Source organism: Erithacus rubecula (genome assembly GCF_903797595.1).
Source record: "Erithacus rubecula genome assembly, chromosome: 12".
Lineage (NCBI taxonomy): Eukaryota > Metazoa > Chordata > Aves > Passeriformes > Muscicapidae > Erithacus > Erithacus rubecula.
In genome coordinates, this window is record NC_136664.1 from 19,002,853 (window position 1) to 19,143,635 (window position 140,783).

At 45.7% G+C, this 140,783-nt stretch overlaps 6 protein-coding genes across 14 annotated transcripts in view; 4 read left to right on the forward strand and 2 right to left on the reverse strand.

Moving 5' to 3' along the window:
• Nucleotides 1-2,091: 2,091 nt before the first annotated feature.
• On the reverse strand, nt 2,092-28,750 carry DYNC1LI2 (dynein cytoplasmic 1 light intermediate chain 2). The gene is made up of 13 exons (XM_079316118.1): nt 28,630-28,750; nt 27,941-28,014; nt 27,420-27,536; nt 21,088-21,318; nt 14,745-14,911; nt 14,324-14,417; nt 13,564-13,699; nt 13,132-13,243; nt 12,472-12,531; nt 11,747-11,788; nt 11,223-11,340; nt 10,127-10,243; nt 2,092-5,072 (listed from the first exon to the last, which is right to left on the reverse strand). Exons 1-13 carry the CDS (start codon nt 28,722-28,724, stop codon nt 4,966-4,968), a joined length of 1,470 nt encoding a protein of 489 aa, XP_079172244.1. The 5' UTR covers nt 28,725-28,750; the 3' UTR covers nt 2,092-4,965.
• A 1,636-nt stretch (nt 28,751-30,386) lies between these two features.
• Nucleotides 30,387-50,169, reverse strand: TERB1 (telomere repeat binding bouquet formation protein 1). 9 transcript variants are annotated; one of them, XM_079315914.1, is made up of 20 exons: nt 48,091-48,144; nt 47,024-47,134; nt 46,720-46,848; nt 46,140-46,271; nt 45,662-45,722; nt 45,409-45,566; nt 45,198-45,320; nt 44,576-44,728; nt 43,368-43,499; nt 41,868-41,993; nt 40,820-40,977; nt 39,737-40,086; nt 38,126-38,187; nt 37,039-37,131; nt 35,482-35,649; nt 34,908-34,988; nt 33,098-33,211; nt 32,603-32,715; nt 31,886-32,089; nt 30,387-31,342 (listed from the first exon to the last, which is right to left on the reverse strand). In XM_079315914.1, exons 1-20 carry the CDS (start codon nt 48,122-48,124, stop codon nt 31,313-31,315), a joined length of 2,532 nt encoding a protein of 843 aa, XP_079172040.1. In that variant the 5' UTR covers nt 48,125-48,144; the 3' UTR covers nt 30,387-31,312. The 9 variants fall into 9 exon arrangements, with proteins under 9 accessions (XP_079172040.1, XP_079172038.1, XP_079172037.1 ...); XM_079315912.1 differs by having other exon boundaries at nt 31,880-32,089; XM_079315911.1 differs by lacking the exon at nt 48,091-48,144 and adding an exon at nt 50,143-50,169 and having other exon boundaries at nt 30,387-32,089.
• A 15,402-nt stretch (nt 50,170-65,571) lies between these two features.
• On the forward strand, nt 65,572-109,132 carry LOC306807062 (hydrocephalus-inducing protein-like; the record flags this gene model as incomplete). Its single annotated transcript, XM_079316315.1, has 27 exons — nt 65,572-65,783; nt 67,259-67,390; nt 68,635-68,751; nt 70,745-70,864; nt 72,603-72,737; nt 74,147-74,346; nt 76,736-76,860; nt 78,144-78,348; nt 81,396-81,534; nt 82,384-82,483; nt 83,677-83,795; nt 84,960-85,183; nt 86,892-86,959; nt 89,718-89,950; nt 90,747-90,847; nt 91,843-91,978; nt 92,427-92,591; nt 94,008-94,160; nt 96,577-96,815; nt 97,941-98,061; nt 100,915-101,207; nt 103,096-103,261; nt 103,744-103,842; nt 104,528-104,737; nt 105,584-105,712; nt 108,347-108,524; nt 109,029-109,132. The coding sequence occupies exons 2-27, from the start codon at nt 67,304-67,306 to the stop codon at nt 109,130-109,132; spliced, it is 3,966 nt and encodes a 1,321-aa protein (XP_079172441.1). The 5' UTR covers nt 65,572-65,783; nt 67,259-67,303.
• A 1,811-nt stretch (nt 109,133-110,943) lies between these two features.
• On the forward strand, nt 110,944-118,399 carry LOC306807063 (hydrocephalus-inducing protein homolog; the record flags this gene model as incomplete). The annotated part of the gene is made up of 10 exons (XM_079316316.1): nt 110,944-111,058; nt 111,674-111,795; nt 111,884-112,075; nt 112,468-112,614; nt 114,150-114,351; nt 114,819-114,986; nt 116,010-116,174; nt 117,283-117,422; nt 117,828-117,954; nt 118,262-118,399. The coding sequence occupies 9 exons, from the start codon at nt 110,944-110,946 to the stop codon at nt 117,891-117,893; spliced, it is 1,317 nt and encodes a 438-aa protein (XP_079172442.1). The 3' UTR covers nt 117,894-117,954; nt 118,262-118,399.
• Nucleotides 118,400-125,368: 6,969 nt separating this feature from the next.
• LOC306806839 (hydrocephalus-inducing protein homolog) lies at nt 125,369-132,969 on the forward strand. Its single transcript, XM_079315919.1, has 12 exons — nt 125,369-125,796; nt 126,278-126,436; nt 126,867-127,054; nt 127,229-127,411; nt 127,649-127,768; nt 129,035-129,191; nt 129,297-129,469; nt 130,161-130,359; nt 131,038-131,137; nt 131,662-131,761; nt 132,248-132,416; nt 132,685-132,969. Exons 1-12 carry the CDS (start codon nt 125,434-125,436, stop codon nt 132,955-132,957), a joined length of 2,184 nt encoding a protein of 727 aa, XP_079172045.1. The 5' UTR covers nt 125,369-125,433; the 3' UTR covers nt 132,958-132,969.
• Nucleotides 132,970-133,174: 205 nt separating this feature from the next.
• The window catches only part of LOC306807064 (hydrocephalus-inducing protein-like), a gene marked incomplete at both ends in the record, with an annotated part of 7,663 nt that continues 54 nt past the window's right edge, over nt 133,175-140,783 (forward strand). Inside the window, 9 exons of the mRNA XM_079316317.1 lie at nt 133,175-133,297; nt 133,905-134,109; nt 134,480-134,712; nt 135,286-135,437; nt 136,373-136,559; nt 137,826-137,934; nt 138,509-138,763; nt 139,109-139,251; nt 139,584-139,799. Coding sequence (XP_079172443.1) covers nt 133,175-133,297; nt 133,905-134,109; nt 134,480-134,712; nt 135,286-135,437; nt 136,373-136,559; nt 137,826-137,934; nt 138,509-138,763; nt 139,109-139,251; nt 139,584-139,799 — 1,623 coding nt within the window. The remainder of the gene's footprint in view (nt 133,298-133,904; nt 134,110-134,479; nt 134,713-135,285; nt 135,438-136,372; nt 136,560-137,825; nt 137,935-138,508; nt 138,764-139,108; nt 139,252-139,583; nt 139,800-140,783) is intronic.

The window sequence follows — 140,783 nt, forward strand, 5'->3', positions numbered from 1 at the left end:
CACACCTTTCAGAGGGTGACACTGCTCCAACTGCACATGTCTATGCTGCTAATACTGCAACATCTGTGCTGCTGATCCTGCAACGTGTCTGGTGCTAAATCTGCAGTGTGGTGCAAATACTGCAACATGTCTGTGCTGCTGATACTACAAATGACACTAATACTACAACATGTCCATGGTGCAAATACTGCAACGTCTGTGGTGCTGATACTACAAGAGTTTTTAATTCTTTTAAGACAGCTGAAGCAGAATTATGTGCCTTATGCTTCAGGTTTTTGGAGACATGCATGATTTGGAAGAACTGTAACAGCATATTTATAATACCACTTGTCAAGAACTTCATTTGAGAAAATTCCTTGAGTTTTTTTTTAAACATTTGAATTTCACTGAAGGACGTGTGCAAGCAGAGATCACTTCCTTTCACTCTTTCAGGGAGCAGAAATCCCACTTGATCCCCTCCTGTGCTCATCTGCAGCCTGCAGTCCCATTCTGTGGAGAGCTGCTGATAAACCACTTAGAGGGAGTGCAGGAATCTCAGAGGAGCTGGCAGTATCCCAAAGCAGCAGCTCAGACTGTTGGCTTTTGTGATTATTTGTGCTTGTTGTCTTCTCCACACAATCTGAGTGGGTCACTGAAGGAGAAGTTCATTATTGCAAAGGCTGTAGCATGTCAGGCTGGAGTTTTTATGTTAATTCCTTGAAGCCAAACTGAATTCCAGCAAAAGAGAGTGCCTTTGGAATTAAACTGTGTCTACCTATGAATTATTTATTTTTAAATGAAAAAGACCCTATAACAGACAAGTTTGGGTTTGGTACCAAACACTCCATTCAGCTCTAAACAGACCCAGACAAGCAGAGTCTTCTTCAAGTCACTGATAACAGCCTTGTAATCCCCAGCCCCTCCTATGCAGGTATTTGAACTGCAATGACTCAGAAATTCACTGTTGTATTCAAGTAAAGGCTCTTACCTGAGCAGTTCATTCTCTAACAAAACCCAGACACCTGAAAAGCCAGAGGGGTTAATGCCACCATTTGGAACAGCACAGGCAGTGAAAGACTTCTCTTCTAAGAGCAGCCTTAGGAAAGTTTTTTCTGCACCAAAGCCTTATTATTTTAATTTTTTTTTCCTAACTTGGGGACGTTTTGCTTTGAAAAAAAAAACTACACTTGAAAAGCAGCAAAGTAAATGAGAGAGTTACAAAAAGTTCTTCCACTTCCATTTACTGTCACCATCTTTCCAAAGTCACTCTCAACTTCACCTCATCTGAAGATGAGGTCTTTACCTGGTTTTCTCCCAAACTAATACAATTCTCTTCATATACTTTAAAAGTATTTTCTAAAGCCCAACTTAAAGGGCTAAAATTCTTCACATCAATGAGCTAATGAAAACATTATGGCAATTCTAAAATGATAATTGTTTCATGGCCTCATAAGGATTCCCTTCTGGAGAAATTATACTCCAGAAAGCCAAAGCTTAGCTGATTTATATTTCAGAAGCAGGGTGATTAACAAATGTTCATATCTAGACCTTCAATCTGTGCAGGGGAACAGAGGCATCCAGTTGATATGAAAGGAAACAATGGAAACAAGCAGCAGAACCCTAATTAAATGCCCACTCCTTCTGTACCTACTGGGAAGCTCTTCTTACACCCACCCAAGGGAGAACACTTGGCTATTGGCAGAGAAGAGGAATTTTCAACACTCCAGCAATTCACTCCCTAAACTTCCCATAGCCTGGATTTGAATCCTGCTAATTCAGGACTAGTGCTGTGCTTGGGAACACATTCCACAAAATAGATCTGAAGGTGGTGAAGCACACAGCTGTCTCTCCAGCCCCATGAAATGCATTATTTTGCACCAAAGCAGTTGTGCTATGAGCTGCCACAAACACAGCTCTGCTGCACTAGCACAGGACACAGCTCCCAGCTCCAGAGAATTGGCACTGGCAGTGACTGGGCCAAGCCCCTGCCTGGAAATTGTCACTTACCCAGGGACACAAGTCACAACCTGCTCACAGAGCTCACCCACACCCTGCCCCCACACAAACAGCTCCAGGAGGACATCTCCCAGACAGAAGCACAGCAGAAAGCAGTCTGGATTCATGTTTATTGAAGCCAGTAATTAAAGACGTCCTCGTTTTGCCAGCACTAGAAAGCAAGGTTCCACATGACTGCATACTGCACCTGGTTAAAGCCATACAACTGGACTAAGGTTTGTTTCATACATTTGCAGTCCTAATTGTAAGTTGGAAGAAAAACCAATAAACTTAGTATACAGGACAGTGAACTTTCATTTACAGCATGTATATTGTTAAGTTCACGATGTACAGAGCAGTCACTTTCAACGTAGTTAAATTAAATAAAATACGAAATTCTGTTCAGTTTAAACAGGTTTTTTTAAAATGCCAATAAAAAAAGTGCAAACTTAAAATCAAGCAGCATAACCACAGCATTTTTATGGAGGGCCAATCTTTAAAGTTTTCTATTTGCTTCAAGTTGAATGCTTTCATCTTTTATTTTCTTAGTTTAAACATGAACAGTAGATGCAGTCACTATAATGCATATAAATATAGGCATATAATAGTTTAAACAGTCTACCATACAAGTGTATCTGCAAATAAAATGAAGTTTCACTTGAAAATGTAAAGGCTGTTTGCATTTGGCCTTTGGTTCCAATGCTTGAAGACACCAGAATAACAACTGTGCAGCTCACCAAAGCCAGCAGACTTTGGCACCCACAGAATGCTACATTACTTACACCTCTTCAGTAAACTAGGAGCATTCACTTGCAATTAGAAACTGGAACTCTGTCCCTGTTTTGTCTTTCTGCAAAGCTGGTAAGTTATCACACAGTAACAGTTTTTATCAATTTTAGTATACTCAACATTTTTATACATCTGGAAAATACTTCAGTTGTAAGTTTAGCCGTATTGCTAGAAAAGTGCTTATCAGGTTAGATGACAAAAAAGGCATTTTCAGACCGAGGTTTTCAAACTATGCCATTACAGTCACACACTTCAGTTTTCCTGTCTGATTTTTGATAGTTTAGTCTCCAATCTCACTTCTCAGTGTCAGAAGGACAGTGTGTAATTTCTTCTGGTGTGGTAACTTGCAACTGGCACATGTTACACCAGGAAGTACATCCACATCACCATCAGCCTGCCACAGTCTTAGTCTAACTGTTATCTAGACAACTGTATAACTTCAGGTCATACCATTTCTTAAAAAAGTAAAAAAAAAAAAAAAAAAAAAAGTAAAAAAAAAAAAAAAATAGAGTATTTTCAACAAAAAATCCTGGCACAAGTAACATACTTATGTTAATGTTTGTCAAAGAGGCAAGTAAATACTCTTAGCTTTCTAGATGTCTAGACAGGCTTGCACGAACAGCCTCTTGCTGTAACATAGGAGTTGAGGTTAACACCCAGCATTGTGTTAGTGGTCAGTCTAATTCTGTGTATTTAAGTAACAATATATATTAGGGAAGTTATATCCAGACATCAGATTTAGTACAACAAGTTCATATCAATAAAAAGTAAACTCTGTATAATTCAAATTGTGGTTTTTCCCTTCAGCATTAAGAGCACAGAATATGCTTGGTATTTTTAATTTCTGGTAGTGTGTCCATGTAAAACAAGCATACTGTGTATAAAATCAAAGTGCCATTTCAGTAACCACTGCAGTTGTGTTTGTACAGAATGAGGGTTTATGTGACCATGGACAGGGCTCCCTTAGAGCAACAGGGACAACCACAACCCATCTTTCCAAATGAAATGCTACATGAAAGAACACACAAAAAACCTTCTCCACGATGTCCGTCGTATACACATTCATACTTTTTAGGTTACTTTCAGGATTGAAGTTGGCTGCACCTGCAGCAGATGTGGTTGGAACTAGGGTCTTGAAAGCTTTTTTTTAAAACCTCCATAGGTGTAAGGCAGGAATCCATTTCAGCTTGGTAGCTAATATTTAGTTACAAAAAAAGTAAGAAAGAAAAATACTGAGTGTTCTGTAGCACATTTCATTATGGGAACATGATCCATCACCCAACATTCTTCATAGGCCAGCCTCTTGGCATAAAAAAGGCAGAAGCTATCAGAAAACAGGATTTAAAATTAAATACAAATTGCCAAACTACTGTTTTTCAAACAAAACCAAACAGTGACTGTTTGTACTACAGTGCACAATAAGTTCAAGCACCTTCTAAAGACACATCACATACTGTGCCAGGCACTTGGAGCTAAACAAGTTTAGTTTCTCCCTTTGTCAGCTACACCAGAAAGGGCATCCACACTCTTAAGACTTCTTTAAAAACTAAAACAAGATTTATAACAAGAATAAATTCCCATGGTTCTTAGTGTTTGGCCTGGAATTCTCCAATGTAAAGTAGTCTTTTAAAAACAGTGACTATTTACCCCCTGTGAAACACAGGATTTGACAACATTGCTCCTCTCCAGTCAATCCAACATTCTGGTTTCTCGCTGTCCCAAATCCGTTTCCCCTTTTAGGGTTCCATTCCCCACCTGGGCTTTCTTCCCCCAGTTAATGCTGTTCCACCACCACCACTCCAAGAATATAATGCATTGCAAACATACAAGTAGCCAATTCCAGTAACTCTGAAAGAGGTTTGAGTTCTCTTTCTTGCCTCCTGTGCAGTCAGTAGTACTTTTAAGAGAATTCTCCATTTTGCTTCTCTGTGTTCTTCACAACAGGAATGCAGCTGCACCTGCTTTACCTCCAAACAAAAAGAATTGCCCTATATAAACTCTAAATGGTTATCTTATACAGAGGGATTTTATATGCAAACTTCCTGAATGTGCACTTTTTACTGGGACAAGGCAATGATGTAGTAAGTTCATTTCCCCTGCCCCGAGAAAACTGATAGCATCTGCCATAGCAGAAAATTCCTGGTCTTATCAGATCACTATACATAGTTATTTGGTCATTTACATCTGCATTGTTCTGCCTTATCAAGCCTCGTTCTCTGTTGGAGGAGAGTTTGTTGTTACCATGGAGTCAGGCTTGCGGGTGATCCTGTCCAGCTCCTCCTGAGCGTTTGCCAAAACTGTCTTTTGTCCTGCAGAGAAAAAGAACACAAAGCAATCCAGTCTCAATGAAATGTTATAACCAAGAAGTACAAGAGTTCAATAAATCACCTTTACATGACAATATATTATTTATTTCTCATTATTTTGCCACCTTCCCAAGGCCACAGAGCTTGGCATAATGCAGGGTATTCTTTGTGTAAAACCTGATACTCAGGTTTGATTCACTTTAAAGAGATTAAATGCTCAACTACAAAGCAGCAAAAAGCACAACACCACCAGTGGTATGTTTATAGCAATTAACATTTAAAAATAACCATATTTAGAATTTTCCATAAAAATCAACCATATACAATTCTATTGTTAGCATTGATAGCAAGAACTTTATTTAAAACCAACTTTTAAGCACAAGGTATATAGGACACCTGCTAAAAAAAAAATCCCTTTTATTGGGTCACACTTGTATTCACTGCATTTGAGTATGAAACAACCAACAGGAAGAACTCTCATATATGCATCCCTTAAAAAGGGGACAGGAATTGGATATTCATGTAATATCTCCAAGCAGTCATTTCAAAGGACTTCTTCAATTGGAACCAGACACACTGAAGTATTTCATGGAAAGGCATATCTTACATTTCTATATTAGATTCAAAACTTTTTAACAATTCCATAACTGAACCATCAGCTTACTTCAGTGTTTCTGAAAATTATAAACCCACAGACAAATTCATCACCAAAATTGGAACAATATATCCTAATGCATGGAGCATACAAGCATTTAAGATTAAAAAGCTATATTTTTAGACAAAAAGTAGATTATATAACCATGTACAGCTTCCTTACATAGCCAAAGAATTTAACAAGCATCTGTTTTCCAGCTCAAATGTGTGTGAAATATTAGGTGGATTTTTTCCAGGGTACATGCTGAAAACATTAAGAAGGCAAGATCTGACTCTTAGAGATTCAAGTGTTTTTTTCCAAAGTACGAAGACATAACCAAGTTAAAAGGTTACATTTAATCACTAGGAAGATTTTAGACCTAAGCACCAGTAATAAGCCACAGCACTCTATACAGCATCTACTCAGAGCAGGAGTATTTAAGCAAAATTTAGAAATTAGTACATTAATTAATGTACTGTAATATAACTTAAAATACAAAACACTTTACATGCAGACTACTAATGGCACCTGGGAATTAAAAAAAGCCTAAACCCTAAAGCAATAAAGGACACACAAAATCCTCACTTAAACAAGAGCAGATCTAAACAAAACCTGGTTTTTATGCTGGATGAACTGGCTCCTTAGGGTTCCAAAATAACCCCAAGCAGTGTCCTACAAATACCCCATATGGACAGGAAACTCTCCCAATGCAGGGGAACACACTCCCCTTTACCACCATGGGAAACACCTTCCAAAAGAGAAGAAATACAAGGAGCTATTTTTAAGGAAATAAGTTTCCCCTCAATTATGAATGAGAGTGACACTTGCTTTCAGTTTTCCTACAAATTTGTCAAGGAGTGATAGCCTCATTCAGTGAGATGTGTTCTGGACAATTACATGCCCCCAGTTCGGTGCAATTAATTCCTCTTGCTAGATCAGGGTGAAAGCAGGGAATCTGAGTTCTTTATCCTCTAGGAATAGAGAGGGGAAGGCAGCCTTAGGATTTGCAAGAATCTTCCTGTGAATATAAATGAAATAACTGTGTGACTATAGAAGTTCAGATGTAGCAAAATAATCCATCACAGAAATAGCCAATTGAAGTTTTTTGAAATATCATGGTCTAGATATCAAAGAGAGTCCAGAAACAAAGGCAAACAAGAAGCACTGCACAGCAGGAAAAATGGACACAAAACTACCCAGAGGAGAGATTTCTCTCAGATAAGATTTACCACAGCAGAAATCAATCCATCAATAAGGCTGATTGACACCAAAAATGTCATTCTCATCCTGGGACAGAATCTCAGCATTTCAACCTCAGGTTATTCCTAGCTATGAGAGAAACAGATGGTCTCTTTAAAGCTAAATATTTTTGTCATCAATCTTCTGAAAACATTGGGCTCTTTTAACAGTTTAGACATTTAAAATGCCTACAAAGATAATTTTAGCACATTTACTCGCACAGAGGATGCTGCTGGAAATAATGCTTTATCCAAGATGTTCTGTTCAACTCTTTCACAAAGGAACACGTCATCTCTTCTGTTCTCACCAGCACCAGGTCCCTCACAAACCAAACAAGAGCTTTTCAGAGCAGCAGGAGGAGCCCTAACCTTCCCAGCACAGTTTAATCTTACACTGGTTCATGTAAGGTGTGAGCACAGCAGGTGACAAGAACAGGCACCTTCTCATGTGAGTGAAAGCCAGCTGCTCTGTTCCCAAAGTCAAGAAAGGCATGGGAGCTGCCAACCCCATGCACCCAAGAAAAGCCAACCTTGAGATCATTCAGGAGAAGCACTTTCACCCAAGAAAGAGAACTGCTGCAGCAGGCACTACAATGAGGTACATCTGCAGAGCTGAGTACAATATTCTGATCATTCATGTTCAGGACAAGAATAAGCCAATTATGGGAACTAATGAAGAAACTAGTGGGGAAAACAGAGCTCAACCTCTAGCAGGAAACTAGAAGAGAACTTGTCTAATTTAGTCTATCAAAATCAAGGAAGTTAAGGAAGGATGTATGATTGCTGTCTCTACATGTTTCAGGAGAGAAATTATCTATTCTAATTAGAAGTTTATGCTGACACAAGGAAAAAAAAAAAAAAAGCAAAGAAAGCTTGTAATCTTCGAAAAGTCCTGGAAGGGACAAAATATTCTGGAAGACTGAAAGAGGAAAGAGTACAGCCCATTACAGACTAGTTTAGCAGTTTTTCCAGAAATTGCAGTTATGTTTTAGGTGCTTAGAACAGCTGACCAGCACAACAACCAACAGGGGCTGTCGCGACAAGTTCTGACAAGCCACCCACACTTCTATGAAAGGATAACAGGTCCTGTGGAGAAGGGAGAAGTGGTGGATATCACATCTTACATCACCTTCACAAAAATCAACTTAAAAAAAAAAAAGCTTTGATATTTCAGAGAAAATCAGTGTATTTTAATTAATAAAATTATCCATTAGTTATCCACAGCACTGGTCAGTACTTTTATTCAGCAATCTACCCTGTCCAGATGTTGAAGAGAACAGATATGTAAGTAAGTGTGCCTGAAAAGCCAACAAAGAATTTGGAAAGAGAGGACTGGAGGAAAAAGTTAGTTACATCAATTACCAAAGCAATGCATGATGATAAAATGGAAAACAATGATAAAGCAAACACACAAGCTTTTGAGACAAGGAGGGAATTTGACACATACTAGAAACCCTCCTACCGGGAGGCAGAAAATGTAATAAACTGGCTGAATTGTTACAGAAAATCCTGCTCAGTGTCACACAGAAGAAAACAGCCCTGTGTGCCCCTGAGAGATGTGAACAGAACACATATGTAGCACAGATCAGTTCACCCCTTCTCAGGGCAGGCAGAGCCTTGTCTGCCACCCCCAGCTGTTCCTGAGCACAAAGCAAACAAGGTGAGCAGAGTGCCAGGGGTACAGAACTGTCACAGCCAAACAACACAGCCTGCACACAGATCTGTTCTTGCAGGCCACACATAAGTCAAAGGGGAACAGCTTTCAAACCCCAACACTGCTGCAAACACAAAGGGGCTACACTGAGCTCCACTGCCTCTCAAACAAGACCAAGAGTCCTGGGATTCAGAAACACTGGGCAAGAGAACAAAGAGAAATTAGGTACAGGAACAGGCTTCCTGGAGAGGTGACATTCCAGCTTTTATTTCTGCATTTGTTTGCTTTTTAATCACTAGCCAGGTACTCTCTGACTTTGCTTCAGATAAAATGCATGGATGAAATAACACCTAACAGTATTTCTAGTTCCATTTCTATTGAAAGTTACTTTGACCTTGTGGTGAGTAAAACATAAGGCTTCATTTGATGAAGCAGGGGACACCTTTCAGTGTTTAACTGAAGAGGGCATTCTGGATTACAAAAAATTAGTTCAGTATTATGGAAATAATTTATAATACAAATCCCTGTTGTTGTTATCTCCATAAGACATAAATTTAATAAAGAAAAATTTAAAGAATTCATCATGCTGAAATAAAACATACAAAAAACCACACCTAACTTGCTCTAAATCCAATCCTAGTAATTTTTGAGCTTTCAGAACATGAAATGTCATATATAAACCTTCCCAGTTAAAAAGAAACTAAAAATTACCCAGACTCCAACTGCCTTGGCTCTCTGACTGACAGAACCATCAGTGTGGCTGGCAGCAGATATTTCTCATTTCCAGTTCAGATTGTCTGGGCCTTACCTTCCCCTCTCAGCATGAGAAACTGTGGGTTTGGCATCACCATTAATGCCCACAACAGAAACAGTCAAAGAATCAAAGCAGTAAATTCCATCTGTCAGGTGGACAATGCATTGTGCACCACCAAGGTCTGGGTTGGTACCAACCACTGACAAGTTTCTTTCATTTTCACTGGCCTACTGCATTATTTATCAGCAAGGATCTCCCACAGTGCAGTTACAGCACTCACAGAAGGCACCCATCTGTCAGTGTTATTAGCTGTGTTGGATAGCAATAAAATACTAAATACTTAATGAGGGAACAACTTCTAGCTGTCACAAGCAGTAATTCATTTCTGCTTGAACTCTGGAGAGATTTCAATAGTTTCACTGCTAACTCCAGTCCAAACCCAGAAAACTGCATCTCCTTTGCAACAGCAAAGCATCAAGAAAAGAAAGGAAGGAATTCTGAGGGTGAAAAAGAAATCAGCACTTTCAGCACAGGATCAAGCCCCAAATGGCACTAAAATCCCAGCATGGCAACTTTACTCGAAGAATGAAGTTTTATCAGGCTTAACAGAAGCCCTAGAGTTGTGAAGTTGCAGTAACTTAGTTCTTCTTTTAGAGACTTTTTTGGTACTGTCATCTGTCGAGGTCTGTCACTTTCCTCAGCAGTGTAAGAGACATACCCATGGAGCAAGGAGCCAAATAAATTACTAAAAACAAGCTACAATAACCAGTCTAATACCTGATTTCTTGGCTGTACTTTGCACTCCTCCAGCACCAGGACTTCCAGGAGAGCCAGTCTTTTTGCTCAAGAGACTGTTAAAGAAACTAGCCAAGACACCTTCACTTGCAGCATTATCTAAAGGAAAAAAAAATACAGATCACACAGAACACTTAGAGCTGGTAAATTATAACTTGTTTTCACATGCATACAAATCTCTTGCTAATCAAGGAAATAAACCTCAGCTCTGAGAAAGTCTGTCCTTGTTCAGTTTGAATACCCCAGTCCTTTGCATACCTTGATCTAGGCAGAAATGGCTGAATGCATATTCTAATACATATATCTGCTTTTTTAGAGTGATGGGGGTGTAATGAAATTTTAATCTAAATATTTGCATGTTTTTAAGTATTAAATAAATGTAAAAGCCAAGAGCAAGATTATTAAGTACAGACATGAAATTCAAAGACTGGTAAGCCCATCAACAACCTGCACAGATGATCTAGTGCAGCCTTTCATGCCACACTGCTCTTAACAAATCAAAACTTGGCAATTCAGCAATGAGACAGCACCCAGAATGGTATTTGACCATCTGGAAGTGAGGCATGGTCCTGCAGTGCACAACAAAAAACAACACTGGCCCTGCAGACCTTCTTAATGCCCAGAGGGGGAAGAAACCCCTCAATACCACAGAGCTGCATCTCAGGCAAAGATCTCATTTCCAAGTGACTCCATCTGCTATAGCAAATGACATCCCAGAAAGGATTTAGTGGAACAAGGTTCACTGTGGATTTCATAATAAGTGATATGAAGTATAAAACTATTTGTAGTTTAGAGCAGCCTAATAATCCAACTGATGCATAATAAATGTATTGATGCAATTTAAAGAAATTAGGATGCATTTGACTTTTGTCTGACTACTTGGCAGCAACAGAACTCTATTCCAACTCATATAAATAAACAGAAAATAAAAACAATCAATCCAAAGTTACATCATAAATGCATTTCTCTTATTAAACTAACTACACCATTAGTGAATACATTGCCAAATCTTTCTACAGAAGAGGATTGACTGTAAGAGAAATAACACATGATAGAAAAGTAAAATGCTCATCCATACTTTTAATATTTGGATCTGGTTTCTTAACTGATGTGATTGGTGAGGCACTGGGGACATTGGCGGGACCAGCTCTGCCTTGAGTTCTTGGGGATCCTGCAGGGCCTCGTGCAGGAGATTCCTTAAAAAGTCCAAATCACACAAATCAGAACTACAAAGGATTAGTTACATACAGCAAGTTTAAATCACATATTTTTTCAGCCTTTCTGTTGGCACTATAGTGATGCACACTGGAGAAAGAAAACAAAGAAGCACCCAAAACATCAGTTATTATGGGGATGTGCCTCTACTACAGGAAAGGCTGAATCACTGCAGGAAATCTTCAGTTTAACAATCCAATGTATCCACAACGAATTTATAAGCAGCATTTTAAAATATTGCCTCATTATTTATTTTCTTTCTGCAGTTTGGGGAGATTATGTAGGTTACATTTAAATATAAAAAATGCACCTCTGCAGGTTAGAATCATTCCCTTTTCCCTTGAGGGAAACAAAACACCTCCTACTCTTTTCCTTGGATCTACTTACTGATGCTCTTGTAGGCGTTGCTGGCTGTTTGGCAAGGAATGACTGCAAAAACAACATATTAAGCATATTAAATATATTTCAAAGAATACAGAGGAATAAAATACAGCGAAACTGAGTAACCACACATTTATTTGATCTTTTCCTGATTAGGAAAAGGACTGACTGCAAGGAGTAAATAAGATCTGGGCCTTTGGATTGGACACAGCCAGCCCAGAACTCAAAAGCCAGAACCACACACAGCTCAGTCTGTAACCTCCAGGACATTTATAATCACCTGGATAGGGAAGTATTGTTATATTTTTTAAACTACAGAGTAATAAAGAAAATAACAAGTTACAACACAGCCAAATTTGACACACTAAAGTTTTTCAAGCCTCTGGCAGTAAGGAACTGCAATGCTCAGATGTTAAGTTTTAAAAGTATTTATACAACTGTTGTATTTCTGTGGTGAAATACAAAAGTCTTTTCTTCCTCTTCTCCTTTGACATGTAAATTCTTTCTATTCTCAGCATATCTTCCCTTCAACTTGCCAAGATAAACGACCATATTTCCTACTTGCATTTTTTAGAATAAAGTCTTACTTCACAATTACATCTGAATTTTCAAAGTGAGAAACAGCTACCTGGTGATTTAAACAAGGAATGAAAAACTAAAGGCAATAACAAGGGAGAAATTAAAGTGAAATCTTACATAGTAAGGACTTATTTTCATCCTTCCATTCTTACCTGCTGCTTCATAAGAAATACTTGCTCATCTTCTGCTGCCAGCTCTTTGTCATGGACTAACTGTTGAACAGAACATTTTGTTGTTATAACTAAAAACTGAAATTACCATAACTGGTTTTTATACTTTGGTGATCAAAAGGAAAAGAGAGGCAAGATTATTGTGCATAGGATTTTTTAACTGTTCTTTCACATTTAAAATAATAGCAACATTAAAGAAGTTACCATTAAAAAGTACTGGAAAATAAAAAACATTGGAGCATCCAGAGATGCCAGTCTGTGAGCACTGTTCTATAGATGAGCACTTGGTAAGTAGCCATATTCCTCTTTTTAAGTTTGGATATTGATCTCATAAGCATCTCTTCAAAGACTTGAGATGTCCTACAAGAGAATTTTCCATTTTCTGGGTGTGTTACTGCACCACATGCAAAAATGTTAAATGTAAAATAGCTATTCCTGGACTGCCTTTCATTCAATAAGGTGAATTTCTGGGTTTGCTTGTAGTATTTTAAATAACTAATAAATGAAAGCTTGATGTTTCACATATTTTGATTTTAAAAAAGAGTTACATTTATATTTGGAGTTCTTCAATGTTAACAGTCCCTAGCAGCCATTCAAGCAAACTCTACTTATTTGTTGGGGAAAAAAATAATCCCTTTTTACCTTTCTTACGGGAGGTTTTACAATGAAGTCCTCATATGCATCTTCTGGCTTTACCGTAGTGAAGTTTTCATGTAAAATGGCAATTTTTTTCTCATTGTCCCAACCAGCAGGTCTGTAAAAAAGAATAAAGTTTTGCCTCTTCTGCAGCTTCTACAGAGACCATTTATTTACTGCTCTCTACTTCAATAAGGCAATTTTCTTACACATCATCCCCATTTCTCAGCTAAATTGCAAGGATACAAAAACTGGAATGGTACAGTCTGAGTCGAGTAATATGCACCTAAGTTGGTGTTTAAATTTGAGATTCCACAAGACTTGCACAGTAAGCTTTTGAAGAACAAACCATTGCATTTATTTTTATATCCATGTTGCATGCAGTGCAGTGCTTAATAAAGCCCCTCTGACACTGTGCTGCTCGTCCCAGTGACTCACATAAAAACTGCATCCTTCTCTACCACTAAGGCAGGCGTGGTAAACTGGAAACCGTAGGTTTTATGTACAATGTACTTATACAACAGGTCAAGGTTCTTCTCCTCCTTAACTGATGTATAAATCAAGGCAGCCCCATCTGGGTTTCTAGTTAAGGAAAATTAGGTAAGATACAGTTTCTAAATTATAACAAGAATTTCAAAACAGAAGCTAATAGATTTATAGCTACTAGATGGAACTTTGAGCAGTAGCTCAAGGCAAAACTCGAGACATTTAATATCCAGGGGTGGATGGGGTACAGCAGGGCAAGGCTTATGGCACTTTTCTTTGACATACACAAAAGTTATCCATCCTCCCAGGCTTACATGGTAATTGTATCCTACCTCACTTGGAAAAAGTCAAAAATTTAAGACACAGATGAGATCTCAGGCTTACATGGAAATTGCAAATTCTAAGAGGAAAACCAAGAAAGAACACTTCACAAAATGTGACCAATCTTTTGTAAAGGAACAAAAGGTCCAAATCCCATGTGCAATTCAAAAACTATAAAATATTTCACACATCTGTCTATATTTCAAAAAAAGCAAATGCTACACATACCTACTTAAGGTTAGGTATGTGTAGCACATACCCTAACCAATAACTAAATACCAAGCTATCTTGCAGAGCAGTTTCTTGGATTAATGTTATGTGCAATTCAACATGAAAACCTCTCTTCTTGCTTCCAGATTAGAGGCAATCTCCTCAGCACAGAAAAGGATACACTGTAAGCAGAATCTGCGGATGTGTGACTGAATGAAGTCAAAGTGTTCTTCCCTGTAGTCGTGCTCCTTCTCCAAGACACTCACTGCATCACACTGGCAAAGGCAGGAAAAGAAACCAGAAAAACCCAGCCAATTAATCCCAGCACATCTTAAAACCTTCCTTAATCTTATACACTCCCATCACATTTAATTTGAGTCTTTGGTTCTAAAATAGCACAAATAAATGAAATGCTAAATAACTAATTGATAAAGTTATTACTATTCCATAAAAGTAAAAATTGATGTTGATGGCAGAAGCTCACTTGTAAAACAAATCCCTCCTCTGTTAATCCAGAATTCATCTTGCATGTCTGTAGAAAGCATGCCTTAAGAGAGAAGTACTGAAACCCTTGCTAGCAGCAAAGAGAAGCAGAGGCTCACTTTTGTGCACACCACGAGCACAGGAATGCCCAGGTTGTGAGTCAGCACGTTGTCTCCGAGGGGCAGGGAAACATGTTCATCCTCCTGGCCTGACGAGGGGCCTCTCCTCTGAGGTGATCCTTGGTAGCCTTCTTCAGGTTCTACATACTCCTGAAACTCCTTTATAACTATTAAAAGAGAGAGATTCTTAGGCTGCAACAAAGGAGCTAGCTCTTTTTAAACCATAATTAATCCACAACTAACTAATCTCGAGGGCTTTTTTTTCATGAGAACTCAATGCAAGCTAAGCCTTGTTGCCCTTTCCAACAGGACACTCCTCCATCAAAACTTACAGGAAGCTAAATCAAGTGGCATCTGGAGCCATTATAAATAATCACAATTCTCATAAGGGTTACAGTATGTACAAATGTGTATTCCTTAATGTTTCATTATAGGGCAGTTGAAAACAGAAAACATAAATGTGGTTTAGCAACACAGCCTATACCCTGCAATTTGTACCTATTGTGGAATAAAGCATGGTGAAAATGTAAATGTACACAGAAAACACCTACCTGAAACAGACACTTTTTCTTACAAAGTATTGCTTTTGTTCCTATTGCTTTATATTTCTTTTGCAGGCATCCAATGCTAGAAATATAAAACCTATAGAAATATAAAACCTGCATAAACACAGACTCAAGGGCATCTGCAGGCTACCTGAAGAGACTCGGTTTTATTCTGGAAAACTACAGTAGGGTCCAGGGAAAACTTGATGGCTTTTATGTTTTCAGTATTTTAATTTTATGGCAACAGTGAGTGTTCCAATAATCCTGAATACTAACAGTATTAAGGCTATTTTGGAAATGCACTGTGAGCCCACACATAATTTATCAAATCTGGGCTGCTATCTACACTTTAATGTTTTTTATTCAAGCCCAAAGCCACAGACCAGCTAAATCTGTGTCCTGGCTGTGGCTGCTCCAGGCACACACTGCCCCGAGGCACAGGGCTCTCCTACTCCTCACTCAGCCATGAGGAATCCTCATGGAAAGAGCCAAACAAACTGCATGGTCTGCTCCCACAAAGGTTCCTTTATTTTAGAAGCAGTGGGAGCAGAGTGACTGTAGGGACAGTGAGGAAAACTGGGAAAAGCCACCAGTGCCCAGCCCAGGCACACAGAGAGGCTGCTCAGAACACCCTCCGTGTGCCAGGGAAGGAGCTGCAATGTAATGCAGCCTCCTGAGCTTTAGCAAGTGGCAAAACCTCAGGGAAGTTTCCTATACAAACCTTGCAATAAGAGTTCATGGTACCTTTTCAAAACAGGAACCATTCCTGCAATGGTATGTGTGTGTGAGAGGAAGAACAAATCAGAAAACTCTTCTGTTTAAAGCTGCACAATCTATAATGTTTAGCTGACATACAAAATTGTGTGATTCTTGTGGAAGAGAGCTCCATTCCTGAGAAAATCCTAAAAACCTCAAACTTAATACAGACCATAAGATTTCCAATCACCAATTCAATATATGCCAGGGTGCAAGGAAATACAAAAAAAGGAAAATGAAATGCAGTTGCTTTTAACATGGGGAGGCAGTGCCTTCTTGTGGAGAGGACACAGCAGTGCTCCAAAGGATGCTTCCTCCAGGACTGTTTCTTAGTTAGCTACAGCAAATCAAAACTTTATCATACTTCATCCATTTGTTTATTATCTCACCAAAAACATTTAACTAGAAAAGGAGTTTTTTTAAGTACCTCTTCACTTTATTAGCTTTCCCATTACTATTTACTATTGAGGCCAAGTGTATTAGAGCAGTTTAAAGAACACCATCTGCATAACATCAGCATGCAATGGTTCAGATGAGCCTCTCTGACTTATTTGACAATAGAGCTCTCAATTTACCACAGTATTATAATCAGACAGGATTCCTTTCCTGGGCTTTGTTCATATCAAAGCAAAATAACCTTTCCTTTGCTGAGATACTTGGGAGCATAAACCCCTTCAAGTTTGAGGAAAAAAGGCCTCTTCTGAAAAGAGTAACACTCAACAACATGAGAAAACACAAGATGCTCTAAGAATTTTAGAAATGTAGATAAGAGCAAATGTGACATAGAAATTTCAGAAGTCTGATGGCTTCATCCTCATGAATTTCTGCTGAATGGGAATGAAGGGCATGATCCCAGAGAGCCACAACTCCCATCTCCACCTCTCTCCAAGAGTCAGCAGGACCCAGCACAGCACCAAAGCCACACCTCTCACACAGAGGGAGAAAACCCTTTGGTGTGAGCTGAGCTCTTGTGGATTCCCAGGGATGCACATGGCCTGGCATTGATCCCTGCCACACACAGCAATGGGACACAACACTGGGGCCAACAGAGGCAGCTCTGAACAAACAACTGCTGAGTTACAGGAGGTACAGCCAGAGAGAGAAACTCTGACCACAGCACCTGAGCACACAGACAGCACCTTAACTCAGGAACAAGTGTGAGTGGTGCCTGTCAGCAACAGGCTCTTAAACACTGCTCCAGGCTTCCACTCAACCCCCATCCCTTCAGAATTGAGTCCTGTTAAATCCAAGTGAACCTGAACTCCAGGCACTGTGAGATGTCCTGATGAACAAACTGCACTCTCACAAGGTAATAAAGCAGCTCACTGCAGTTAAAACTTTTCCTTGACATGCAGCAATTTCATACTCTTTCTTACCTCCCATAGCTATGTCTCATTTGAACTCCACTCTCAGGTTTCTAATGGATATAAAGTTGTGCACCAGCTCATAAAATCTTTTATTTTTCCTTAGTATTCCTAGATCACTAGAAACAATCTCCTCCACACAGTTCTAATTGAGGAATCATCTTCCATATAGTATGGAAAACAACTCTTATCTTTGTTAAGAAGTAGCAGAAATTACTTTGGTTTAAGGTTTTTCAACAGGAAATACCCCTAAGATGATGCACATAAAATAGGAAGCCAGGAAAACAATAGTTCCTCTGGAAATCTGTAATATTCTGCCACCCATCATTAAGGTTGAATACTCAGCATGGCCTGTTATGTTAAAAGAATTCTCACCAGGTGATGATGTGTCATTAAAATCACACCTCCACTACAGTGTGCTGATTTATCTACCAAACTTGTGGCTCTTTAGAGTTTTGCACAGAACACAGCAAATGAAAGCCAGGTTCCAGCAAACTGTTTTGTTCTTGTTGCTGTTGGTCACAGGAGGCACTGCAAGGTTAACTCCACCAAAAACTGCTGCATCACTCAGGACATGCATCGACTGCAAGCACCACTGAGACAGTAATGCACAATTATTAGGTTTGGTTGTTCCAGTAACAGTAACATGCTCAGGCTTGGAGTGCTCTTGAACTGCAATGTGGAAATGCAGGCAAATGCTACAACTTAAGGGATAAATCCCAAAGGCCCTGAACGGCAGAATGAGAAAAATGAAGAATATTTCTCTGAGACAATCATTCCATATTTATACTCTTTAAAGTTTCACAATCACTTCTAGCTTCTTTGTGCCCCATCTTTATTGATCATTAAAAATGTTATCTTGAGAAAAGAATTCCTAGACAAAAGATACCTGTATAAATTTTTTTTTCATCTTTTAACTTAAGAAATATTTCAGCTCTATGTTAGATAAAAAAAGCAAAAAGGTACACAATCTCAAATTAATTCAGCTTGAATGGAACAGTACACAATTTGCAAAAACATGTTATTGTGTTTCAATTCTTCATCTTCAAACACCCCAGAGGTCATTGGTGTAATTGCTATTTTACCAGTACACCTCTTTTCTGCAGTTCTTGATTCCTGACAGCCACCTTATCTGTTCTGCTGTTTTAAATAGGGAGGCAACATTCACGTCTTCCCTGAAATAATTATTCAAATATGTGTTATTTAAATGATTTATCTCAACTGAGCCTGAATTAAATGGGCACAGCTGACATTAGCCAAGCTCTTAGCAAAGAACCCCCAGAGCACTCAGTGATGAGACTGAGTAGAGGCAGGCAATGCTCTGGGTACATTCCCAAGAAGGCAGCCTGCTGCTTCCATGTGTGTCCTGCTGCCCGTTCTGGAAGTTCTCTAACTCCAAAGGGAAGTTTCTCACCCAGCCAGGCAAGCCAAGAGTCAGAATCTCAAGCAGCAAACACAGGAGCAAGGGCTGAGTGCAGGAAGGCCTCCCAAACCCTGCCAGCAGAAACAAGCAGTCCAAAGTCCTCCTGCACTGACAGGGGTGAGCCAACAAAGGCATCTCTGGAAACTCTTAGGACCTTAGCAATGGAGAAGGAACAACCTTGCATCACTTCCAGTGGATGCCAGTGGGGCAGGACTGGGCAGTGTTACCCCAGGGTGCTGAGTGACAGCCAGGGAAAGCACTGTGCACATTGAGCTTGGGATGGAAGAGCAGGAGTGAGGGAATACTCTGCAGGTGAAGTCAGGAAACACGTCCATCCACATGGTCTTGTGCTGCAGGGAGCTTCAGTTCAGCACACCCCTCCACTCTGCACTCCATTTCTGTGTTATAACTGCCCTCATGTGCACTTTATTACCCTGTTTTTAACTACTTGGGCTGCTGCAACCCAGTGACTTCATTTTCTAAGTGGCAGCCTACCCCAGGAGGCACAGGCAGCAGGATTTCAGTAAGGAGAGCTTTGCTGTGTAGCTTTAGGATGGGCAGCAGTCCCAAGGCAGCCACCAGGCACGGGTGCTCTACCCAGCCCAGTGCCTTACCCTGACACAGTTACAATGGGCCTTTCCTCAGCATGGACTGCTAAGAGAATTACAGGCATGGTGGCCAAAGTTCTGAGCACAGAGCTGGCCCTAGGGACAATCTGCAAGAAGCCAGAGATGTGTGCAGGTGACACAAGGGTCCTGCACAGGGCCTGAGAACAGGAGATGGAAATTTGAAGACACCAGGGCCCTGTGTGCCACAGTTGAGCCAGGGGATGGCACCAGAGCCAGGCATGGCGGAACTCAGCCACTCTCCCAGCTCCCCTTCCCTTGACTCCAGGAGAGCTCAGAACAAACCAGGAGTTTCTGTGATACTTCAATTTAGAATTCTCTAAGACATCACTATTGGAAAGCCTTGCTCCTCAGACAGGGCACTCAAGCTTTGCCACAGTTCCTTCACAGACTGCACTCTGAAGGGAAGGCAGAAAAGCTTCTATTTTCAAAAGGAAAATTTAAGTGCATAAACTCCCCCTTTATTTGGATTGCCATAACATTTGCTGAGTCTCAGAAACATGCAAATTGGGATTTTTATACTAGAACTGCCTTTCCATTTCCCATTCCCAAAAAATCTCTGACAAACATAAAACCCCCCAGCTGTTTTCCCCTAAAAACTCTCATTTTGCTTTTTGTCTAAATGTAACCTGATGATCAAACCCAGGTGGTTTCAATCATTAAGCTGAAACTCCAGCTGGTATGCTGTAGGCACAAAGCTTCTGGGAATATATTATTTAACATTCAGAAAGGATTATCAGCTACACAAATACACCTGAGTGCTCACAGGTCAAACACATCACACTGCTCCCTAAAAGGAACTCAAGAAACTACCAGATCATATTTACAAGCATTCCACACTCCAGCACAGAGATCCACCAGCCTGGAGCAAAAGCAACCACAAAGCAACCACAAAGGATCAGCCTGAATCCACTTCATCTGAAAGGACTGGAAGTTGCTAAGGTCTTTTCCACTAAGGGAATTTATTTTGGAGTAATTCAATATGAAAACAGAAAAAAAATCTCAATAAACATTCAACACTACTTTAGGAAAGCAGCTGCACGATCCAATACTGCAACAATGACTGCCTGCCAGCGCTAGATTCTTTCCTGCCATGGATATGCCAGGAAAGAAGGTTAATTTATACAACATTCCTGAAGTCACAGGGTAGGAATGGCTGTAGTGAGACACAATTAACTGCACCAGGTTCACAGCCTCAGCCACCAGAAAAACAAGGGCAGAGAGACCTTCTGTAAGACAAGAACAGTATGGGAATGCGACCTGGCTGAGATATCACGGCAGAGCACACAGCTCACTTCATCACTGAATTTTGTCACTGTCTTTTAAAAAGTGAACCTGACATTTTATTGAGGTTTTTTTTTCCCAAATTTCCCTTTTCAAAAAGCAAATTATCAAAATCTCATTATTGTCCAGGATCTAGACAGTAGTTCACCTGACGTTTTGTCAGCACAGCAAAACTGGAAGAGTTGCTTTAAAGCTTAACACAGTCCATTTGAATTAGAGTTGCAATCACAACTTAATAGTAATTCTTATGCAACCCACTCTCAAAACACTGACCCAAAGAAATCCATCAATAGTTGTGAGAGCTAATTAAAAAACCAACAGCAATGTATGGATGCAAAGACTTACATTTCTGCTCCATGTGCCTCATCTCTTCTGGAGGAATTTTCATCTTATCAATGTGTTCTTGCAAGACACTGGCCCATTTCTGTAAAGACTCCATAACAGTCCAAGGTCTAGACATATCTGCAACAAAGACCACGATGGTGTCTTGCAGGGATTCAGCAGAAACTGCAAACTTCAGCAGCCCTTTGTGATACAAGTCTCCATCCAGGATCCAGACGTTGCAGCGAGTGTGATCTGAAAGGAAAAGGCACAGTTGGAACCCAGTAGAATAAAGCAAAGTTTGTTTTGCCAGGCTGGGAGTGACCAGGGGAAAGCATCAGTGTTCAATGGAAGGAGCAGACCCAACTACCAGCACACTTTGGCAGCTTGTTCACAGGACAGGTTCCAATGTAAATACCTACATTAGTCAGAAATGCTTTCATTTCTGGGTTCAGAACATTTTTCTTTTAAAAATAATTTCTGTTCTTGAGCTTTTACTCAGGACAGCTGTCAAGACAGTTTTTAATTGCTGCATACCAGAAACATGCACAGTGAACCCAGAACACAGGGGATGTGTAAGTGCAGGCCCAAAGGGTGGCCCTGCCACAGCCCACCAGGGGATGAACGCTGCCCTTGGTGTCTCCCAGACACATAAGCTGGTTTCACACACTTGAGACACCTTCCAGCAGAAATAAGCTGCAAACAAGATACCAGCAATAAGCAGCTTAAGTTTCTAGCACAGGAGTGGGAGGAGCAAAAACAGGATGAACTTCCCACCTTCCCAACAAGGTTGTGCCACCTGCTCTTAACTCACACTGACAACAACAGCTCATTGTGCAGGCTCCTGACAAAATGAGCACTGGAGAAACAACCTGCTATGGCACCTCTTGTGTTTCCCCCACGAGTGTTTTTGATAGTAGCTGGATACTTTGTTGGAATGCAAGGCAGAGTAGAGGGGATCAGCTGGGTCAGACCACTGGCATTTTACCCCAAAACTGAACTCTTGACAAGAGTATAAGAACTGAAAAAGGAGTTTCCTCCAGAAATGATGTATCAGGTAACATGGAGAGAGAAAGACAGAAAAAAGACATGATCCTCAGAACATGCTGAAGAGGAGCAACTCCAATGTTTCTATCTTCTAGTCTTCCTAGTACCTCTCCCTAAGTATTCCCTATTTTACTACAGCTATCCAGAGGGAACAGCAAGTCTCTCTTGCACTACATACACAATATGTGACTCCTGAAACACAGATCTGCAAACCAGCCACAGCAGAACCCATATTTTCAAAGCAGCTACTGAGCTTCATAATTACCCTGCCTCACTGTACTCCTGTGTCCTGAATCTTTCAGCTTTGCAAAATAAATCCAGTTACTATGGCTATCATAACTTTATTCTAGGAAGGGATATCCACCCCTCCTGATTCCAGAAAAAGGCAAAAGCTTGGCTAAGAAATCTGGAAGAAGAAAATATGAGAGATATATACATCCTACCTGTTTAATCAGGCCTTGGACAAAATTACTGAGAGCCCGGTTTCAGACACCTCATCCAGGTGCTGTATGTAGGCAGTCTATGTTTGGTATTTTGTTATGAGCTCTCTTAGGCTGTCCTAAGACATTCCAACATCAGCCTCACACAACCAGGCCAACAGCCACACAGAACTTATAGCTCCTCTCCCTGCCAGCTGCACCCCTCAATTCACCCTCCAGTGGTCAGTGAGGGTAAGCCCTGTGGAGCTCAGAAATGCACTGTGCACACCCAGCACTGCTCCCCTCCCTCGCCCTGCTCCAGGACACCAATCACGGGCATCAAAGGACTGATGCACTGCAGGTCTGAATATAAAGGTCCCAAAGGCCTAAAAGGTCAGAGGGAAGGTCTAGGAAAAGTCTGGAAAAACAGAGAGCAAGGTAGGACCCAGTGTGAAGACTTTTACATGTTTGCTATTACACAACAGTAAATGAAACATCTGTGCAAGACTCTGCATTCTAGAAACATTCTGTGTACATGCCCTAAAGCAGCAGCCTCCCAGTAAACAGAAACCCCATGAGCTTTCTATGAGCTAAAGGTTATTAATAGACAGGGACTGTGTGTATGCACAACTGTCTCCTTGGAGCATGAATGAAGTTTTGAAAACCTAATGCAAATCTATGCATAGTTTATGCAAGTTTACAGCTCTCCTCAGCACTGATAGATTCTCCTGTAGGGAATACTCTGCAGAAAATACTTTCACACCTTGGCAAGTAACAAACATTAATAATATCCAAATTCACTGCTTCTAAGTCATGTTTTAAAGCCAATTTCTAAGGTTAAAATTGTACTCTTTGCTATGCACTTTTGGTCCCCTTAAAGATTTAAGTTTTGCTTAACATGAGGAATGCAGACTGGAAGTAGAATACAGGTGGAACTGGAATGCAGCTGGAACTACCACTCAAAATCAATCTGCTAGGAAGCCTGGAAGCACTCACATTAAAATGTACTTTAGCAAAAAAAAAAAACAAACAAAAAAAAAAAAAAAAGTAACATTGTATGAAAAGAAAAGGTTTTCCTCCTTTCTAACAAGACAGAGAAATATCTTGTGATATGCAGTTGCTAAAACATAAAACACAGTTAAAAATACAGCACTGGGTGCTCACAATTTGGCAAGGACTTGATGGTAAATTCAGCTTTGTCAGCACCACATCAAGCTCCTACTTAGTCATGAATGTTAACTGGGCCCTTCTTACTGGCCATGACACAAGATACAAAAACAGAGCAAACAATTACCAGATCCTGTTGGAAAAGCAGGGGCTACTTATTACAGGCTATTACAAAAGCTGCTAAAATTACATCTCTAAATCCTGTCAATATGCCTTTATCCCTTTAGTCCTGAAAAAGATTTTCCAGCTTTGATGAATTTTATTGCACATGGTTGATTCTGTGAACTGCAACTACATCTGCCTCTATTCAAAAGATATCACTGGCCATTAGATATCCCTTGCGCAAGTTGTGAAGAGAAGCAAAAGAGAAGAAAACTTAAAAGAGAACAACTTTAAAGATGCTAGCCAAAAAAAAAAAAAAAAAAAAAGACAATTTTCCCATTAGAAACCAGTGCAGCAGCAAGACTTGGCTTAATCTGGAACAACCAGTTCAGCTGGAATATACGTAAGATATGGCTGAGGCCAGTCCAAACCTGAGGCAAAACCCAAGACTGCTTGATTTTGTTACAAGTAAGAATGCAACTCCAGAACGGCTCTTCTTCGCTGCACACTGGGCACAGCTGAGGTGCATCTGCAGTCTGGGCAGGTCAGAAATGTCCCTGTGGTGCTTGTAGCTCCAGCTGACACACAGCTCAGAGCAGGCCATGCAGTCTGGCTCCCTGTTCTGCTCTACATCCCCGCTGTAACTCTGCCCCAGCCCTGCAAGGGCCTCTGAAAGCTACTCTGGAAACACAGATTCTTTAGGAAAATTATGCACAGCTTCTCTTCTACCTCCTATGAATTCAGATTCTCAATCCTCAAAAGCAGACTAACCAGTAGAGACAAAAAACATCTGTCCATCATAAAGACAGGCAAAAAATTGAAACTTGCCACACCCCCTGAGAAATTCCACTCATGGAGGACTCTGGGACCTGAGCTCCAGGACCAGAAAATATTTCAAGCTAAGTTTGCAGGCAGTGCTATAAATGCTCTCATCCAGATGAACATGGTATCATGTATGCAAGATCAGCCTTATGCTCCAAGGATAATGCAGCTGAGGATTTAGGAGAATCCTCTCTCTGAGGATTGCTTCTCAGTCTCTTCAAACCTCTTCTTGAGTAAATGCTTTAGCCTAGGCAGCACTTGGGATAGTGATAAAATGTATCTTTAAAATAAAAAGATAACTTTTCCCTAGGAAAGAGATTTTTCAGACAGAGATTCAGTAGCAGACTTAGATTCTAAGTGACCCAGAGTCCTGAGGACCAAAGCCCACATGCCCCACTGAACAGTGACACCTGGCACAGCTGGAGCAGCACAGTGCCCATGTGCATCCATCTACCAAGAAACCAGCAGGGGACAGGGAAAACCACACAGTCTGTGGGCACCTCTGGGAGCCACAGGGGGCCTGCAAGGCAGAGATGCTTCCTAGGCATTTGTTAATTTTCCTACAAACTGAAAACAACAATTTAATTGCTGAGCTGATCTTTAGGAGGAAAGTAACTGTAAACTAAGATTGCATCCAGCAATTCAGAAAAATTCTACTTTAGATGGAGGAGCAGCCAGGTTCAAACACCCCTTGAAGAGGAAGGGGGACAGGAGGCCACAGCATAGGAAACAGCACAGATTTTCCTTAAAGTTTCCAAGGGGAAGTGGGAAGTAGATAATGAATGACTCAGCACTATGAGGAAAATACTTCTCCTGGACAGAGTAAACTTATCTGAAGTGAAGAAGAATAAGATAAAAAGAGCAAATAAATCTTCTATCACCTGGGAAAGAAGTGAGATCATCTCACTCCAATGCAGAGTTCCAGTTACCAGTGTTGATCTGACACGTCTGGAAATCCTTGTGATCTGGTCTTGGCTAGATTGAAGTCTAATAAAAAGCAGAGACCCTAAAGTACCACTCATCTGCTCCTGAGCTCCTGAATGCCTACCCTGAGCTTCTTTATGGCTTCCAGAACTGTGGGTCAATTATAAAGGCTTTGTTTCCCAGTCTGTATATGAGCATACAGTCATCTGAAACACACAGAGAGTTTAAAAACCAAATCCAAACCTGTCCTAGAGAAGAAAGAATGTTATCTCTGCCTGCTGGGAGGTCCTGACCCACTTTGCTATTTATTTTGCTTGTGGATGACACTAATGAGACAGAAAGGAAAAAGGCACGTATTATTAGCTCCTAACACACCCATTATGGGATGCACGAAGACCTGATTTGGCCAGCTGAGCCTGTAGTCAGTCAAAAAGATCTCTTTTTTTCCTGCTAGGCTGCCTGAGTTCTTATGACAGGCCTCTCCTAATCACTTCAAATATTTATCACTTTCAGCCATTCAGGAACAGCCCCAAAATATTTCCAGTGTAGGGATATACTTGAGGTTTGATAAATAACACCAGGAAAAATAGCACAGAAAACATTCTTCTGCTTGTAATAGCATCTCCTTTGAAGCTGCAAGAGGCCTGATGACACAGGCTGTCTGAGCCTTCCTAATCACAGGGGCTTTTCCCCCCTGAAGTGTTTAGTGCAGAACTAAAGCAGATTGTGCAAAAGCACAGTGTGGAAAAGCACTTACACCCAGAACCTGAAGAAGCCAAGAATGGCTCAGCACTTACAATTACAGCCCAAAAGATTTTTAGGAACTGCAAGGAGGGTCCTGGAAGATATGGCAATGTACTCATCATTTCATTGTGCCTAACTTAGTATCCAAAGGCAGCTTCTTGCCACGTGAGTGCAGGCCCAATCTCCATAACAACCAGTCACATATGGCACTTAATCACTCCTGCAAGCCTTCAGTGCATCTTCAGTTTCAAAACACCATTATAGGATCTTCCTAGTCTGCTTGTTCGCTGGAACAGGGATGAACCAGCACCCCTGCTTCCCTCTTCTGAGCTCTGAAGAGGTCATGAACAGGAAGACTGACATTCCCCATTTTTAAAGATAAACCAACCCAAGGAGGTTGCCCAGAATTAGCTCAGCAGAGGCAGATTTAGGAGCAAAGATAACAAACTCACTCCCCATCTCTTCCTGTCCCCAACCTTCCCAAAAATATGAGTAATCTGATCATGAGGCCTGCTTTTATGGTGTCTTGACATAATCTCCCTCCATACAGTAGAGTCAAAAGATCAGCAGCAGCAACAAAAAGACAAGGGGCAAAGAGACCAGCTCCAACTTGAGAAAAGGAGACACACTAAATCTGACTAAGTTCTGCTCTTCACTCAGTCAACTAAAACAAAACATCTGTTATAGCTAACCAAAATTCCACATACAGCCCCTACAAGAAACACCAAAGACCATGCTGGAAACCCATGCTGAGCAAGAAATTGTCATGGATCTATCCCTCCCTTTCTCTAGTCACAAAGTAGCCACAGCAACGCCACTGCAGCTGCTACAAAGTCACCATCAGCAAAGGGATAGGAGGCATATCCAGGGATTTTAGTAGTGCCAGGATCTCTACTAGATGCCCAAAGCTGCCCTGCCCAGGCACAAGTCAGGCTGTCAGAAGGGCAGGAGGGAGAACAGACACTGACTGTGAAACCTGTCTCTGCACAGAAACGGACACAGCTCCAAAACTCCCAGCACCACGTTGAACCAGCTACTGGGGCGTAGCCCAGAACACATTCATCAAACCACAATTATTAGAATAGCATGGCAGCTACTTAATGAAAGAGATTGCATTTGAAACAAACTTACCATCTCTGTCTTCATCGTGAATATTCAGATACAAGTATTCCAGTCCTCTTCCTTTCTTGCCATGCTCTGCTCCCTGTATTTTAGCCATAAGTGTGGTTTTGCCTGAACCATCATCACCTGCCAGTAAGTTTGTAGAGGAAAAAAAACACACCTTCAGAATTACATTCTCCTTCATAGCAAAGATCTTCTCACAACTTGCTTAATTAATGAGAAGCATCCTTGTACACTTCTGAATCACAGTTATTTGCTGTTCTCTTTCAAGTATTTCAGCTAAATCCAATGGCTTATACCAGAACAAGGAGAATAAAGAACTATCTTATTCTCTATTATTACTTAAAATAACAGTGGAAATCAAAGGCAAAGTACATCTATAAGCACGAAAACAAGACCTCAGATCAAATTACATAACCCGATTACAACGAACCCATGTGTCAATTTGCTCCAATCGGTGTTTGAAATACACTTTGTTTCTACAATAAAAAAGCAACAAAGCAACACCTAACTGATTGCGTGTTACTTACCAAAAACGAGAATATTCTTGCCCGATGGCAATTTAGATCTGGAACGTGTGGAGACTTCGCTGAGGATGGAGGACCTGGGGAAGCAGCAGAGCGGCCGCGTTATCCCGCGGCACGGGGCTGTGACAGCACCATGAGCTCAGCACATCCGCAGCCAGAGCCCGGCACATGCGGGCTGTGCACGGGCAGGGCTCGGGCACAGCACAGGCCGGCGGCACTCGGGACCGAGCGAGCATCCCACCGTCCGAGACTGCTTTCATCATCGCAAACCACAGGCACCAACACTGAAAGTTCTCCTCCCTTGAAGAGGCCACAATACTACAGAACATTACTTTTCAACTAACTCCCATCACAATCGATTGCTGTATTCGATACACGCCTTTCTGCCACTATAGGTAATTTTTTAGAGCGTTCCTTAGAAATAAAAGCCGGAAAACTACGAGACCGCCTCTGCCGGAGCTGGCCCCTTGATGTCCCTCAGAGCTGCGGTCCCGGGCCCCGCTCCCCGGCTCTGCCTCAGTCCCGCTCTCCCGTCCCTGCACCCGCAGGGTTCCCGGCGCTGCTCCCGGCCCTGCCGCCGCCCGCGGGGCCCGAGCGCGGCCCCGACCCGGCCGAGGGCCCGCGCTGCGCTCCAGCACGGCGGAGCCCAGGCTCGCCCCGCCGTGCAGGCCCCGGGGGCCGCGGGCGCTCACCAGAGGTTCTGCCCCTCGTCCTCCTCGCCTGGCAGCTCGGCCCCGCCGGGCCCGTCCGGCCCCAGCAGCTTCTTCTCCGCCAGCACCGGCGCCATCTTGGAGCCGCCGCCACAAAGAGTGACCTCACCGGGCCGCGAGGACCCCGCCCCGCTCCGCCCCGCCCGCCCGCCCGCGCGCGCCGCCGGCCCCGCCGGCCCCTCCGCCCCGCGGCCGCCCCGCCGGCCCCACGCGCGCCGCGCCCGCCCCGCGATCAGGCGGTGCCCGGGCAGCCCCGGCCGCGGCCCGCCCTGCGCCGCCGTTCTGCGCTCGCCTGCGCCCCCTGCTGCCCGCGGGAGCGGCAGCCGCTCGGGGACCTGCTGCATCCCCTGCGAATCCGCTCGGGGACCTGCTGCATCCCCTGCGAATCCGCTCGGGGACCTGCTGCATCCCCTGCGAATCCGCTCGGGGACCTGCTGCATCCCCTGCGAATCCGCTCGGGGACCTGCTGCATCCCCTGCGAATCCGCTCGGGGACCTGCTCAGATATCTCCTGCATCACCTCCGGACCCCCTTTGGGTACCTCCTGTATCCCTGGCACCTGATCAGATACCTCCTGCATCCCCTCTGGACCCGCTCAGGTACCTCCTGTATCCCTGGCACCCCCACCCCCCCAGTACCTCTCTGCACCCCGTGGCACCTCCCCGGTACCCTCCGCAGCCCCGATCCCTGCCCCCCCAGTGCAGCCCCGGCGCTGGGCAGTGCTGGGGGCAGATCTGGATAAGCACACGCTGTAAACCATTGCTGACTGATCAAGCTGTCATTACCACCCCATCCTCACACCCCAGACATCCTCTGTTGGACCAACACTAACAACAGAACCACCAGAGCACGTCAGGGTTTTTACAGACTTTCCTGGGTAATTTGTCAGTCATTCCACCCTTTAAAAGTGTTGAAATACTGCCCTGGGTGGCCCGAGCAGCCTAAAAGTGATATCAACTATTCTCATGCAATTTTGGTTTTGTGGTTCCTGTTACATGTGGATTTCAAAGCACTTGTGCAAGAAAATAAAAGTGATCAAGGCTGTACAGTTAATCCAAAAGAGAGCAAAAGACTGACTTGCACAAAGTCACTCCTCAGGTTTCTGCCTGCTTTTGGTCCATGACTTCCCATCTGAATCCCACCAGAATGTCCCAGTGATGTGGTTCCAGCCCCTGCCCTCCCAGAGGAGGTAAAGCACCAGCATGGGCTGCCCAAAGAGGCAGCAAGAATTCCTCCCTTGAAGAGTCTCAAAACTTGACAAGGCACCAAACAACTTGCATAACTTTGACCTCAGCCCTGCTGGGAGGAGAGGACACCAAAGGCTCCACAGGGACTTTCCAACCTGAACTGTACCTAAGGTGAGGTCAATTCTCATTATTGCTACTTTCTCACCTTGTGGCAAGTAAAGATTTAGACCTTACATATTTTAGCCACTTGAGACATATTTTAGGCCTTGATAATGTGGATACTAATACACATTCAGTAAAGGATGAAGTAACAGTTTGTCTGGACTCAGCTGCAAAAATCCCTGGAAAAACACCTGGAGGGTGTAAGGGACCCCAATGTCCTCCTTGGGGACACTCCACCTTGGGAGCCCTTCTGGCTCCCACTATGCCAGTAGTTCCACTGACACTCAACCCTGCTACAGGCAACAGCTCTACTTAGAGACATCCTTTATAGATGCTTCAATACTTCAGTAATAAAACCCCACAAATTGCAACAGCTGAAAATATTGGAAGATGTATTTATTGCATCATTGGCATCATCTTTATTGCAGGTCTCTCAGGTTTTGGTTACCTTGCCTGTTTTCAAACATTTAAGCACTATTTCATAGTGAAAGCCTAGTGCTAATAGAATAACTAAACCTTTCCCATAATAAATTAACAATTGATTCATCATTCCTTTATCAGACCAAATAAAAAATACAACTGAGATACTAATGCTATCCTTGAAAAATCAAGTTATCAAGGCTTTCAGTAAAGCTTCCTATTAAAAAATTAGCAGAAATGTGTATTTAGCAGAAATGGTGGTTCTGCTCACTTGAAAAATACACCAGTAAGCTGTCCAACTATAAACAGAAGCCAAATTCTACCTGTACCTACTCAGTTCAGTAGCACAGAATTTCTGTAACAGTGAAAGATTTGCCTTCTCTATGCAGCGGTGTTTAACTACACATTGTGTTTTCAGTCACAGAGACGTTTTTCTACACATGCAACATATTCAGTGCATGACAAAATATTCCACCTGCTTTAAACGTTTCATTTATTAAGAGGAAATAGATTCAGACAGAACATTAACAGCAGTTACAGACATAAAGTACTCATTTTAGCAATATATCCTTTTCTTACAAATGATATAGAGCAAGCTACAAAAAGCCTCAAAAGTTGCATAAATCAAATGCTCAAGAAGGTTAAATTAAGTTCCAAATTAATGCAATTTTTACGGATAGAGATTTCATTGCCTATGATAGCATTACTTAAAGAAATTGTCAAGTTATGGTAAATTAAATTTACAATGCATAACAATTCTGTCAGTTGTCACTGAAAAACAGGAGTTCAAGCCAACCTAAATTCTCCAAGGACTCAAGTTGTTCTGGCAATACCTCACTGTTACAAAGGCTGTTCTTGAACATTCTGCAATGAAATCCAAAGCACCCTCAGATGATGTTATTGATGTCCTTTGTGGGCTTTTTTCATCTATAAAATGGAGATAAAAGAGAAAATATCAAGATAAATGTTGCCTCAAACCACTGCACAATTACAGAATTACAGACCAGCTTTCAGTAGACAAAGGCTTGTCACTTAATTGCTCCCACAGTCTCCAAAGCACAGGACAATGCTCCCTGTGTGAGGGATGCATGGATTAACCACTGGCAAACTGCTGCAGAGGATCTCACAGACCAGCATCACAACAGAGGCTGAGCAGAGAGGAGACCAACTCCATGATAATCACAGGGATTAATTCAGAGTCCTTAATGACACACTCATTCTCTTTGTACCCTGTCAGGTGGCAGTGGCAGGTTCCAAGATTCCATACTTTAGTTCTCCCTCCAAGCACCAGCCCTGATGGAATTACACCAGAGACCATTCTCATGGGCACTGCACTGTAACAAGGCACAATCCCATGCTGCACACTCTGAAAGCCTGTCTTTATTTCTGCAAGTCAGCTCAGGGGCTAACGATGAAATCTGGGCTCACAGATTTGCCATCAGTAGAAAATTCAGTGGTGAGTACCTGCACCTGTAACCTGTAGTACTTCTTGGAAAGATCAACGCTTGTCCGTCCTTTCTGGAAAGGGTAAGACCACAAAATCAAATTCCAGTGGTTGCCCATTTTTTGAACTCCTTTCAAAAGGCATTTGATTTCTTCAGTTGTGAAATCTTTTCGGGCTCTCCTCTTTTTCAAAGGTGTCATACTCATGGCCAGGGAACACATTTCATTGCCCTACAAATAATTATTTTGGCGTCTTTAAGAATTGTGTAAATGTACATACTATTTTGCTTGTGTAAGTAACATAATACTGTCAATTCAACATTTAATATTTGTAAAGAAATGGTCACACTGACAAGGGAACAATGCTTCTTCAAGGTTTCTTCATTGTCACCACTCACTGAAATACAGTATTTTTCTGTGATCTTCATTTCTGTTGTGCCTACATAGTTTATTATTTTAGCAAGTCTATTCCTTTAGGTTTCTGTTACTTCCATACTGTGCAAATCTTCCAGATCCATCATTCTGAAAAGATGTCAGCTGAAATATGCTAAACTCAGTTCAGGTCTAAATCAGTGTGACTGGAGTAGAATCAACACAGGAATATATTTTTAATAAGGTTCATTTTGCTACTGGCCTCCTGTTAAAAGTGACTAAAAAACAAACTACACAATTCCTTTTATTTGTGCTTTTATTTGGCCATTTATAAACATGTCAGTGCATGATTAGGCTTTGCATAACACTAACCTCATCATTGTCAAGTGAATGTGTGCAATTTTCTTTTAAGTTATGACATTTCTGGCTGCACATCTCTTTGATTCTCTGTCTCTTCAGGTTAGCATCTTGGATTTTTCGTAAAGCTACAAAATTGTGAACAAATAGGCCACTTGGTCACTTTAAACTCACTAAAATCTACTGAAAAAACTATATAAAATTGTAAAGGACCATTTATTCTAATGAATCTGAATATGTAAACATAGCTTTGTTAGTAATATCTCATTCTCCTTAGACATTTTTTTCATAATCTACATTAAGACATTAGGACTATTGATGAACTAGAAGCAAATAATAGTATTATTCATGTTCAAGTGGATTTCAAGTGACAGAAAATGTAACAGTTTGTTTAAATTCCATCTAGCTCCAATAGCAAGGGCAGGTGCTTCTCTCAATGCTCTCACCTAAATGCAAATGCTGATCTTTCAGTTGTGCATATCAGAGAATTCATTTTCTGGTAATACTCACACTTTTCATATGCAGGTGTCAAGTTATAGTTGCTAGTCCACCTAATATTTCTACTATGTTCATCTCTCTTTGAAGTCTTAGATTTGTCTTTTCTATTTGGAGTCAAAAGAATGCCTTAAAAATAAACAATTAAAACACAAACAATACAACTTTACACATCTTCCTTAGAAAAAAAAGCCCAAATCAGAAAACACAGGTTATATTTCAGGAATTAAAATTTAAGAGAGAACCATCTTTTGAGCCATACCACTAATCTGGTCTTGGAATAAAGACTGGAAAATTCAGTTTACTTCATCTTACAGGAAATGTGTACTTGATAAAAATTATATATTGCTGTAATGAGCTTTCAAGATTAAATACAGTTGCTTTGCTTTTTTTTTCATTTTAAAATACCTTTGTGGCTTTCATAAGACAAATTCATCAATTTCTGAATCTGAAGCAGAAAAATATAAACAAATTTTAAAATCAACCTACTAGATTTTACTGGGCATTAATTAAATAAAATAACTATGTAAACAAGGCTTTTGAAAATAAGAGTACTAAAAATTAATTTCTGGTGGGAATTTAAAAATTCAAATTTCAATTCTAATTTTAAAGAAAAATTAATTCTAAAGAACTCCCCTTGTAGTTGTTTATCATAAGCCAAAGCTCTCAGCAGAGCCGTCAGCAGGAACAGCAATGGGTCTAATGGAGTAACATGACTGGAGCTTCATAAGGAGTGGTGCTGCATGCAGGTTCAGGCAGCTGAGCTCTGCTCTGAGCCTGATTAAACCTCTCCATTTCAGAAAACAACACCACAAAACTGAGAAATAGCAAATGCCATGCAAGTAACCCTGACAGGATTCAAAAGAGGATCAACACAGCAAGTGCTAGATAACTTTGCAGGGAAATCATATGTATTACACAATTTTGTGATTATAGAGGATTATCTTGGGTTGCAATACAGGATGTGGCCAGAAATGTGTATTCTCTCACCATCTGTTAAAACCAGGTGTGGCAGTGATCTTTATCTTCTGGCACATATTATCTGCTAATGGGCCATGTTTAAACCAAGTGGGGCAGCCATCTTTATCTTTTCCACAACCCATCCTCCCTCCAGGAAGATATCATCTGCTAATGGGCCATTGAGTCCCAGTGCATGACTGATAAAATTACATCATCTCACTGGGAGATGCTCCAGCCAGGGGAGGAGCCAAGCCTTTCCTACCCAGATAAAATCTGTGATTTGGAACACCAAGGCAAATTTCTTTCCACTAGATTCCAGAGGAAAACTGGACCTTTCCACATCATCACTGGATCTTTGGAGGAAAACTGCACCTTCTACAGGAGCACTGCTCCAACTGAACCACATCTGCCACTGCAGGAGGATGCAGCCACCATTTAATGGGACTGCTGCCAACACCCTGACTGGCTGATGGGGTGTCATCTTGGATTCTGACTCTCTCAGGGTTTTGGGATTGTTCTTTGTAATACTGTATTTCTATTTTAATTTTCCTAGTAAAGAACTGTTATTCCTAATTCCCATATCTTTGCCTGAGAGCCTCTTAATTTCAAAGTTATAATAATTTGGAAGTAGGGGGTTTACATTCTCCATGTCAATGAGAAGCTTCTGCCTTTATTGGCAGACACCTGTCCTTCCAACTAGGACAAGGATGAATATTTTGGTCTAATAATACACAGATTATTCTCAGAATCTAGAAGGGGATAAAAAAGAAAATAATTTCCTATCCCGTCTCCCATAGTAAAGTTCTGCAGAAGAGTTAAGAGACAGTAAGGGCTTTTCACATCACTTTCCAATCCAAGCCCTTACTTTGGAAGCTATCCTTCTTGCTGCTGAAAGTTGGTATTTCTTTATGCAGCCTGTCTTTCTTCACTGGGGCCAGCAGTGTGTCTGGAAAATATAAGATGAACACTACTACAAATGCCAGTAAGCAATAACAATTTTGAATTTTTTTCAATTTTCAGAATTCCTCCTTTAAACCAGAAAAACACAGGATATGTTTCAATTTCATTCATTAAGATTTCTAAGTATCCTAGACCTGTAAGTGTGTAATATTGAATGAAATTACTTTGATGTTATGTCATATATTTACTCACACATATTTCAACTTAATACATTCCTTTCTCTTAGGATTTAACTACTGCTGGCAAATGTGAGAGTCATATCAAAGCCTATATTGAGCATCTGTCACCATGGCAAAAACCACTCAACATCCTTCAAAACAGAAGTGGCCAGTTCTGATTTCACTCAGTACAAATCATTGTACATCAAATTTCATAAGTGAGTTTAAAACAGCAAGACAATCAGAAGAATATTTAAAAAGTTCAGAATTTTAAATGCAATTTAAAGCAATGGTTCCAAGTACTGAAAATAAACTCCATACTTTGGTGAGTTGTAGATCTGCTGCTGTTACCAGCAGCCACCCTGCGGAGTTGTCCTCGGTATCTTTCTTCAGCCTCCAGGATGACTCTGTGGTGCTCACACCTGTGCAGGCAACTCTGCAACACCTCGGTGAAGGTTTTACTGTTCAAGGACAGTCCTGCTGTGCAACCTGGGAAAATAGGATATTGCAGAAATAGCAATCACAGCTTCTAAAGAAGCTACCACAAAGTTCAGTGTTTCATTTTGCACACTGGGATCAATTTGACTTCAGGTTTTCCAAATTCATGTCATTTTTATGCGCCTTCTTGAAATACTTTGTATTTGTTCTCTTAAAAAAAATTGTTTTCAACATCTTATGGGACTAAGTTATCCTGCACTTCCACTACAGAAGTACTGAGTAAGGCATGGATCCTCTACAGAACTACAAACATTGGTGGCATGGAAAGACATAGGCCTCATTTCCATTTGTAAATTTATCCAGGAGACAAAATATACATATTATGTATTATATATATCTATATTTTTTAACTTTGAGTTGTAACAGTTACCTGTATTAATCTGAATCAATGATAAGCCTAGTTTAGGCATTTATTGTCTCATAGGAAGCCTTGCTGTTAATTTTTGAGGACATTCCTAGGGTGATTTATGGTTTAGATATCCTTGGATGCTCTCATGGTTAAGTTACATCAGTTGAAGAGAACTTGTGGGAGGAGTCACAGGAAGGGCACAAGTCCATATGTGTAACATTCTACCTTAAGATAAAGCAGTCCTAAAGCTCAGCTTGAATTTAGTTTGACAACTCGATTAAAAATAATGTTCAAAGGTGGGTTATGGGCTGCTTTGGGGGTTCTTTGGTTTTCTGTGGCTCTTTGTTTTGTTGGGGGTTTTTAAATAAAGAAATGTTGGCTTGATTACAAAATCCATTCACAATCCAGAGTACCAGCAGCATTGTCATGACCTACTGATGGACCAGGCTGAGGAAGCAGAGCCTGGAGTAACCGAGGGATGTAGGTGTGGATTACCATAAACGGTCTGCCTGCACTTCACAGCAGGGAGGCAGAGAGAAGGACTGCAGAACACTGAAGAGGCTTAGCAGGAGAATAAATGAGGGAAATGAGCAGGACTACGTGTTCTTCCTCCCTCTCTGCAAGCAGAGAAAGGAGGAAAACATCTGCTCAAGTATTCTTCCAATTAGTGTCACCTTTTAAATTACTCTATGCTCTGTTTGTCAGCAAACCCACATTATTACATGGACCAAAACCACAATAGGAAAGGGGAAGGGGAAGGGGAAGGGGAAGGGGAAGGGGAAGGGGAAGGGGAAGGGGAAGGGGAAGGGGAAGGGGAAGGGGAAGGGGAAGGGGAAGGGGAAGGGGAAGGGGAAGGGGAAGGGGAAGGGGAAGGGGAAGGGGAAGGGGAAGGGGAAGGGAGCTCAGGTTTTGTTATTACATATGGTAATAGAACAGATGTTATTTCTGTCAAGTCCATCCACTTACTGCACTGCTGACTCTTTAAGGCTTCTTTATGTACTCTGGAAAGAAAGATCTAAGATAATATTTACCTAAACACCTTAAATCTGCCATTTCATGGGATGAAGATGTAACTGAAGTACTTTTGACTCTCTCAGTTTTCTCTGAGCACAATAAATGTTGATCTAAATGAAAGAGGAAAAAAGTCACTAAGAAATGCAACCTATCTTTTGCCATGGTAAACATGCATCAGCATAACCACATCCAACTGCATTTTCTATTTGTAGATTATTAAGGTTTAATTAACATAACAGCAGAAAATCCAAATTGAATTTCTCAAGTTAAATGCCTCACATTCACGTTTCTGTAATTCCAGAATAATTGCGTTCAATTCAGTGGTTTTTTTCATCAGTCTCCCAAATTATATTACTTCAACTTGAACATAGCAAATTAACTCTGCAAGCTCATATTGCTTAACAAAGCCCTGTACACTTTATTTCTGGTTGGAATCAGATGCTGACAAATGTAATGTATTGGAATAATAAATATTCTCAGTTTAAACAGATGTAACCTGGAGATTAGCTGGTCACCTCTAAAGCTCCCATTTTGGCAAATTCTAATCTAATGAGTGCTTAGCAATTTTATAAATTAACAGGAAACTAAACAATGAATAAAGATTTGATTGAACAGATCACAGTTCTGAAGTAAATGTATCCCACTAGGATTAATACAAATCTGAAAAACTTTTCTCTTAAACACATGTTCATAATGTAGGAACAGCATCAGGCAAAAGTCACTCTCACAGGCAGATTTTATCCAAGCCTTATAGGCACAGCTCAAAACCTGCATTTTCTATTAGTGGCTTTCACTGGTGAGAACAGATTAAACAATAAACTCAATCTATGATACATTCATTTGTATGGTTAAAATAAAATTTTAAAAAAAGAAAGCTAAAATTTGTATTAAAAGAAAAGTAGGATAAATGTTCTGGTAAAACTACGTACAGTGTAAAATTTCAACCCTATGCAGACCAGTTAAAGGATATTACACATAAGGTACCTCTCTCCTTTAATGATACTTAACAAGTGACAAAAAGTAGTGATTAATGTACACAAAACTAATTAAAATCTCATTAAGAACAAAATCAGCTCAGAAAGGAATATGTGTAGCTATTTGTACCTGATGTGCATGTCTGTTTCATATTTTTAACAGTCTCTGCTGCTTGTTTACATAACTGTTCACTGGGAAGATCAAAATGTGAACAAATTAAACCAAATAAAACAATAAAAACAATGTACATTTACCTGCAAATGAATACATACATTCCAAGGGCACAATAAATAAACATATTAAATATACAAAAGGGAAAACTCTAAAAAAAATATTCTAATTATCCTGAGTTACTGGACTTATGGCACCCAGCATGTGATCAATGCATGTTAGAACCTGTTTCCCAGAGATCTGTGATTGGCATTCCCTGCAGTCTGTTCAGCAGGGAACGCAGAGCTGTCACTGGTTTCCAGAATAATTTGCAATGCAGATTCACATAAAGATTACCAAATGCACACAAGGCTCTCACAAAGTCTTCAGAATACTGTAGCCTTCACTATTTGCAGCAAATGCTCTAAAAAGTAATTGGTTTTCTTCTTTCCTTACACTAATTAACTTCTATGCAACCAACACACTATGATACCCTGTTTGAGCATTTTTGTGTCCCTGACTCCCTCTGAAAGCTGCAGGAGCAAGGAGCCTGATCCATGGTTACTTACAAGTAGCTCCTGTGTTCACACAAACACACATTCAAAAAGAGAGATTTTTTAAAATTGATATTTTAACAGTTTTGTCCATCAGAGCCCAGAACAACAACTAAAGAAGCTTTGAAATTATGTTAACCAGTAGCAAAGCAAAATCTACCTGAATGTACCATGGAAAATGTCCAGGCTCTTGGTGATTTCTGTAGTAGTTGCAAAGCAACAATATAAGACCAGGAAACTGCACAGAGCAAGATGCAGCCGGATACATTAAAAAAGCACAATAAAAATGTGGAACTCAAAAAGCCTGAAACAATACATAAACCTCCCCCCAAAAAATGTAGCTTTGATCATTGACTCTCTTGAGGGATATTCCAGATACAAATTCAGGAAAATAGAATCTGTATTTATCATTGCAGTAAGCTATTAATAATTTTGGGTTTATCAATAGGAAAGACAAACACAAGCAGCAAAAGAGGAAAATTAGCATTTGTGTGAGAGCAAAGAGCAAGAGAACAGGGAATGACCAAACAGGGCTGCTCCTTTCTCTTCCCATGCAAGGCAGCACTGGAATATGAGGGGAGAAAAGCAGTGGTACAGGAACTTTATTCCCCCTACTTTGCAAACACTCCAGTTTCAGTATTTTCCCAAGCAGTTCTCTACCTATTGTTTGCCTAGTAAGTGCACATTACAGAAACCATTGTGGCTTTGTCCAAACCAATGGGTTAAATCTTGATCTGTTACATCAGTGAGAACTTTGGGGCAAAAGCCACAGATGATTTTCAGCTCTATGCTGAAGGCACTCAAACGTGCCCTGCAGGAGGTCACTGTACAACACCAGCACTCAGAGGTCAGCAGCTTTATTATTGCAATGACTGATCTTTTATCTGTGACCTCAGAAACAATCTCTGGTGGGCCACCAAAGGGTGACATCTTTCCTTTAGAAAAAAAAAATACAACAAATATTTTAAAAGCCTGTCAATTTGGAATGACTAAAGAAAAGCAAGTTAGTATTTCTGCTTATGTATAAGATTCTTACCCTGCTTGAAGACCAGACTGATTTTTTCCACAAGCAGTTTTTCCATTTATATTGAGACTTTGAGGTACACTGTCTGTTTGCAGTTCAGTGACTGAACATGGAATGTTCCTCTGCTCAGTTTGTCTGGCAGAAGCTGCATCCATAGTGTTCCCTGATTCATTTTTTTGTGGAGCAGAAGTTACAGATGGAGCAAGAACCTGACTATTCAACTTTGAGATCAACTGTGGACAATAGACATCCTTCTGTGCTCTTTCTGTGTACTTCTTTGGATCAGCAGGATTAATGTCCTGGGATTTTAATGCTTCAGAATTGGCTACTGAAGATCCAAGTTTTTCTCCTTGCACTCTTTCCTGTATTGAAAAATACTGCTTAGTGACTATATGAGCTGTATGAAAATGCTAAATAAATCCAATAACAGGATTAACTAGATAGTCTAACTCTGAGGTTTAAGCAAATTCCAGACAAGCTTCAGAAAACCCCATGACTGAGATAAGAGCCAACAGGCAGCAATGCCAGGGAGGGTATTGAGGGGTTACTTCTTAGTGCTAATTTCAGGCTGAAGCAAGGAATTGCTACTAATGCAAGGCACTGCTAGAACTTAAGAGCCATCTAAATAACTCATAAACTTGCTGCTCCAAACCCCCAGATACTCAGCAGCTTTAAAGCACAAGGAAAATATGAAACAACTTTTTCTCAGCTTATGTTCACATTCTCCTTTATGATCTATCCCACCACAGCTGTACATCTCTAAGCATTTCATAAATGCAAATATTAAAAATATAGGTTTGAATGTCCAGCAATTAAAAACAAATTCAACTTTTTTTCTATCTCATTGAAAATCTAGGTTTACAATAAACTCAAATACTTCATACAATACTCCATTGTCTCCATTCTCTGCACACCTGTAACTCAGTCTGATCTACAATAATGATAAAAATTGCAGGTTGTAGTTTCACACAAATCCAACATTATTCCTGGGTTTTATTGCTCACATTGAAATTATCTTAAGGATTTACTTTTGCTTTCTCCTTAAACTCTATAAAGATGTGATTAGTTTTATCCTATTTTAATAAATAGGCCAACCTCATCATGCTCTTTTTCAAGCAAGTTTATTCTGTGTAAAATTTCTTCTGCTTTCTTCCCGTAGTCTTGTAGACAACTTTTTCTTACTTGCATATCCAATTCTTCTGCACTGTTCACATTTAATGAGTTATCATATAATTTCAGAGACAACTGTTCAGCTTTATAAAATATAAAACATTAATATTTAATATTGTATCAATTAACATTTTTAAACGTATTTATTATATTTTAGTATGCTGAGGGAAAGCCCCAATAATTTAATGCAAAATAACAATTTTTATAAAACTTAAATTTATACATAAACATTAACACGCTTGAAATATAAGCTGCAGTTACAAGAGGTGAACCTGCAATTACAGTTATTATAAACTATTTGCACAATGATGTTGTGGGGAAAAAAAAAAAAAAAAGAAGACTTTTTCATTGACTTAACTCTGGGTTCTTTACCAGTATGAGTTTCTGCTTTTTTAAGAAACAGTTCCTTATTAATGGACACTACAAATCCCCACAAGCCCTCATCTTACACAAACCTCTCAACACAAAAATAGAAATTGCACACCCTCCAGCTATAGAGATTAGAGGACAAGGTCTCTCTCTGTTTCACAGGTGGTATTGTACAGATAATTAATAAAAAACTGAAACAGGGGACCTAAAAATACATCCTACTTCAGGAAAAAAAAAAATCATATCTCTTGGTTTATTCTCTCTGTAGTAGTACATCCCCAGGAAGAGAGTACCTACTGGGTGTTAAATGGCAACATTACTATTTTCCACAGAATTTACATATGGGAAAACTTTAAGAACTGTCCTTACATGGAGAGATCTCACAGATGAATTATTGTAACACTGTTGGAATTTTTACTTCTCTTTTTTTTCTGCCTAAGTCAGTTTTTGATGACAAATAAGCAACTTTCTGTGCAGAAAACAAACATCTATTGGAGTACATAGAATTACAAAACTGTGACAGTTAAAATCACTTGGGGAATCAGCAGAACACAAGAGATTGAAATAATCACTGTCATTTTAAAAGCAATACCAGCAAGCTTACTCATTTGTTTGCAGTTCTGCAGCACAAAAGTTGCAGCTTTGATGAGTTCCTCATCCTGAGATTCTGTCAATACTTGAATCACAAGTGGCAGACCATTGTTCTGAAGCAGCTCACACTGGTTTTCTTCTAGAAAAGACATGGTAAAGGAAAATTAGTTGGTTTCAGCCCCACACACCTTAAACTTAAAGTAATTTTAGGAGTCAACACTGGCAACTTTCTGTAAGTTTCTGTAGAAAAAGAGATTTCCCATTACAAACCCAAGCCTGCTGCAGTGACAGCAGGAGAGCTTTACATCACACAGGATGATTTGACCAGAACTCAGATTTCTGTAGAAAAACTGAAGGATGACTGACACAAATTATATGACGGAATTCTAAGCTCATTTAATTGTGGCCTAAAACATTCAAATAATGATCTTGTGTTTCTTTTCTTCCATTACCTGCTCTTGGAGTAGATATGCTACATTTCTGTGAGGTCTGAGATGCAGAAATATCAAAATCTCGAGGCTCATAATTAGCAAGATAAAATTACTAGATTAATCCTGGTCTAGCTAATCTGTTCCTCCTCATTTATTATGCAATTAGCGAAATTTTTATAGTGATCTCATTTGCATATGTAGTCATATAACTGATAACTTGCTAAAAATAGCTTTCTTGTTTCAACTTAATAAAGGAATTTAAAAAGTAAACATGTTTATTTTGACAGTGTTGACATTTTAAGAGAAACCTTTTGTCTATTCGTTTAATGATTTTTCTATTCAAAAGACATTTTCCATTACATCTTGTTTCAATAATTCTTCATGAAAAAATATCTGTTCAAATAAATTTATGACCTACTGAGCTAATTATTAAACATGTTATTGGCACTCAGAGGATGAAAACCAACCAAAATTTTTGAACATAAGCTCTTTTTCTTGTTTATCTAAACACACAAAAACAGTAGTACAAATGATCTTTCCATTTGATTGCACTACCACAAAATACCAACTGAAGTGCAGCATGTAACCAGACATGCTTGGGCAAGCACTGAGGAACATGAGAAAAACATTTCAGGGCTACCTACTGGTTATGTGTCTTGAAAACCAATGCACTTACATGGCTTCAACAAGTATTACTGGCCTTGTAAGCAGTGGACAGAAACTGTAGGTGCCAAGGACCATGAAAAGAGAGCTCAAGACAGCTCTCTCACAGATTTGCTGTGTCTAGATTGTAGTAGCTTTCAGGTCAGGATTAATTATTCCCTGGGATCCCTAAGCCCAGCTCTGAATTCTTGCATATTGGTCTACTTTTTCAAAGCCACTAAGGACACTTCCTGCTAACAAGCTTTAAAATTTAAAGATGGAACATTATAGAAAACCTTTTTTTCTGAATATTGCCATCGTATTATTTAATAGAACTCTCCCTCATATTCCAGTCTTGATGAAGTGACACCACTGGAGGAGTCAGTGTATGAGAATTTAGGCAAAGCTGACAGACAGGAAAAAGAAAAAACAAATCTTACCACAAACTTCAGTACAGTGTCCAATTGTTAGAATAATACTGATTTTTTCTCCTGTGCTCAGTGTCTCATTGGACAGCAGCTTCAGCAGCTCTGACACAGTGTGATACTTTGCCAAGACAACACCCATGGCAGCTGTTTGTTAAAATAATTGGAAGGAAAATAAACTAAATAATGAGTGTACAGCATTTTCCAAGGATTAAATTCTGGGTTTTGAGGGAAGTCTACAGACCCCTCAAAGCCTTGGGCTTGCTCAGCCCTGCCTGCCCTGCCGTGCCTTTAACTGTTCAGAGTACCCCACCCCTCCTGTGCTGCTCCCAAACCCAGCCCTGCCTGTCCTCCCAGCCTGTGCTCCATGGAGATGAGGTAGAAGATCTGAGGAACAAGGGCTTTGCACTGTGCAAGTTTTGGAGATCCCTGCTGAGTTCCTCCACATCCTTCATCAGCTCCAGCACAGAGCCAGAGAGAGCTGAATAAGCTTTGACACACAGAGTATCTGCCATAAAAAGAGCAGTGGGCAAGTCCTTCCTGGCACTGGGAACACCAGAGTCTATCCATGCTGAGGTCTAGTCCTGGCACACACCAACTGATCTGAAACTACACTCAGAACTAGTGCAGGCTTATGCTTTTAAACTTCTATGAACTTCCTTTTGAAGCTCTTATGGCAGAAGTGTGAGACTGACCAGCCATGGCCACAGCACAGGCTCATCAGGGTCACACATTTCTCCAAACCTTCTGATGGAATATACAAGACCCTTTAGGAGAACAGTACCCAGCCAGCAAACCAGAGCAGAGGTGTGCTGTGCAGAAACACCCACATTTGCTCATTTCCACCTCTGAATTACTAAGGCTTCCTAAAGCTACACAATTTATTATGCAGGCATAGGCCTAACTCCAGGATCCAAACTGGCCAAATCCAGGCCCAGAGCTCAGCTTTACTTACCCAGGACTAGTTGTAGCATCTTGTTTTTAATTTTTTCATTTTCAGGAGGGTTTAAATTTCACTGTATTTATTTTAGTAACAGTAATCCACCTCAGATGAGTTGAATCACTCCTCACTTACACCTTTGAATTTTAACACTGCAAAATCCTCTCGGAGGTATATAACTTAACTGCCTTTAAGCATCCACTTATACAACTTTTCCACCAGCATAAGACTTTAAAAATTGCCTTTTAAAGTTACCATAGATAAAAAATGTCTTTTCACTCACAGTTATTAGTAATGCAGGCATCCAGAGTCTTTGTTACTACTACTGCAAGTTTCATGCTGGAGAGACTTAAAGAAGAATCATGCATAAGCTCAAGGAGAACTTTGGCTAATGTATCCAATCCTCCAATAGAAACAAAATATTTCTGTACATATGCTTAGTGAAAAAAAGAAAAACGTGATTTAAGCAACAGAGTTTGCAAGCTATTTTAGCATTTCTCCAAGTTATTCCATCACAGTTTTTCTGTGCATGTGTAAGTAATTCCATTTCTTATACAACAGAAGCTGGATATACATTAATCTCAAGAAATGTAGTAACTGCATATAAAACAATTACAGGAAAACATGAAAAGTCAATAATTACTTTTATTTAGAAATATCTTTAATCAAAACAGCTTCCAAATAGTTTTATTAACCTTATGAACTGTAACAAGATTGTGGCTATTTGTGGACTTGAGCACAGTGTAGTGTAAGTAAAGAGGGTGGAATAGAGTTGTCAGAGTAAAGGTTGGAAGAACAGCAAACAACTTTGTAGAGATTGACAAGGAAGAAAGAGCCATTTAACCTTCCAATTAAACTTACGTTTATCAAATGCAAAACAGTGTAAACGCTGGAGCTACACTTACAGTTATTTGCAACTGTGAGACCAAGAAATGAACAAATGGGACGAACTATCCCAGGCTCTGTGCAACTCTCGAGACACTCTTTGGCATGGGGAAACACTGAACAGCAAATGTTTTGATTATCTTCTGGAAAAAATAAAAACAAATTACCCCAAATCAAAATGCAGTGAAATGAAATTTCAGCTGAACAGTAAAAATCAAACCAAAGTGTTACTAATTTGGAGAATATCTTTACACTTCTTAAAGCAACATGTACCATTCTGGGGGTTGTTGACACAGGCACAGAGAGTGCTGCACACTGAGGACCAGAGCTGATAGCAGGGATCAGTGTTTTCACCTGACAGATTCTTCTCAGAGGTCGAGAGAGTTGTTCTGTTAAGGACAATGCAAACAAGTCCCAAACAATCAAGGAAACACAGCTGCTAACCAGTCTATTATTTGTCTGTTTGAAATGCAATCCTGTTTACCTGAATAACTGCAGCAGAAGGCTGATGCAGCCTGTATCTCTGACATAGGTTTGTCCATTTTCTAAAAGAGAATACACACAAGACTCCAAAGACAAATGCAATTGCAGACAAAATCTTAACATCAAGTTTAGTTTACATACATACATTCCCTTTCCTAAGCACATAACCTCCCCAGAAGTAAATAGAAAATCACGTCAATATATTGGTATATAACATTTCTATGTCTCTCTTTTTCTATACACTCTCAGAAACTATAGATTTGCATTTGCAAACTATATTTTTAGAAGTAAACCACGTTCTGCTGATTAAGGAAATTTTAGTGAACAACTTAGACAACTCAGGTTCAGTTACATGCAAACATTCAACTTTATAAATCAACTTCACGGAAACATTACTTATTGAATCTTCCAAATTTTGTACTGCAGATTGGCAAATAGAAAAAGAGTGTTACAGTAACACTGAAAAAAACTCAACTTACTATTATTTGAAACCAGTACTAAGATGACATAAATAGCCATTCTTTTCAAGTTCACACCAGAATCCTTGTTAATTAAAAATAAAATGAGGTCTTCAAACAATGCAGAGGTACACAAAGTCTGTTGACAATACACTGGAAACAGAAAGTGAAAACCATTAGGTTCTGAAGTAAGCTACTCATAATCCTAAATTATTAAATCTCAGTTGTGGCCAGTATGTGGGAAGTGGAGTCAAGGCAGGACTATGAAGTGACTGAGGGATTTCCCTGCAGTGAGTTCTACACCAACCAGGACCCTGGCAAGCTTTGGAACAATCCAGGAGTCATTTAACACCTGCTGAAGGAGAGGTGGAGTACAGATGTCTGGTAACTTAAAGAACCCTCTATGCACAAATCAGCAAGGCACTGATCAAATGTGGGGTTGGGCAGGGCAACTGGGGCACCCTCATTGCCCCTTGCTCCAACTGAAAATCTTATAGTATCATTTTGTGAGACCGAAAGAAAATGGAGACAAAGCACAAGCACAAGTAATGACAAGGGGCCATAATGCACTCAGAAACACAAGAAATATTATTTTTATTACCATTACTCTCTATAATAATCCCCAATGTAAATAAAGCTGCTTCCTTTACGATGCAATGCACACTCGACTTGGCAAGGTCATTTATAAACATCAAACCACCAATTTCTCGAAAGTATTCGCTTGCTTCACCTACAAGAGGAAGAAAGAACAGAAACTTTTGCTTCTGTTTCTCTGCAAAATGAAAGGCTTCTAAGATTTTCCAACATCTCAAACCTTACATCCTTTAGACAACATTTTTACAGTGCTCACCTTAACATGGTGAATATAAATGACTGCATTGTTTCTAAGGGAAAACATTTCTTACTGTTTTGTTGGCAAATGGAATAGATAGTGATCAAAGCCTCCTTCTGAGACAGAGGGCAGTCCATCTGATATTTAAGGCATTCAAGCAGTAAGTTCAGATCTGTTTTCATATCTAGGAGCAAACACAAAAAACACTTCATTTAAAATGCTATATTTTCTATATATTAATCTAGTCAGGATTAGAATAAACCTGTCCAAAAGGTAGTATGTGCATGTATTTTTAAAAAGGGGGAAAAGTAAGCCAAAATGGAGCTACATCACTTCTACTCACTCACAAACAACAAACATAGAAATATTTCTGTCCATAGTTTGTTATTTGAGCATGATTTCCCTTGTAGACTAACAGCCTCCTTTTAATATTTCTGGCCCTTAATTACTAGTAACTGTTAGTAAGTGTGATGCAAACTACTAAATATTAAATTCACAATTGCAAGGTTCATTAAGTGTAAATAATACACAACCATTAAAACATTCAGAGTGTAAACACAGTAGAAAATCTATGTTGTAGTAAGGAAGAGCCAAGAGCACAAGGCTGCTCTGTGGTACTGAGTTACAGGAGACATAAATCATGCACCACAGTATCAGAGCCCTCAATCAGGAGGTAAGAGACAGCAGTAACACAAAATATTCTCTGGGCACCTACACACAACCCTAACTGGGTAAACAGACTTGGAAAATTAGTTTCTTAGTGTTTGGTGTATAACTAAAACACTTACTTGATAATTATTTTTTATTATTTTGATAATTATTTCTAACTGTGACAGAAGGTACTGTTTATTGTAAACACTTACAAAGTTTGGAGGTTCTTAAAGAAGTTAAAATACAATAAAAATGTGGGTAAATATTAGCAAATAAAAAAAAGGTGACTTCATGATGGTACGCTTTACTACATGTAGGTTTGTCATTGGATTTACCCTTTGCATATCCAGTACAGTATCCAAAATTTGGCAACAAGGAAAAGCACCTTTTCCCAACTGCTTACCATGACAACCTCACAGGCATCACAATCTGCTAGAACTTTGTAAAACTGATGTAGATTATAATGACAAATTATATTAGATATCTTACCACACTGATTTTTCTGCACCTTTTGAGTGTTCATTCTTGTTTTATCTCTGTTCTTGTTCTACAAAAGCAAGGAAAAAGTGGTTTCAGTTCTGTTCAGATGAGCAGTGTTTATAATATTTGCAGTATAAATTACATCATTTTTCTAAAATGCACTTTTCCAGTTTTCTGCTTTTACTCTGTCATCTCACACACACACACACACACTTTAATGTATTCTTGCATAGTAAAGTTTGCCTTGGGAAATACAGTATTTTATAATAACCCTGCATTTGTAACTACCAGGTTATCATCTTTTGAAAGTCGACAATCTGCAGAAGTCAAGTAATTCCATGTTACCACTGAGGGGCACTGTCAGTAAAGAATATCTCCTGCTCTGTGTCATGATCACAACAAAGCTGATCCAATTTTACTTACAAGAGTGGCCAACTTTGCCATCAGCCAACAACTGCAACTAAGACCACGTGATGTTACTTAGGGGATGAACACTAAAACATAGCCTGCTGTTGCTCAAGGAGCCACTAAGCCATCAGCATTGTTCTCGTAGTACTGATCAAACCAAAGGCAATGAGCACAGAGACATTTTCCTTACAGTAAGAATTTATTTAAATTCACCAAAAACATGGTAACATTACATGAACCATGTAACCTACAAAATCCCACAGCATTGATTCTTCACAAATCCAACAGCAGCCTCTGAGAGCAGAGCAGCAGAGTGACATTCAGGTGTGGAGGCAGAAAGATGGTCCCTCAAACATATCCCAAGTTCCAAACACAAAAGTTTGATGCAAGCATCACAGTAGCCTGTTACATTTTCTCAAAAAATTACTTAGCTCCAGGTAGAAACTTTCAGTCAGTGGCAAATCCTTAATACTTCAAGCTTAATAATGGATTAGTTTTCCTTCTCAAAGTGGAGCAAAGGCTCAAAGCAGTATCATTGTCATCTCAATGAAGACAGCCAGCCCTGTTTAGAGTTACTGATAGCCCCCATTCTTTTGCTGCTTCCATTAGAGAGGGAGAATTTGGAGAGTTCATCTCCCTTTAGCATTTCAGTAGTGATAACAGACGCGCATTCATTTTCCTGCAAATCCAGCCCTGCCACAACAGACAAAAGCTTGTGAGCCTTCCTCACCTCTTTGTCCTGCTGCTACCACCCCACCAGCCTAAGAAACAAGAAAAACCACCAAAACAAAAGGAAAGCTTTGTTTGTTATTTCGTAAAAATGACTTCACTCTGAAGCTAATTCCATTTCAGAAGAGTTTGGTTTAATACGTGTTTATACAATTGTACAATATAGGAAGTACAAGGGATTTAAAACTGTGTATATATGTAAGGATTATCTTGACCTTACCTGGATCTTTCACTTTTGCAACCTACAGAAGGTACACAAAATAGTACTTATAAGCCAGCCTACATTAATTACATGCAAATAGCTGATTTCCACCTTTTAGGCAAGGTGGAAAGACAAGCAACTAGAATTGCTTCAACAAACACCTGGCAAATGTTGCCTATAGAACATATTGGCTCTTCTCTATCAGTTATGGAAAATAACCCAGTAACATCCCTTCAAACCTCAAAAGCCACTCCCGGAGAAGTGCAGATGTGTCAGTGTGTGTGTTCAGCAGCACTAGAGCTCGTGGCTGGCACGGTCAGTAACCAGGCAGCCTCGGCGGGACTTACCCTTTGGAACGCAGGGACCAAAGCCCAGAGGGGAGAAGTGTGGATTGTTGGTATCCTGTGGAAACCAAAGGCCACAGCAGCAGCTGAGTGAGGATTTGGGGGTGTCCTGGCCTATTTCAGCTCCCCCCTCAGATGAGTCGTGTGTGATTTACAGCTCATTATCAGAGCTCCACTTTGAAGTCTTAGCGAGCACTCCAGATCAGCCCAAATATAAAAAGGAAAGAACATACCAAAATATTTAAATGAAGGGCGGGGGGGGAAGGGGGTGGGGGGGAATGGGAGGAAGGCAACAGTCTAAAGATGAAACAGTGGCTGCATTCTTCTATGGGAGGGCTGGGGAGTCCCTAGGGAGAAAATGAGGCACGGCTCAGGTACCTGTGATCCGGCGGCCAGGGGGATCCGGGCTGAGGGACGGGGATCGGTGTACTGAGAGATGGGACTGCCGGGCTGAGATCGCCGGGCTGAGGGACGGGATCGCTGGGCTGAGATCGCCGGGCTGAGGGACGGGATCGCCGGGCTGAGATCGCCGGGCTGAGGGAAGGATCGCCGGGCTGAGGGACGGGATCGCCGGGCTGAGATCGCCGGGCTGAGGGACGGGATCGCCGCGCTGAGCGGCAGCGGCGGCCCCGCCGAGCTGAGGGCAGCGCCCGGCCCGGCCCCTCAGGAGCCGCCGCAGCCCCAGCGCCGCCCGAGCGCCTCAGGGCGCGGCCGCCCTCGGACTCGGAGCCTTCCCCTCAGCCCGGAGGGAAGCGCTGGGAATGGTAGAACCGTCAGGGGTGGAAGAGATCTTTGTGACCATCCAGTTCAATCTCAGCCCAGCACTGCCACTGCAAACCCTAAACCGATAAACCGTTCCCCTGTGTCGGATCCAGAGGCCTCTTTAACATCTCCAGAGATGGCAACTCCACCACCTCCCTGGCCACCCTGTTTCTAGGCCTGAACACCTGAACAGTGACAAATAATTTTCTTCTAAAATGTAACCTGAATTTCCTCTCTCAGTGTGAGGCCAGTTCCTCTGGTGCAGGCCCAGCAGGAGAGAGTGGCCCCACCTCAGAGCACACTCCTGTCAGGGAGCTGGGAGAGCCCTGAGGCCCCTCCTGAGCCTCTGCCCCAGACTGAACAAACGCAGCTCCCTCAGCTGCTCCTCACGGGACATTCCTCAACCCTTCCTGAGCCTTGCTGCCCTTCTCTGGACACACTGCAGCCCCTCCGTGTCATTTTTCAAAGGAGGGGCCCAAAGCTGGACGCAGCACTCGAGGTGTGGCCTCAGCACTGCCCTGCTCCTGCTGCCCACACTGCTGCTGATCCAGCCCAGTGCCATCGGCCTCTTGCCCCCTGGGCACACTTTGGCTCACGCTGAGGTGGCTGCTGACCTGCAGGATGTGGCACTTGGCCCTGTGCAACCTGACGCCGCTCTCCTGGGCCCGTGGATCGAGTCTGTCCCAGTGTCACTGCAGAGCTTCCCGTCCTCCAGCAGATCCACACTCCCACCAATGGGAGTCTGAGAATTTACTGAGGCTGCTCTCAGTTCCCACATCCAGATCATCGATTAAGGTGTTAACCAGGACCAGCCCCAAAACTGAGCCCTGGGAACACATTTCAATGCAGCTCAGTTTGCAGACTCTGCAGCTGGAGGCTGCAATGCCCCCACAGCAGAAAGAGCTGCCAACCCGTGGCATTGGCCACACACATGGGTGCAGGAAAAACCCTTTTACTAGGGGAATGTGGCTGACAGAACCGAGCTTTCAGGCACACACTCCTTTTCTCTAATGACCCTGAACACAATAAATGGTATTTCACCTTCCAGCTCTTTTCAATACTGGATCCTCAGACCATCAGAGCTTCATCAGCCTCTCTCACCCTTTTGCACCTTCTCCCCACTCAAGCTGATGAGCAGCTTTTATAAGAAAAAATGAATTTCTGCTGCTAACGAGGTGAGCCAATTTGTAAATGCAACTTACGCTGCCAAAAAACAGCTACTGCCTTTTTCTTTCAGAGGTGAGTCATCAGAAGTAATGAAAATGCGTTTCATTTTAAACTGAAGAGGAGAAGAAACGAAAGCGCTCACAGAGAATTTTGCAAAGCCAATTTATGCCAATATGACTTATCTTATTGGCTGCTCAATTATTGCAGACCTTTGCTACTTTACCATTTGCCTTGTCCAGAGCTTGTGCTCAGATAATTCAGTGATGGGTACAGCAGAAATGAAATTAATCATATCTGATCACAAAATAATACAACTTAGGAAAATTTAAATGGATTGTGAAATATTGCCATCATGGTGATGACAGCTTTAACATAGAGAACAAAAGAAGCCCTGTTAACAAAGCTTCATTTATATCCTTGTTCCTCAAGCCCTACTATCCATTTGTTTGGTTGATGTAATATATGATGTAAAAATATTGTTCAATATCTTCTACTGTTTATACATTCCAACACTTCTGTTGTGTTTCTTAAAAGATGAGTATTCTTTACTTTGAAAAAAATACATACTATTTTGGTAGTAATATTGAAGTTCTGTGTTTCCTTGTGGCACTCAGCTGAAGAAATGAAGAAAAAAAAACGGTCAGAGAAAATCACAGAGGTGGATAGTAGATCATAAGGAGCAAAGTCACAGGAAATGAGTACATTGCTACCACTACTACTTAAGAGCATCTCTCACAAAAAGGAGACTGATTACACTGTCCCAAGTCCTTCATTTCAACTCTCCATGACTTGTTTCCTGCTTTGAGCCATTTTTACCTATTATGAATAACAGCGAGTAATACACACTTACAGTTCTCTTGTACTACTGCATCAGTATCAGGTTCCCTTAGAGTTTTTTAGGGTATTGCAATGCCATCCCTGAATTTAAACAGGTTCAAGATATTATTTTAGCTTATCAGTTTAGGCAATTTGTAGCAAAAGCAAAAAAGTTATTGCACATGTTGAATATCCCTTTGTAAGCAGTATGCTCAGTAACTGGACTGGGGATGCATTGGTGATTGATGTACTGCTTCATTTTGTGTGACTGCAGGCTTTGAGAAAGAGTAATCCTACATTGCATTTTGACTCAATTTGGTCTCAGTAATTATAGATCCACAGTAACCTGTTAGAGGCTTGTGAAAAAATGTCTCTGAAGTTTACAGCAGAGCTGAAGTGTACAGAAGAATGAGAACACAAGAAACACAAAGAATAAGTTTGAAAAGCTTGTCGGTTATCTTCCTGGCTATGTCCGAATGTTATCCACTGTTACAATACAGTGCACAAACAGCTTTGTTCTTTACAAAATACAAACAGGACACCAGGAAGAAGAGCTTCAGGGAGAGGACAAAGGTGAACATACCTCAGCCTTTTCACCTGGCTGTCCGGATGGAATGACCAGTGGTACTGGACAGGCAGGGGACTGCAGTTGGTCATCTCCAGAGAATGTACTGAGTTGACTCATAGTGTTACTGTATTTTGTATTAATCTGCACCCAAAACTGAGTCTTTGAGATCCTGCACTTAGGGACTTTGTGTCTGGGGGTATGATTGCAGGCATTTTCAAAAGCTGACTCGGAAGCTTCTGGATGATCCCAGCAATCTGGTAAAAATTGTCTGCCTGCTCCAGGACAGGAAACCAGGGGAGCAGGGCCTCTCCAGTTCGTAGCAGTATTGGTTGTGCCCTGGTAGCCATTTTGCAATTAGAAACTGTTTTGAAGTCAACTTTGCAAACACTGCTGGCAGCCAAAAACCAAACAAGGTCCTGGGCAGAGCAGGGCAGCAGCAGAGCCCACGAACAGCATGAGGAAGTGGCGGCAGCGGTGCTGCAGTCCCCACACAAACCAGCAAGTTCCCATCTGCTCTGGAACTGCTCCGTGGGCTCCTGCCTTCCTGCTGGGGGTTGTCACCCTCCTGTCTCTTTGCTCTTGGGGCCCCTGCTTGCCTGGGAGGCACCATTTCAGAAGGGAAGGGTGTGATGCCATCTTCCCTTGGTGCCTCAGGCACACGGAGGGAACATCTCCTCCGGACACCATTTCGGGAACCTTTTGTTCTGGGGGAGCCTGTGAGAGCTTTACTTGATCAAGTCAGGACATAAATGTATTAGAACTAAAGACAGGAAATGTGGTGAATAGTTTCAGGCAGTTAAAGAGTTAAAATTGTTAATTGCCTCATTTAAATTACGGTTCTTGCTTGTTGTCTGTCTTGTGTGGCTCTGGTTTCATCTCCGATCACTAACTAATGTATTTCCTTCCCCAGTTAAGTGTAAAATCCCTAATTTACCCTCAAACCCAGTTTATAGTGTTCCCTTATCCCAGTTACTTCCTATTTCTGCCCTTTCTCCTACCTCATTTCCGGCCCTGCTGCTGCCTGTCCATCAAAATAGCAACGCCTGGTATGTAAATTCGTCACGACTCCCAAGCACCATCTCTGCTGAAAGTTCCTGCGTGGAGCAGAACCCCCAAGAACAGTGAGCTAAAACCACAATCAAACCTCTAGACTATACTGATCAACGAGCCATGTCATCAGTCATTGCGAACCATCTCTGTCTCCACAGCCATCTATTCACAGTTACTTCAAGAGCAACCAACGATCGTAACCCCCTAAACCAACGAGCCACTCTGCGAGTTCTGGACATGCCTGTGATGTTGGAACTCCCATTCCTGCCCTCGGACAGGACTGCACAGGATCCTCCTTTCCGCGTTGCACAGACAGCAGCAGCAGGCGTTGGGTCTCCCTACAACCCCAATTAATAAAAAGAGCTGGTGTTTAATAAAGGCCTTGGTCCGCGCTTCTTCACTTCAGTTTGGGTGCTTGTCCGGGATAGGCCACGCCCAGAAGAGGACGTCGGAGGGGAAGGCGCCGCCCCGAAGAGGCCCTCTGGGTCAGCTGGCCACCCCGGACCTGGAGCAGCACGGGATTGGGACAACGCGGAAAGAGCTGGTAAGAAGACCGGCGGCGGGCACGGGAGGTGAGCGAGTGTGGTGTGAATGAGACGGGGGCTGGCAGTCCAGACCCGCGAAGCGAGTGTGGACCCCTGAGTACCGCAGTTCCGAACTCCCACGAGGGGGCTGGCCGGGAAAAGGGGGAAGTGAGTGAGGCCTACCAAGGCCTGAAGGTTGAAAGAGGCGCCTCCTGGGGCAGTAGCCCCTCCCCTAGATCCCTGGGTGCGTGGAGTGCTAGGGTTGCTAGTGCGTGAGGCACGCGGTAGTGGTTAGATTGGGGCAAGTGACGTGAACCCTGGTAGGCCTAACTTTAAGGGGGGGGTGTAGGAAGGGACAGCTGGCGCCCCGCTAGGACCGAGCCCCCAGGGACGAGGGCTTAGGAAGGGTTATCTGGGCCCCATTGGGACCTAACCCAACTCCCTCCAATAGCTGGGAAGAGTAGAGGGAGGGCGTGACCAGGGCCCCGCTAGAGACCGGCTCTGTTGCAGTTCTTGTCAGGAGTGTGGGGAGGGGTGGAGGCCAACCCCGTTAGGGACCCAACTCCTGTGTGGTTAGAGTGGGTGTGACAGTCCGACTGTTTTGAAAGGACTGGCAGCCCGACTGTTTTGAAAGGGCTGCGGAGTGAGTGTAGTGGGGAGTGACAGCCCAACTCTTTTGAAAGGGCTGCGAAGTGAGTGTAGTGGGAAGTGGCAGTCCAACTGTTTTGAAAGGGCTGTGGAGTAAGTGTGAAAATGGCAGTCCAACTGTTTTGAAAGGGCTGCGGAGTGAGTGAGGTAGCTGTCGAGTGAACCCTGTTGGAGACCGGTTCTTTCCTTTACCAGTTTTATTGCCCCTCAGTAATTTTCCTTTTGAGTAGGGGCACCTTATAACTTTCCGTAAAAAGGAATTTATATTATGATTTAGAAAGGGCCAAATTATTTTTTTGTTGTTAAAAGTTGTGTGTTGTGTTGCCTGTCATTAAATTTCTGTCTGGGTAGAGGCACCTTAGAATTTCTTTCAGGCCTAATCGGAACCACAGCCATGGGGGCTTGCATGAGCAAAGGTAGTGGTAGCGCTAAAGAAGAAAAAGAAAAGGGAAAGAACATTCCCCCTGACGTCCCCTGGCAATAATGGTAAATTGATGGGACACCCGGGAGGCCACAAAGAATCTAGATAAAATTAAAATGATCCACTATTGTATAAAAGTGTGTCCTGAGTTAAATCTACCGGGACAATGGCTTTGGTATGGAACCCAAGACCCATGGATGTGTTCCCTATTCAATCAGTATTTAAGAACTTGGGAAAGTTCTAATATTGAGCAGCTTCAGTACGCAGCCTGTTGGGAAACTAATACTGTAAACAAACAACCTGTAAGAATATGTAAAGTACAAGAGCAAAAAAGAGAAGAGCAGGAAAGGGAAAAAGTTAAAAACTGGGATCCCCTTGATAACCTACCTCCTCCCCCTCCCCCTGTTCCTCTTAATCCTCTACCAAGCTCCTTACTTCCACCGTCACCGAGCTCCTTGCCCCCGCCATTAACATTTCCCCATTCATCTTCACTTGAACTCTCAATTCCCCTTCATCCCAAATCTTCTGAGACTTGTCCTTCTCTACCACCCCCACCTAACACCCCAGTTTCGAGTCAAAACACCATCCCCACGCCTTCACCCTCGACCTTACCTTTGCCACTACCTCCTCCACCTTCCCTAACCCCTACTGGTAGTTTGGTCCTTGCACCTTCACCAATAGCAGTCCCCTCACCCCCTTCCAGTTGGGAGTTAAACCTGTCCCCAACGGATATTAATGTATCCTGCAATAGCCAAGAAAAATCTGCCCACATGCCAGGTAGCAAACTAACGGAAGGGCCCTACTGTAATACACGGTCTAAAACAAGGGCAGAAAAACTATTCCCACTTAGGGAAGTCCCAATGGGTGGGATAGCTGGTGGAGTAGGGTTCGTGAATGCCCGGTTAACGGCATCTGAATTCTGGGGGTTCAAAATGGAGATAGGAAGCTTAGTAGAGGATCCGGTGGGCATTTCAAATCAAGTGGACCATTTCCTAAGACCCAATATCTATACCTGGGAAGAAATGAACTCCATTATTAACATACTATTTAGTTCAGAGAATGCCCAAAAAGTAACCCTGAAAGGAAAAATTAAAGTGCATACCCCACATGACATTAAAACAATTCTAAACCAAGGAGCCCAGCAGTGGTTAACAGAGGCCAGAATATTAAAATACGAAATCATATTAATGACTACAGATAACTTAACTTTAGTCACCTCCCAGAGCCTAAATCCAGCCCAGTTTCTTTCTGGAGAACCTTTACAGGAACTGGAGCACAATTGTCTAGAACTTCTAAATTTCCAGACCAAAGTAAGAGAGGATCTTGAAAGTACACCACTGCCCTACAGAAAAACATTATTCATTGATGGGTCATCAAATGTAATACATGGGAAGAGAGCATCTGGGTATGCTGTAATTGAAGGAGCAAAGGGCAAAAACCTAGAGGTTTTAGAAAAAGGGAAGCTGCCCTCTAATTGGTCAGCCTAATGCTGTGAAATTTATGCCTTAAAGAGAGGATTAGACCTGCTGGAAAGGGAACAGGGAACTATCTATACAGACTCAAAATACGCGTTTGGGGTAGTCCATACCTTTGGAAAAATCTGGGAAGAGCGTGGCTATCTAAATTCAAAGGGAAAAGACCTAATACACAAAGATTTAATAAAGTTGGTATTGGAATCTTTACTTAAACCTGCAGAAATTGCAGGAGTTCATATAAGGGGCCACCAAAAAGGAGATACTTTTGAGGAAAGAGGCAATCGTTTTGCTGACCAAATAGCTAAGGAGGCCACCTTGAGTTCAGAGAGGCCTGTGAAGATCCTAAAGTTAAATGATGTACCCCAGGAACCGGAAAGAGAGGAGCCTGTTTTCAGTGAAAAGGAGTTAAAAGTAATAAAAGAACTAAAATTACACCAAGGGAACCAGGGGGAGTGGGTAATGTCAGATGGGCGCAAGTTTCTAAATAAGGCACTAGCACGGAAATTGTTGTCAGAAATACATGAACTAACCCACTGGGGTGTTCAAGGATTATGCGATCATTTTCTGAAAGAAAATTTTTGTGTCGGAATATACGACCTAGTGGAGGCAATAACAAAGGGATGTCTAATCTGTCAAAAGGTCAACCAGAAAGTAATGCGTAAGGCAGAACCTGGAGGAAGAAAATTAGCCCTAAGGCCATTTCAAAGCATTCAAATAGATTTTACTGAAATGCCCCCAGTCCAAAAGTATAGACACTTATTAGTTATGGTAGACCATCTCACCCATTGGGTAGAAGCCTTCCCCACAGTAAAGGAAACATCAGAAGTGGTCGTAAAAATAATTCTGGAACAAATGATCCCTAGGTATGGATTGGTTAACGATATTGATTCTGATAGAGGCCCACACTTTACCTCCCGAATACTACACCAAATTATCGAAGCCCTGGGGATTAAATGGAGACTGCATACTCCGTGGCACCACCAAAGCTCCGGAAGAGTGGAAAGAATGAATAAAACCCTAAAAAATGTGTTAACAAAATTAATTGAGGAAACACAAATGAATTGGCTCAAGTGTTTGCCCCTTGCCTTATTATATATTAGAACAAGGCCGCATGCTGACATAGGGGTCTCCCCCTATGAAATTATGTTTGGGCTCCCCTTCTTAATTACCCCCTTCAGTTCAGCCAACTACTTAGAGGGAGAAGCTGCAACCCGAGAGTACTTAAGAGTTATTGGAAAAACTATAGAGTCTCTTAAAAAGAGAGCCTATCTACCTCAAACCTCCCCGCTTGACGCAAATGCCCACCAAATTAGCCCAGGGGATTGGGTTCTTGTTAAATCCTGGACTCACACTCCTTTATCTCCTAGATATGAAGGCCCCTTCCAAGTCCTACTCACTACACACACTGCCGTGCGGACACAAGAAAGAGGTTGGACCCACATTTCCAGAATAAAAGGACCTGTTCCACCTCCCACTGGCGAATCAAATCCCGTGATATCTCACCCAGAAACACCTGAATGGACTGTGGCTAAGAGCCCTACGGGTCTCCGACTTGCTTTTAAAAGGAAAGCAAAAGACAGTTAAAACAGTTCAAACAGTTACTGCTGTTACTAAAAGGTTCAGAGGCAACTTTGTATAAGATTAAATCCCTGCTAGTTTAGCTACTTGTTGTTGTAATCATAAAGTTAAAAGGTAACATTGTAAAATGACAAGTTTTGTACCAGTTTAGCACAATTCATGTTGCAAGCTCATACATTCTTCTCCAAGTTTAAATAGCACCTAGTCTTCTACCACCAGATTAAACCCCCAGTTACAATATAGGGCCGGTTCTCCTGCAGAGCCTCCCCCAGAAGCCATTAATTAAATAGCCTGGGAAAGAGAAATGGAGAGACTCTGGGAAGCGGTTGCTTTACCCAAAGGAATCTCCACCCCCAGGAGGCAAGACCGGGTGAGACCCAGAGGGGTTCATACTGGACTCCTGGGAGGAATTTTGATGGCCTGGCTTGCAAGCAATCTAGCGAGGAGCGAAGAAATGCAGTGCACTAAGTGCTACCACCTACTTTATGATGGAGAAACTTTGGGGTCTCTAATCAGAGTCCATACTAACATAAATCCCAGTTGTTTTAACAACTCCCAAATAACCACCTGTTGGGAGAGTGGAAAGACTTATTGGATTGCTAAAAACACTGTGACTTATTGCCAGCGCTTACTTGGGGAGTGCCCTGCAGGAGAAGCCTGGTTTTGTTATGAACATAAAGGAAACCAAAGAGAACCAATAGATTTAATTAAGGAAAAAACAATTGGTAGTAGCTACTAAAAAAGAAAATGAATTAGAAATGTCCTTGGGAAAAAAAATTGTTCATAGATTTGGTCGAAAGAATTAGTAAAGAGCTAAATATAACGAATTGTTGGGTATGCGGAAACACACAAATGTCAGAAATTTGGCCTTGGGAAGGAATTAGCTTGAAGCCCTTAGAAATCTTAAAATGGAAACAAATGAAGCAAGCACCCCAAATTCAGGAACAAAGGCAAAAGAAGGAACAATGGAATTTAAAATATAAGATAATTGGAGAAGAATGCATAAAAAGAACAGGAAACCCATACAAAACATTTGTAGGAACCATGGCATGCAAAAGATACCTAACTACAAAAAAATTCAATCATAAGGTGGATCCCAAAAGAGCCAAACAAATATTGGTCTGTGAGCAAAAAGGAAAAAGGATGCATTTATCACAAAGAGTATAATTTGTATGAATGCGCTGAAAAGCAAATAAATCCTTTCTGGGAAATAAAAGAATTATCCAAATATTGGGAATGCCCAACAGAAACAAATGAAACATTTTGGGAAGCACCTAAACATTTATTTTGGATATGTGGAAATACTGCGTATACCAATCTTCCTGGAGATTGGTTTGGGAGCTGCACAATAGGAATCATTAAGCCAGACTTTTTCCTACTCCACAGAGACTCAGGTGCTAAATTAGGAGTTCCTTTATATGATGACTTGAAGAGAAACAACCGAGAAAAAAGAAGTGTAATTAATATAAGTGGCACCCAAAAGTGAAAAGGGGAAGTTTGGACACCTGAGCGTATTATTGAAGTTTATGGACCAGCTACCTGGGCACAGGATGGGTCCTGGGGATATCATACCCCAATTTATATGCTAAACCGAATTATACAACTCCAGGCAGTGCTAGAAGTAATATCAAATCAAACTGCCTTGGCCCTAGATTATGTCACCGACTAGCTGACCCAAACCAGAGCAGTAGTTTACCAAATCCAACTTGCAGTGGACTACCTGCTAGCGAATGAAGGTGGAATATGTGGAAAATTCAATACATTGGAGTGTTGACTGGAAATAGACGATAAAAGTGAAGTAATCAGTAACATCTCTAAAGAAATAGGTAAAGTGGCCTATGTGGGCGCTCAAAAATGGACCCCCTTGGTAAGCTCAAGCTGGTGGGATGATTTTTGGTCATTTAAGACCAAGTGATGGAAAAAGGCAGCCTTTCTGATTGTAAGTGCAGTTATAAGCTTTTTGTTTTTCCCATGTTTGTTCCCCTGTTTAATCAAAATTATAAATTCAACAATACAAGCTAGCATTTCAAAGATAGCCAATCAAACGAAAGCTAAAATTATGATAATGGAAAGCCAAGAATCAGAACATGAGTCTGCAAAACAAATTTTTGATCAATACCAAAAACTAAGGAAATTCTATTCCCAAGAAACTCAAGTTTCAAATTGATGCGGGCTAAGCCCGATCAAAAGAAAAAAGGGGGGAATTGTGAATAGTTTCGGGCAGTTAAAGAGTTAAAATTGTTAATTGCCTCATTTAAATTACGGTTCTTGCTTGTTGTCTGTCTTGTGTGGCTCTGGTTTCATCTCCGATCACTAACTAATGTATTTCCTTCCCCAGTTAAGTGTAAAATCCCTAATTTACCCTCAAACCCAGTTTATAGTGTTCCCTTATCCCAGTTACTTCCTATTTCTGCCCTTTCTCCTACCTCATTTCCGGCCCTGCTGCTGCCTGTCCATCAAAATAGCAACGCCTGGTATGTAAATTCGTCACGACTCCCAAGCACCATCTCTGCTGAAAGTTCCTGCGTGGAGCAGAACCCCCAAGAACAGTGAGCTAAAACCACAATCAAACCTCTAGACTATACTGATCAACGAGCCATGTCATCAGTCATTGCGAACCATCTCTGTCTCCACAGCCATCTATTCACAGTTACTTCAAGAGCAACCAACGATCGTAACCCCCTAAACCAACGAGCCACTCTGCGAGTTCTGGACATGCCTGTGATGTTGGAACTCCCATTCCTGCCCTCGGACAGGACTGCACAGGATCCTCCTTTCCACGTTGGACAGACAGCAGCAGCAGGCGTTGGGTCTCCCTACAACCCCAATTAATAAAAAGAGCTGGTGTTTAATAAAGGCCTTGGTCCGCGCTTATTCACTTCAGGAAATACCTCTGCAGTGTAGGAGATGGAGAGACTGTGGAATTTGATATAGTACAGGCAAAAAAGGCCCCCAAGCAGCCAATGTAACAGGACCTGGTGAAGTTCCAGTGGGAGGTAGCAAACATGCGTCAAACTGCAAGTACTATCCATGTCCTAGAGATTCCCCACAGAACTACCAAGGAGATGGAGCCCAAAGCCAACAGCCATCAAGCCTCAAGCCTCAGCGGCAGCCTAAAAGCAAGGACAGTGCAAAACCCCAACCAGCTGTGCTGCAACCAGAAGCTCCCAAATAGATAAGCCACACTCCTTTGGGTGCCCCCCCCCAATCCCTATTGCCTCCCTATCTCCCTCCCACTTTCCCCTTTTCTCATCCACTAGATAATTCAAACTCTTTTTGGGATTTTCCCGGATCCTATTACCCCTTTTTTTAGTGTTCCCCCAAATTCCTACCTCCCTTTCCCCTCCATGATCTTCCTCCCACAGCCATGTTTCTCCCTACCTTTGTAACACAGCTACCAATCCCTTTTCCCAGAGCTCCTTCTTAATACAAGAGGGGGAATTAAACGAGGGGGGAAAGAAAGTGCCCTAAAGTAACAACCTTTTACTGCAGAATTAATGATCTCTATTTGGAGTTCCAAGATCCACACTACCCACCTCTATCTTGTACAAACTCAATCACAGCTGACCCCACTGCTAACAGCCAGCAGAGTTCCAGGGCTTCCTGAGGAATCCCCTTCCTGAATCAGTTTCCTGATAAGCTATGCCAAGAAAACCTCTCCTCCCTCCTACCAGCTCTACAACGCTTCAGAAAATCTGGACACTGGGGACTCAGGGGATCCCTTGCATTTTGAAAATTGTCTTATGGGTGCTTTTGATTGTTTGTGTCATTTTGTGTTCATTCAGTTGCCTGAAACATTTAATTTTAGAATCCTTGAGAGAAGTCTTCTTAACTAATAAAGAAGGGGAGAGTTGTGGAGACCCTGAGAGGCATTCCCTTCTTATGGAGACACAAGAGGCTTCTCTAAATCCTGTTCTGTTTTGCCAATGTGCTCCTGTTTTGTTCCCTCAGTCTTTCAGTCACTCCCACCCTATTTCCCCATTGTCCCCTGATAATTGGGCTCTGATGCTCTCCCCGCTCTGACCACCCATACACTTGAACTTGGACCCTCACCAGGAGGCTTTTGCCAGGGCTTTGACCCTGGACTATCCGTGTGTGTGGCTGAAATAAACATTTGTGTGGAATCTATACAAAGGCCCTTCCTGCCTCTTTACCTTCAACCATATTAACAGCTATCCAGGCTACAACAGTAGAACAATGCTGTCCAAGTTTAGGACAAATTTGGGGACAAAGACCTCCAAAGGGCCCCCCCCCCCCCTTACAACTCCTTCCTTCACCAGGCTCGGAAAGAATTTTCTTCAGGGGAAAGTGGAATAAACTTACTTATTAACAAAAAATACAAGAGAAACACTTCCCAGCACAGACCCAGATGACAAAAAAATGTCACCGAGAGAGAGGCGAACTCAGCTGATCTTCGCTGGGAAGGGCAGCAGAGCTTCTTTGGCAGACTTCCAGAGGTGGTCTCTGAAGTTCAGATTCGTCTCCTCTGGAGCCAGAGCAAATCTTGGGGATGAGGAGAAGGGAGAGAGGGAGAGGGGCAGCTGGGAGCAAGCAAAAGCACCAGGGGCCAGCAAAAGCAGCAGGGGGCAACAGCAGCAGCAGCAGCAGCAGCAGCAGCAGCAGGGCCAGCAGAAAACACCAGCCTAGATAAAGCAGCCCAGGGGAGGCGGCCGGCAGCTCCATGGCAGGGGCTGGGAGAGGAGCTAGTCACAACATCGACCCAGAACAAATGCAAAAATTGCTTTCAAAAATAAAAAACAAGAAAACAATGATGGTAAAAGCAAGGATATAGCCACTAACTAATATACTCAAATCATCTGGATGAATAGTCAGTGTATGGTGACATACACTGACTATTCACTTGGCTTGAAGTTTGGGGGGGAGGAAGCAAATGCAGGATGTAATCCTTATCCTGCTGCTTAAAAACTAACTTTCTTAAACACTACCATCTCCACTGCTCAAATTAGTAAAAAAAGATTTTATGGCTCATGCTGTGCAGTCCATAATGCCTGATGGATTCCCTGTTTCTTACTTTATGTTTTAAGGAAATTCATCTCTTTCCACAGGTCTTCTAATGCCACCTCTGTTGCCTCAATGCTAGAATCACAACACTCAGAATATTTCTTAATATCCTCAGCCATGTAAGTTTCCAGAACCTAAGTGTCTGCCAGCACTTGGAAGATGACTTCAAGTAGCATCCTAGATCTACTGTTAGTAGATCTCTAAAAGGAAATTTTGTGGAATATCCTTGTGTCTGTCAAGTAACTGCAATGCTTTATAAAAGCAGTTGCTTTATGCACCAGTTATTCAGACAGTACTTCTAGTGACTGTCCAGGAGGTTCTAAGTTTCTTCTGAAGTGCACCGGCACTTGGACGTGCTTCCCCCTCTGTGAAGTCTTTTTACGAAGACAAACCACTTCTGCTGAAGACACAAACAATCTGTGCTATTGCTCAGCAGCATGAAGGAGTATGCAGTATTTAACAAAGAAGGTATTTAACAAACCTAAGTTCTTTAAAATATATAAATATATAAAAAGTTCTTTAAAATATATAAGCCTACACATTACAGATAAACCTGGAAAGAATATTAAAATCTCGAGTTTACTGCAAGCAGGAAACTTGCAACAATTATGGTTCTAGTGTGTTTTTATTACAATTCTGGGAATACAACTGAAAATCAATCTTGCATTTCATTCGAAGATAGAGGTTGATAAATGTTGCACTTTTTTTTTCTTTTAGCACATCTCTATTCTGAAAGAGAATTCCAAAGAGAAATACAGGAGCACTAATTCCTGCTGATTAGGTGATAAACCGTTACACCAGGAAATTACTTCTGCAACCTGTGTGTCCCTAAGAAGAACGAGAAGCTACATGTTAGTGGCCAGTGATGCCACTTGTACGCTGCGCTGAACACACGCTGCGGACACCCGGGCTTTGCCCGTTCGGCAGAGCTGCCGGAGCTGGGTGCGAGGCTCTGGCCACAGCGAGCGCTGCCGCCGGGCCCGGAGCCGATTGATCCCGCTCCGCCCGGGGATGGGGGCACCAAGGCTGGAACGGGCGGGGATGGAGCGGGGACCGAGGCGGGATCGAGGGGAGAACGACGCAGGACTGAGAGGGAACGAGGCGGGATCGAGAGAGAGGACTGAGGGGGAACGAGGCAAGAACGAAGGGGGACTGAGGCAGGACCGAACGGGGAACGACTTAGGACTGAGGGGGAACGAGGCGGGATCGAGAGAGAGGACTAAGGGGGAACGAGGCGAGAACTAAGAGCGAACGGAGCGCGGCTGAGGGGAAAGGAGGCAGGATCCTGAGGGGGGAACGAGGCGGGAACAAAAAGGGACTGAGCGGGGATCTAGACATGAACGAAGGGGGACTGAGGCGAGACTGAGGGGGGAACAAGGCAGAACCGAAGGGGGAACCGGGCGGGGCTGAGGGGAAACGAGGCAGGATCGAGAGGGGAACGAGGCGGGAACGAATGGGGGAACAAGGCAGAAACGAAGGGGAGACTGAGGCAGGATTGAGGGGGAACGAGGCAGAATCGAGGCAGAACCAAAGACGGGAACGAGGTGGAATCGGGGGGGGGGGGGGCTGAGGCGGGATCGAGAGGGGAACGAGGCAGAACCGAAGGGGAGAACAGGGCGGGATGGAGGGGAGAACGAGGCGGGACTGAGGGGAACGAGGCGACAACGATGGGGGACTGAGGCGGGAACGAAGGGGAGACTGAAACTGGACGGAGGACAGAAGGGGCAGCGAGGCGGGACCGAGAGGGGACCGAAGGGGCAGCGCGGCCCGCCCAGCTCCGCCGTCACCCGTCGGGTGCCGCGGTTGCCTGGTTACCGCAAACGCGGCCCCGCGTCGGCGGCGGCCCTGCGGCCTCAGTTCCCGCCGAACGCGCTACGGGCGCGCCGTTCGCAGTCCCAGCGTGTGCGAGCGGCTACACCGCGTCAATCGCCAGTGATTTGTTCTCAGAGCATTGGTCTCTGCGAGCGAGTCATGAATTTCATTTGAAGGTAAAGATTGAATAAAGTTGTACTTTTTGGTTTTGTCGCATCTGTGCTCTGAAAGAATGCCAAAGGGAAATACAGGATGTGGTAATGCCAGTCTTCGGGTGCAGCAGTTCAGTGGCACGTGCAGCTGAGTGGATGAGCAATATATTGTCTACTGATTGGGCTTTTTTTCACTGAAGAAATGCAATATTTCCTAAATACACTAGTCTACTAATTTTTTCCCTATAGTGATTAATTAAACTGCTTAAAGGTGAATGAGTTATGTTCAAGTTACAGTGGGTTGTTAAGATCTGGTTACTAAAATTATTAGGGACATGCCTCTGAATTAAGGTGCATATGCCAAAGTCAGAAATCTGGATTTTATGTAACAGTAAATGTGAGGAAAAGAGAGAGAGAAATAAATAAAAAAAGTGGAGGGGGGAAAGGAGGGTTGAGAAGGTTGGGGGGAGAAAGAGTGACAGCGATGATTAACTAGAAAATATTGCCGTACCTCCCGGGGGTGAGGCAAGTTTGACTCTGTCTCTTGCTGCTTTTGAATAATATAAAATTTTTAGCACCAATACGTCCTTCCATGAATTGGGTTCTGGATTTTCAGATCTGTTGTGCTCCTTTGCATTCCATGCAGTCATCTGGTGCAAGGCCTCAGGCATGTGTCTGGGGGCACTTTGATGGGTTATGACACCCACTCAGCTGCCCCTCACGGGAATGTCCCCTGGATGTGGCCTTCTGGGAGTGGGGAGTTTTCGAGTTTGTGTGAGGGAGGACGGGTGTCCACTGCCTCTTACCAGAGGTTACACCACATCCCCAAAATTTCCTCCTCCCTCTGTTGATGGGAGGTTTGTGTACAAACCTGGCCTCAGCAGACAAGTCTGGTTACTTCCCCTCCTTGAACACAGACAGAGCTGAGAGAGCTGCTGGGTTTGGCTTTCTCATGGATGCATTTTTCTCCCTCAGCCTTGTTTACTTCTTCCCAGACCTGAGATAGTAGGACAATAGTGTCACTGTTATCTTGTCTCAAGTTCCCCTAGGTGGCCTAACTCACAGTCCAAAGTTCCAGTAAGGAGGCATTTTCAGGGAGGGGGGGCTTTGGTGGTCACAACTTCTATATACAGTTTTGTCACATAAAGCAAAAAAAGTCTTTGACAACAATATTTAAGCCATTAGCCATTAGCCTAAAGAAGAGGAGGTCCATTCTAGCTATTTTAAAGTAATGTTTAAGCTATAGTTTTGTCTGTTCTAACTATTATAAATGTTCAGGTTTTTAGTTCCAGGTTTCAGTATGATCCATCTTTAAATTGCACAATATAGCCATATAGTTCAAATAAAGTCCAACTAGAGGCCTAACAATACTAACTACTTACGCCAAACAAGCACTTAGCTACTTTCAAATAATATAAAATGTTTTGCACCAGTATATCCCTGGAGTCTGCCATGAATTGAGTTCTAGATTTTCAGAGTTCTACTGTTGCTCCTTCCAGTTTTGTTGAGGAATTGGCGCTCATCAATGACATCCTCCATCCAAAATGGCTTCGGCATCCCCGAAAAAGACATCTCCGAAAAAGACATTGACACCTCGTCTTTTGTCCAGGGAAACACTGAAGTCTGTGACTGTAAGTACCCACTGGGGCTGTGTCGAGGCTGGAAACTCCCCTCGTGTACCTCCTCTCCCTGGCCTGCCTATGGTCCAGCAGCACTGTGAAGCTGCAGAGCCCCTCCCCACCCCTTTGTGCCGTGCTCCTGTGGGTGGGGGCTGTCCTGGTGCAGCAGGGACACTGTGTGTTGCTGCAGGGACAGTGCAGCATCTTGCCTGGCTGTGCCACCGGGCCAAGTTCAACCAAGCTCAGCCAAAGTAAAGCTGAAGCCCTGAGCATGTGCTTCTTTCCCTTTCCCTTTCCCTTTCCCTTTCCCTTTCCCTTTCCCTTTCCCTTTCCCTTTCCCTTTCCCTTTCCCTTTCCCTTTCCCTTTCCCTTTCCCTTTCCCTTTCCCTTTCCCTTTCCCTTTCCCTTTCCCTTTCCCTTTCCCTTTCCCTTTCCCGTCACAGTAATTCCTTCTGTCAGGCTGGACACTCACCTGTGCTGCTCTGACCACTCTGCCCTTGGGCATTAGAGGGAGGGGGAGAAGCTCAAACTCTGCCCAAAGCCCTGGGAGACACAGCTGGTCCCAGCTAGAAGAGGTTCCAAAGCAGCTGCTCTCTCTCATCTCCTGTGTGGGGCACAGATGCAGCCCTGCAGGCAGCAGTGGAGCCAGGGCCACAAAGGTCCCTGCCTGTCTGGAGCTCACTTGACTGAAGATGCCCCACTGCTGAGGCTCTGTCAAGGAGATCCCTTTGGTTTCTCTTGTGGAGGGGTCTGTGAGGCAAGAAGAACACAAATGCTAATTAACACAGAGAATTAAAACTTGGACACGTTCTGTGCACCTCACTCTTGGTCCAACTTTGCTTTCTTGCATCTCTTGGACTCACTCAGCAGTGCTGTCTCTTTGCTGTGAGTTTTGAGTGTTGTGCAGGGATGGAGTTAAGGGAGTTCTGAGAGGTGCTCCCCACTCTCTGAAAAGGTCACTGCCTCAATGCAAGGACACTAAAGAGGAAACAAATGCCCAAAGAGCAGAAATGCCCAAACATGTCCCATCAAATCCAGGAGAAGGTAATGGGACAGAGCCATGTGCTTGGAGTATGTGCATTGCACTCTGGATTATTCATTGACTGATGCTAAGTATTTCAGCAGGTAACTTCCAGGCCTTCCAGAAACCATCCTAGATGATGTGATCACAAATTATTTATCAGTACCACTTGTTCAAGTAAAGCCTTTCTGAACAAGTGCATCTCTGAGGCTGTTTGTTTCTTTTTGCCTTTCAGCTTTTTCCTTGTAAGATGCTAAGGGAGAAGTTTCACAATGGGAAGAAGGCCAGCGCTGGGACGAGTTCTCTGCCCAGAATTGGCCCATTTCCACACACGAGTGAGACTGGTCAAAAGGTAGCCTTTTCCTGTTCTTTCCTGTTTGATGCAAAGTTTGAAGAGGGTGTGTACTTCTGACAGGCTTGCCTCCAGCAAAGTACCTCAGTGTCCAGGTCCTACTGTCATTTCAGACTGCTGGTAGTGGTGGACTTGGAATCCTGGTCTGTGCTAAGCCAACACAAATAACCTGTGCTGGAGTAGTTGGGGTTTGCTGGAGTGCAGCTGCCACTGCTAAAACAATAGGGGGAAGGCTGAGGACACAAAGGCACAAAATTGCCATTTGCCATTCTCCTGCTGAAACAGCCACCTCTTGCTTTGGTGTGGTCACCATCAAATGCTTGGGGTCATAGGATTCCCTCTACAATGGCAGCATTGGCCTTTGAAGGCCAAGGACCTGCAGTAATTCCTTCAGATTTAACAAAACTAATTGCATTAATGTTTTGGGTTGGAACACTGTGTTGGGACCCTGATGGGGTGTTAGATTTTGCAGGCTGCCAGATGTACAGGAGACTTGCCCTGGGCAGAGGGGAATGGATGTGCTTTATCTGGATCAGTGCCTACTTAGTGATGTGTTTAAAGGTTTTCTTGCAGGACTGGCTCAGTATAAATCACTGTTTAAGTGGGTAGGTGACTGAGGTGGGCTGTTGAGCAGGAAATTGGCAGCAAGAGATATGTAACACACTGGTTAAGGATTGCCCTGAAGAGGGACCTTAGGAGCACCTCGGAGAGGGGCACAACTAAGGGACAAGTATGCTGCAGCCACTGCCTTAAGCAGATTGTGTCTCCTGTGAAGTCACACAGGAGACCTGCTTGTGTCTGGGGTGACAGCAGTGTGGCTGGAGAAGACAACAAAGCAGGGGAGAGTTTTGTCAAAGCAGTGTGTCTGATCCAGAAGCATTTGCTGCTGTTGTTTCCTACAGATGTGCCCCTACAGTGATATAAAATAAGACAGCAATAATAGATTACAAGAAAGCACTCACTCATTCATGGAAAAAGGAGATACCTACTCTTACCATAGAAGAACTGAACCTTATCTTCATTCAGCATTCACCTCATTTGTCTTCTCCCCAACTTCTGTGTTACTTTATTTTTGCCTTTACCTCTGTTAGAAACGCACTAATGTTTAAATACAGGTAAAGGGGACAAAATCATTAAAGCAAAAGAAAATTTATTAGCAATGATGCAGCTGAGCCAGGTGTGTCTCCCTCCCCCCCGAGACAAAGAAACACACCCTCCAAGAAAATGGCAATCTTTCTATACCCCTCACACCCAGCCAGAGCAGTCCCTGTCCCCTTTCCCATTGGATGGGTACTGGGGAACTCACATTCTCTCCCATCCACCATCTTTTCTGTCCCCTCCCCTCTCATCCTACTTCCTTTTGGTCAGGTCTTCAACTCTGTCCCTCTCCCAGCTCAACAACATGCAAAAAACCAGACCAGAACAAATCCAAACCACAAACAACACACAGGACCAACAACTTTCACTCTTTCACTTAACAATCTTCTGGCTTCAGCAAAATATCACCTCATCTCTCACACCTCCTCTGGTATTGTTCTCTTCTTACTGATGTCTGACTTCTAGATGAAAAAATATACTTGCAGTTGTGTGGGCCTTGGTGTCTCAGAGTAAAGGACATCCCAAAGTTGTTTTTGAGGGATCTGGTGTAAATTCGTGAGTTTTACTTAACTCCCATGAGTGCTCAGTCAGTGCCCCAGAGCTCTGTGACCACGTGGGCACAGAGCTGTGCTTAAGGTAAGTGCTGCCAGGCATTCTGGAGAGGAAATGTGGAGAAATGTGTGCCAAAAGAGCAGCTTGGCTTGAGACTCCTCTCTGTGTGGCCCAGCAGCTCATGATCAGCTCAGAGCAGAGGTGGGTGAGTTACTGTTTCCCCTGTGTGGCCTGGGTACATGTGCTCAGAGTGTGTACTTCACTGGGGATCAGTGTAAGATACTCCTTCATGAACCTTCCTCCCAGCAGCTGAACCTCTCCCTGTTTTCTCTTGCCTCTCCAGTTGTCACCAGTTCCCCAGAAAAAGAGCTTGTTCCAGGTTTCCCCACCAGAGATCGTATTTCAGAACTTCGACGTTAATGAGGTCTCTGAAATGCAACTGTTTTTAGTAAATAAGGACAAGGTAAGTGCTAGGATGTGGAGCTTTAAGGCTGTGCTGACAGAGGAGGGTGGTGTAATTCCCACAGTGTACAGCAAAGCAATTTATCTGCTGCAGGACATCCAGAAGAAAATGTCTCAGCACCTTTGTTCTGCAAGATGGTAGAAATCTTCCTGTGCTGGGAATTCTCCCCTGATTTTGGCCATGCATTGATGGCATCTATCCCAAATTACTTTCCTTCTCTTGAAAGCTCTGGATTGATAGAAATGTTGGGCTGTACAGTTCTTACCTGCTATCATACTTTGCCTTGGGTGTATACTACATCCTACGTCTTCTTGGCCAATCTTGGGTTCCTAGTAGGAATCTCTGCCTCTTTCAGCCTGTTTGGCTCTCTTTGTGCAGCTCACAGTCAAAGCTCAGAGGCTGAGTCTTCTCCACTTTATGCTGGAATCACTTATCATTAATGGCAGGAAAAGTGTTGTGGAACAGCTCTTGAACGAGATTGATGTAGCAGAAGCAGCAGGAGGTCTTTAGGTGTCACTTCAGGCTCTTGCTAAGCTTCATCTAGCACTGCTCAGATTTTCCAAAAGCAACATGGTGCTCTGCTTTCCCTTTGGAGAACCATAACATATCCCAAGCCACATGCTCCTGGAAGTTTTCACCTTCACTTGAAAGAAATTGTGATTGCTTTGCTGTTTCCCAAGAGAGTTGAGAGTGGAAAGTTGAAAAATGTCAGCAGTTGTGTTCCACTGTAAGGAGGAAAACTGAGACCATTTGAGTTTCAGTCAGGGAAACAAATGAGGCCTGTGACAAGAGTGGGATGGTGGGAAGAGACAGAAGGGTCTCAAAATCATCTGGTTTAGACTTTTTTGAGAGCATTTTGGTGCTCAGGGTTGATATCTATGTACCAGAAAATGGATGTTTGCTGTGTCTGTGTATTCCAGAGGGCAGAACATGTCAGGGATGCCCAGCAGCCCAGCTTGCCTGCACAGGCAGCAAGAACCCTCAGAGAGCCAAGATTGGCTTTTAAAACTGGAACTACACTGTGAGCCAGTGCTGGTCATGTTTCTCCAGGCAGAAAATGCCTTTGAAGCCCATAGTTGATAGGCACAGCCTGTCTGTGTTTCTGTCACCTTTGGCAAGCTGATTGCTCTCATCGTTTTATGATTCTTCTTGCTGCTTTACTGCCCATTTAAATTCTCTTTGCCATCTCCTTGTTTTAGAGATTGTCTTTCTGTGTTCTTTCTTTTGCTTTTCAGGTTTGCTTTTATTCCCAGTAAGGTTTGGTCTCCTCTCTTGCTGGTCTGCCTAAATGACTGTATCCCCAGAACTGCCCTACCCAAACCTGATCTGCTAGAAGGGAATTTCTTCCTTCCCCCAGGATAAGGTGCTGTTTTGCTTTCAGGTAGCACCTTTCCCCTTCTAGAACACAACTGCATGGCTGTGTACAGGCAGAAGGCAGCAGGTTGTTTGGTCTTGTTTAATATGCAGATGGCTTGGTTCAGGTGCTCTGTCTCCATCCTGCTGGTGCTGACCTGCTCGGCCCTTCCTTCCATCAGGCATTGCCCTACTGCCCCTGGCCAAAATGCTGGACCCAGACAGAAGGGATTCAAGTTCACCCTTGTGAATTATGTGCCTGTACCACCACAGCTGAAAGTGCTTTGGAAAGGGGTCAAGGAAGGATGTCACCAGGGCATGGACAGGTCTCCTCTTGTCCTGTTTCCACAAGTGGCAAAATCATTGTTTCATGTCTTTGCTGCAGTTTCCTCGGCTGGTGAAGATCTCCATGGAGAGATCACCTTATTTCGAGCTGCTGTGCCCCAATGGTGCACACCACATCATGCCACCGGGCGTGTCCTCCCCTGTGCGCATCCGCTTCACTCCCAAGAAAAACAAGGTGAGACTGGAGGAGCCACAACAGAATTATCCCCAAAGCCACTGTTTTCCCAGCACTCTGGGCACGGCCCATTCCACGCTGTGAGCTTGGCTCCAGGCTGTGGGCAGGCAGCCTGCAGCCAGTCACACCTTGGCTCGTGCTGTCAGGCACTGCAGCCAGGCCTGACAGGCTCTGCCTGCCCTCCTTGCACATTGCTGAGCATTCCCAAGGGAAGATACACAGAGAACAGTATGAAAATGACAGAGGGGTATTGATAGATGTTCAGCCATCTCTAGGTACAGTGGAAGGGGTTTAATTTTATGGAAAATACTAGAGGAACAAAGAGTCCAGAGAGCTTTCCTCCTTCCTGACTGGCAGCAGCTTCCCTGCCTCACTCTGGGCTGGAGCAAAGATGGTGCTTTTTCACACCCTCTGTTCTCCAGCCTTGCACCTGTGCTGTCCCAGAGCACAATTGACCATGATACAGCTGCAAGGCCAGGGCAGAGGATGTACTTTGCCCATGAGCCCAGCCTGGCCCAGGCACACTGAGTTCTAGGGGCCCTTAGCAGGAGGCTGGTGAGCTGCAGGGGACTTGGACACCTGCTTCAAAGAGCTCGTGTAGGGCAGTGCAACCTGCAGGCAGACCTGTGAGCCCAGAGCCTGGGGCAGTGACACTGCTGTGGCCCTGTCTTCGTGTCTGTCACTGCGGTTGCTCTGTTCACTGGTACCCATTCTGTGCCAAATGAGCTTCTGTGTGAAAGTTTGAATACCAGTGCTGAGACCCTGGCAAGTCTGATTTCAGTGCTGTCATCTGGAGGCTTCTTCATGCAGAAGGGTTTTGGACATGGCACAGAAAGGAGGAGGGGAACAGAGAGAGGCTCTTTCCAATAGCATCCTGCTGTCTCTTAGTACTGTTCTTCTCCTGACTTGGTTGGGGAGGCAAAGTTAGAGGGGAGTTCTAAGCCAAGTGATGTTTCTACACCAGGCCAGACGTGCAGGAGCTCTTTGGGTGCAGCTGTTTTCTCATCTTCCTTTTGTTGTTTAGAGTCAGTTTAACACTTTGTCCTATTCTCAGACAGCAGGATATAGAAACCTAAAGAGGAATGTCCCGTATTCTCTAGCTCCATGTTCCTTAGAAGTGAGTTAGGAATTATTTAACATCATTAAAATTTAGAGTAAAAATTGTGGTGGCCTAGGGCAGTTCTCTGTATGACTCAAGTGACACAAGAGACAGGTTAATGCCACTGAGACAGATTTTGCAAAGTGCCTGGCACTGGTGCCTTTAAAATGTGACATATTAGTAGAACCTAGTGTTCATTTTGGGGTGGAATAGGTAAATTAATGCCCTTGAAGGGTTACAGGAAATGTTTTTTTTCTGCCATGGGGATGGCACTGAATGCCCTGTGCTGAGCTAGTTTGTTTTCCTGCAGAATTATTCCCACCAGCTCGTCTGCCTCACTCCGAGGGAACAGGTGGTTGTGCCAATTCGGGCTATTGCAGCCCGAGCCATCCTGGAGTTCCCTGAGCAGCTGGACTTCTCAAAGTGCCCGGTCAAGTACAGCACCCAGAAAATTGCGCTGCTGCGCAATGTCGGCAACCGGGAAGCTCATTTCCAGCTGAGAACCCAGAGGTGAGGCAGCTCATCTGTCCTCGTGCAAAACTCCTTTGGGTGACAACAGAACTGCTAAAGAGCAACAAAAGAAGCAGAGCATGGGAGCTGCTGCCCCGCAGCCCTGGCTGGAAATGGGCAGGACATGTGGGCTTTGCTGCTGCTTCTCATGGTTTATGCAGGATGCAGCCTTTGAGCTTTCTCTGTCCAGATTTCCTGGAGGCAGCTGGAACATGTTGGTAGCTGGCTTGCACCCTCCTGGGCACAAGCAGCTTCTGAAATGGTTACTCACCACTGTCACCCAAACAGACCCATTCTCTGAGAAGCCACAGGTACTTGGCTTTCCAGTGATCCCTGCATCAGATGCCCAACATGAGCTGTGTTTTGGGCAGCTGGTGCAGTTCCTGTTACTTAAAGCTGATCTGATTTCCCTTGTCAGCTGAGGGCATCAGTCACCTCTTCTGTTCTATGAGAAACCTTTGAAAGCCAGTTTAAAATTTCAAATAGGTGATTTAAATATGAATAAAGTCTTGCCTCCTTTCTTTGAGATTTCTTTTTAAATACTTTGAAGTTCCTGTATTTCTGCTGGGTCTTCATTTTGGTTTGTGTAAAATGTTTGCTGAAAGATCATGAATTCTTCACTGGGAACTTTCATAATGGGTGAACTCCTCTAATGCCTATCAATACACCACATGCCCATAGGTGTATGCACAGGTGTATAGGAAATATGAGACACTGAGTGAATATGTGAAAAGCAATTGGACTGATTTAGAAGATAGAAGTATAGAATGACTTCTGCTGGAGGGACCTCTGGAAATCATCTGAGTAGACACTGCTCAAAGCAAGACCAGTGTCTGGGGACTGCCAGGTTCCATTGGGAGATCTGGACCTGTCTTTAGATGCCATACAAGAAAACAAACATACAAATGGACCTAGTTAAAAAGCAGAAGAAAACAATCTATTAAAATCCCCTCCGTACCTTATCTTTTCTGCCTGTCAGATGCAGTAGTGATTCACTGGAAGGGTAGATCTAACAGGATGAGAACTATCTTAAGGAGCAGCTCACAATTAACAGATAAAGGACCAAAATGTAGCCTGCCAGCTCCATCTCTTGGTAGTGGTTTTCATTTGGTTATTATAGTGTCAGGGACGTCTCCTTCACAGCTCTTCTATCTATGGGCTCAGGGAATAGCTTAGTGATGTTGGCTGAAATTCAGAGGAGTTAAGTTTAACTGTAGAGCTTGCGTCCTTGGTTCTTGGAGAGCCAGGTCTATGTGAGAGATAACTGCTACAGCAGTACCAGAGGACGCTGGAGGGTACAGGCCAGGGTGGGATGTAGGAGATGCAGGGGCTGATTTGCTCTCAGTTTTTCAGTCCTGACGACTGAGTCCTGACTTGGCTGGATCCTCTTCTCCAGATAAGTTGAAAATAAGAAAATAGGTTCCTTCTCAGGCAATCCCTGAAGTCACCCCCAGGATTGCTTTTCCCAGCCTGCCATCTGAGGGCAGGAGTATGTAACATGGAGCAGAAGTGGAAAGGGAATGGGATAGGATGGGATGGGATGGGATGGGATGGGATGGGATGGGATGGGATGGGATGGGATGGGATGGGAAGGGAGGTAGTGCAGAAGTGTGGCAAGGGATTCCCTTAACTGGCAGCTTCTCTGTTCTGGTGAAACTTCTGGCAATAGAATAAGAAAAAAATCCTGTGCCTTGCCCCCCCCAAGCTCCAGCAGAGACCTGCAGCAGTCCTGCCATCACCCTGGGGCAGATGTGGAAGCACGTCATTTGCACACTTTCAGAGTTTTGATTGCTCCTTTGCTTAGAGCAGCTTTCATTGAAATGCTGATAAAATTTGCCCTTTTTAGGCTAAATCAGGATGCTATCAAGCTAAAATAAACCAAAGAACCACACTGTAAATTCAACACTAATTATTTCTTGGTCTTCAAGGAAAAGTTCCTTTTCCCTGTCTGATTCCTAGGCTGTAATCTCACAGGACACGTAGTGCCCTAACATTAGCATCTCGAGATGAGGTTTATAGGCAGCAGGAAAAGGGAAGTTCCTGAGGCAGTCAGTGTCAAGTTGTGTATGCTCTTAACCCTCTCTGTGCTCTTCACAAACCATTCTCTGATGGGATTGCTGGCAGTTGGACACTTGAGTCTCCTTGCAGAGGGCTGGATGCAGAGTATGGGGGAGATGAGGTAATTTTATCCCACAGGACCTTCTGAGAGCTGGATCTCCTCAGAAGTGGGTCAGTAGCTGTTTCTGATCCTGTCTGTTCTGTCTGTCTTCTCTTGACTGTGATCTGTTTGCTCCCTGCTTGCCCAAGTGAGCTGAAGTGACCTGCACTGCAGAAGGAGTATTATCCCCAGATGTCCCCCTGAGTCCTGATCCCTGTCTTTGTGTTGCAGTCCTTTCTCCGTGGTTCCAGCCAGGGGAACTCTGGGCATTGGTGACACCATGGAGGTGACAGTGAGATTTCACCCACTGACAACTGGTGACCATTCTGGGTTCCTGGCAGTGTGCTGCAACACAGGTGAGTGCTGGGCACTGCATGGGGCACAGGACAGTTCTCCACCATCACTCCCTGTTGTCCCACCCCCCTCAATTCCCTCTAAGTGTACCTGCCCTGTTACAGCTTTACCCCAAAGAAAACAGAACTCGTTGGTGTTTAGGGGGTTGATAAAGTGGATCCCCTCTAACAGGGCTAAGATTTTTGGAATCTTGTTTTGCTGGGAGTTGCTGAGTGGAAGAAGGAGGAGCCCTGATTCTCCACTATCGTGTGCCTATGCCTGGCTGAAGTTTCATTTTATTGCTGAGCAGCTCTGTTTGTGAGGTGTGAGGTCTCCAGCAGACTGTCTCCAATGCAATGTATTTCTTGCACACCTCATCCTGTATGCTGCTTCTTTGTTGGCGTGTCACAGACCCTTTTTCTATGTTGCTCTCTACACATATATGTAGTTTCTGTTTAATAACATTTTCAGGCCCTTAAGTTCTTGTTTGGTGACAAATCAAGACCAATTTTTCCTCGTCCCCATTTCCCACACTGTTCATGCTGTTGTAAATCTCTCACATCTATCTCCCATTTGATTTCTAGACTGAGGAATCCCATTCAATCTTCATATAGAAGCTGCTCTGTACTTATAAATATTTCCTTGCCCCCTTTTTATTTAATTTTAAATGCTCCAGCTTGGTTTTTGAGATCAGAACAATATACAATATTTCAAGACTGATGTAGTTGTGGGTTTGGATGATGATTTTCCTGGTGTTCATTTTGTAGGGCTTTGTCATATTGCAGAGCAAGCTGGTTGTGTTCCTTAGCTGTGTCCCTTCCTGCTGTGGGCTGTCACTTCACTTGTTCCTCTGGGCCTCCTTTTTCTGCCCACATGCCCCCAGGCATATTTGTTTGTCAGCTACAAGGGATCCAAGGGATCAGAAGAGACAGGAGTCTTGTGGGATGACCAGGGAAGACCCTGGGCAAGCCAGGACTGAACAGGGCTCCTCAGCATCACCTGAAGGACTTTGATGCAGAAATCCCTGTGATCTGAGTGGGTCATCTGAGCCTATCTGACCAGTCTCACTGTACCTACTGTCATCTTGGGGCCCGATCTCTACAGACACACTCAGAAATAAGGTGTGCCCAGGATGTCGTCACGCTGTACACACAGAGCTGTCAAGATGTGATAAATGTACTGGTCCATAGAACTGCTCATTCAGCTAAAAGCTGTGACACTTTCTTGTGCAACCTGTGGTTTGCTCTGTTCCTTGTGCTTCCATCAGCAACTGAGCTGAGCAAAGACTCTCCTTGCTTTGTTCCAGGTGGAAGAAGTATCCACACAAACCTTTACGGAGAAGCTGCAGATGTTGCCGTTGAGTTGAGCACAAATTCCGTGAAGGTTGGGAGGACTTTCATCACCACATCAAACTACGCAACCATGTACATCAAAAACAGGAGTAACATCACGGCCCACTTCCAGTGGAAGGCTTTTCGTACTGAGGAAGATGAGTTTGAAGAGAAGGCAAGGTTGGTTTGAAAGATGCATTTCAGTGAGATATATGGCTCAAGACTAAAACTAATGTATGGCATCAGGGGGATGTTGGTGCTTTTGAATGATTTAGGCCAAATGAAGCATCCCTGGCACTAGAGTGTGTGTCCTGGGCTTCAGGAGCTCAGCACTTAGCATTCCAGTTCCATATTCCAACCAAGGGTGGCATTTTGGGACATGACTGGATTTCTTCAAGTTCTAATTGGGCTTTTGCCTCTCTAATCTTCTTCCTACATGACCTGGCAACATCCTTAAACATGTCCTGACTTGCCAGCCCCTCTTTCCAAAGGTGATATCCCTCTTTTTTTTTCTTTTTTTTTTTTTTTTTCTCCCTTGTTTCTTCAAAAGCTCCCTGCTCATCCAGGCTGGTTGTCTTACCTGTCAGCTCATCTTTCATCACACAGGTACAGTCTGTTGCTGTGCCTGCTACACTTCTTTCTTGAAGTATGTCCATTTTTCCTGGACTTCTTTGGTTTTAAGGGCTGTTTCCCAAGATACTCTCCAAACCAGTCTCTTGAACAGGCCAAAGTTTGCCATCCAGAAGTCCAGAGTGGAAGTTTTGTTGATGCCCCTCCTTGTTTCACCAAATATTGCGACTCACCATCACTGTACCCCAGACAGTGGTGAACAGATGAAGTTCACTAGTTATTAGGGAATCTCCTGGTGATATCCAGTACCTGGATCCCAGGGAGGCTGCAGACTTCCCTGTGGAATGGATCCAGTCAATATACAGGGCTCTCAGTTCCCCTTAGAGGGGAACCCCCTACTACCACTACCCTTCTTTTCTTCTTAATGCTTGAGGCTGTGATCTGTCTGACAGACAAAGTGCAACTGGGAGACTCTCCAGACAGAATTTTTCTTTAGTGTCATCTGGATCCAGGGCCTCATACCTATTCTGTCAGGACACCTGAGTAGGTGATGGGGGTCAGGATGGAATTTTATTACCTCCCCAGTAGAGACTCATTTCCATTCCCCACTGTCTCCTAGTTATCCTCCTTCTTCCTGATCACAAGAAGGGCAGGGCTCCTCTGACTCTTGCTGAGCTTCCCTCAGGTTTGGAAGGGTGTCACTCCACCAGTTAATTTCTGTTTCGCTCTCCCTAATGCTCCTAAGCCTTTGCACTTCTTCCTTAAGCTCTGAACCAGACAGAGCAGATCATTCACCTGCTCACACTGCACGCAGGTGTCTTTTGCACTATTCTCTGATATTAACACCAGGGTCAGACCCTCCCTGCAGCCAGGGGCCAGGACAGCTGTGTCCTTCCTGGGGGGTTCTGGTAGAGCTAGTACAGTCTTGCTGGCAGCAGCAGCAATGGCTTTGGATCACTTGTAAACCATTGTTGGAGGGAAAAAAGAAAAAAGCAGGAAGAAAAAAGAAAGAAAAAAAGGCAATCACCTCACAACCAGCTAAAAGACACAACACACTACACAAGGAGGGTGGGTGGCTGCACCCTTTCTTCTCAGCTTGCTTGCACGAACTGCTGTGCAAAAACTGAAAAAACACTGTGCCAAAACTGCCGTGTGAAAGCCTCCATGCCAAAACTGCCGTGTGAAAACCACCATGCCAAAACTGCCATACCAAAACTGCCATGTGAAAACCACCATGCCAAAACTGCTGTGTGAAAACTGTCATCCCAAAATTGCTGCACAAAAACTGAAAAAAAAAGTCGCACAAACTGCTATGCTAAAACTGCTGAGCCAAAACTGCCGTGCCAAAACTGCTATGCCAAAACTGCCGTGCCAAAACTGCCGTGCCAAAACTGCTATGCCAAAACTGCTGTGCCCAAATTGCAATGGGAAGCTCCTATTTCCTTCAGGCTAGGTTGCTCGCACTCCCCAGAGCCATTTTAAATTGTCTGCAAAGGAGCAGGAGATCGGCCCACTTGAATGGTGGCAGGAGAGTCCTTTAATGCCCTGGGCTTCTTGGTTTTCCACTGTTCTCTATCTACTTACACAGTGTCTGACTTCCATACAAGGTCTCTGTGTTAAAAGAAAATCCCATTACCTTCTCTGGCTACTTCCCTGGGATGTTATCTCCTTTTTTTTCCACATGGCTGTCTCAGCCTGGACCCCAGATGATCTCTTTTCCCCTCAGAAGTAACTAGGTTTCCCCAAGGAAAACTTCGTACTGGTTTTGGTTTTGTGTTTTTTTTCCCAATTACATCTGTCTTCCTGCCACTTAGACTGTCACCAGGACATTTTGTTCTTCCTTACTTCGAGTCTTAGGGATGGTTTTACCTCCAAGGCCACTGTCCTGCTATCACAGAAGCTTTTGAGGTCTCAGAGCAGAGAGGACTTTTTTATGAGAGGAGATAGTGCAGGATCCTTTTCCTCTCACAACATTCTTCTACCATGCACTGGGATGGGATCCAAAAAGTTTTGCATCATGAAAAGGTCTCTCCAGGAGTTTGCTGTCTTCCTCCCACAAAGCAAAGTCCCTCCCCCTCCCAGAGCCTGTTTTAATCCATCTAAAACCTTGAATGTCACTGAAGGGATGTGACGTCTGAATTAATTGTTTTCCTTTTGAAGTGCTCTCAGATGCTCTTCTGAAAGACAGAGTAGGGAACAGGGCAGGTCTGAAATGGAAGAAACAAAGAGTTATGCTGGTAACACATAGCTGCCAACCAGCTCTGCCTCCCCTTCTCCCTTCTCCCCAGGGAAGTCCTGCAATGGGTGCTCTGTGATCTTCATCTGCCTCCCCTAAGTAGCTCAGTGGTAGCAAAAGTTGAGGTGGCTGGTAGATTCTCCCTCAGTTTTATCAGAGGCTTTGAGCCAGGAGGTTCTTTTGAGGGATGTTGGCTTTCCAAAACTCTCCTGAGCTTCCAAGCATGGAGTAAAACTATTTGCTGTGCCAGTGAATAAGTTGTCCTCTGATCCATTTGGATCCCCAGGCTTGGGGTCAGCACTTGCTGGGGAGCTGCTGCTGCTCCTCCCAAAGTGCTTTGCTCTCCTGCACTCACATTTCTCTCTGCAAATATGTGGCTTATTAAATGATATGCTGGCTTCATCTCTCCCTATGGCTGCAGGCAGTGCTACTTGCTGGAGCCACTGGAAGAGGCGCTGCTGAAAACCTTCATTGGGGAGGAAAATATAGAGCAGGAGATGGCAAAGGTGCAAGAAGACCCCATGCTGTTCTCCGATGACATTTTTTCCATTGAGCCAATGGTAAGTGATAGTTGAGAACCTCATCTTCCTCCTCCTCCTCCTCCTCCTCCTCCTTCTCCTTCTCCGGTAGGGGCTCCCCTGGCACGTGGTGTGTGGGGTTTAGCAGAGGGTGTTGGAGCAGTGCCAGTTCACATATTGACTTGAAGCATGCAATGATTCACTGGGAAAAGGAGGCCAAATTCAGCCCAAGGTTAAGAAATGCCAATCCCTTCCTGTAACCATGACTTGCACTATTTCTGAGTCTCCCTTCCAGTGTCATCTGTGAGCCTGGACACAAGGGTGGAAGGTTTAAATGGGCCTTTTGAATTCTCTTGCACATAGGGACAGAAAACCTTTTTCCTCTGCTGTTTATGCAAGCAAACCCCCATGTCCTCCCATCACCCAGAGCCCTGATTCTGAGTATTGGCATTGTGAAAGGTGATGGTGTCTGCACAGTGCAAAATCCCTTCTCATCTTGGAACAGACCCTAGAATAATCCCAATCTCTGCTTTCTTTCAAAACAGGTTAAACTAATATTTTTATTTCCAAGGAAGGGGATCACGTTCCCTTCTTGAGAAGAGCCACCAGTGCACAATGGCAATTCCATACCACTGTAACTGACAGCAGAATGATGTGACCAAGAGTTTGTGTCAGAGCAGTAGGAATATTGTGGAGAATGGGAGCTGATCAGCTGAGCATTAAGAGCTTCCAGCAGTGTGTTAAGCTGTGTTTGGAGTGTTTCCTTGGGTTTCCTTGGGCTCCTTGTGCTGTTCACTCATCATTGATGCTCTAAATAAAGGCTTACAGGACTGTGGTTGAAAACAAGAAATGTGAAGTTTGAAGATGAATGTTTCGCTGTCTCTGTTTTAGGAGGGAGAGATTGGGCCTAATTGTTGTGCCAAAATCAAGGTGACCTTTAAACCCCTAGAAGAACTAGAGTATCGAAATGTGGCCTACTGCGACATCTCAGGTACAGCTTTGCCCTGCTTCTCTCACCCACAATGAAGCCATGGTGCAAGCCTGAGCCCACTGGGCTCCCCTGGAACTTCTGGGAAGAGTCCCTGCTCAGCATGGCAGTGCTGGCACATCCCCACTGGCCCTGCAGCTTCCAGAGAATCTCTCATGCAAGGCCAGGGCTCAGAGCACCTCTGTCTGGATTACTGATCCCAGAACAATCCAGGCAGTACAGGGAGAAGTTTTCATCCATGACTTTGCCAGCATTTCCACAAAGGCCAAAGAACTACAGAGCAGAACAGCTTCAGCAAACCAGCACTAAGCCTCTCTAGACTACTGACCTCCAGGATGGGTCCATTTGACATGGATCCATCTTCAGGTGGTGGGAGCTGAGTTAGAAATGTGCTCCCTGACCCTGGATCACATCCCTCTGCCCAGACACCACCAGACCAGAGATGGCTGAGCCCCACTGAGCTCAGGGTGTTTGTGGAAGGACCACCCTTGGCCAGCAACTCCTTCTCTCCCTGTGTGGGAATTGTCACCTTGCAGCTCTGTCTGTGGAAATAGAACACAGTGCTGGGTGTCAGAAGTTGAGGACTTTGCCAACAAAGTCTGTGCTACTGGGCCAGGTAGTCTGGCAATTGCCAAACTCTTTTATGAGCTTTGTGCCATCAGTGAATGGATTTCAAAACTCCTCTAAGTGCATAAGAGGGAAACCATAGAACCATAGTATGTTAAAGAGGAATGTACCTTAAAGATCATCTAGTGCCAAGGCCCCTGCCATGGGCAGGGACACTTCCCACTAGACCAGGTAGCTCCAAGCCCCATCCAGCCTGGCTTTGAACACTTCAGGGCCAGAACCTCCACAGCTCCCCTGGGGAACGTGCTCCAATGTCTTACCACCCTCACAGTAAAAAAATTTCTTCCTTATATCTAACCTGAATTTTCTTTCTTTCAATTTTACCTATTACTTCTTGGTCTGTAACTACAAGATGTTTTAAACTCAGCAGACTGATGGCTAAAATTGGAAAGCAGCCCAAGGAATGGGTTAGCTCCAAGGGATACCTCCCAAGGGAAGAGGAGGGTCCATATCTTCTCCTGCAGCATCAGGAGCTGGTTGCATTCATCTCAGAGTCAGGGACTGAGGCAGCCTGGAAAATCCAGTATAACAGAGGGAATTATTGTACTGAAATGCACATCTCTCTCCAGGCCGTGAGAGCAGGCTGCCCCTGCGCCTCAGAGGGGAAGGCCAAGGACCCTTGGTTGAACTCAGCGATCATACACTCAACCTTGGGAACATTTTACTCAACACTCCCTACGTCTATGAGGTGAGCAGCAGGGCTTGGCATGGATCCTGATGGCTCCTGAGGCAGCAGCAAGCCTGGTGGACCTGTGGAATTCCTGGCAACCTGGGCAGTTGTGAGCAGGGGATATTTGATGTACTGGTCAGATCTGGGGGGATCAGGAAGGTGTGTCTGTTGTTCATGAAACCACAATCCCTGCTCTTGGGCAGCCTTCCTTGGGGATCAGCTGAGAGGCTTCTTGCAAAACAAGACATGCCTCTGGCATATGAAACCAAGACTGGGTCAAAAACCTGCATGTTCAGAGGCTTTTGTGGCAGCTCCAGACACAAGCCACCTTTGTACTGAGCTGTTCAGAAGCAGCTGGAACAAACTGGCTACATTTGAGCTTCAGTCCATGGCAAACAATTTTCAGTCAAGTGTCTCCTGCTTATTCCTAGAAGTCACAGGAAAGCCACCCAACTTCCTGGCTCAGTACTGGCCCTTGCAAAGGGCTTGGGAGTTCTTCCCTTGCCGACCAGTCCCTCATCACACTTCAGGCGTGGTGCAACTCTGATTCTAGAAAGAGAAGAGTGTTCCTGGAAATAAAGCAAAGGATTTTTCTACCTTTTTTTCCTCCCCCACAGTAGTGTAAAATTTGCAGAAGTAAAAAAAAATAGAGAACAACTGAGGTAAAAAATGAGGCCAGACATTTTTAAGAGCTTGGCTGTGGAAGGGAAAGACATGCTGAGTCTTCTTATCAAAAGATGGTGCTGTCTATACATTTTGATGTTGATGTCTAATTATCAATATTGTGTTGTTTTCATGACATGGGAAAAGGTGAATGAATAGGTGGTACTGCTGGAGCTGTGCTAACTGGGGCAGCAGCAGCTCTGTGGTGATTCACTGTGCAGCTGCAATAACCCCATGTTGCTCTCAGGGCCAGGTCTGAATGAACTTGGTGGTACTGATCAGAGGTGGACTGCTCTGTGTCCATGGTATAACCCCAGGGTGACAGGTTTTGGGGAGTTACCACTGCTTTGCATGAAAACCTAAAGGCAGAACTTGTCCTGTTGTATTTTTCTGACTTCTGCCATTCAGCAGCACAAAGCATCTTTTGCCTTTCCTGGGTGTTAATTGTGTCATTAAACAATAATTCCCAAGAAAGGAAGATTCCACATGTATTTCCATTTTGCTTTCTTGCTGCTGTAGGTGAAACTGATTAACCAAGCAGCTATTTATGCTCCCTTCACCTATATCCATACAACTGCAAATGTGGGCTGCTGCTTCAAGTTTACACCTGAGGAGGGCACCATTGCACCAGGTGGGATCCAGACCATCCAGATCTCCTTCAGTGCCAACATACTGGGGAGCTTTGAGGAACAATTCCAGTTCATTGTGGCTGGATCTCCTATTTCTGCAATCCTGACAATCAAGTAAGGACTCTGGGAGTTTGCTGGGCACATCTGTAGCTGTCTCTGGGACATCCCCCACCTACCTCATTTTGGGGTCAAGAAGAGAGAAAAAAAGGCGCTGCCTGAGATCTTAATCTCTGCTCTGATCCTGGCATTGCCTTGGGGCGGGGAGGGGGGAAGCAGAATTGCTGGTTTATTATTTTCGAAATCAAGAGGGAACCTTCCACTGTCAAATAATTTATTCTCCTCTGTCCCTCCCCAAACTGGTCATGGGATGTTATTGCATAAGCAGCTTTGTCCTTGAGCAAGGGCAGGTGTCTCTTGTTGAGATGTGTAGAGCAGAGCCAGTGGCAGTCCTGTGAACACAACAGAAGGCACAGTTCACTGGTCCTGATTTTTAACCAAAAAGCAGAGTGGGCATTGACTAGCATCAACCATGAAATAAACTTGTGAGTGTTGTGCTTCAAGCGCTGATTTCAGTGGATGTTGGTGAGCTTTGGATCCTGTCTGCTAAGTTCAAGGACAGGTGAGGTGGTGTGGTAGATTCAGGACATACATGTCCTATTGTTCTTGGCTGTGCCAGCTGGTGCACTGGTGACAAGCTGGTCCTTTCCTGAAGCAGTGCACTTCAGTGGGTTCCTCTGAGAACGACGTGTGCTTTCAGAGCCCAGAGCACACTTGCTAAAAACAAAATCTGGCTGACAAAACAGGCAAAGGCCGGGTCTTTGTATGGAAATCTGAGAGGAGCTCTCTTGGGTCTCAGAGGGAGTTCAGGAACAAAGACAACACAGGGTCGATGGCACTAGGTTAAATTAGGTTTAATAGGAGATGCGGGTCTGAGGGTGCAGGGCCAATAGGGACAGGGAAAAATAGTGCAGAGGAGGGGAGCCAACCAGGGAAACCAATAGGATAACAGGGGTGGAGCAATGCAGCAAATCAGGACCAATAGAGATCAGGAGAAGGGAGAACATTCTAGGAGGAACACAAATAAGGTGAACAGGAGCTGAACAGGGATGGAAGAACTGTACAAGCCAATAGGCCTTAAGATACTAACCTGTGCCTGCAAAGGGAGGGAGGGAGGAACTTCTCACTGTAACCTTAGAGGGGTGTTTATCCTTGCCTGCTCATGTCACTCCAGAGCTGAAATGGTACAGCCCCAGTGCTGGACTCTGGAGCCTCCATACTTTTCTTTAGAATTCATCTCTTGACTGTGTAAAACTATTGCTACTGTTTTCAGAGAATGTTTGAGGCTCCCTTGGCTTCATGTCTCAAAACTCTCTCTGTAATGATTGTGTGGGTCAAAATCTCCTGAGAAAGCTCCTCCATGGGAACACCAGTTACAGCTAAGCAGTAGCAAAGCAGGGAACCTGTGGCTGGAAAGGCTGGTTACAGAAGTTTGTGGGAACACCTTTATGTCCATCACATTGCAGATGAGGAAACTGAGGCATGGAGCCATGTCTGGATGTGTGTCCAGGGTCCTTCATGGGATCACCAGCAACTCGGGGCCTTTTCCTGACTGCCCTGGGCCCAAAGCCCCATCAGTGGCTGCTGGCTGCTTGCCACTGGGCTGCCTCCTGTCCACATGGACACTGTGCTGAGCACATGGTGGCGTGTTGATTTGAAACTCACAGTGCCCCTGACCAGGTTTTATATCCCCAAGCCACAGCAGGTGGACGCTTTGGAATTTCCTTTAACCAAACCATTTCCTCCTCTGTCCTCGTCATTACAGGGGGTTTGTCACTAGACCAAATGTACACTTTGACGTGGAGGACCTTGACTACGGTGACATTGCCTTTGGTGAGTGTTCCCTGGGCTTGGACACAGCATGAGAGATCTGAAAATTCCAAAATGGATCATTTGAACATGAAAGCATCCATCACTCATGTTCTGCCACAGCAGCCTCTTCAGGGTGTGAGCTCCAGGGCTGCTGGTGCCTCAGGTAGCACTTTGCCATTGTGAGATCAAATAGTACCAAGGAATAGAAAGGCAGTATTTTCTGGTGTCTCTGTAATGGTTTAAAAGACAGATGTCTGCCAAGAAAGATGAGAATCTTGCTGGGATGGAAGGATGACCCCCCAGCTCCAAATTATTGTAACTTCGAAATTACAGGTGTTTCAGGCAAAAATACAGGAAAAGGAACAACAGTTCTTTACTAGAATATATCAGGACAGCATAAACAACAAGACAATAACAGAAGTTTCCAACCTGCCAAGTACTGTTTTTCCCCTTTAGTGTAATTATGATCACAGGCAGGAGGAGCTGTGCACTCTGGAAGTGATCCCCTCCCAGCTGGCACCGGCAGGGAGGGAAGGGAGGAAGGAAAGAAGGAAGGGAAATCACTCCATCTGCAAAGTCATGGGCAGCAGGGGATCTCAGCAGTGCCAAACAGCAGCAGGCAGAAGTGGGGAAGGCAGGCATGTTCAGTCATGGTGCTGAGCTGCAGCCCAGTGAAGTGCCAGGGCCAGGCACACAACCTCTCTCCCACAGCACCACGCAGCCGAGCGGAAGGAAGGAAAGGTCCACTCCCTGCAAAACCTTAGGTCCAACTTCACAACCGCCCATGGCATCATGCCATAACTCCCAAAAAACCCTGAACAGAAAAGCCCACCCCCACAGCCAGAACCCCCCCAACAGCTATCCCCCTTCCCAGATCAAGGGGAAAATTCACTAGAGAGCCTAAACCCATAGCAATGAAGTTCATGAACTTTGAAAGAAAACTAATTGCCTTTCCTGAGCTGCTTCTTCCTCACCTTGCATCACCACTGAGGAACTTGTTAAGATGCCTTTTAAATAAACAAAACAAACAAAGCAACAGGTATAAATACTGCTATGCAATAGGAGATTCATCCTTCTTAATCCAATTTAATTCCTAAGGTCTCTTCAGGTGAAGGCAGCTGTTGTATCTTTGCTTCTTTTGAACTGTTGATTGTTGTCTGCATGTGGTGACCTCACTCTCATTTGAGGTTTTGACATCCGTGTTTGTCCTTCTTGTGTCTCTCTTGCCTCCCTGCTGGAGTTACTGCTGGAGTTGGCAGTAATCACTGTCGATGGGCACAGACAAGCTCTGGGCTGTACCTGCAGTTGTTTTTCCCTCCATCTGTCTTCAAATGACTTTTGGTGAGCAGGCCCGGGGAGAAGTTTCCTCCCCACAGAGCTGGCCAGCCAAGCCAGATGTCCACTGCAGAGCAGGTCGTGGCTGGTGTCCATGCTCTGCAGGACATCCTCCCTGTAGCAGTGTGTGCTAGATGGTAAAGTGCCCCTATCTTCCTGAAAAGTGCCTTTAGTAGAAGGTCAGGCAGACACACAAACATGCACTGAGTACACACAGCCACAACTGGCAGAAAGGAGATGACGGAGAAAAGGTGAGAGGGATCTTCTGTATGGAGTTCTGAAGGAGGTTTATTGTAACCACACACTGAAAGGGTCCAGGAGCAGAAGAGCCAGAACAAAGGAGAGTCGAGGCTTAAGTACAAGGCAAGAGGGGGCAGAGTCGAACATGAGGGTCCAATGGGCTGAGAGCACAGGGGCGGTACAAAGGTGGGGCAAAGGACAACAACCAACAAGGAAACGGGTGGAACACTGTGGCAAATTTGGCCATTGGGTAAACAGGGAAAGGAGAATTTTCCAGAACTGGGGAGAGCATTTGGGATGACATAACTGGGGTACATTAACATAGAGGAACAAAGAATTATGGGGAGAAACCCTTTTTGTCACCCTGACTTAAATGCCCTTTAGGCGACTCCTCATCTTTCCTTCCAGGGCACAGAGATTGCTATCTCCCTGGCAAGCTTCTGGGCCTTCACACTACACCATGTGTGGTTGTACCTCTGACTTTCCAGTATGGAAAGCAAATCCCAGAGCTAAAGTGGCGTAAACCCTTGCAGGCAGCAATCACAGTGAGCAGCATGGGTGTGATGTTCCAGTTGGTTGGGTGAGGTGGGACATGGTTGCTAATTGCTAATCTTGAAGCAAGGCTCGGGTTTGCCTTTAGTTGAGTGGGCTCTGAGCTGTCACATGGTCAGTCTGTTTGGCCCAAACCAAGAGATGTCTTAAGGATCCTGCAGAGAGAAAATGCATTAGGGTGCTTTGCATCACATTCTAGTTTCTGATTCCACCCTTGCTTTCTCTTGCTGTAGCTTCTCTCAATGACGACTCACTGTTTATATATCTCGAAAATGGTGCGAGTGTTGGCAGACTTAACAGGGAATTTTCCACCTTGAATTTTCAGAGTAAATGCTCCAGGTGGTGTGGGTGCACACTCATCAGTGAGAAATAACTGGTGCTGGTTTGAGGCAGGTGAGGGAACTGCTCTCATCAGAAAGAGAAAAGCTTCCAATGCTCAGCAGGGCTAAGAGTGGGCATTTTCAAGGCTGCAGTCTGGAATCGGTGTCAAAGAGAACTAAGTGACGATGAATTTCACATGCAGCTTCTTGGTGAGCTGTAGTTCACAAAATAAAGAGCTGAACTCCAATCACACTTTTATCCTAGCAGGATATTCACACCAGGAGCTGTGACATTACTGGTGCCTGAATGGGTACTTGTGTCCTTTTCCTAGGCTTTCCCTACACCAAGACCTGTCGCCTCACTAACCCCTCCCCAGTGGCCCTGACGTTCAAGCTCCGCATGTCTGACGATGGCACACAGCCTGCTGTTACTAGCTTTGATCAAATTCTCAAGCCTAATGACCCATCCTGGAGGGATGGAATTCATTTTGATGTGGAGCCAAGGGAGTTTACAATGAATCCCAGCCAAGGGACCATCCTTCCCCACGGATACCAGGATATTGAGGTAAGGGAAGAGTCCAGCCACCAGGGCTGAAGCTTCACTGCATTGTGGGAGGGCTTTAGCTCTGCTGTCAGCTTTGAGCATCGTGTCAGTGAGATCTGCACTGGCCTGAGGCCCCTGTTAGTTGGGTTACTCGGGGTATTCCTCAAGGAGCACTGCTTTGTTTCCAAAATCACACACCAAGATCACATACCAGATGGTCAAGTACTGAAGCCATTCTTGTGTTTTTGAGAATGATTTCTTTAATTGCAAATGGCAGAGGAAGGATGAGGACAGAGGGTGGCTCTTAGAGAGATGTCATTGTATAAAGCAGTTTGCTTTTCTTCTTGGTCTCATTTCTCTTCTCCTGGGGAGCAATATGATTTGTGTTCACTGCAGGGATTTCCAGTGGAGACAAAAAACTCTGCAGCTATGAATTGCCCAGAAGCTGCTGGGCCACACTTTGCCCTCAGCTTCCTGCTGTAAAGCTCATTCTGTGCAAGTCAGCAGATTTCCTCTGCATTTATGTCATTGTAGTAAGATGAAAAATTGGCCCTTGAATCTGAATACAGTGGTGTGTAGAGCTTTAGTCTAATGTTTTAATTTAGTTGAGCTATGTCCTGATAGCAAAGGCTGTTTGACAAATCTGGTATTGCCAGAAGGCTTTTGTTACTCCGAAAGACTGTGCTCTATACATGGACCAGCAGAAGAATTAAGGCAAAATCCTCCCTTTCCTTACCATGAAACAAGAACTGGAAGATATCACATGTGGGTAATGAGCTTTTGTAAGGAAGAATTTACTACTCTCCTCTTCCACCAGGTGACCCTGTGTCCCAAAACCGTGATGGAATTCTACCGGAGACTGCTGGTGGACCTGGAGGGTATTGGCAATGGAGTGGCATCACTGACCATCACAGCCAGGTACCAGCACTTCCCTGGCCTTCCCCAGCAAACTGCCTTGACTAGAGTTTGCTGGTTGCAACCACCCTGCATTGGTTTGGGACACACTAAGCAGCCTGCTGAGAGTCAGGCTCTGGTTCTGTTACTGTGGGCACGTGACAGTAGGGAAGTGGCTCATAGCGAGAGTGATGAGGGCAAGCTCTTACCAGGGGAAAACAGCCCTTAATGTGACAGGTCAGCTCTGGTTTTTCTCTTTCCCTCAGCTTCCATTTTGAGCTTTAATGTTCTCAGACTTAACCCAAAAGTTGTTCTTGCTGCAGAATTCCATCCTGCTATGCTGCTGTAATGCCAGTTTAATGACAAGAGGGATGCAGTTCCTTGGTGCTGTTCCCACTCCTGGGCAGAGCAATCCAGTCAGTGCCTGGCTGCAGTTTTGTCAAGCGAGTGCAGCTGGGGACAGGCAATGCATGGACCTGTAGAGTGAAGGACCAAGGGAGCTGTAGGAAGTGGGAGGGGGTGATCACCCACTCTGTAGGGCAGGTGGTGTCTCATGCCCTCCAAGGCTGGGGCAAACAGCTGAGTTCTCAGGCAGGGCAAGTGTGCCAAGGGAGAGAAGGCAGTAATTTTTACTGAGACACTGGAGTTGTGTGTTCCCTGAGCCTTAGTGAGCACTTACCCTTGTTGGGAAGGTTCCCCCAGAGCTAGTGGATCACTGAGACTGTTACAGAAATCCTTGCAAGCCTTCTTGGGTAAAGGAGGGGGGGCTGAGGCAGCTATGGGACAAAGTGCTCTGCCTGGGGCACGTGGCAGCCTCTGGGTGCTGCCTCTCAGGGTTTGCCTCTCCTTGACAAGACGTGTTTGAGTGGGAAAACTTTGAAGGCAATTTATCACTGTAGGGCTGTTAAACATCTGTTTGACAGTAACAAATGTCTTGTGCTCCATTTTAACAATCTTCGAGGGTAAGCGTTCTCCATTCTCTCAGTATCTCTGATTCCCTTGGGGTCATCTCTGCCCAGATGTCTCCTTCCTGAGCTGCAAGTGTACCCCCATGTCCTGCTGTACGATGAGTGCCGCCTGAACGTGCCATACGAGAGGAAGTTCCTGGTTGTGAACAACACCGACCTTCCTGGCTGCTACGGGCTTATTTCCCAGGTTTGGCATCGCACCCACCCCCTCCTCACAAATATTATTGAGGAGATTATTAGCGGGAAAAAGGGTTTGGATAAGACCTTGCTGGTTTCTATTCAGTCTTTAAGATCTGCCAAGAACAGGATCCTACCTGATTGTAAACTTTAGGATGCAGTGTAACCTCCTGAGGAAACAGTCTTAAGTTCTAGTCTTCAGGGTGTTTTCTTGTGGGAGATCTTGGAGGGTTGTGAAAAGCTGCTGCATCCACAGACACCAATGCCTATGCTGGCAGTCCCCTTGCAGGACACCCTGAGAATGCTAAGCCTATAATTCTTGCATCTTGTTTGTGCCTTTTACCTTTGTCCTGGGGATTTTTTAAAAAGTGTGTAACATGCTGTTATGGTGGATATTAAGAAGTTTCAAGTTTCTTCAGAGGTCCATCTGAAATTGCATTTGATTCTGTCCCTTCTAGAAATGCAAGGAGGACACTCCTGTGTTCTACCACAGCCCCAAACCCTGTGGAATTGTCCAGCCTCACAGTGTTGCAGAGATTCCAGTTGTAATTGAAGTCCAAAGATTGGGCGAGCATCGCACCAATGTTCTTGTCGGCGTGTTTGGGGATGAGAGAAACCCACGGGTGAGTGCAAGGGAGATGTGTGCCTTTGTGCAACTCATCCTGGCAGGGTGCAAAGTGTACAGGAATCCTTCTGGGGAAAACAGGCACAAGCTGCTGTGTAGAACAGAAGGGATTGGAGACATAAGCAGCTCATGCCTTACAGGTGATAATCTCAGTGTCTGACACAGAATGTAGTTCATTTAAGCTGGAGTGGAGGATAATTTTAGTTAATTGATCTTTAAAATCTATTAACTTTGGAAACATCTGTTTTAAAATATCATCTCTCTGAGCACAAAGGACAATGTCAGAAGACTTCTGGGAACCTTGAGCTTTCTGTAACAGAAAAGAAAGTTGGCATTTGAAGAGTAGTTGCAAGGATTTAAACTTAGATTAAAACATATGGAAATGATGATGCCAAATTCCGTGGATGGCACCAAACATCTGAACCTGGGCCACTGTGGCACTGCCTGTAAATCAGTCAACAGGAAGGACAGGCAGTGCAGGCTTTGCCAGTGAGCTTGCAGTTTGACAAAACAGTTGCTTTCAACTGTCAGGCTGCTTACCTTAAAGAGGAGGGTTTCTTCCCACCAGTATAACTAGTTAACTGTCTGCCTGGTCTTAACTAGAAATTTCTTGCAAAGCTTTTACCTTTGGCCTAATAATTTGTAGTTTGAAAGTTTCTCTTACCTTAATCCTTTTGAATTTGGAGGTGAATACATATTTTTTTCCCAAAAGCCCAGCATTTCAGCTGGAGAGTGGCAGCTATCCCTAAAGAAATAACTTGAGTGGTGTTGAGCTGTGTAATGGTTTTGAAATCAAAACCAGTGACTCCAAGTCAGAAGTATAATTTAATAGGAAAAGAAAGAGAAAAATAAAATACATGCAATAGTACAAAAGAAAAACCACTGTCAGAGTCAGAATACAACCTGACACCCCACTAGTTAGTGTGGTGATAGCAGTCTGAATGAAGTGGTCTTCTCGAAGTAGTGATCCTGGTAGCTCTTGTCATCTGGAAAACAATGGGTAAGGGCAGCTTTGGCGTTCCAAATCTCAGTTTTTATCTAGGTAGGAAAGGCTTAGCTCCTCACCCTGGGTGGAGCATCTTCCAGTGGGATGATGTAATTTTATCAGTCATGAAAATGGAACTCAATGGTCCATTAACAGAAGATATGTTACTGGAAGAAGGGTGGGTTGTGGGAAAGATAAAGAACATTGCCCCATCTGGTCTTTAACAGTTGGCCCATTAGCAGAGGATATCTCCTACAGAGATCAGAATCACTGCCCTACCTGGTTTCAGCAGATGGTGATAGAATACATCCCTTTGGGCGTATCTTTACATTGTAACCTAGGACAAGTTGTTTAAGCTTTTTTAGATTTCCCTGTTGTGGCTTGTTTTGTTTTTTAAAAAAAACCTTTCTTGCTTGCTTCCTGGAACAGAGACAAGAATTACGGAGCACTGGACGGCTGGCAGACATCTACCCAAGGCCAAAGCTGATAGAGTTTGGCATGATCCCAGTGCTACAGCCTAATTCACAAATTTTTACTCTCATCAACGGAGGTCTTGTCTCTACAGAATTCAGAATAGAGATAGTAAGTGTCTGTGGGGATGTTTCCCAGGGAAATTGACTGCTCAGTAGCAGCTATTGTTTGGTTTTTATATGCAAGATTTCCATATCGCCCTGTGTGAGAGGAGGCAAGATACTCCAATATTCCATCTGAGCAAGGCAAGAGGAATCTGGCTCTGGAATGGTTTTAGCTGGGGCACTCCTCAGTAAAATCAGGTGCAGAGATGTTTGAGCAGAAATTAGTCTGGATTGTGCTGACAAGCTCTTCCTTAATTTTATGGAGGGTCTTTAGCTGTGTGTGTCACATTTTTGGAGTTCTGAGATCAAGATAGACCTGTGGTCCTTTGCTCCCTGGAGAGCATGGATTTCCCTATGGTTTCCCTACATTTCCCTATGGCTTCCATCTATGCATTTGCTTTGTGCCAAACTACTGTTAACAGTAGAATGCAGGGTGCGAGGTCCGCCCTCAGACAGCTCATGGGGAGGCAATTTTCACACTTCCTGTGGGTCCAGCCACTTGGGCTGTGCACACAAAGACATGTGTGAGGGTTATGCACCCCCACAGCCTATTATCTCTGCCTGACCCAGTGCTGGAGCTCCCCAGCAAGCTCCTGATTCCACGCTGAGAGTGGCTGCTCCCTGACCAACACTGCTCTGGGCAGCAGTAGAGCAGGGCTTGCTCTCTACAGCACACAGATCATTGAAGCACTGAGGACAGAGGCAAAGACAAGAGAGGGTCATGTGCAACCTAAAGGACTTTATTGCAAGGACAGCCCAGGAATGAAAGACAAAGACACTGGGTGTGCAGTGACTTTTATACAGGGGAGGTTCTAGGGGAGGGTACAAACTCTCAACCAAGAGGGGGAAGATTGGGGAGGAGCACAAGGTGGGGTTTACAATACTTTAACCAGTGAGGAAACAAAGAGGGAGGGAGCAATTTAAACAAACTAAGGGGGCTTGGAAGATTAGGGGATTTGTGAAGGGGATTTCCAAGCAGGGGGTTGGCAAAAGGAGGGATTGATAGCTTGGCAAGGGGGAGGGCAAAGAGCATTCCACAACAAGAGGCAGGTACAATGCAGGAGGAGGAGGGACAGAGAACATTCTATCACACAGGGTGGGTCTTAGGGAAGATTGGCAACTGGGTAGGAACCAACAACATAGGGAGGAGCAGGAGCAAACCATTAAAGAAAAAACACACCACAACATGTGCCATTGAAGAGCATCTTTGGGGACCAGCTGCAGTGAAAAGCTGCTTAATATGTGGAGGCTGCAAAGGGCAGAAGGAGCTGGGGCTGCTCCCCTGGAAGAATGTGTTGAACTAGTGGAACTGGATAAAACCTGATACTATGGACTTGTTTGAGTCCGTGGGTAACGCATCGGGCCGTGTGGGAGAGTCCAGCCAAAGTGTCCGGGCCAAGAAGGAGGGGTGTGAACTTTCCTCTTGCTGATTTTCCAGCTGTTGGGGATAAATGTAACCTTAAAGTGAGGGATTTTTCCAGGGCAGCTGTGTCTAACTCCATGAAATGAAATAATAATGAAATGAAAGCATAATGAAATTCTGCTTTCAGCCTCTTCAGGGAGCAGTGCGGCTTGGCTGGGTGGGCCTGGCATATAAAGGATGGGTTTCACATGCTCGTACCAGGGCCGGACCTGCAGAGCTGTGTCTGTGCAGCTGAGCTGGTGCAATGCCTTTCCTCCCTCCCCGGGACACTTGCAGCTCTCTTCTTGCCCAGTCCATGCAGTCCATGAGAATCCAGATGATGAGAGTTCTTGGGAAGAGTGGGCCATGCCCACACAGCACATGTCATCCAGTTTTCTTTCTGCTTCTGCTTTCCTGCTCTACTATAACCATTTAAAGGTGACTTTTCCAAAGCAGACAGCACTGGGGCACCTCTGTACAGCTGATGATCAGTGGGAAGTGAGGGCTTCAGTCCTTTAGGGGATGTTGAGAAGCTCTGATGACCCCTTGAGAAAGAACTGTTTGGTGCTGGGGTTTTGCTCAACTGGTTTTGCAGAGATACTCTTCAGGCTCTGAACAGTACTGTCCAGCTGTGTTGTTTCTGGAGTGGGATTTGAGCAGTCGTGGCTTTCTCTTAGCCTTGAGCCTTTGTGAGAAGCCAGGAGAGAGAAAGCAGCTTTCCTTGGCACATATTCCAGAGAAAGACTGGAACAGGAACACTCTCTTATCCTCAGGAACACTCTTCTGAGAATAAGCATCCCTTGGGTTGGGCAAGACCGGGATAATTAGATGAGTCTGTTAAAGGAGAGGAAAATACAGATTGTACAAACTCTGCTGTTGCCTGATACTGTAGCTTAAATTTAGGGAAATTAAGCCTTTATGATTTTTATCCTCCTTTTTTTAGTCTTTCCTTTTCTTATATCCTACAAGAGACCAGAGACCATTGTTCCCTTCCTAAATGCATATTATGCTTGTCTTACAGGTTCGCAAACCCCAGTGCTATGTTATTGAACCCAGAGAAGGAGTGATCCCTGCTCTGGGTGAGGTTCCTGTGACTATCACAGCAACCCTGGATGACACTGGGCTTTTTGCTGACACTATCCAGCTGTTCACTGGGAACAGCCTTTTGACTACCTTCGAGTTGGTGGCTGTGGGCACTGGCACTACAATTGCCATGAACAAGCCATTCGTGCCAGAGCTCAACTTGGGATACCAATTCAGGTAGGAGATCTCTTCACTCCCACCCACTTCTCCTCCTGTCTCAACAAGGAACAATTTTTCTGTAGTTCTTCAGAAAAGATCTTCAGTGTTCAAAGCCCTGACTCCTTCCCTGAAGGCAGAGATTCCTTTAGAAACGTGATGGCCAGTTGAGAGTTGCTAGATACCCACAAAAGCCACTGAAAGAGAAACCAGTTGCTAAATGGCCATTGAATTGTCTTTAGTTCTAGTACATTTATGTCCTGACTTGATCAAGTAAAGCTCTCACAGGCTCCCCCAGAACAAAAGGTTCCCGAAATGGTGTCTGGATGAGACATTCCCTCCGTGTGCCTGAGGCACCAAGGGAAGATGGCATCACACCCTTCCCTTCTGAAATGGTGCCTCCCAGGCAAGCAGGGGCCCCAGGAACAAAGAGACAGGAGGGTGACAACCCCCAGCAGGAAGGCAGGAGCCCACGGAGCAGTTCCAGAGCAGATGGGAACTTGCTGGTTTGTGTGGGGACTGCAGCACCGCTGCCGCCACTTCCTCATGCTGTTCATGGGCTCTGCTGCTGCCCTGCTCTGCCCAGGACCTTGTTTGGTTTTTGGCTGCCAGCAGTGTTTGCAAAGTTGACTTCAAAACAGTTTCTAATTGCAAAATGGCTACCAGGGCACAACCAATACTGCTACGAACTGGAGAGGCCCTGCTCCCCTGGTTTCCTGTCCTGGAGCAGGCAGACAATTTTTACCAGATTGCTGGGATCATCCAGAAGCTTCCGAGTCAGCTTTTGAAAATGCCTGCAATCATACCCCCAGACACAAGGTCCCCAAGTGCAGGATCTCAAGATTCTCAAAGATTCAGTTTTGGGTGCAGATTAATACAAAATACAGTAACAAACATTTTGGAAGAAAACACCAGGTCTTGTCAGCCTGGCCTGGAAAATGCCGCATTACCATTATAAACTTATTTCTCTTTGCAATAATGCCATCAGAAGGGCAGCTTATCAGACACTGTTTCTGATCCACATTAAGAGCTGGCAATGAAGACAGTCTCCGAGCTATTAACACCTCAGATTGCTCACTGGGAGCAATTTGATGACCAGGGAAATAGCTACTCCCATATTATTTTCCATCCTGGCCTCTGTTCCAGGTTCCTTCCGTGTATTCATCGGTTCAAAGTAACAAACAGGGGCCACCATTTCCATCGGCTCTTCTGGAGTGTGGGATGTCAGAGCCCACCTGAGGAGGAGGGTCAGAGTGTCTCAGACCTCGTTAGCCTCAGACGTAGCAGACCCGTGTTTGGGCTGGAGCCGCCGTGGATGGAGCTGCGGCCAGGCGAGTCTGCGGACCTGGTGCTGCAAGGCTTCTCCCGCATCCTGCAGGTGAGGTCCCCGCCAAGGGCTGAGCCTGGGGAAGCATCAGATCCCCTCCCTGGGCTTGTTCCACACTCCCTTGGCATTTGCCTGGGGAAATGAGCAGGGGCCTTCAAGAAACTGCTTTAAGGTCACATGTTTCTGTGGCAGCACCCGTTGCTTTCCTTGCTGCCACCATCACACCAGATAAGGCTTTACTGTGATTCCACAGCTGCCAAAACCCAGTGCTGATCCCAAAGTAGGGGCAGAAGGAAATATTGCTCTTTCGAGGCAAAGAGTGTTGCATGCTTAATCAGCAAAGAAGGGCAGAGAAATAAGTTACACTTAGACTAGGAGCCCAGAAAAAAAGCGAATTAAACAAGTGGTTTTTCTGGGGCAAGCATGGAGTAAAACACAAAACACATGAAGGGAGGGAGTTTCTCACAAGTGCCTTTTGTGGTTATTGGGGTGCAGTGTCACAGAGAGTTGAGTACAGAATCAGTAAGCACCACAGGAAGAAAAGGGGGCAGTGACTGTAACTCTGAGGCAACAATAAATAGGGCCTGTGGTGGGAGGCAGGTGCTGAGCCAATACAAGGCATTTGCTGGATGCCTTGCCACCACCCACTGGTGACAAGTGACTCTCGCATGCAGGAGGTGCAGAATTATGTGATGTGTGAAGCTGTCATCGGGACAACCAATAGGATAGAGAATATAATAGAAACAACCATTACCTGCAAGTTTATTGATCCTTCAATAGAAATATCAGCCAGACATTTCTCTTTCCGGGTGGAGAAGGTAAGTCTCTGATTGCATCCTGGCATTTAACAGCATGGCTGAGGGGGGTGTGTGCTTGTGTTAAAGCCACTCTTTACCCTTCTTGAGGCAATTTGTGAAGTGAGTGAAGATGCTTATAGAGATGAGGCTGGTATTTACCTTCCCCAAAGTAAAACTGCAGTTACAGCTGCACTGCCAAGGGGGATTGTGGACATTTCCAGAGAAATGCCAGTTTCTCTGCTCACTGTAAAGGGAGGTTTTTGAGGATCCTCCAAGGCATGATGATGTCTGTACACTGATGCTGTCAGGCAGCTGGGAAAAATGGAGATTCCTGTGAATTCTTCAGGCTGACAAGGAAAAACCCATCATCTCCTGTGTCTCTTTGCCTTCTCTGCTGTTGGCATGGATGCTTTATGATATAGCTATATGGTATAGCTCTGTGCATTTCCCTAAGCCTCACCTGCTTCAAAGGACCCCCAGACACCTGCAGCTGCAGTGATGATAACACTGAGGCAGTGCAATTGCCCTCTGGATTCCAACTCCAGCATCATCTTTCCCTCTCCTGCAAGTTGTCTGAAAAAGAGAAGATGTTTCGTGATTTGTTTTTTGTAGTTTCAGGCCTCTCCTTTGGTTCCCAGGCTTCCACTGAGGTACAGAATCCCTGGAACAGGCAGTTCAGGTGTAACTAGAAGCTTTTCAGCTCTTCCTGATGCTGCCTGGGTTCTGCTCAATGCCACACACAAATTGATTTAATGCATACTATGGCAGAGCACCTGCCTGCTATCAGTACATCCAGAACGAGTTTCCCAAACTCTCTGGTTTCACTAAACCATGCAGGAAGCCCAGCACAATGCACAGGAGAGGAAGGAGGAGCCAAGGGTGATCATAGCTTTGAGACCAGGCACCGTGTTCCTGTAGTAGGAACACACCTGCAGGACACATGTTGCAGATGAGCTGCTTTTATGAGGCTGCTAGAGCCAATGAGGTTACAAAAAATGTTTGTATGTGAGTGAACACCACCTAGTGATGTTCAGCCCAACAGAGAGACAAATGGTCAGGATTCACTTTCTGCTTTAGATCTTGTTCAAGCAGGCACCTTCTCTCAGGGGCCTCTTCCCTCATCTGTATGTGGGAGTGTTTCCCTGTCCCCCAGAGGATGCTGTGGTTCCTAAACATGAAAAGCATCTGTTATAATGAAAAATCTCCTGGAAGGGTAGAAAAAAATAGAAAGGGTAAATAGAGTTGTATGGACTTCTGGGGCTGAAGAATGTGAGATACAGCAGCAGAAGAAGGAGGTCTGTGGTTAGTTGAGACTGTTTTTCTTGTTTCCTGTTTCCATAGAAACCCAGTGATGTCCTAGCTCTGCAGTACAAGCCTTTGTCTTTAAAAAACACCTGCTCCCTGCCACTCGACCTCATGCTGGATGTGGAGCAGCCATTTCTGGTCTGCAATGTGAACCAGCAGCCTCTCCCAGATGGCCAGGTGAGCAGCCCTGGACTCCTCCAGTGGGGTCTGAATAGGAGGGATGTGGTGGTGCCTCTCTGTTGAGAGGTCCTTGAGTCAAGAAGTTTATTCTGTAGCATCAGCAGTGGGCTGGCCTGAGCTGCATCAGCAGAGCTGCTGAAGGAATCAAAATCTTACCTGAATTGAGAAGATCCATCCTAGCTTTAAGGCACAAGGAGCAGGGAGAAAGCAACTATGTCTGGGCCAGCCATGCAGTAAAGGTGTCTTCTAGAAAGCATCCCAGCTCTCCAGCAGCCACCCCCTTGTATTGCTGCTGAGCACAGAAACACAGGCCTGAGGGAATCCTGGACTAGACTGTGGTGCCTGCAGTCACACCCTTGCTGTAAAGAAATTAACGATGAACTGAGAAGCCCATGCTGGGGTCACAGTTCAGTCATTTACTGTTTCATACTGTCAGACCTTGGGATGTCAGCCCACAGGTAATTAATTACTGTTCATGTCCTTGCAGCCTGTGACACTGGATGTGGGGCAGACCTGCCATCTCTACGTGGCATTTGACCCAACTTATGAACTGGGTTTTAATAGCTGGAAAGAAAAGAAGGTGCTGAAGATAAACATGGCCAATGGGCATCCTTATATGGAGTGTATCTCCCTTCGGGGAGAAGTCCACTTCCCCAATCTCCAAATCCAGCCCTGCAGCCTGGAATTTGGCTGCATCCTGGCTGGCACTGAAGAAGTGCATTCTCTGGAGATGACCAACTGCAGTCCCCTGCCTGTCCAGTACCACTGGTCATTCCATCCGGACAGCCAGGTGAAAAGGCTGAGGTATGTGCACCTTTGTCCTCTCCCTGAAGCTTTTCTTCCTGGTGTCCTGTTTGTATTTTGTAAAGAACAAAGCTGTTTGCCTAAGATCTGACAGACTTTCTGACTTTTCCTTGTTCAAATAACACCGACCAGCCATGGTCAAGCTGGATGCTCATGGAATTGGGTTTCCACTAGTTCTGTGCTTCCCAGGGGAAACCCATAGCAGTTTCCTCTGAGAAGGAAAGCTGGGGTGAAATCTGTTTTCTCAGACCTCTGTGGCCTGAGGCAACATTCACCTTGATAAAGGGCTCCTAGTTGTTGCATTTTGGCTATAGGGGTGGTGAAAAGGATAATGCAACATGTTTTTCATATAATGGTGAAGCAAAAGAAGAGCTTTATTTAGAGAAACACTACACTTATCTATAGGGTAGTTGGTGCAATACAAAATAGAAAAGGCTCATTGGTCCAAGAAGGCAACACCTCTTTGAAAACATGCTTTCTGCAAAACATTACGCCTTTTGCAGGTGTTTAATCATTGTTATAATTTCCTGTCCTTGAGCAGCCTGAGAAACCCAAGGCTTCAAGACTGCTTTTGTCCTAGTTCCCCGCAGTATCCAACAACACCTAGTCCCAGCTTCCACTGTGCTGCTGGAGGCCCTTTTGGCCCCTCTGCTTTGGGATGGGTCCTCTCTGCAGGAGCTCCTCTCTGCTCCTTGCCTTCCTCCCTTGCACTGTGCTGGAGGATACCCAGAAAGTCCCAACACCAGAGAAAGACCTATCTAGTGCCTGGGTTGAGCTGTGAACATCTTGTTACCTTCCCTTTCCTTCTTTTCTGAGACAATTCCTTTAGTACCAGGATGGTTTCTTTCACAGGGGTTAGCTTTCAGTGGTCACCTTGGATTCTTCACTCTATTTTTTTGTGACACCTGTTACTCATTTTGACTTCTCCCCATTGCAACATGTCATTTATGGGTTCTGTACTGCTTGACAGCAGGACTTGTTCATCACATCATCTCCTATCCCTGCCTCCCAGAGAGTTTCTACTTGAAGTGAAAAATGTCATTGTCTGGGCACCATCATCCTGAGAAGTTGTCTCAAACTATTCATTAAAACTAAAGACAGTAGATTAGATGATTAGGGATCCCTTGGGGGTTATGATGAGAGAGCTCCTCATCCAGAAATGAAACCCAGCCTTCAGTAACAAGATACCAAGCTGAAGACAGTGATTCTTTGGGGAGCAGGTCATTACAGGCACTGAATGCCTGTCTGGGAATGGAGCATGCAGGTTGTGTTTGACTGTGTGGGGAGCACTTGCAGCTCAGCAGGGTGACAGGCAGGCATGTCTCAACTGTGTCCCTCACATGACATTAGAAACACAAGCAGAGTTACCCTGAGAAGCTGCTTCAATTTAAGATGGGGAATGTGACCTGAGTCACCTGGGGGTGTTGGAAAATGTCAGCCAACCCCCAACACTGTCAGGGAAGCATGCCTGATAAATACTGTTAGAGCTGCAGAGTTCCTGGCGTTGGGCACTGGGGGGGCTGTGCTGGTTCAGCACTGGCTGGGTCTGCCCCTTGGTGCCTCAGGTATCACATTTTTGCTTGCCTTCTCTGTCTTTTCCTCTCCCACTGTGCTTTTTGCATCCCCACAAGGTGTCAATCCCTGTCCTCTGCAGTTCCTCAATGCAAGCAGTTGCAGCTGCCTCCACCACTGCTACCTCAGTGTCATCCCTGGGCTGCCTCTAGAACAGACCTGCTCCAGCCTGGATTGGGAAGGGCTGGATCAAACCGTTTCCCAGTTCAGCGCACCAGCACCCATCCAGGGGCTGCATGCTGACCAGGAGCTGCTTGTGCAGGTGTCCCCCTTCCTCCCACAGCAGGTCCCTGTTCATAGTTATGCTATTTTCCAGATATGAGCGTTACCCAATTAAGTTCAAACCCCAACCACCAGAGAAGAGGAGAACTAGTTCGGATGGCTCAGCATTCCAAAGGAGACGCTTCAAGATTAGAAATGGGGAGGATCCAGGCACAGCCCTGAGAGAATCGTGGGATTCTGCCCAGTCTTTAGGAGCAGAGGTAGATTTTCTTGTACACTTACTGCTTGTGTTGTCTCCCCAGCTTACCACCAACAAGTTATACTTGTGCTGACCTCCCTTTTTGCTGTCCTGTGCCCTGAGAGTGGACTGGGCAGAAGTGCCAGTAGTGGATGTGGGATGTGTGGGAGGGAGAAATACAAGAGTTTTCTTTGGAGAAGACTGCTGAAATTCTACAGACTTGTGTGCAATGTGGGAATTTTTTGCCATGATTTCTTCACAATATAAGATTAGGCTTTTATCTGCATCATGATGATAAGACCCTCAGCTTCCTTTCCAGAGCAAGCTGTGATGAGTCCTGATCTCCACGTACCCTCTTCCCAACCCAGCCAGGCCATCTTTTCAGGTCTCTGCTTTCACCTGAGAGCTGGTATTGCAGCAGTGGCCCTGAAACTGTCGTGTAAACTGAGACTTTGCAAAGTGGCTGTCTCTTCTTCCTAGCATAGAGAATGGCTTCTTTTTCAGGTGCTGCAATCTACTTCTGAAAAGTATTACATCCCACTAGGCTTGGGGGGATTCAGGTTATCCACGGACGTACCGTGCACTTCCCTTGAAGTGGAGAAGGTAAGAGGGAATCTGTCTCACTTCCACATTTTCAGTGTGGCAAGCAGGGCTGTAGCTCTCAGTCCCATTGGTGGCCCTCAGCATTGCCCACAGAGGGCCCTCACATCCCTCCAGAGCCATCACAAAGTGCTGCTGACGAAACTGGTTGTTGGAGAGGCTGTGCAGGACATGCTGTAGGGCTGCCCAGGGACTCTGTGCAGCACCTATGGAGGGCATTGCTCCCCCTGGGCCTCAACAGGTGGTCCATAGGAAATTTTTGCAGGAGCTTTTGCTGTAGCACCTTGAGAACACAGCACATAAATCACAGAGTGAGGGGAAAAGCCTCAGGAGTCAGATGAGCTGGGCTGGAGTCCTTCCCTGAACTCCAAGAGCTCTCACTCTGAGTCTCCTCCTTTTCTAAGATCAGTAAGAAATGCTTTTTAAAGGCAAGTTGGGCATCAGAGAGAATTTCTCTTGCTAGAAGACATCCCAGTTCACTTGAATGTACTGTATTAATTAATGCATTGATCTGTGAGTATGGGAGATTTTCCTCATGGTGCCTCTACTGGTCAGTGGCATGGATACAGGATGAGATTAGGATGATTCTGGCTGTGTTTGAGGAATAGGCCCCTCCAGCTGCAGTTTCTCCAAGATGCTCTTCTGCATCCATTTCCACACTCAACACCTCAATCTCTCCTGTCCCCAGGCTTTCAGTATCCTGCCACAGTTGGGTGAGCTGCAGCCGGGAGAGAGACAGCGAGTCTCCTTCACCTTCTCTGGCCCCTCCGACACCATGGCCAGTGCCACGGCGCTGTGCCACGTGGAGGGAGGCCCCACCTATGAGGTGGAGCTGACTGGGGAGGCCTCATGTGTCAGCTACTCCCTGAGCCAGCAGGAGATCAACTGTGGCTTTCAGGTACCACTCAGGTGCCCTGGCACAGCTCCCTGCCTTGGAGCTGCGGCCAGAGGGTTCCTGCCCACCTCAGGCCAGGGCTTCCTTCCCTTCCCAGCCCCTTTGCTGGCTCTGGGGCTTGGAAGTACAACCTTTAAGGGACACATCTGGCATCTCCAACCCATGGCCATCTCCAGCCCTCCCCAAAATCCTGGGAATGCCTCTTTTTCAGGGTACCTAACACTGCCTCCTGGGGCAGGCAGGGTCCCAGTGGGGATGCTCTGAGGAGCATGTCCCTGAAACATCCCTTTGCTGGTCTACTCCTAAAGCCTGACCTCAAGGAGATGCTCTTGTCTAAAGCTCTTGCTTAATCCACACAATAATCAAGTGAAGAAGTTGGGCTTCCAGTTACTGTAGTTGGAATAGTCCTCACTTCACTCTTTTTCAGTTGAAAGCCCACAGATATTTCCAGCTGTTGGCCCTCTCTGTGTTGCCCTGTGTGGCTCCCTTGTTGCATGTATGTTGCTTGCCAATACTTGCATGCATGTGCCTTTTCTTTTGGGATGCCTCAGTGCTGTCTCTGTTTCTCTTGGTTGTTGGTGACCCCTCTGAGTGCAGAGGGTCTGTGTCCCCTGGTTAATTTATTACTGGCCCTCACATGGTTGTTCCCACAGCTCTGTGTGCTGCCAGAGCTCTCTGGTTCTGTGCAGGTGCCCTGTGCCCGGGGGTTCCTTAGGTTCTCAAGTGCCTGTATCTCCTCCCTGGTCCCTGCTCCCATGGTGTGTCTGTTTTCAACCCCAGGAGAGAGGAAGGAGATTCCCAGCAGCAGGCCTGGGTCTGTAACTTCCTGCTCTTATGCCTTTTCTTCAGATGTTTAATGAAATTCATCACAGCACAGTCACCCTGGCAAACATTGGGAAGATTACATTTGACTGGGTGCTAAACCTTAGCATTGCAGATCAACAACTGCCTGGAGTTTTTCTGGTCAACCCCACTGCTGTAAGTAGCACAAGTGCCTGACCCCAGCCCTGTGTCAGATGGCCCAAGAGTGTTAAAGGGAAAAAAGAAGGGGGGGAAGTGGGGAAAATGTCAGAGGGGAAAACCCCAAACCCAGCCATTGGAGAGAGAGGACTGTATATAATTTCTGCTGTTTCTGCTGGGGGCAGAGAAACAAGTGCTCTCCTGATAGACTCCCCCATGGCCTTGGCTGGTGGGTGGCTCTGCTGTCACAGGGCAGACACCAGTGGCAGGCACAAGTGTGTTGGTCATTTGAAGTGGTGCACTTCAGTGGGTTCCTCTGAGAACGACGTGTGCTTTCAGAGCCCGGAGCACACTTGATAGAAACAAAATCTGGCTGATGAAAAAGACAAAGGACAGGTCTTGTATGGAAATGCAAGGAAAGGTTTATTGGGTTTCAAGGACAAAGACAAAACTAGGCTGAGGGCAGAGGGTTAACTATGGGACAAGAGAGGTGGGTCTGAGGGTGCAGGGCCAATAGAGACAGGGAAAAGTGGTGCAGAGGAGGGGAGCCAACCAGGGAAACCAATAGGATAACAGGGGTGGAGCAATGCAGTGAAACATAGCCAGTGGGCATCAAGGAAGGGAAGAACATTCCTGAAAGAGTACATACAAAGTGAATAGGGGCAGCACAGGGGTAGAACAACTGTACAAACCAGGAGAATTCAAGATATTAACATGTGCCTGCAAAGGCCTATGCGAGGCAGGCACTTGTCACCATAATCTTAGAGGGGTGTTTCTCCTTGCCTGCTTCTGCCTCTGCTGGCCTGAAGTGTTACAGTCCCAGTAGCAGGCTGGTTGCCTTTCACATTTACTGTCCTCTAAGAGGAATATAGGAGAATTCTATATGCTAGATTTCTCAGATGCAAGTAAAGTGCAAACAAAGCAAGTATTGTATCTGAAAACTGTTTCTTCATAAAAAAGGTGTGGTCCCAGCCAAAAGGGGATAGAAAAGAGCAGAGAGAGAAAGCAGGAAGCAGCAACAGCAGGGTAGATAGACAGGAAAGTGGCTCTGCAGGGAGCAGACCCTCCAGATGCTCCTAGCCCAACAAAAAAACCAAAAATGGCAGGGGGAAAACTGGCAGTGTTGACTGCTTTTATATGCTAAGATTCCTCCCATAACTCAGCCCTTTTAGGAATACTGGGGGTCAGACAGGTAAAATTTTCCCAGGCTTTGGGGTCTGCCTGCCTTCAAAGGGGAGGTCGCTTGCAGCCCCCAGAGAGGCAGCCCGCCTGCATTTTCTGCTCACATCCTCCTTTACACGTGGAGTGTGTTAAGGGTCCCAGCTTTTCACCTCGTGTCAGAAAGTGGATTTTTAACATATGTTGAAGCATAGATTAAAATTTAATTGGCTCGTCACAGTCACTCTGGGGACCCCGATGGCTTGAGATCCCAGGCTGTGCTGGCACTGGGGCCTTTCTGAAGGTCACTTTAACCAGGCTGTGTGTGAAAACACAGGACACAGTCCTTGGCCCTGCCTCCCTGCTGCCAGCACTAAGCACCACTTACATCTCCCTTACTGGGCTTGCTGCTCCCTGCCTCCTCCAGCTTTGATGCTGTGCCGTGGCTTTGTGGGGCAGTGAGGGGGCCAGGGAGCAGCAGGGCTGGAAGAGCAAAGAGAAAACATAGCACTATACCACCACTGTCCAAGCTTCTCAGTCCTGCCTGGTTGTCTTTGAGCCAAAGCAGCACTCCTGCCTTTGTTCCTCCTTGCAGTGGAAGAGGAAAGCTGATTTGCTTTCCATTTCTTCATGCCTGTGTCCTACAAGGGATGAGAGGAGCTGCTGGCCCTGCTGAGTGCAGGGACTTCTCTTCCTCAGTGGCAGCAAAAGAGGCTTTTTTTGTTGAGGCAGGCTCTTGCTGGCAGAGGGCAAACCCCATTAGCAGCAGAGCTGTGCTCACATCAGGCTGTGCTGGGGCCGCAGCCTTATGGGCCTTTGGGAAAACACACTGCACCCCAGGGTCAGAGGCTCAACCTTTTGGGCACAGGGAATGTAAAAGGGGTGAGAAGCAAAGCCCCTCCTCAGTTTAAAATTTAAAGAAAATTTAGTAAGAGACAGCAGGGGACAAAGTTAGTAAAGCAAAAGTAACAGCACTGGGTGCTTGGCTTGGGTGCTTAACTGCAGCCAGAGGCACACCAGTCAACACATCAACACCCCTTATATACTCTGGGTATTGCATCAGCCTCATACATATTTACAAATGTTTATATGTATGGAAATATTTTAATGTAGCTCCTCCTCCATCCCACCTTTTTGGAGCACGTGCAGTTGTCCTAGTTCCGGTCATTTGCCACTTTTTGGTACATTCAACAGGTTTCCATTGCTCCATTGGTTAAATGTTGATATTAATCAACTCTTCACCAACACTGGTATCACAACACAACATAACATTCGTGTTAAAAGAACTCTAAACTTTAGCAAAACTTCTTTTACAAAAGTCAACATTATAAAACATGTAATATTTGCTTTAATAATTGCCAATGCTGAGACTGTAATATATTTATCACAAAGGTGGGGTGGACAGAGAACCTGTCTTCTCAGGCTGTCTGTCCCCTGAGCCATCCCCCATCAAACACTCTGATGCATTCCCTCCCTCTTTTTCCATCCCTGCAGGGCTCCATTGCACCTGGTGAGAAGGAAGTGCTGAAATTCTCTTACATGCCAATAGTACCAGGACCCTTCAGCAGGACTTTCCAGCTTAAAATGGGTGACCTGGAGCTAGAAAATATCTGCCTGAAAGGAGAAGCTTCCTTTCCCATGATCACTGTGAACCTGCCCTGGAACATCAAAGGTGGGCACTGCCTGTCTGCCCCTAGGAAGGGCCCCCTCTGGTTTTGTTCCACACCATATGCACATGGGGTAGCTCATGCCCACCTCCACCAAGCCTGGAGGGTTGCAGGACTCCCACACCAACTCAAGCTTTCTGGTTGCTTCATGAGTCTTGAGCAGAGGATCCCACGTGGGCTTTGTCCCAGGAACTGTCCTGCAGAGCTTGCCAGCACATCTGGCAGGGTCCTGAAGGATGATGGCTAGACTGAAGGGTTTTGGTAAGCTGTAAGAGAGGCTGGCAGGACTTCTGGCGGGGTTGGATTTGTGTGACATTGTAGAGGGACAAATGTGATGGGGGGGAGAAAAAAATGAGGCTCAGAGAGGAGCAGCGACATCCACTTTCCATAGATGGCTTGAGGGATTTCTTTCTGGAAGTAAACCAGTGGTGGGAGGTGGGGATTTCCCAGCTTAAATGGGATTGGCACTTTTGCTCACACTTCTCTTTGTGGATGTTTTCTTCCCTCAGGAAATGAAAAATATGAGAAGCTCATAGAACCCCTGCAACAATACAGTCAGAAGAGAAAATTAGCTGTTCAGAGAAGACTCAGACCCCAAAGACTCGGGCCTTGAAGACTCAGAACCAGAACTCCCAAGGGCTTGGCTCTGACATTGCAGTAAGAGCACCTGCAGCCTTTTTGGCACATGGCCACCCTCTCCATGGCACCTGAGCCCCTTGCAGCCCACAGCAGCATCCTGTTGCCCTGATGGCTCCTGGGACCTCCGTGCCCTCTTACAACCACGTGTCACCTCAGCATTGCCCCTAGGGCTTCCACTCTGGGCATGCTCTCCTCTGGGGTTGCACCAGCTTCCAGCTTCCCAGGGAGAGTTCCTGAAGGCCAATGCTCAAGGGATGAAATTGGTGGTGTTTTGAAGGAGATGCAGGTCATTGCTGGGGAGTTTGTTGGTCCCATCCAAGCCCTGCTCGATTTACAGATATGAGCAGCAGCTGCTTGATTGTGCCCTGGGACTGTGCTGGTGTGCTCATCTCCAAGAGCACCAGCTTGGTCCTGTCCCTTTCAAGACAGCTTTTGTCAAGGTGCCTTGGTATGGCTGGGGCAGGCAAGTATCAGGAGCTCTGGAAAGTTCCTGGTTGTCTGCTGCCTAGCAAACTTTGCTAACAGTGGCTGGCAGGCAAGATGCTGCAGTTACTTCTGGAGATAGGTCCTGGCTAAGAGAGCAGGAGGTGTCACAGACACTGAGCAGCCAGACAGGAGGACCCCACACCCCCCTCAACAAGAGCAGGGTGGGAACCTTTCTCAGATGCAAACCTGGAAAACCTTTGCTAACCAGGCATTGTCTTCTCTTTCCTCAGTCAAATGCTCAGCTGCAGATGAGATGGTGATGAAGCTGGTAAAGAACTGCTCTGGCTGCAGAAAAACTCCCATCCATCCCCACAGCATGTTCCCTGACAAGGAGCTGTGCCAGGCTCTTGTCAAGTGAGTGGGGACTCCCATCCCCATGTCCAGGTGCCCCGTGGGGAACATCCAGCAATGTCCCTTTTCCTGAGAGCTCCTTGTGCCTGCAGAGCTGGGAATAGCCTGGGTTTTAGAAAGGCTGTGGTCCTGGTGACTGTGACACCCTCCATGTGAGCAGCAGAGTGTCCTCCCTTCTCCAGCACCCTGCTGAGTTTTGGACTGCTCAGCTCCCCACAGGTGTGGGACTCTGTCCCTAGAGGTGAGGGCACCCAGTGCAGACCTTCAGGCTTCCAGACAGCAGAAATTCTGTCCCTGCTGACCAGCTCTGAAAGAGACAACTCCCAGCTGATGCTTGGTTCCACAAGACACTAAACAGAAAAACTTGCACATGTCAGCAAACCTTTAAAACCCAAAACAGATGGCTTGAATCCTGGTGGGGTTGCAGGGTTTATCTAGGTAACTTGCTTTGTCTCTTAGTAGCATCATGATGCAGCACAAGCATGGGGGCTTCAATTCAGGAAGAAGATGCTCTGCAGAGCAGATCATGTGATCTGGTTGCAGAGCAGTGAAGACTCCCTGTGCAGGCAAATCTTATTCCTAGGTCCCAAAGCAATTTCAGGCTCAGGTTGTACACCAGGCTAAGCAGTTTCTTTGAGACCAGTGGAGGCCCAGTGTACTCACCTATACTGGCTTTTAGTGGCAGAGAAGCTATGGCCAGTGTCCATTTGAAACTAATTTTATTTTCAGGTACCATTAGTAGCTGATAAAACCTAGGACCTGTACTCCTGACTCCCCAAAGTCGTTTCCAGGTGGTCAGGCCATGGGTTTCATGCGCTTGAGCTGAGTTTTTACAGCAGTGAATAAAGAGCTAGCCACTTTATTTGTATCCTTCATCCTCTTGGACATGTCCCAGGCTGTGTTTTAAGGACTGTCTTACTCCTCTTTGCAGAGTTGAGCTGCCTGAATATGTCCTGGACATGGGTGCATGTAAGGGTTACACTAAGACACACTCTGGTGATCACCAACCCTGGGCAGATCCCAGTGTCCGTCCAGGTCGATGTGTCTGCCCTGCAGAACACAGGTAAGCAGTGCTGGAAACACTTCCTGTGGGCTTGAAGGTGTCCAAATTATCTTAAGCACTGAATTTGGGGAGGTTTTTGGGCTTTTCCTTCTCAATGCCCCTGTTGGGAGCTTTAGAGGCAGAATTCTCCTGGCCAGCCGTGCCCAGGGGAGCTGGCCTGCCTGTGGCTGCCCTAATGCTTCAGTGCAGGGGCCAGATGGGCTCATCACCCTGGTCACCTCTCAGCATCTTCTGCCTTGGCTCCCATGGCATCTAAGTCTCTCTGGGCACTCTGTGGGCTTGTTTTGCAAGCCAGCAGGGTCTGCCATGTTTTGGAAGTGCTTTGGTTGGAGTTCACACTGTCACAGCACTTGTATTCAGCCTTTATGAGGAAACAGCTGCGACATCCTCTGGTGGATCAGAGGAGGCCTTGAGGCAGGGCTGTGCTTCCATCACACAGTGGCTCACTGTGTCTGAGGGGTGTTTAGGTGCACTCTTTAAGTTTTGTCCAGGTCACAGCATGGCATGGGTTTTTCCCAGACCTCTCAGTCAGGACACCTGTAAGGCCTTAACATGTTTTATGACACGTTTCATGTTTCTTGTGTATCTCAGCTGCTTTGTTCTCATCTGTTCAAGGTTTCAGAGTGAATCTGGACCAGATGCAGGACCTGCCTCACAAACACACCGTAATGATAGAAGTGTGCTTTGAAAGTACCCACCAGCCACGGGGTGCTGTGGATGTGCTGCTACCCATAAAGGTAACCACAGCTCTTGGGGCAGGCAGCAGGCTGGGCACAGCAGCAGATGTCACCTGCAGCCTCTGCTGACTTCTCTGTCCTTCTGCAGGTGACAAAAGGCCCCACGTATAACATCCGCCTCCGTGCCACCGTGATGGAACTGTCGCTCGACCTCCCCAAGAACACACTGCAGTTCTCAGATACCCTCATTGGGCAGTGCCAGATTGAGACAGTCCGGCTCTACAACTGGTTCCAAGTACCCTGCAAGTGGTTCATTGAGGCCGTTGAGCCTGTTAGGAAGGTAAAGCACAGGCGACATTGAACGCCTGACTTGGTTGGGTTTTCTTTGTGTCTCTTGCCCTTTTTGCTCCTGTGGCTGCCTGAGCACTTGGATCTAGAGCATGTTTGAGGAAGCTTCTGAGGGTCTAGACCAAGACTGGTTTGCCTGGACCTGTTCCATTAGCTGATGCTTTGCTTTTCTGCCATATTCACCCTTCCTCCTCCTCTGAGGACAGTAGTTCCCTATTTGCCTGTCCTGTCTACAGATTTTCCCTCCAGCTCCAGGCTATGGGGGCCACACTTGGTTTGGCTGTGGGTGCTCTCAGCATTGTATCAGTGTTTCAGAGCACTGCAGGAACTGAGGCTCTGTCCTTGCAGACCAAGGGACCTCACACAGTTGGTTTCTGTGCCCAGGACAATCAACGCCAATACTGGACACCAGGTCAGAGGCAGCAGGCGCTGGAGGATGAGCCCTGTCCCTTTGCAGTGACGCCCTCCAAAGGAACCCTTGATGCAGGAAGGTGGCAGGACTTACAAATCCAGTTTACACCCAAGGAGGAGGTGAGATTGGCAGGTGTCAGCCCAGGAGGCCTGTCAGGGCTATCTGGAAATGAGGGCCTGGTGCAGAGAGTGTGGTATGAGCTGTGCCTTCACGGGGAGCTTTCTGCAAGCCCATTCTCAGCGTGGCTCAGTCCACCCCACAGAGCACTCCTGTCAGATGTGCTTTGAAATGCCCATAGGGAGCTTGCAGAGGGAGAGTATCAGGGCTCTGTGGCTGCCTCCTGGCACATGGGGGGATGTGCCCAACTCCCTTCAGCCTCCCCCTTGCCTGGCTGTATTTGCAGCTGCGACACTGGGTGCAGAGCAGCTGCACACTTGCCAGGATAATCCTGGAATGGCCAGTCTAGGCTCGTCCTGCTGCAGAACTGACAGACAAAACAGCCACCAGACACCTTCCTGGGCATGGCAGGACAGTCACCTGCAGTGGTGTGCTGCCAGCAGTCCCTGGGGCTCTGGCCTGCCTGCACATTCCCATGCAGCTGGAGATTCAACTTGGAGCTGGACGGAGTATTCCAAAAGTTTGCCTGTGGCTGCTGGCCCTTGGAAACTGACAGTGCATGCCAGTATGGACACAAGTCCTTCTGTGCCCACTACAGTCCCAGGGATCTTTAATTGCTCTAGAGAACTCTTTTCTGACTCTGACCAGAGCCAACCACTAAAGAGATGATGACCCTTATTTCTAGCCAGCGAGAGCTCATTTGCCTTTCTCCTGCAGCTGGCATTTGCCTGATGCAGCAGTGCCAGGACTTTGTCTGGTACTCTAACCCTGAGGCCTTCTCATGAGCATTGCACTCCTGCATGACTATGTGAAACTCCTGACAGTCCATTGTACATCCATCTGATACCCAAATACCCGATTACAGTGCACACCAGGATTCATCCCAGTTACTCAGACCCAGGACAGAGATGCTGTAGTATCTATTGTAAATAAGTATCTGGTTTCCATTCACCTTAGAGGGACCGATAACACCCTGACCTTGTGGCAAGTGTTGTATTTGGAGTCCTGTCACCTGGATCTCCATGGATGAGTTTTCTGCACTTTTCTATTTTCAGACGTCTTACAAGAATGAGCTGCAGCTTAGCATTTGTGGGAGGGGCAGAGGGCAGGCGGGAGGGGGCAACAGTGGCCATGCTGGTCTCGGGTGGGAACGGGCTGGAGCAGCGGCTCCTCGCTCACCGTGTGTGTCCGGTGATCAGCTGTGTCCGCAGAGGCAGGAGGCTGGAACGGGGCAGATGCAGGGCAGGTGATCACAGAGGGTCTGGCTCTCCTGTGTTCCACAGCGTGGGGCTGCAGACGGGGTGTCCTGCTCTTGGCTCCGCTTGCCGGAAACACGAGGAATCATGAGTCGTCCATCCGCTCCCCCCTACTCCTTTTGTCTGGAGTCATCAAAGATCCTGGGTGTAACCAGGCCAGCTCCATTGGCATGATAATGGGAAAAATTCTTTAAATTGACACAGTAAAAGAAAAACACTCAACCCCCAACAGAGGCGAGAAAAGGAATCATGTGTATGGTTTCTCTTCCCTGTGTGCACAGTTCCTGCAGATGGAAGTGGGTTCTGAGTGCCAAAAGAACTCTTTAATGCCTCCTGGTGCCATGGGCGGGGAGCTGCCAGTGGTGCTGGAGCATTGTGAAGCACAGAAGAGGCCAAAGGCTCAACAGGAAGAGCTCAAGGCCATGGCAGAGGCCATGGTCACAGATGAGACTGAGGCTGAGGCCATGGACAAGGCAGCACCAGGTGAGAAAAGCATTGAGGGTTTGGTGGTGTCTGTCTTGACTATGGTCAGAACAGGGAGTCCAGACCATACACCCTGAACCTTTGTCACCTTGTTCTCCAGGGAAAGCCCATGCTTTTAGCAGCTGTCTGCTCCCCAACTTGGTGGAGGAACTCTTGGGGGAAGGGCAGTGGCATCCTCTACCAACCTTGAGTATAGCCAAAGCTGTTATCTGCCTGCCATAGACTGGGGAATTAATCAGGATATTCCCTTGTGTCCCTTAGCCACAAAGACTAGAATTGGATGAGTTCTTCAGCCAGTAGGACCAGATCTAATATCACTGGCTCGTTTATATTTGCACCTTCCTAGCAACAAAAGAACAAGCTCATGTTGCTTTTACCAAGTCTCCTTTCCTGGGATTTGAGGAGATGGGGAGGATGATGAGGATCAAAGGAAGGTGGGAGGCTGACTTTTCCCCCTGGATTTGCAGCATATGACAGGGCTGTCACAGTCTCTCCTGAGCCCATGGTGGAAGTGACTGGGAATCCTGTTTCTTGGGCTGTCATGCGCCACCTGGGCATCAACCCATCTTTGGAGAGGCGTGAAGCACAGCAGGACAGGAGGATTGTTCTCTTTGTCCATGGGCCATCCCAGGCTGGTATGTGAGCTGCAGCCCTGGGCTGCGGGAGAGGGGCAGGCAGGAGGAGCACATCCTGGTGGATCATGGTGCTTAACGCAAAGTCCTCAGCTGAACAGGAGGTGGAGATGATCCTCTTGGCTCCAGAATTCAGAGCTTGTACCCACTCTCCAGCTGCCTCCCTCATGGCCTCCCCAGAGAAACACTAGCTTTCCCACTGACATTTTAACTTTGAAATGTTGTTAGAGATTTTTCAAGAGCCTGTCCTGCAATGCCTCATAGCACGTGTGTCCTGGTTTGAAGGACAGGTGTCTGCCAATAAAGGCAGAAGCTTCTCTTTGAAATGGAGAATGTAAACTCCCTCCCTCCAAATTATTATAATTTTGAAATTAAGGGGCTCTCAGGCAAAGATATGGGAATTAGGAATAACAGTTCTTTACTAGGAAAATTAAAATAGAAATACAATATTACAAAGAATAATCCCAAAACACTGACAGAGTTAGAATACAACCTGATACCCCATCAGCTAGTCAGGGTGTTGGCAGCAGTCCCATTCAATGGTGGCTGCATCCTCCTGCAGTGACAGATGTGGTTCAGTTGGAGCAGTGCTCCTGTAGAAGGTGCAGTTTCCTCTGAAGGTCCAGGGATGATATGGAAAGGTCCAGTTTTCCTCTGGAATCCAGTGGAAAGAAGGTTGCTTTGGTATTCCAAATCACAGATTTTATCTAGGTAGGAAAGACTTGGCTCTTCCTCCTGGCTGGAGCATCTCCCAGTGGGATGATGTAATTTTATCAGTCATGCAGTGGGACTGAATGGGCCAGCAGCAGATGATATCTTCCTGGAGAGAGGATGGGCTGGGGAAAAGATAAAGATGGCTGCCCCACTTGGTTTAAACATGGCCCATTAGCAGATAATATGTGCCACAGAGATAAGGGTCACTGCCCCACCCAGCTTCAACAGATGGTGAGAGAATACACATTTCTGGCCACATCCTGTATTGCAACGAAAGACAAAGTGTGACCAAGCAATCCTCCTCTCTCTCAGGAAAGACAGAAGTAGCGGCGGCCCTGTGTCCCTATTATGACACTGCTCGCTTGTCTATTGACACTGTGGTGAAAGAGGCCATTGCCAGTGATCAGAGCCAAGCAGGGCACCGTGCCTGGGAGCTTTGCACCAAGGCTGCCATGGAGCTGGAAGGTGAAGATGAAGGTAATGCTGGTAAGGAAAAATGCTGGACCCAGAGCCAGTGCTTGAGAAACTCACCATGACTGTCCACTTCTGCTTAGTCAGAGCAGCAGTTTTTCAGTCCTTGAGTCTCTTAGGGAACATGGGTGAAATGCAACTCTAGCTTGTCTTAAAAAAAAAAAGAAACATATAAGGGTCAGTCAGGGGTTGTTTTATAGCCCCCTTTGCTGCTATTCTTGGCACATGTTCATTTTATAGGGGTGGTGAAGCATGGCGGTCTCTTTCCCAAATATTTTATATTTCCTCAAAGCTGAATTGACCTTGCTCCTCATGGGTGGCAGGAAGAACTGCTGCCCACTTTAACAAGAAAAAGCCTTCTGAAGTGGCTCATTAAGCACAAGAGGACTGATTAAGAGTGCAACCTTGCAAATGAGAGGAAGGAAGGACAGCCTCCCAGAGGCATTTCCAATGAGAGACATGCTACAGATGAGCTCTTTCCTCCAGAGATTCACCTGTGCCCACTGTCAGGGTACACAGCTCGTGCATGTTGGGCTGTTCTCCATGTGACTTTAATGAAACTTACTGGGCAGTTGGTGCCCTGATCTCTGCAGGGTGAGGCAGATCTGGCTTGGTGCAGGGGGAAGTTTTGCATTGCTCAGTTTTGAACCTGGCTGGGTTGCGAGCTGGTAGAAAGAAGAAGAGTCTGGGTCCCAGCCGGGGTTTTCCCACAAGGTGGATTTCATTTCAGTGGAGACAGGTGATGCAAGTGGGGTAGGGCTGCAGGTCTCCACATGAGGGAGGGATGGGTGCAGTGAATGGAAAAATGGTCCTGGAGGACCAATCTTTGGCTTGATCTGTAGGGGAACTGCTGTGTAAGCAGTGTCACCTGCATGCACAGTTGTTAGGAGGGACATAGTAGTGCTGGCTTTCAAATCAAGTATGGGATGGCATGCTTTACCATGATGGTAAGAGAAGCAGGGAAGGAGCTGCTTCTGGGAAACAGTGTTGTCAGTGCCCAGCAGACTGGGGGAAAAGTGCCATGTTCCTTCCAGGGCCCAAGGTTGTGCCCATTGCAGGGAAAGGTGCCTAATTGCTTTTCAAAGACCCCCTGAACCATCTGCCCCCTGTGCAGGTAAAAAACCTCAGGTCACTGCTCAGAGCAAGAATAAACAGGCCTCTGGGGAAGAAACAACGAGAGAATGCCGAGGCAAGAACCCTTCAGCCCAAAAGAAGAAGAAGCCAGCCAGCAAACCCAACAAAGAGGACACCAAGGTAAACATGGTCTGCCCTGCTTGATGCCTGGGACCTTTGCATTGTCTCTGAGATGGGCAGGGGCTGGTATGGGTGTCCACAGTGCAAAGCCCAGCTGGCCGGCTGGGCATGACTTGGTTGGGAATGTGCTCTGGCAGACAACTCTGACACGGCTATCGGAGTCCAGACTCGCTCGAGGAGAAACACCAGCCACACCAGGTCCAGTGGGGAGCTGCCTCAGTGTGGCTTTACTGCAGTGTGGCTTTTGTGCCACCTGTTCAAACAGTGTAATAGCATCAGGGATGGGTCCTTCACCCAGCCTGCACTGCTGGGTTGTTTTAGTCTGCACTAGTGAAGAACCTCAAGTCCAAGCTCTTCAGGGCTTTCCGCCATGGTTTATTTTCCTAACAATGTTCCACATTGTAGTTCACAGATTCCACTGGTCCTGCACCACAGCAGCTGAGCATCATCAGGAGTCATGGGAAGAGCTGAACTGCTTGAGCTGTGTGCTGCCCAAGACTTGCTGATGGACATCCTCTGTGAGAGGCTGAAGGTGTGTGGCGTGGGGGAAAAGGACTCATTCCTGCTCCAGAGAGACAGGCAGTGAGGTACAACTTGGAGAGGAGGAGGAGGTCTGCATGTGCTGTTGGAAGATTTGGAAGATCCTGGACGTGTGCAGGGATCCTTCCCTGGGGAAGCTGCAGATGCTCTTGGTTGGCAGAGCCTAAGGACAGATCCAAGCTGGTCTTAGCTAATGCCCTTGGAACAAGGATAGCTGGTGCCCTGTGACATCTAGGTTTACTGTCCAGCTGCGAGCCCCCTGCATGCAATGGCTGACTTGCTCTTCCCTTTATTCCCAGCGTGGAGACTGCTACAGGGGAGTGGTCTTTCATGGCTTGGAGAACCTCTTTGCAAGCAGCCTGGGATCTTCTCTGCTCTGTGAATTCAAAGCTGTCAAGAATCGTTGTCATGTCTATATGGTGAACCTGCATCAGGATTATGATTCTTGTAAAGCCAAGGAAGAAACTGAAAGAGAGAAGGAAGGTGAAATATATCTGTCCCTCTCAAATCTGTCTCAAGCCCTCAGCCTTATCTCTGTGTATCTGGGTTTGCAGCAGAGCTTGTAAGAAATGTTTTATAATCTTGCCACCTTCTGCCTCAGTGTAACCAGCACTCATCTCAGAGTTGCAGGAGATCTGACGTTTTAAGACCTCACCTAATCTCTAACATTAAAGCTTGGGCACAAGTCCAAGCTGCTGTATCTCAGTAATAAATGACTGTCCTCAGCCTTGGTGTGCTTAAGCCCAGGCAAAGCACAGGAACTCCACTTCCTGGCCAGTTTGGGGGATTGTCTGAATTTTGGAGCAGGGATATGAGCTCCCAACATCTCCTGGTATGATAGGCTGGGTTGGAAAAAGCCCTAAGTTGCAAGGTCAATCCTTGCAGCTGACCCAGAGTACCCAGCTCTGCTTTAGTCACTCATGGTTTCTCCTCTGGTTTGTGCTAAAGACACTGCAGTGGAAAAAACCTATTCAGAGCAGCAGAGAATGTGTCTTGCAAATGGATGAGGATGAGTATGATGCCCTTCCTGAGAAGAAAGCTGTAGTGGAAAAAATAATACTGGAAAGGAAGCATATACAGAGGGAGAGGTGAGTAAGCCTTCCATGGATTACTGTTCAAGGTAGTGTCCCTGAAGGTTTCCCTGCTCCAAGGACTCTGAGCTCAGAGGTGTTTGATAGCAAAGACCAGAAGCAAGACAGGAATGGCCACTCTTAGCTCCCTGGCTCCCAAGAGAGGAAGGACCTTCTTCTGTTGAGGTAGAATATCTCTATTTTATTGTTGAGCCCTTCTGGTTTAAATGCTGCCTGCAGGGAGCTGGGCTCTGGGCTTGCCTTGGCACTGCCTGTATAAGTGTCTTGAATCTATGATGTTGATTTGCACCTTCATCATCTCTCTTTTTCACCAAAACAGTGGGATTGTGGTATGGGCAGGTGTGAGGCACAGACAAACCCTTGGTTTGGGTACTGGTCCTGCCACAGATGAAGTCCTTGCAATGCTGATCTGCCAGGGTTCTCCTTGTGATGGGACACCACCCATAAAAGCTCATGTCCTTTAGGCTCCCCTGCAACTGCAGGAATAGGCAAGCTCTGCTCCAGCCAGTCAGCCAGCTCAGGACACACATAGGAAGAGTGTGGAGCTGGGAGGTGAGGCTGCTTAAAGCAAGCCTGTGTATCAGGGCTTTGTTCAGCTCAGGACTGAAGTTGGCTTGATGGGGAGGAGATGGATGAGGCTGCTTTCAAATATTTTCCGTGGCAGATAGCACTAGTTTGTTGGGTTTTAGCAGGAAATCTGACTGACAAGAGCCTGTCTTGCAAGAGAAGAGTTCCTGCAGCCTTTGCTTTCTGACTGATAGGATTGTTCTCATTAAGGAGCAGGCTATGGCCAGGGAGAAGAGAGCTGAATGAATGGAGTAAGAATTGCAGGAGGGTCAAGCAATGTTAGCAATTTGTCATGTGGTTTAAACTGGGAAATCAAGAGGACAAAAGGGCCTATTCAGGCATCAGTGCAGAGAGCTGGTGGATCACCTTGGGCAGTGGGCTGGAGGTGTCTGGGTGTGCCTTATGAAGGAGGTGCATAGTTGAGACCTTACAATGGCAAGGCTTTCGTTTGGCTGGTCCTGGAGGTCCTCTTCCACCATTCCACTCACTTGGGATGTTCCCAACCTCTGTGGCTGGAGGAACATTGTGGTTTTTTCTGCCTCAGGGTTAAGGAATAAAGTGCAGGGCTGTAAGAGCCAAAAGGAGGGATGCAGGACTCCAGATGGCTTTTTAAAGTGCTGTTTATTTAGTATGCAGGCTGGTACAGCAATTCACGGGTCTTGGGTAACAAGAGCCCAGCCCACAGCAGTCAGCATCAGCTGTAGTTTCATCTGAAGCCAACTCTTAGTTCTGGTACAGTGCATTATATACTTTTCATTGCAGAGCATCTTAATACAAAACAACCACTCAATACTTTCATTATTACCTATAGTCAATCATACTAACCTTACCATATTCATGATACTGTTTTCCAATCACAAAATGTTAATATGTTACAGTTGAAGCTAGACATTGTTTTTCAGTTTCTTGCCGTGGAAATTTTTGAGACCTTTCTTTCTACTTGCAATATTGGCTTTCTTGTTTGCCTGTGACATCTTTTTTGCTTGGTAAAAGCATATTTTGTTTGAGGTGGATTTATCCTTTGCTCTGAGTCATAAAACCCTCTTCCAACTCACATGCTAACATACACTTTGCCTTCTAGTTAACCAGTAAGACTGGCTCAGCAATTCTTTTCTTCTATATCAAAATTTGCTTTCATTTCTATTCCTTCTTCAGATTCTACATTCAAAGATCTTTCTGTTATACATACATATCTGTGAGACCATCCTGTCAAATCCTTATCCTTCCCAGCAAAGGGCCAGCAGGACTAGTGAGCCCAGGTTTGTGGTGGTGCCTCTCAGTGATGTTTTCTATTTTGTTTGCTGAAGGGAGCTGAAGTGGCTGGCTCAAAATCTTGAGGAGGAGGAAAAAGCCTTAGAGGAGGAAGAGAGGTGGAAGAAGGAAGAGAAGCAAAAGGAGGAAGTGAAGTGGAAGAAGGAAGAGAAGGATGTCTCCTTGGGGAAGCAGCCTGCAAAACCAGAGAAGAAGGAAAGCAAAATCCTAGGGATTAAGAGAACCATAATCCTAGAGAAGGGGAAATACAAAGCCTCAAGATGTGGAAAATCATAATCTCAGAAAAGAAGAGAACCAAATCCCATGAGAAGAAGAAGAAAATGAAAATCCTAGAGAGAGAAGGACCCATAATCCCAGAAAAGTGGAAATACAAAGCCCGAGAGACGTGGAAAATCATAATTGCAGAGAAGGGGAAACCCAAAGCCCCTGGGAAGGGGGAACCCAAAGCTCCAGAGGACAGAGAACCCAAAGCTCCAGAAAAGGAGGAACCCAAAGCTCCAGAGAAGAAGAAAGCCAAAACTCCAGAGAAGGAAGAGCCCAAAGCTCCAGAGGAGGAAGAGCTCAAAGCTTTAGAGAAGGAGGAACTCAAAGCTCTGGAAGAGGGAGAACCCAAAGCCCCAGAGGAGGGGGAACCCAAAGGCCCAGAGGAGGGAGAACCCCAAGCTTCAGAGAAGAAGGAAGCCAAAACTCCACAGGAGGAGGAATGCAAAGCTCCAGAGGAGGGAGAACTCAAAGCTCCAGAGCAGGGAGAGCCCAAAGCCCCAGAGAAGAGGGAAACCAAAGCCCCAGAGCAGGTGGAACCCAAGTCCCAAAAGAAGGAGGAGCCCACAGTTCCAGAGGAGGAAGAATCCAAAGCCCCAGAAGAGGGAGAACCCAAAGCCTCAGTGGAGGGAGAATCCAAATCTTCAGAGCAGGTGGAACTGAAAGACCAAGAGAAGGAGGAACCCAAAACTCCAGAGCAGGTGGAACCCAAAGCCCAGGAGGAGGATCTGAAAGATCCAGAGCAGGTGGAACCTAATGCTCCAAAGCAGGTGGAACCCCAAGCTCCAGAGGAGGGGGAACCCAAAGCCCTGGAGGAGGGAGAACCCCAAGCTCCAGAGCAGGTGGAACCCAAAGCCCCAGAAGAGGGAGAACCCAATGCTCCAGAGCAGGTGGAACCCAAAACCCCAGGGAAGGAGGAACCCATAGCCCCAGAGAAGGAGGAACCCCAGGCTCCAGAGATGGAGGAACCCATAGCCCCAGAAGAGGGAGAACCCAAAGCACCAGAGCAGGTGGAACTAAAAGCCCCAGAGGAGAGAGAACACAATGCTCCAGAGCAGGTGGAACCCCAAGCCCCAGAGGAGGGGGAACCCAAAGCTCCAGAAAAGGAAGAACCCCAAGCTCCAGAGAAGGAGGAGGCCCAAGTTCCAGAGAAGGGGGAACCCATAGCCCAAGAGACGGAAGAACCCAAAGCTCCAGAGCAGATGGTACCCAAAGCCCCAGAGGAGGGAGAAGCCAAAGCTTCAGAGCAGGTGGAACTCAAAGCCCCAGAAGAGAGAGAACCCAAAGCCTCAGTGGAGGTAGAATCCAAAGCTTCAGAGCAGGTGGAACTGAAAGACCAAGAGAAGGAGGAACCCAATACTCCAGAGCAGGTGGAGCCCCAAGCACCAGAGGAGGGGGAACCCAAAGCTCCCGAAAAGGAAGAACCCCAGGCTCCAGAGGAGGAACGCAAAGCCCCAGAGGAGGGAGAACCCCAAGCCCCAGAGAAGGAAGAACTCAAAGCCCCAGAGGAGGGAGAACCCCAAGATCCAGAGAAGGAAGAATACAAAGCCCCAGAGGAGGGAGAACCCCAAGCCCCAGAGAAGGAAGAACTCAAAGCCCCAGAGGAGGGAGAACCCCAAGATCCAGAGCAGGTGGAACCCCAGGCTCCAGAAAAGGAGGAACCCATAGCCCCAGAGAAAGAGGAACCCAATATTCCAGGGCAGATGGAACCCAAAGCCCCAGCAGAGGGCGAACCCAAAGCCTCAGTGGAGGGAGAATCCAAAGCTTCAGAGCAGGTCGAACCCAAAGCCCCAGAACAGGGAGAACCCAAAGCTCCAGAGCAGGTGGAAACCAAAGCCCCAGAAGAGGGAGATCCCAATGCTCCAAAGCAGGTGGAACTCAAAGCCCCAGCAGAGGGCGAACCCAAAGCCTCAGTGGAGGGAGAATCCAAAGCTTCAGAGCAGGTCGAACCCAAAGCCCCAGAACAGGGAGAACCCAAAGCTCCAGAGCAGGTGGAAACCAAAGCCCCAGAAGAGGGAGATCCCAATGCTCCAAAGCAGGTGGAACTCAAAGCCCCAGAGGAGGGAGAACCCAAAGCCCAAGAGAAGGAGGAACCCAAAGCACCTGAGAAGGAGAGACCCCAAGCTCCAGAGGAGGGAGAACCCAATCCTCCAGAGCAAGTGGAACTCAATGCCCCAGAGGAGGGAGAATCCAATGCTCCAGAGCAGGTGGAACCCAAAGCCCAAGAGCAGGTGGAACCCCGAGCTTCAGAGGAGAGGGAACGCAAAGCTCCCGAAAAGGAAGTACCCCAAGCTCCAGAGAAGGGGGAACCCATAGCCCAAGAGAAAGAGGAACCCAAAGCTCCAGAGCAGATGGAACCCAAAGTCCCAGAAGAGGGAGAACCCAAAGCCTCAGTGGAGGGAAAATCCAAATCTTCAGAGCAGGTCGAACCCAAAGCCCCAGAAGAGGGAGAACCCAATGCTCCAGAGCAGGTGGAACCCAAAGCCCCAGAAGAGGGAGAACCCCATGCTCCAGAGCAGGTGGAACTCAAAGCCCCAGAGGAGGGAGAACCCCAAGCCCCAGAGAAGGAGGAACCCAAAGCTCCAGAGAAGGAGGGACCCCAAGCTCCAGAGGAGGGGGAACCCAAAGCCCCAGAGCAGTTGGAACCCAAATCCCCAGGGAACATGGAAACCAAAGCCCAAGAGAAGAAGGAGCTCAAAGCCCCAGAGGAGGGAGAACCCAATGCTCCAGAGCAGGTGGAACCCAAAGCCCCAGAGAAGGAGGAGCCCATAGCCCCAGAGAAGGAAGAACCCCAAGCTCCAGAGATGGAGGAACCCATAGCCGCAGAAGAGGGAGAACCCAATGTTCCAGAGCAGGTGGAACTCAAAGCCCCAGAGGAGGGAGAACCTAATGCTCCAGAGCAGGTGGAACCCAAAGCCCAAGAGCAGGTGGAACCCCAAGCTCCAGAGGAGAGGGAACCCAAAGCTCCAGAAAAGGAAGAACCCCAAGCTCCAGAGAAGGAGGAGCCCCAAGTTCCAGAGAAGGGGGAACCCATAGCCCAAGAGAAGGAGGAACCCAAAGCTCCAGAGCAGATGGAACCCAAAGTCCCAGAAGAGGGAGAACCCAAAGCCTCAGTGGAGGGAGAATCCAAATCTTCAGAGCAGGTCGAACCCAAAGACCCAGAAGAGGGAGAACCCCAAGCTCCAGAGATGGAGGAACCCATAGCCCCAGAAGAGAGAGAACCCAGTGTTCCAGAGCAGATGGAACTCAAAACCCCAGAGGAAGGAAAACCTAATGCTCCAGAGCAAGTGGAACCCAAAGCCCAAGAGCAGGTGGAACCCCAAGCTCCAGAGGAGAGGGAACCCAAAGCTTCCGAAAAGGAAGTACCCCAAGCTCCAGAGAAGGAGGAGCCCCAAGTTCCAGAGGAGGGGGAACCCATAGCCCAAGAGAAGGAGGAACCCAAAGTTCCAGAGCAGATGGAACCCAAAGTCCCAGAAGAGGGAGAACCCAAAGCCTCAGTGGAAGGAGAATCCAAATCTTCAGAGCAGGTCGAACCCAAAGCCCCAGAAGAGGGAGGACCCAATGTTCCAGAGCAGGTGGAACTCAAAGCCCCAGAGGAGGGAGAACCCAATGCTCCAGAGCAGGTGGAACCCAAAGCACCAGAAGAGGGAGAACCCAAAGCTCCAGAGCAGGTGGAACGCAAAGCCCAAGAGCAGGTGGAACCCCATGCTCCAGAGGAGAGGGAACCTAAAGCTCCAGATAAGGAAGTACCCCAAGCCCCAGAGAAGGAGAAGCCCCAAGTTCCAGAGAAGGGGGAACCCATAGCCCAAGAGAAGGAGGAACCCAAAGCTCCAGAGCAGATGGAACCCAAAGCCCCAGAAGAGGGAGAACCCAAAGCCTCAGTGGAGGGAGAACCCAAAGCTTCAGAGGAGGTGGAAGCCAAAGCCCCAGAGCAGGAAGAACCCCAAGCCCCAGAGAAGGAGGAACCCAAAGCTCCAGAGAAGGAGGGACCCCAAGCTCCAGAGGAGAGGGAACCCAATCCTCCAGAGCAGTTGGAACCCAAATCCCCAGGGAACATGGAAACCAAAGCCCAAGAGAAGAAGGAGCTCAAAGCCCCAGAGGAGGGAGAACCCAATGCTCCAGAGCAGGTGGAACCCAAATCCCCAGAGAAGGAGGAACTGAAAGCTCCAGAGCAGGTGGAACCCAAAGTTTCCAAGGAGGGGGAACCCAAAGCTCCAGAGAAGGAAGAACCCCAAACCCCAGAGAAGGGGGAAACTGAAATCCCAGAGTACTCAGCTGAGATGGAGAAGACATTTCAGATCTATGAATCATCACAGCAGGACATCGCGCAGGTTTTCTCCTACTGTGACAGGGTTCCGTGTACTGTGCAGTTACCTGTGATCCAAAATGGAAACATGTCCACTCCTTCAGATGAAAACACAAGTCAGAAGACTAGTAAGCCTCAGGAGAAGGTGGAGAAGAAGTCTGAACTAAAAAGTGGAGGCCAGAGGAGTCTTCAGTCATCTCAGCTGGAGACACAAAGCGAAGTTGCAGAAGGGGCCGTCAGAGATGTCGGGATGCCATGCTTGGACATCCAGGTCGCAAACCCAAAGGCTGTGATTACGGAGATCCTGAGGGATGGGAGGCTGCCGACGAAAGATGAGGTAAAACCTTGCAAGGTTCAGATTTTGAGCTTGCTGTGGTCTTTGGCCCTGGAGCATTGTGTCCCCCCAGGTGATAATGGCACAGAGCCTTGTGCAGATGATGTTCCACAATGACTCTCTAGCATCTGTGTGGATGCGGAGGTTATCACCATCCCTCAGTGGGCAGAAAGTGGGAGTGCTCTGTGTACAAGTATCCCATCTGTTCAGAGTTTCCCAGCCTGGAAATCATTATAAATGGTCCCAGGACAGGGCAGCTCATGGTCATTGTTTTCTTCGTCTGAGTCACTTGGGAGAGGTTTCTCTCCCGGTCCTGCTTGTAGCTCTTGCCTCTGCTCTGGAGCCAGCTCACCCCACTGGGCATAACAAAGCACTTGTACTTCATATAAATCGAAAATCTCATTGCCAAAAGCTCAGTGCCTTTAAAGAAGGAGTGAGGATGAAGATTACAGAAGTATAAACAGGATTTTGTCTTGTGTTTTAGATGCTGAGATATCTGGGACTGCATCCTGAAGGGCCTCCCCTTCCCCCTGCTGCTGTCCTCTCCATAGTCGACTACCCAGAGGAGCGGCTGGGCTCTGCAGAGCGTGTGAAGCCCTTCACCATCGCTGCACCGGATGGTGCTGCTATGGAACACCGTCTGGTGGGTGCTCCAGTGCTGCTGGCACTGAAGGTGCCAGGGCAGGGACCAGGCTAGCTGGGGGCACTGGGGACAGGTTGAATGGAGAAGGATCATTGTGAAGAGGTAGTGAAGATGTGGTGGGGCCCCGGGTCGCAGGTCTCCTTTCTGTCAGGGATGGGACAAAAGAGACAGCTCTGCAGGAGATAGAGCAGTTCCATAAGGCAAGGGAAAAAATCACTTACTTAAAACCATCAACTTCCTTTGAGGAGAGGGTTCTGAGTGAGAAGGGGTGTCCTAGGTAAAACAAGCACCAATAAGGAAGACCCAGTCCCTGGGCAGGTGGACTTATTTATTTATTCTCTCTTCCATTGGTTAACAAACCCCAGCTTTGCATTCCAGGATGGAGATGTCTCAGGGCTCACCTCTCCCTCCCTTTTCTTTCTCCCCTTAGGCCAAGACCCCAGATGTGAAGGGCAGTTCTGCCGAGGGCCAACCAAAGACGGATAAAGTGGCCAGCAGAGACAACTCCCCAGTGGAGAACCAGATCTCCACACAAGGAACAGAACGTCCCCAGAATTCCTCCGCAACAAGATCCAAAAGTGCCCTGAAAAGAGCCTCAACCTCCACAGAACTCCTCAGGTGAGCCACACAGGAGGAGGTGATGCCTCTGCTTCTTGGTCCTCTTGCCAAACAAGGTCCATCATCCCCAGCTGCACAGTGACCCTGTGCCAGTGCCTCCATGGGATGGCCAGTGCACCCTCCTTGTTCCATTTGCTCCTCAGCAATGTCTGAAGCCTCCTCTTTAATTGCCAGGCTGAAGCGGTACCGGTGGATGGTGCCTGATCACAATGAGGTGGAATTGAATGTCCACTTCTCCACCAAAAGGCCGGGGCAGTTTGAGCAGACACTGAGGTTTGAGCTGGTGGAGTCAAAGCGGCAGTACGAGCTGCCCTGCAGTGGCACCGGCCTGTACCCCAGCATCAGCCAGAGCCCACAGTAAGGCTGGCCCCTGGCAGCCTCCCACACTGCTGCCCCTGAACTCACAGCCAGGGCTGCCCGTGGGGCTTCTGGCCTGGGCAGACCCTGCTGCCTGAGATCACCCAGCATCTCTTCCTCTGCTGGGAGCTGGGAAGGTAGATGGTACCTCAGCCACTAGGAAGGGTTATGGATTTCTGACTACATATCCTACTTAGAGCAGCTCATAGCTCCTTCTTTCCCACTTTCTCTGCCCAGGCTGGTGTTTCCACAGTGGAGGGAGACCACGGAGGCAGATGAAATAATCTTCAAGGAACATGTTGAGAGCACAAAGCAATTCCACCTTGGACCTCTGCTGTGTGGGAAATCAAGAGAGTGGTATGTGCTCCCTGCAGGGCCTTGTACTTTTCTGGACACGCTTGGAAGAGACATGCTGTCCTGGTGGCACTGTCCAGGGCAGTCCCCAGCAGAGTCCTGGGAGACACAACACATGGGTTTGAAGGACCACAGATGTGTGAACCTGAGCAGATAAGAGGCTAATGAGCCTTGGAGGAGCTGCTCTGCCTGCCCGGTGGGTGCCTTGGTGGCCGCCTTGGTGGCCAGAGCCACATGCTGCTGCCAGTCCAAAGGTGACTTGGACTTGGACAACTACTGTCCCCCTCCACATCTCAGCTTCCCCCTGTAGGAAATGAACTTTATGGTGGTTTTTGAAGTGCTTTGATCTCTGCAGGTAGCCTGATCGAGCAGTTATTCTATAGATGGTTTTGTAAACCTTTCATTCATCTGTAATTATTAATAAGATTTTATGGTTGACCTGCCAGTGGGTGTCGGGGGAATGTACAGCAGGAATTACATTTTCCTGTGATTACATTGCATCCTCACTGCTGGATAAAGTCTGTCTAAACACATTGTCATTGAAGCTATTGTATATTTCCACTTTTACTGTCACTTGTTTTTCTAATAATATTTAACATTAAGTTCTTGTCCCCATGGGAGCTCTGGAGGGCTAGGTCTATTTTGGCAACCCAAGGAAATGAAATTGAAACAGTTTAAAAAACCGGACAATCTTTAGCCAGGTTGATGGATGGTCTGTGATTTCTATTTGCCTCTTTAACCCTTTCACTCCAAAGTAATTTCCACACCTGAGAGAAGGGTCATTTGTTATCTTGTTGAATTCCCCTTGGGAATGGATGCTTTATATTTCCTTCTCAGGCTTTCAACTAACCCATGAAATCCAAAGCAGTTTCATGACTTTTATGTAAGAGATAGCTTAACTTTTTTCAAAAGAAAATAGTTTAAAGAAAGAGTTTTCTTTCTTTATAGCTTGCAGGGAAGGCACCCCAGGAAGGAAGGGGAAAGAACAGCCTGGTGTGCTGTTATTTTTCTACCTTTGAATTTGTATTAAAAACTCTTGAAGTGGCCTGAGCATCATCAGGCTTCTGGGGTGGAGGCTTCACGTCCAGGGGAAGGCATCAAAGTAAGGCAAGGACAAGCACACCTCCTGCCCCTGGCTGGGATCCATTTCCCTCACTTGTTTGTTAGAACTGGGTCTTCCAGTACTGCTTCTTCAGGTGCATGTGGTGCTCTCCTCAACGTGTGGCAAAGGCAACAGTCTCCTTTGCAGCCTTTTCCTTCTGTGGACAGGTACAAGGCCCAGAACTGTCCCGGCAACTCGGACAGCATAACCATCCTCAACAACTCCCCTGAGCATGCAGAAGTCCAGTTCTCTCAGAATGATGGGGAAGCAGAGACATTCCTCTTGGACCCTCCCAACATGACCCTGAAACCAGAGGAGAAGCAGGTAGGAGAAGGGCAGGTAAGGCAGGCACTGTGGAAGTGCCCAGAAGCTGCTCCTCCTGCTCACACGCAGTGCTGTTTCTGTTTCTTTCTCTGGTGCTGGGTCCAGGAGCTGAGCATTCGGGCATTCCCCACTTCCTATGGCTTCCTGGAAGACAGACTCATCTGCTGCACTGAGAAGAACCCAGAGCCAGTGGTCATCAGCCTGTGCTGCCATGGGGTGCAGGTGAAGCTGGAGATCAGCCCCCGGGAGCTGTCTTTTGACAAGATGCTTCTGCACAGGTCAGTCATCCCACAAGCACTCCAAGACTTGTGACAAGGAGAAAATGTGTGACTCTGGTTTGCAGGGCATAGATGTGTTAGCGTTGAAACACATAATCACAGGATGATTATATGCAGGTGCTTTTGTTGAAGAGCTGTGGGAATCAGGGGTACAACCCCAAATCTGACTCCGATGTGGATTTGAGATGGACATGCTTTTATACCCTTTTTATTATATAACTATGTAATATTTATTAAACCCTTATTGTTTTGTTGGATACATTGATCTTATCCAAGCGTGAATTCTTGTAATTTTCATCAGGTTCCCCAAACATCCTTTCTCATGATTCTTGGTAGGATTTCATAGTTTCTCATTACTCTTATTACAATTAAACAATTATTATATTCAATTACCAAACAATCATTACATTTAAAAATCATATTATTCATCATATGATGACTACACAGGTGCAGTTTCACATGATCTAATAAAGGCAAGGCTCAACATTCATTCCCAGGGCCTAGTTCCCTTTCCCAGGCCTACCAGACCCAACCTTTCTTTCCACCCCCTGAATCTATTGTTTAGGGTTCCCAGAATTTTAGAAACATTTTAACCCTGTGCTATCAGATGGAATTGGTGTGAGTTGCATTCAGTGGTGAGGCTGGTGTCACCATCCAGCAACTAATGCCAAGGGCCTTCCTCTCTCTGCAGGACTGACAGCAGGACCTTGGTCCTGAGAAACAGCACCCAGCTGCCCATGGCTTGGCAGTTCAGTGGGCTGGATGACCTTGTTGACACCTTCTCCTTATCACAAGATAATGGCACCATTGATCCCTGCTCAGAGTTTGAAGTGACACTGAATTTCAGGGCCGGGCAGATTGGCAGCATTGAGAAGATCCTCCGACTAGAGGTGAGAGGGACTGTGCCCTGCCCTGCAGCCCTGTGCTCTTAGGGACAGTCAGGAAGAGCTGCACCTGACAGACACAAGGGTGCTGTGACCCCAGCCTCTGCCTCTACACAGTGTTTGCCAGGACATGCAGTGCATCCACAGCCCCCCAGATAACCAGGCACTGCATCCAGAGCCTGTTCCACAAGCACCTTGTCCCTGTGAATGGTTGTAGGTTGTTGTTTGGTTGTATAGACTGCAGGCTTATCTCTACGTTCCTCCTGGAATCTGTATGAACCTCTTGCATAGTGCAACAAACTCTCCCCCTGGGATTTTGCTCCCCATGCTTTAGGGGCTGTGTTTCAGAGAGAGTGCCAGGTGATTGGAGAGGGCTGTCAATGCCATCTGCTCTGAGACATCTCACACTTCTCATGGTTGTTCTGTGCCTCTCAAGGATGCTTTAGGAGCAGCATTCCCTGCTGTAGGAGCTCAGATGAGCTCAGACTTGGGCTGATAGGGGTTTTTACTGCAGCAGAATCCCACTGGGGCAGCTCATGAGGTGGACAGTTTAAGAAAACTTGGGTGTCCACCACCACTTGTGAAGCCAGGGAGGCCACGGGGGAAGCAGCCAGCAGAGACAAGGACTTAGAGGCTGTCTACCAAAAGAATCATCTGAACAGTGTTTGTTTCTTGCTGCCTCAGGTTTCAGATACAGAAAACGTCCTGGGGATTGGTCAGGCTGAAAGCATCAAAATCTCTGCAGAGGTCTATGATGTTGCTCTGAGCATCGATATGCCTGAAGGTCAGTGGATGGCTCCCAAACAAAGCAGTGCAGATTCACTGCATTACCTTGGGAGGTGGGCAACCAAAGCGCATGGCATGGTATGGCATGGAAGGATGGGGTGGATACAGAAAGTACATACCCTGCAAGCTGCATGGAATAAAGCATTGTCAGGGCACTGACAGCTTTAAGTCTCTCCCCTCTGAACTCTGAAGTGTGCAGCTTCATGTGCAGATTGGGTTTGGGGGCCTTGAAACAACAGTGATGTGAACAGGCAGTTGGCAACTGCCACAGGCCCAGCACCGCATATGAAGTAATTGGATTTGTGCTGGAAGTGAGGAAATGGAAGCCGAGCTCCTTAGCTACTAAGCCTGCAGATATTTTGCTTAAGAAGAGAAAGGGCAGATGAGTAGCTGGAAAACACTTTCAAAAATGGAAACCTGCTGAGAAGGGTTTTGTGTCGAGACCTCCACGTAGCTCGTGACCTGGTGTATTCTGCAGCAGCTCACAAACACCATGTTTGACCTTCTGTGGGTTTTCTGCAGGTCCAGATGGAAGCTTAGAATTTGGCACTATTAATGTCCTGGATATTGTGAAGAAAGTCCTGACTCTGAAGAACAAAGGGATATATAACATTGGGTACCGGTGAGTCCAGCTGCCAGGCAGTGAGCATTTCCTCAGGTTCCTAGTCCTGCCTTCTCCCTCTGTCAATGGCTAGAACCTGTTTCCATGCTGTCTACCTCTTGGTAAATACAAAACCTCGGCTCTCTAATCTCAGCTATTTTACCAGAGAATCCAGCCACAGCCAAGCAGTTCTTCACAAGTCAGCAAGAACCAAAAGGAGAGCCCTAGAAATTTCTGCCATTGAAATGCTGAGATTCATTGCCTGTTTTTGATGGTCACCTCCTTTCCCTTTCTGAGACTTTGTGAAGAGTGAATGAAAAATTTCAGTCACAAAGTTTCTTGCAGTAACCTTGTGATTGTCTGCACTCTCTGTCAAGATCCAGGAGTCTCTGAGCAGAGTTGGACACTCCCTTTTTTTTTCTGGTCCTATGTGAAATCTTGGCTGTGCTGGGGGCATCTATACTTTTAACTGCAGAGATCTCCATTCCTACCCTTTCTCCCCTTCAGTTTCATTCTGAAGGGTGCAGGTTCCAGCATGCAAGATTTGACATCCCACTTCACTGTTGAGCCTCAGTCAGGCACTCTGGTTGCCTCCCAGCCTGGTGACAATGTTGAGATGCTCTTCCACCCCACAAGGGAGATGCTCCTCAAGAGCAAACCCATCCTGTATTGCCAGGTGAGCCTGGGCCAGGCTCTGTTATCACACGGCATTTTGGGAGCATAAACAGGAAGGAGGGCTTGAACTGGACAATCCTCTCTCCTACGTACACAAACAAAGTCTTTCAAAACCATTGGGAGGCTTCCTAAGTGGAGCTGAGAATCTGACTCTGGAGGAGGTCCTTAAACAGGGAGGGGTAAACTGATGGAGGCCTGGAGTGGAGGCTGGGGACTGGGGTAGAGGCTGGCCTCTTTGCTGCGTTTATCACCCCTTCCTGTGGACGCAGGTGATGGATGCCAGGTCTGGGAAAGGAGGCCAGACTGTCGCCACCATCCCAGTGAGGGTGTCGGCGACAGCTATGTACAGCAAGTTCAGTATTGAGCCTGCCTCACCCATCGACTTTGGGGCCTTGATCAAGGGCACCAAGAAGACCCAGATTGTCGCTCTGGAGAACAAAGGCATGCTTAGCTTTGATTTTCGCATCCAGCAAGCACCTGAGGATGCATCTCCATTGGAAATTGAAAGGTACAAGAAGCCCTGCACCACCCTTCCTGTCTGAGGAGGCACCACCTCGTGGCTGGCATGTGGCAGGCAGCCAGGAGACCTGGGTTGTCGTCCATCTGCATCCCTGCCTTGGGGAGAGGGAGCAAGAAAGCACCTTGGTATCCCCATGTGTAGTATGAAGCTGGTGATAGAGCTGCTCTGTGCAGCACTGGGGGCTGCAGGCTGCTTTCTGGGAGCCATCGGGGCAGGAAGGCTTTCCTCTGTGGGGAGGAATGGCTTTGGCCTCCAAGAAAGGCAGGGGAGCTCGGCATGACAGATACATCTGCTTCCTCCACAGTTTAACGTCATGGGAATCTGCTGCACCAACTACCAAGCTGAAATCAAGCTCCACACAGGTGGGTGACTCCTGCTCCCCACCAGTGCTGCTGCAGGGGATGTGAGAAGATGCTACTGTGCCTAGCCTGGGGGCTCATTGCCATAGGGTGGGACATAGTCTGCAGGATGGAGTCCAGTATCTGCTCAGTCCCATTGACAGTCCTGTACTCTGGCTGAGAGCTGGAGCTGTGGGGTCAACAGAGGGGAGCAGGTCCTGTGTTTGGTAGCTGCTAGCCAGCATAGGTATGTGAACACCACAGAAGAAAGACATCCCCCATTGAACTCCCAGTCCACAGAGCTCAGACAATATTGCTTTTTCTTCTTCACAGTGCCTTACGTCTCTCGCATCATTTCTCACAGCTATTTCTGCTCTCCTGTGTTACCTCTGGAGGTTGAAGGATCCCAGCTACCACCTTCATTCTTTACACTCAAACTCCTTTCTCTTTGGGACAGTCTTGCAGCTTCTCTTGTCTTATTGGTCTCAGTCTGGGGCTGCCTTTGACCATCCATCCGTGCCCTAGGACTGGGTGCTTGGGCCCAGCTGGAGGCCAAGACAGATATACTCTCTGCTGGGGGGCTCAAGGCACAGCTGTTAGCCGTCAGCCTCTCCTGGAACTTTTTCTGCAGGATCACCTCACTGTTGGCATGTTCACGGTGTCCCCCTGCTCCGGCTCCGTCGCTGCGTGGGACCAGCAGGACATCACTGTGGATTGCCTGGCAGGGGAGGAGGGGACATGTGAGGAACAGCTCTACATTGACATCACGGGCATAGACCCCAAGGACAATCCCCTGGGTGTTCCCTTCACCCTGATTGCTGAGTCCTCCCTCCCAGGTACATCCTATCCACAGGTTCCCTTGGTCACACCTGCTGTTCTTCAGTACCTAAACTCGCTGCTAGGATGGGGAGGCATGCTAGCCTTGGTGTCCCACCTTAAAATCCTCAGAGGTTCTAGCCCTCTTCAAGTCCACCAGTGGACTCATCCCTCCCAGGCTGAGAGGGGTGCATGGAAGGATAAAAGGAAAGCCATGCTCTCTAAGACTGAGGTTGACTGAGCTCCATCCTCACAGCCAGCTCCCCCACCCAAGGCTGGGTTTAGCACAGTGGGCAGAAAGGACTTACCAAACCTTCTGAGGGGCCAGCATGGTCCAGATAAATTCATCAGGGAGGCTTCTCCATGCTCATCCCTCTGGTCTGTCCACAGCAATTGTTGAGGATGTCACCTTAGCCTACGAGGAGCACCCGATCTGCAGCAGCACCAACCTCAGCTGCAAGCTGTGGTCAAAGAAAGGTGTGGGCCTGTTTGTCAGAGATGAGAACAAATTCATCTTCACCAAGGTTCTGGTTGGGCAAGATGCTGAAGCTCATGTCAGTATCTACAATACAAGTGGTCTGCCATGTGACGTGGTCCTCTCCATCAAACCCCGGCCTGGAAAGGTAAGAACAGGAGGCCAAGGTGATGGTTGCCCTCTAAGAGCCCGTTTTGTTCCCCAGATGCATTGCTTCCTGTGGCCCAGACTAGTCTAGCTCAGTGCAGGTCAAACCGCAGGGGAGAGCAGCAGAGCCAGGGATCAGTTGTGTTGACTTTTGCATGTCCCAGGCAAGGTTTTGGCTCACATATCTGGGTCTTCAGTGGGAGAAGTGAATCCTTCTGAACCTCTCTTGGAGCACACTCAGAAAAAGGCTGTTATGAACTGACATGCCAGAGCTCAAAGCAGAGCAGTTCCTCAGGCTCCCTGGATTTTCCTTCTCTTTGAAGGCCAGTTCTAGGTTATTTGTAGGGTTTTCCATGCAATGCCCACTTCCCATATATATGCTGTGGCAGCTGCCAGCAGTCAAACACACAATGCTTTAGCACAAGGTCAGCATTCCCTGGGAGGGAGGGAGCCTGCCTTGGGAAGCAGGAAGGAAGACACACTGTCTGGGGCTCTTCTCAGTAATGCATTTATGAAAAAAACTGTCATGTTCAAAGGTGTTTTCTCCTAACACTGCTCTCTGGGATCCCCCAAGGTACAAAGCCCTATCAACAACATCTTCAAGGTGTTTCCAGACAAAATGTCCATTTCCCACTCATCCAATGGCATTGCTACGGTGACCTTCACCCCACCAGACGAGCAGACTTATGACTGCATTTTCAAGGCTTTCCTTGTCATGCTAAAAAGGTAACTGACCTGTGAAATATTGGAGAAGGCGTCACTGATAGATGCATCTTCACTGGGAAGGCACAGATCTCTTGTTAGCTGTAATGCTTTCAGTGGCCTTAGGCAGAGTACTTGGCATTAGTTGATCTGGGAGGCAGTAACTGTTAGAAAGAGCAGAATAATGAGGCTGATGGTTTAGCCTGTGTGAGGAACCATGAAGACAGGGAAGTATTAGGTAGCCAACTGGAAGTTACTGAGATGTGCTGAAGCTGAGCTGCGGGTTTCCAAGGCCAAAGGCTTAAATGAAGCAGTTTCAATGCCAGCAAGTCAGCAGTCACAATTTCCTCTTTCTTTCTGTAAAATTAAGTGGTCCTCTGTGATTCCCTGGCATTCATTAAGCTGTTTTATGTGAGTAATTGGAGCTGGTATGAAAGAGGAGCCCAGTTCCTCTGCCCTGGGACCTGTGTTGTGGGCTTTGACCTGCCCTTCCTCTGCCCTTTAGAGTGGCTGAATTGAACAAGAGAAGTCTAATTGCTAATAAGCAATTGCTTTTTTACTGATCTTGGAAATTATCTTTACTGATGGTGATGATGATTTACTTTTGCCTTCTTGCTTTTGTACTGCTTTCCTGCTGTGCTTTTGCTTGTTGCATATGTCTGATCTCAGTGCAGCCACGGGATTTGCCATATCTCATCTAGTGCCTCATTATTTACCTGCTGTACTGCATGATTCAATTAAGTGAAATTATTAACTGTTCTTGTGGAAGGCTCTGGCTCTTTGGAGCAGATTCTTCTTGTGAATGGTCCTGCATGGATTGGGAAGAGGCTGTGGGGGGCTGTATTGTGGAGTACAGGAGCACCAGGCAGGGAAAACATTGTGGGTGGCCCTTGCTGCTTCCCTTGCCCAGTTAGAATGGGTTAGCGCTAGCTGAAATTGTTTTTGTGCCTTTTCTGCAGCCCTGTGAAATCCCAAACACTGATCTTCGCCATCAGTGGGAAGGGCTACGAGCCACAAGTGACAGTCGTGTCCCCAAGTGCTCGCAGCAAGAGGGGAAATCCTGTGCTGCGCTTCAAGAGGCTCCAGGTGGGGGATTCAGAGATGCTCCCCCTGGTCATTTGTAACAAAGGCGCCATACCTGTCAAGGTGAGAACCTGCTCAAGGAATGGTCTGGCTTGGGAACAAGTGCTTATGGCATAGGGGAAGGACCCCAAGGCATCTAGGAAGAGGTGTCAGAAATTCTTTTTAAGCAAGTGACTGACATCCAAGAAGGGAGTTATTGGAAATTTTCCATCCAGTCTTTCTTCTTTAAGTTGAACACAGGAAAGATGGTAAAATATTTCCCCCCCTGTCTCATAGGCCACCTTTTGTTCTCATGGACATGTGGGATTTTCCAGTTCCATTAGATTGCATTTCATCCCATTTTACTACATTTCAAGTACACTTAGTTGTGGTTTAATTACATTCTGCTCATTACTTTCTGTCCTGTTTGGTTCTGTGTCAGTTCAATCCAAATGCCTCTGAACACCCTTTTTTCCCAGCTGGTTTGACTTAACTGTCATGCTAAGGGCTTTTTGTAGTGGGAGAGGTGCTGGGTTCCCATGTGGGACCAGCAGCACTGAGATGTCAGTCCCTGTGCCATCCTGTACTCTCACCAGTATCATTGTGCTCTGTGTTCCTGTCCTGTTTTGAAAGGACAGGTGTCTGCCAGTAAGGGCAGAAGTTTCCCTTTGGAATAGAGACTTTGGTTCCACTCCCCCCCCCCAAGTATTATAGTTGTTTAAATCAAGGACTCTGAGGCAGAGATAAGGGGGGTGGGAATAACAGCTCTTTTACTAATATATCTAACTGTACAGGCAGAAAACAATAACAGTTAAAATTGCTAACAGAACGAAATGGATAACTCGGTGTCAGTCCCTTTAGATGCAAGCACGCTGTCTCTGTACTTAGTCCAGAGCCCGGATTTGCCACAGGGCAGACGGGAACGGAGGCAGGAGGGAGGGGGGAGGGGCAGCAGCGGCCACGCCGGTCTCGGGCGGGAACGGGCTCACCCTCACCGAGGGCGGCGGCTCCTCGCTCACCGTGTGTGTCCGGGGGATCAGCTGTGTCCGCAGAGGCAGGAGGCTGGAACGGGGCAGATGCAGGGCAGGTGATCGCAGAGGGTCTGGCTCTCCTGTGCTCAGGCCATGTGGCTGAAGATCCCCGGGTGTCCTCCTCCGAGCTCGCCGGAAACCCGAGTGCCCTCCCGGAAGCCGCAGAGGCCCCTCCAGGAGCCGTTCCCACCCACCCCCTTTGTCTGGACCCATCAGGGACCCTGGGTGTAGCCCGGCCAGCTCCATTGGCATGATAATGGGAAAAATTCTTTCAATTGACACAGTAACAGAAAACACCCCAACAGTTCCCTTTTCTCAGTTTATGTTACAGCTGGAGGATGAGCACGGAATATTCTTCTTGAAAGGCAGGCACTCCACACTCAAGAAATTCTACACTGAAAATGTGGAAGAGGTCTGCACTGGAAATGGTAAATTCATTAACCTTGAAGTGTGATCACGCACAGAGGGAAAACGTGTGCCCTGCTCTTGGCTTCTCTGGGAGATGTTAGGCACAGTTTCTTTCCTTGGGCTCTCTGTCCCCCAAGCTTTTCTTGAGGACTTTTTGCAGGCTTTCCTCCTAGCAAGTTGTAGGAAGTTCTTCTGTTCCTCTAGAATGGTGGGTTGAGTTTTGGAGGACTGTCACTAGCTCTGTGGACCCTCTGAGGTATTTGCTGCATTGGGAAGGTACCAGCCTGAATGGATGCAGCCCCTGAGCACACAGGCAGCCAGCAGAAGCCAAAAGCACTCTTTGGCTCAGCTTTCCATATGGCTGGAGCTGGCTGGGAGCAGATGGAATGAGGGCTGGGCATCAACCTGAGCTTAAGCTGCTTAAGTCATGATGTATCTAGAGATGGCAGTCTCATGAACATAGGAGGAGGGTCTGGAAGCACTGGGGGTAGAACCTGTGCTTATAAGGCAGCCGGTTTCAACCTCTTATTCCTCATATATCATATGAGATGAGTAGAGCTGTGTTACTTAACTCTGATTTCCATTGCTGTGCAGAGAGCAAGCCTCCAAAGAAGCCTTTCCTGCTTCTGCATCAGGGGCAATCGACAAAGTTTGATGTAATTTTCAAACCCACCCTGGCTCAACGTCTGGAAGGGAAGATTCATGTCGTAGTGGGGGATATCTGCTCCAACAAGACCATAATAGAGCTGGTGGGTGAAGGCCACAAAGATGAATTCACTCTTGATGGACTAGAGGAAGACACAGAGGAGAGGAATGCTAAGAGCAGTCTGAAGAAAGACATCATTGATGGTAAGAGAGAAGAGGCTGCCAAGGTGGAGCGAGCAAGAGGAAAATGTCTGATCATGTGTGTCCTCTCTCTAGCCAGGCCTGGGCTGTCACCCTCAGGATTTGGTGGCCTGTGGGCGTGGCAGCCAGGCATGCAGAGCAGTGTGTGCTGTGCTGCATGCCGCTGGCTTAGGGATGTGTCAGGGTGTTCCCCTGGAAGTGGTGGAATGAGGAGAGGCCTGGGGAACTCCCTCCCAGAGGGAGGAAGGCTTGGAGCAAGGCAGCATTGAAGATACGGGTGTCTGTGCACGTGAGGAGGGCAGCTGGAGCTCCCTGCATGCTGAGATCCCTTGCTCTCCTCCTTAACAGCTGTCAGAGTGAATCACATCCAGTTTGGGGAGTGTCCTGTCGGAAAGCCCTGTCACAGGACCTTCACCATCACCAACCATACCAGTATGAAGATCATGCGCTTTGAGTGGGAGGCAGACGCCACATTCCACTTCTCCCCCAAGGTGAGCGTGGACTGCCCTGCCTGCCCCCATTGCTCCAGCCCTTCCCTGCTGTTCCTGGGAGCTGGCAGGGAGTCCTCACGCAGCAGTGATAGCCCATTCCAGTGCCATGTAGGAGATGCAGTCCCTGCCTTGGCTGGGCCAAGGCTGCCAGCCTTGCAGAAAAGGCTTCATGATATGGAAGTGGCACCTTCTGTTCCTACTTTTGTCTATCAAACATAAATCCACTCTGAGGTGCACATTCATGGCACAGCTCCTCACCACATCAGTCCCTTCTGCTGTCACTTCTGCCCTTGGCAGTGCTTTCTTGGTCTTGACTCTCTGATTCTCCCTAGATGGGACACCTCCTTCCTCGCTGTGCCAAGGACATCACAGTGACCTTGAAAGCAGATGTCCCAGCCATCTTCAGGAGGCACCTTGTGAAATGTAAGGTGACCAAGGTCAATGTTGCGCGGCCACGAAGGAAGGTTCAAGACTGGAACGACCAAATGTCCATTGTCACATGGAAGGAGACCGCCAGGAAAGACCCAGCAGCCAGCTGGCCTGAGAAGGTAAGGAGCAAAGGGCAAAAAAACCAACCCAGCTTTAGCACCATAACACCATCACTGCTGGCTGAGCAGCTCCTGCTTCCTCTGGACATTGGATAGTCATGGGGTTCACCAGCAGAGCATTCTAGGGGAGAGGTGGATGCACAGTGAGCAGGTACACTCACAAGAGAGGGGAAAGCCTTTTGACAAGAGACCTTTAGGCACACACAAACTATCAGTCTGTGCCACATACACAAGTGTTGCGGCCCATATTGAATGGGAGACAATGTTTTATTATTTTATCCCATTTTATGGTGTTAGAAGTCTTTCATCTTATTTGGTACCTTTTCACCAACAAGGAGTTAAGTTTGTTGCACTCTGTCTCTTCTTTTGAAGTACACTTCTACTGCATATGCTGGAGAACTCCAAGTTTTGTCTGCATGGATACTAGAGATTTTGCTTGTGCTTTCTGTATTGTGTGGGATATCTCATCATGGAGTAGCCCAGGCACTGTATGACAGTATGGAGGAATCTGGAGAAGGATCATCTCCAGAGACTCCTGCTTTTATTGTCATTATTGCCAAACACGCTCATCTTGGATGAAAGTTCTTTCCGAGTTTCTGGACCATTTTAAGGCCTCTAAACCATCCTCTTTTCTACTGAAACATCTGCAGCTGGAGGCTTTCCTAGTGAGATCTTTCACACTCCAAAGTGCCCATCCCCAGCTCCCAGCAGTGTGGCTGTTGCTCTACACATGACATCTGGAGAGCACTTTCTCCTAAGACAAGAAGGAAAAAGTGCTTCCTAGAACTCTTCAGTCTTGGGGTTCTCCATCCACACAGCTTCAGCAGGGGAACTTAATCCTAATTTTGAGACCTGCTGGATTTATAGGGGACCAGGAAAAAAGCCAGTTACTCTACAAGGTTGAAGTACAGAGACTGGAATGCAGCTATAGTCTCCATGGGTATATTAAGAGCTGTGGTAGGACTGCTTTGATCAGTGGGTAGA

What these genes read in the sequence shown, in the direction of transcription:
- DYNC1LI2 (XM_079316118.1), bottom strand. Translation starts at nt 28,724, where the DNA reads ATGGCGCCGGTGCTGGCGGAGAAGAAGCTGCTGGGGCCGGACGGGCCC. An exon ending in CCGCAGATTCTGCTTACAGT is followed by an intron (nt 13,700 to 14,323) that starts GTATCCTTTTCT and finishes CTAGAAACCCAG; the next exon opens with ATGGGGCTGCCTTGATTTAT. An exon ending in ACCAGATCCAAATATTAAAA is followed by an intron (nt 10,244 to 11,222) that starts GTATGGATGAGC and finishes TTTTTCCTTTAG; the next exon opens with ATAATGCTGCAAGTGAAGGT.
- TERB1 (XM_079315909.1), bottom strand. Translation starts at nt 48,124, where the DNA reads ATGAACACTCAAAAGGTGCAGAAAAATCAGTGTG. An exon ending in CAAGAAGGATAGCTTCCAAA is followed by an intron (nt 33,212 to 34,907) that starts GTAAGGGCTTGG and finishes TTTATTTTTAAG; the next exon opens with GCATTCTTTTGACTCCAAAT. An exon ending in GACACCTGCATATGAAAAGT is followed by an intron (nt 32,716 to 33,097) that starts GTGAGTATTACC and finishes ACAATTTTGTAG; the next exon opens with CTTTACGAAAAATCCAAGAT.
- LOC306806839 (XM_079315919.1), top strand. Translation starts at nt 125,434, where the DNA reads ATGGAGAAGACATTTCAGATCTATGAATCATCACAGCAGGACATCGCG. An exon ending in ACCTCCACAGAACTCCTCAG is followed by an intron (nt 127,055 to 127,228) that starts GTGAGCCACACA and finishes TTTAATTGCCAG; the next exon opens with GCTGAAGCGGTACCGGTGGA. An exon ending in GACAAGATGCTTCTGCACAG is followed by an intron (nt 129,470 to 130,160) that starts GTCAGTCATCCC and finishes CTCTCTCTGCAG; the next exon opens with GACTGACAGCAGGACCTTGG.